General features: G+C 60.9%; 7 protein-coding genes across 15 annotated transcripts; 4 read left to right on the top strand and 3 right to left on the bottom strand.

Moving 5' to 3' along the window:
* The first annotated feature begins 272 nt into the window (after nt 1–272).
* Nucleotides 273–1,347, top strand: LOC138829551 (transcription factor MafA). The gene has a single exon (XM_070025902.1). It carries the CDS (start codon nt 277–279, stop codon nt 1,339–1,341), a length of 1,065 nt encoding a protein of 354 aa, XP_069882003.1. The 5' UTR covers nt 273–276; the 3' UTR covers nt 1,342–1,347.
* Nucleotides 1,348–2,283: 936 nt separating this feature from the next.
* Nucleotides 2,284–14,210, top strand: LOC138829562 (uncharacterized). The gene is made up of 6 exons (XM_070025911.1): nt 2,284–2,418; nt 7,395–7,531; nt 10,866–10,973; nt 12,220–12,452; nt 12,518–12,755; nt 13,361–14,210. Exons 1-6 carry the CDS (start codon nt 2,284–2,286, stop codon nt 14,208–14,210), a joined length of 1,701 nt encoding a protein of 566 aa, XP_069882012.1.
* A 12,368-nt stretch (nt 14,211–26,578) lies between these two features.
* On the bottom strand, nt 26,579–36,617 carry LOC138829587 (rhophilin-1-like). Of its 4 annotated transcripts, none has more exons than XM_070025962.1 (15): nt 36,510–36,617; nt 32,832–32,926; nt 32,135–32,263; nt 31,940–32,015; nt 31,570–31,647; nt 31,246–31,370; nt 31,004–31,170; nt 30,721–30,914; nt 30,245–30,401; nt 30,066–30,173; nt 29,250–29,444; nt 28,785–28,861; nt 28,461–28,607; nt 28,220–28,381; nt 26,579–27,957 (listed from the first exon to the last, which is right to left on the bottom strand). In XM_070025962.1, the coding sequence occupies exons 1-15, from the start codon at nt 36,561–36,563 to the stop codon at nt 27,508–27,510; spliced, it is 2,214 nt and encodes a 737-aa protein (XP_069882063.1). In that variant the 5' UTR covers nt 36,564–36,617; the 3' UTR covers nt 26,579–27,507. The 4 variants fall into 4 exon arrangements, with proteins under 4 accessions (XP_069882063.1, XP_069882062.1, XP_069882064.1 ...); XM_070025961.1 differs by lacking the exon at nt 36,510–36,617 and adding an exon at nt 35,335–35,489; XM_070025963.1 differs by lacking the exon at nt 36,510–36,617 and adding an exon at nt 35,335–35,489 and having other exon boundaries at nt 30,066–30,170.
* A 10,542-nt stretch (nt 36,618–47,159) lies between these two features.
* On the top strand, nt 47,160–57,877 carry LOC138829586 (DNA topoisomerase I, mitochondrial-like). 2 transcript variants are annotated; one of them, XM_070025959.1, is made up of 14 exons: nt 47,160–47,315; nt 48,011–48,123; nt 48,209–48,330; nt 49,621–49,743; nt 50,139–50,326; nt 51,474–51,615; nt 51,880–52,023; nt 52,255–52,437; nt 52,980–53,048; nt 53,511–53,625; nt 54,704–54,831; nt 55,140–55,234; nt 56,210–56,359; nt 56,675–57,877. In XM_070025959.1, the coding sequence occupies exons 1-14, from the start codon at nt 47,209–47,211 to the stop codon at nt 56,796–56,798; spliced, it is 1,803 nt and encodes a 600-aa protein (XP_069882060.1). In that variant the 5' UTR covers nt 47,160–47,208; the 3' UTR covers nt 56,799–57,877. The 2 variants fall into 2 exon arrangements, with proteins under 2 accessions (XP_069882060.1, XP_069882061.1); XM_070025960.1 differs by having other exon boundaries at nt 47,162–47,315; nt 56,696–57,877.
* Nucleotides 57,878–60,874: 2,997 nt separating this feature from the next.
* LOC138829653 (zinc finger protein 41) lies at nt 60,875–74,632 on the bottom strand. Of its 3 annotated transcripts, XM_070026129.1 has the most exons (6): nt 74,468–74,632; nt 72,770–72,917; nt 70,576–71,937; nt 69,492–69,584; nt 67,229–67,309; nt 60,875–62,339 (listed from the first exon to the last, which is right to left on the bottom strand). In XM_070026129.1, exon 3 carries the CDS (start codon nt 71,738–71,740, stop codon nt 71,147–71,149), a length of 594 nt encoding a protein of 197 aa, XP_069882230.1. In that variant the 5' UTR covers nt 71,741–71,937; nt 72,770–72,917; nt 74,468–74,632; the 3' UTR covers nt 60,875–62,339; nt 67,229–67,309; nt 69,492–69,584; nt 70,576–71,146. The 3 variants fall into 3 exon arrangements, with proteins under 3 accessions (XP_069882230.1, XP_069882228.1, XP_069882229.1); XM_070026127.1 differs by lacking the exon at nt 72,770–72,917; XM_070026128.1 differs by lacking the exon at nt 74,468–74,632 and having other exon boundaries at nt 72,770–73,973.
* A 7,685-nt stretch (nt 74,633–82,317) lies between these two features.
* On the bottom strand, nt 82,318–83,940 carry LOC138829550 (glycosylphosphatidylinositol-anchored high density lipoprotein-binding protein 1-like). The gene is made up of 4 exons (XM_070025901.1): nt 83,757–83,940; nt 83,312–83,443; nt 82,816–82,932; nt 82,318–82,718 (listed from the first exon to the last, which is right to left on the bottom strand). The coding sequence occupies exons 1-4, from the start codon at nt 83,806–83,808 to the stop codon at nt 82,408–82,410; spliced, it is 612 nt and encodes a 203-aa protein (XP_069882002.1). The 5' UTR covers nt 83,809–83,940; the 3' UTR covers nt 82,318–82,407.
* A 12,589-nt stretch (nt 83,941–96,529) lies between these two features.
* On the top strand, nt 96,530–98,547 carry LOC138829549 (lymphocyte antigen 6H-like). 3 transcript variants are annotated; one of them, XM_070025900.1, is made up of 4 exons: nt 96,530–96,654; nt 97,259–97,389; nt 97,674–97,793; nt 98,021–98,547. In XM_070025900.1, the coding sequence occupies exons 2-4, from the start codon at nt 97,323–97,325 to the stop codon at nt 98,254–98,256; spliced, it is 423 nt and encodes a 140-aa protein (XP_069882001.1). In that variant the 5' UTR covers nt 96,530–96,654; nt 97,259–97,322; the 3' UTR covers nt 98,257–98,547. The 3 variants fall into 3 exon arrangements, with proteins under 3 accessions (XP_069882001.1, XP_069882000.1, XP_069881998.1); XM_070025899.1 differs by lacking the exon at nt 96,530–96,654 and adding an exon at nt 96,829–97,007; XM_070025897.1 differs by lacking the exon at nt 96,530–96,654 and adding an exon at nt 96,877–96,955.
* The last annotated feature ends 23,349 nt before the right edge of the window (nt 98,548–121,896 follow it).

The following is a 121,896-nucleotide window of genomic DNA, read 5'->3' as shown; positions in this document are numbered from 1 at the left end:
GCCACCGGCCGGGCGGGAACGCGGAGAACCCGGACTCGGAGGCGGCGCAGGGGGGAAGCGCGGGGGGGGGGGGGTCCCGCGCCCGCTGGGAGCGGGCCCGGGGTCGCCCGGGAGGCCCGGCTGGCGGCGGCGCCGCTGTGCCGCCTCGTACTCGGTGGCGCCAAACTTTTGCCAGTGACCCTCGGTCCTGCGCCCGCCCCGGCCCGGCCCGCGGCGCGCGGGGAGCCCGGGGCGGGGGGGAGGCCCGCGACCCCCCTCCCCCCCGCCGCCCGGGCGATGGCCGCGGAGCTGGCGATGGGCGCCGAGCTGCCCGGCAGCCCCCTGGCCATCGAGTACGTGAACGACTTTGACCTGATGAAGTTCGAGGTGAAGAAGGAGCCGCCCGAGGCCGAGCGCTTCTGCCACCGCCTGCCGCCCGGCTCCCTGTCCTCGACGCCGCTCAGCACGCCCTGCTCCTCCGTGCCCTCCTCGCCCAGCTTCTGCGCGCCCAGCCCGGGCACCGGCGCGGGCGGCGGCGGCGGCGGCGGCGCGGCTCCGGCCGGGGGCGCCCCGGGACCGCCGCCCGGGGGCCCCGGCGCCGTCGGGGGCGCCCCGGGGAAGCCGGCGCTGGAGGATCTGTACTGGATGAGCGGGTACCAGCACCCCCTGAACCCCGAGGCGCTCCACCTGACGCCCGAGGACGCGGTGGAGGCGCTCATCGGCAGCGGGCACCACGGCGCGCACCACGGCGCGCACCACCCCGCGGCCGCCGCGGCCTACGAGGCCTTCCGGGGCCCGGGCTTCCCGGGCGGCGGCGGCGGCGGCGGCGCGGACGACGCGGGCGCCGGCCACCACCACGGCGGCGCGCACCACGGCGCGCACCACCACCACCACCACCACCACCACCACCACCACGCGGCCGGCCACCACCACGGGCACGGGCACGGGCACGGCGGCGCGGGCGGCGCGGGTCCGCACGTGCGCCTGGAGGAGCGCTTCTCCGACGACCAGCTGGTGTCCATGTCGGTGCGCGAGCTGAACCGGCAGCTCCGCGGCTTCAGCAAGGAGGAGGTGATCCGGCTGAAGCAGAAGCGGCGCACGCTCAAGAACCGCGGCTACGCGCAGTCGTGCCGCTTCAAGCGCGTGCAGCAGCGGCACATCCTGGAGAGCGAGAAGTGCCAGCTGCAGGGCCAGGTGGAGCAGCTGAAGCTGGAGGTGGGGCGCCTGGCCAAGGAGCGGGACCTGTACAAGGAGAAATACGAGAAGCTGGCGGGCCGGGGCGGGCCTGGCTTCCCGCGGGAGGCCTCGCCGCCGCAGGCCGGCCCGGGCGCGGCCAAGGCCACGGCCGACTTCTTCCTGTGAGCGCCGCGGGGCCGGGGCCGGGGCCGCACGCCGCGCCCTCCCCGCGAGCCCCGCCGCGCGGCCCCGCACGCCCCCCGGACGCCCGCGCAGGCCGGGCCGGGCCGGTCCCGCGCGCTCCGGGTCGCCGCCGTCCGGCCGTCCGTCCGCGCGCGCGCTCCGCGCCAGCCCTCACCACTGCACGCGACCGCGGGGACTTACGTCGGGCGGGCGGGTCCGGGGCCGCCGCGGCCCGTCCTTCCCCGCGCTCCAGCTCCCGGTTCGCTCCTTCACTCCCGCTCCTCCCGGGACAGGCGACCGTGCGCTCGAAACGTTTCTAACGACCGCGCCCGGCGACTGGGAGGGAGGACTGGGGCACGCCGGCGCCCGGCCGGCTCCCCGCCGCATGCGTCGCCCGCCCGCCCGCGCCCGCCCCGCGTCCCCGGGCCCGAGCCGGGCCGTTCCCCGCGAGCGGCCGGCGGGGCGGCGCTGCCCGGCCCGAGCCGCGGTTTCTCCATGCACCAGATCCTGTTTATGACCCCGGGAAAGAGATCTTATTTTAGTCGTCGGGGAGAGGAGCAGTGCACAGTATTTAGACGTGTTCAAAGAGGAGGTTTGGGCCCGCACCTCCTGGCATGGGCGATGGGGAAATGGCTTGAATTGTGTTTCATTCTGTTCGTAGAATTTGTTTTTAAGCGTGGCCCGTCACTTTTTGGACTAGCCGGGAGCACGGTCAGAGGTGAGTGCTGCGCCTCTGAACCCCTCGACCGCTGGCCCGGTGGCTCATCTGGCTTCAGAGGGGTCGGGAAGGGCACCAGGGACTCGGCCCCCAGTGCTCCCGGCCCCGGCTCTGGCGGGAGACCGAAAGTTTTGTTGTGTTGTTGGTTTTCGTTGCACTGTTTTCATTTGCTACAAGACTGAAGAAAAGGGGAAAAAAACATATTAAAACGAAATAAATCCGTTAAGATGCAAACGTCCCTGGAGCCTGGCTGGTATATCTGCGGCTCTCTGAACCAAGCTGCTGCAGTGGGAAAAACAGGTCCGGTGCTAGGCACGGTGGCATCACCCGGGGCCTCTGCCCTGGGGGCAGCCCCAGCTCAGGTGCGAGACCCCAGCTAGATCTTCTAAGCCTCACCCACACCCAAGGGTGACACTGCCTCTGGCCTCTGAAGGGTGGGGGCATGGAAGGAAATCTCACCCCTGGACGGGCATGGCTGCTTGGCTTTGAGGGGGCCTTCTCTCCTTTGCCAGTGAAGGGGCCACATGTGGGTTTTGTCCACAGCCACTGTCCACCCTCCCTCCTGCGTGCCCGGCCTGCTTTGCTCTGTGGGAACTCGGCAGGTGCCGGCGGAGTTCTGGAGTTTGAGTTTGTTTTATGTTTATGTCTTGATCCCAGGTCTCCAGAAAGCCGTTCTGTGCGCCTCTCAGCTTTCAAAGGAGGCTCCGGGAGACTTTTGCTCTTTGTAGGCTGAGCAAAATCCCAGGATCTTAGCCGGTGGTGAGCCTCTATCTGTGCCAGGAAAAAAGAAACAGTTCAGAGTTGAAGGGACTAATGCTGGGGAGCTTTGCGCAACACGGGCCACCGCATCATTGCAGGGCTTTGCTGCTGGGCCGATGATGCCCCAGAGGGCGGGGTGTGGGCACCTTCCTGGCTGAGGGCTGCTGGCTCCGCTGGCTTTGGCAGCGCCAGTCCTAGTCTAAATCAAAGGGTGGGGGACACGGGACGCCTCAGCCTCTGCCCACTGAGCCTTGACGAGCCTTCCTCCCGGCCCGGCCCGGGGCCGTCCCGCTGACTGCACTGTCCTGTGAGTGAGGAAGGGTGGCTGTGAGGCTGCCCGGAGCCTCGGCCAGGCCCCGGGCCGGGCGCTCAGTGCTCTGCCAGGGGCCAGGATCCCCTCACAACTCCTGCCCGCCCCACGCGAGCTTCTCCCAGGGCCCGCTGGGAGGTGCTGGGTTGGCTTTTGCTTTCCCCTTCCCTTTCCCTCCCTCCATCCCTCCTCCTTCCCTTCCTTCTGTTCCCCAGGACACAGGTGGACAATGCGGGTGGGGGGGGACCCTTAGGGGGCAAAAGGGCCCCTGAGGGGAGTCCACACGTAACGCCTTCCTATAAATGATTTTGGGGACCCTGAGACCCTGCGGGGAGACACCCTCTGTGCAAAGCCCTCCTCCTGCCTGAGTGGGACCGCGCCCCTCCCCCCAGCCCTGCCCCCCCCCAGCAGGCCAGGCTGCATCTGCACCTGGGGGCAGGGGCTTCGCTCCCCGCGTGGCTGGTGGCATGGGGTGTACAGTCCAGTGGTGGCACGGGAGCGCGGTGCTCAGGCCCAACTGGGGACAAGGGCGGGGTCAGGGAGGCCTTCAATGCTGACCTGAACCAGCACAGGACATGGAGGGGGAAAGGGAGCGAGCTGCAGCCAGATGGCCAGGTGTGAGCACGAGGGAATGAGCGAGGGAGTGAGCATGCAGCCAGACGTGGGGATGGGGTACCTGACCAAACTGGGGTGACCCCAGCTCTGCGCAGAAGCGGCAGGGGACAGCGTGAGCTGCAGGACGCTCTGACCCTCACCCCCCACACCATCCCTCCGCGGAGCCCCAGCACCCAAGGCTGGGGGGACTTCCTGATGAGGCTGCCTGGGGCCCACAGGGCCAGCTTGGTCCCCCCCCCCCGCGCTCAGGTGGCTGTGGTGGTCTTCCAGGAGGGAGGGGGTGGCTGAAGGGGAGCGGCCACTAGAGCTGGGGTGTCCCCAGCAGCTCCCACTGGGCCATCTTGGGGTCAGGACACAGTCAGCTGCCCAAACCCGCTGATGCCAGGCCATAAACTGCAAAAGCCTGAAAGTCTGGATGCAGAGGTGCTGAGCTGAGGCCGGGCTCCCCTCCCCCCCTGTCCTGGAGTACCCCACCCCTTGGCAGTCGGGCCGCTAGCCTCTCCCCACCAGCTCCGGGACCCCGCAGAGCAGAGTGGGCTCCTGTTTATAGCTGACTCTGAGGTGGGGAGGCAGACGCGCGTGCGAGCGTGGACAGACACCTCTGTGGAGACAAGTGCACAGACCCCACATGTGCAGGGAGACACACCACGCGGGGGCCTGCAGCGCACACCCACACCCACCTGCGCGGGAGGCTGAGATTCTTTTTTGGTTGGTCTGGGCCTGGGCGCTGTCCCTCAGCTCTTCAGCTCAAGGCGAGCGCTCTACCACTTTGAGCCACAGTGTCACTTCGTTTTCTGGTGAATTGGAGTTAAGAGTCTCAAAACCTTTCTTGCCCAGGCTGGCTTTGAACCACCATCCTCAGATCTCAGCCTCCCATGAGTAGCTAGGATTGCAGGCGTGAGCCACCAGCGCTCAGCCTTGTAAGACTCATCACTTCCAGCCAATTCTCAAAAGCTGGGTGTGGCACTGTGGATGGAGTGTAAGAGCACTTGCAAAAAAAGAAGGAAAAGGGGCTGGGAAGATGGCTCAGTGGTAGAGTGCTTGCCTCGTATGCATGAGGCCCTAGATTCGATTCCTTACCACCACAGAAGCAGAAAAAGCTGGAAGTGGCGCTGTGGCTCAAGTGGTAGAGCACTCGCCTTGAGCTGAAGACAGCACCCAGGCCCAGAGTTCAGGCCCCACGACCAAAAGAAAAAAAGAAGGAAAATAAAAGACCTCGTGTCTCCTGCCTGGGGCTCCAGGCTGGGGCAGGCGGGGGGGGGGGGGGGTCAGCGCTCCCTCCTCTCGCCAGTCCCTGTCACCAGGCTCCTGAGGACACAACCAGGACGGGCCAGGGAGGCCCTGCGGGTGCAGCCTGGGCCTTGGGAACCTGCTCTCCGCATTCCAGTCAGACAGCAGGAGGGGAGGCCCCGGGCTCCTTCCCCTCACGCTCTGCCTCTGGGGAGCGGCACCAGAAAGCTCTGATAGGGAGGCGGGAGGGAGGATTTATCTGCGCATCAGCTGAGCACCGCGTGTGCAGGTGGCTCTTGGATGGGGACCTAAGGTCCGAAGGTGTTGATTTGAGCAGGAGCAGCAATGATGGGGTCGGGGAGGGGGTTAGGTCTCATCAGAGTCTGGGCCGGGAGTGAGACCTGGGAAGGACTTCCCCTGGCAGGCACTTCCCCGGAGGAGGGAGCTCAGGGAGGTGGAGGGGGCTGGTGAAGGATGTCCCACCGGTGCCCTGTTCTGCTGGCTGCGTGGGGGGGGGCGTCCAGCGGGGCAGGGGTGCAGCGGGGCAGGGAGCAGGATGGGAGCAGGTGGCAATGCTTGGGGAACCCGAGCCCGGCCCTGGGCCTGTGGGCTGAGCTGGGGAGGAAGGTGGCCGAGGCGCCAGCTGGCGGGACAGGGTTGGGTCCAGCCCAGCCCTGGCGCTTGGGTGTCTTGGGTCTCCCTACAGAGCCTGGAGTGTCTCTAGGGTCTCAGAATGGGTGCAGAGGGGAGGCCGGCGGGCTGTGGGGGGCAGCACAAGTTGGTGGGGCTCTGGGGGAACGGTGTGCAGCTACGGGGAGGGGTTGAGTCCACGGGCCTGAGAGAGGGGAAGGAAGGGTTGTGCGCTGGGCCTGGTGGGCACACAGGCGGGCACAGGAGCCCCGGAGCGGCGGCTGCAGGCTCAGCGCCTGCCTAATTCACAGGGACCCGCCCAGCTGCCGGGTCTGGGCCATCACAGCCCCCCCCACAGCCAGGATCAGGAGTTGGTTTCTTCCCCCCTCCCCCCAGCAGGATTCCTCAGGCTCTGATGTCACCCCAGGCCCCGTCATGGCAGGGGGGTCGTGCCAGCAAACCCTCTCCCGGCACCGCACGGCCCTCCCTCCCGCTGTCTGCTGTCCCTCCCGCTGTGCTGTCCCCCTTGCTGTCCCGCCCCCCTCCCACCGTCCCCAGCACATCCCTGACCACCTCCCAGGTCGCCTGTGCGACCCCAGGGTCTTTGCCCGCCCAGGACACTCAGCCCAGGCAGCACTGACACCAGCCTTGGCTTCTTCCCCCTGGCCTGGCCTCCAGCTGGGGGGGTGGGAGAAGGGGGCTCACCCCTGCTGCGCATCTGCATCTGCATCTGCTCTCTTCCTTGTTGTCCTGAGCTGGCACCCCTCACCTGTGCCAGCCCCACCTTCCCCTCCCCTTCCTTCCTCCCCTCCCCCACCCCCCAGAGACAACGAAGGGAGCCCAGGGCAGGGCGAGGGGGCCCAGCCCCCTCCACCCAGCGCCACACAGCCGCAGCCCCTGGGGTACCGAGAGAGCAGCTGATGGCCTGGGCGGGAGAGGAGCCCAGCCTCCGTGGGGGGCGCCTTGGGGGCTGGTCCCCAGGGCACAGCTGCCACCCGCTCCCCTCCCTCCCCTCGCCCTAGTCTGTGTGTTGGGGTGCAGCTGCCCAGGAGGGTCCTGTGCTGCTGGGTCCCGGGCTGCACCGGGGTGGGATGGATGGCCCGGGCCCATCGCCCCCACCCCCCAGGGCTAGGCTGGGCTTCGCCAGGATGGGGGGGCGCCTGAGCCCCAGGGAAAAGGGGGTGCGGAGAGAGGAAGTGTGGGGGAGGGGCAGAAGGGAGGGGCTGGAAGTGGGACCCGGGAGCCCTTCTGATGAGTTGGCTGGTGGTAGCAAGGACTCCCTGCTCTGTGGGAGGAGGGACAGCTCTGCCAGCCCCTTCTGCCCGGGCCGGGGCCGGGGCCGGGTCCGCAGCTCCCAGACCTCCGCGAAGCACAGGTGGAGATTTCTAGCACAGGCCTCGCTTTCCTCAGCCTCAGGGAATGGAAACGTGGAACCCAGGGCTCCTGGGCTGCAGGGCGCAAAGCCCTCCCATGCCCAGCACGGCCTGGCTCTGCCCTAGCTCTGTGTGTGTGTGTGTGTGTGTGTGTGTGTGTGTGTGCATGTGTGCATGTGTGCATGTGTGCGTGCGCGCGCTGTCAACCTCTGCACTCACCTCTGGGTTGTGAAACAGACTGAGTCTGTCCTTGCCCCTCCCTGGCGGGTGCTGTGGGAGCAGGAAGCCGCCGAGTCCTAGGTCTTTCCACAAGGCTGGGGAGGCAGGTGGGGAGCGGGTGGGGCTCTCCTCAGCGGACACCCCGCCTGCACCGTGGGAGCTTGGCTCCTGGTGACCCCCCTCCCCCCCCCCTCCCCCCCAGCCTGGCTCTGCCCATGGCCCAGCCCCCGGCAAACAGCAGGGAGCCCTTCCTCCCGCTCCCTGCCCCTTGCCCAGCGCACCCCCATCCCCTGTACTTTCTGGGGTGCTGTGCAGGGAGGAGGTTGGAGTCCTGTCCAGGTGAGGGCCCAGGGTTCTACAGAAGTTCACAGGAAGATCCTAGACACCCCAGACCCAGACCTAATGCATCCAGTCCGTGCACAGGTAATAACAACCGGCCATGCGGTGGGGGCACCGGCGGTCGTGCGTGCCTACTTGAAAAGATTTTTATAGAAAATTCCAAGCTGGGCTGAGCCGCTGCCGTGGACCCCGATTCTGGGGTTGGTGGGGCAGGAGGTCGAAGCCCCTTCCTGTTGCTCTTATTTTCATCACCTGTATTTTTTACTTTTTTTAAAATGAGCATGCATTGCCTGCGCAAGGGGAAGTTCAGGTTCGTGGTGACATTTCCACTCTGAACACAACCAATTCCAACCTGTCTGCACCGCTCCTAAAGCCGGGCTACAGGTTTCCTTGTCATTCGCATACCAGAACATACTCACCCTCTCTCACCCCTTTAGCCAGTGCCACCCCCAAAGGGCGGCCTCTCCGTCCCCTCTCCAACCTCCTGCAGATCAACAGCTTTCACAGAGATTCTTCATGCACTGCAACCCACTCCTCTGTGTGTGTGTGTGTGTGTGTGTGTGTGTGTGTGTGTGTGTGTGTGCGCGCGTGTGCGCACCAGGGCTTGAACTCAGGGCCCTGCATTCTGGCATTGCTTTTTTGCTCAAAGGTGGTGCTTTAACCAATTGAGTCACACTTCCACTTCCAGCTTTTTACTGGTTAATTGGAAATCAGAGTCTCTAGGATTTTCTTCTGACCTGGCTGGCTTTGAATCATGATCTTCAGTTCTCAGCCTCCTGAATAGCAAGGACCACAGGCCTGAGCCACTGGTGCCTGGCCGGATCCCATTTTCTTGAAGACATGAGGGGCAAGGGCTGTGCATCACCAGTGGCTCACACCTGTAATCCTGGCGACTCCGGAGGCAGAGATCAGAGGGTCGTGGTTCAAAGCCAGCTGAGGCAGGAAAATCCCAGAGTCCATCTCTAAAATAACCAACAAAGAGCCAGGCTGGAGGCATCTTGTGTCTGAGGACTGATGGTCTAGGCCCTGGATTCTAGAGCACCTTTGAGGACTACTTTGCCCAGCGCTGTGGGATCCAGGCTCTTCCTGTCTTGGTCTCCACTCCCTAGGTCTTGGAGTTCAAAATTGTTGCTTCAGTTCTAACCATCACACCTGCATCTCAAAGAGAAAGGAGGTGGAGGATAAGAAGAAAGCAACAGAGAGAGTGCCCCTACTCTCTAAGGAGGTCTGGGAGGTTGTCAGAAAATCCCACTTCACCCCCTGCTCAGAACTCCTCCCTGGCTTCACCCAGCTTCGTGGGAGCGCTTTTCCCTCTGAGCTTCCCACCAGCAAATGCAGATTTTCTTCTATCATTTTTTAGGTCCTGGGGCTTGAACTCAGGGCCTGGGTGCTGTCCCTATGCTCTTTTGCTCAAGGCTAGCACGCCACCATTTTGAGCCACAGTTCCACTTCAGGTTTGCTGGTGGTTCATTGGAGATGAGAGTCTCACAGACTCCTGCCCAGGCTGGCTTTGAACCGGGATCCTCAGATGTCAGCTTCCTGAGTGGCTAGGCCTACACTCGGCTCACACACAGATGTTAGCTTCGCAAAGTCCTTGCCAAGTCCTAGGAAGCTGGAAGGATGAGAGGCCTGCGCTCCACACAAGGACTTGGGAGACAAGGCGGGGGGGGGGCGCCCAGAGGAGAGCGCGAGGCCGGCCACCTGCATGGGGTAGGCTCTCTCCTCCTCCCGCCTTTAGAAAGAGGGGGGTAGAGGGATGGTGGTGGATGGAGGGGGTGGATGGATGGTGGTGGATGGAGGGGGTGGATGGATGGTGGTGGACGGAGGGGGTGGTAGGGGTGGATGGAGGGGAGGTGGTAGGGGTGGATGGAGGGGGTGGGTGGATGGTGGTGGACGGAGGGGGTGGTAGGGGTGGATGGAGGGGAGGTGGTAGGGGTGGATGGAGGGGGTGGGTGGATGGTGGTGGACGGAGGGGGTGGTAGGGGTGGATGGAGGGGAGGTGGTAGGGGTGGATGGAGGGGGTGGGTGGATGGTGGTGGATGGAGGGGGTGGTAGGGGTGGATGGAGGGGAGGTGGTAGGGGTGGATGGAGGGGGTGGATGGTGGTGGATGGAGGGGGTGGTAGGGGTGGATGGAGGGGGGTGGTAGGGGTGGATGGAGGGGGTGGGTGGATGGTGGTGGATGGAGGGGGTGGTAGGGGTGGATGGAGGGGGGTGGTAGGGGTGGATGGAGGGGGTGGATGGTGGTGGATGGAGGGGGTGGTAGGGGTGGATGGATAGGTGGGTGGAGGAGGTTGAGTGAATGCAGGGCTGGGAAGCATGGTGATGGGTGGGTGGGTGGCTGGGGAGAGGACGGTGGACACTGCCACAGTTTGGAGTGTTTGTTTAGCTGTCCCAGACAGACATCGCTCTCTGGTCCCTTTGCTCACCTTCCCCTTGAATTCAGCACGGCGACCCGCCTGCCTCCCGGAGAAGACACTTTGGCGGCTCCTTAATCTGAGGTCTGCACGCTAGCTCCTGCTGCCACCAAAGCTGAGCCTCTGGGGCCTGGCAGGCTCTGCCCTGTGAGGGCCCCTTCCTCAGCCTGGCCTCTGCTCCGTGCTCTCCAGGGGTCCTGACCCGGGGCCAGGCCCAGATGTCTCCACAGCGGGGATCCATCCTCCCTCCCTCCCTCCTTCCCTCCCTCCCTCCCTCCCTCCCTCCCTCCCTCTCTCCCTCCCTCTCTCCCTCCCTCTCTCCCTTCCTTCCTTCTTTCCTCCTTCCCTCCCTCCCTCTCTCCTTCCCTCCCTCTTTCTCTCCCTTCCTTCCCTCCCTTCCTCTACCACTTGAGCCACTGTGTCACTTCCAGCTTTTTTGAATAATTTATTGGAGAGAGGAGTCTCACAGACTTTCCTGCCCGGGCTGGCTTTGAACCCCAATCTTCAGAGCTCAGCCTCCTGAGTAGCTAGCTTACAGGTGTGAGCCACCAGGGCCCAGCCTTGTCTTTTAATCTTGATGATAAGTATAGTTTGCCACTGAGCTTTCTCCCATTTCTGGTTCTATGATCTCTGTCTGTCTGTCTGTCTGTCTCTGTACGTGTGTGTCTGTCCATCCTGTTCTTGACCATGAGGTCTCTAAGAATGTGGCCCCTAGGGCTAGCCCTGACCAACCCTGCCTCTGCCACTCTTGTGGTTATGTGGGGTTGATCCCATGGCCTGCTGCGCCTGGTCTCATAATAGTGGACCTACCTCTTGGCGTGTCGGGAGGACTCGCAGGTGTGCCTGGGTGCCCACAAGGCCACAGGTTCTCAGCCAGGTGGGGACTGCAGGCTCTGCACACTTCCCTGTCTGACCCCAGGGCCTTTGCCGTGGCTGGGCACCTTCGGGCCCAGGCGCGGAGCTGCTGTGCTGCGGTGATGGGTGAGACACAGTCTTCCTGCTCCCTGGAGGCGGGCGCGGCGGTCTGGTGGGTTTGGCAGTGCAGCCTTGCCCCCACCCTCTTCCCTGTGGTGGAATCTCCCAGAGGAGGCCCAGCTCTCGCCTGCTGGAGGAGGGGACGGGGCCTGGGGCAGGCCGCCTGCTGGAGGAGGGGACGGGGCCTGGGCTGGGATGGTGCATCTTAGTCGCCTGGTTCGCAGCGCGCCCTCTGGGGTGTCTGTGAGGGGTTCCGGGACAGTTCATGGTGAGGGTCTACCGGGTCCGCTTGGGCCCTGACAGGCACATCGAGGGGCCTTCCCTAGGAGGCAGTGTGAGGAGGAGGCGGGCTTACGGAAGGAAGGACGTGGCCCTGGGTTGTGGCTCCCGTCCTGGGTGTAAGGCCGGCCACCCTGAGCCCCTGGGAAGAGTGGTTAGGACAACCATGGTGCCCCGCCGCTGCCTGCAGCCTGCGTCCCCATTAAGGGGACAAAGGGAGAATAAGCACTTTTCCTTCTTCATTTCCCCCTGCTGTCTGCTAATATCACACTGATGATAATTTCTCTTTAATGGGCTATTTGCGGTAATTATGATACACTGAGTGAGTAATTGTATCTGACTTGCAGCGCCCACCATGGGCAAGGGAGAGACGCGACCCCTGGCCCTCCTGGCCCCGGGAGCTCTGCCCTCTGCCCGCGCTGGCTGGGCCCTCAGATCCTTGGGGCTGGGCCCCGTTGGCTTTGCTGGGCTCCGGGCTAGTGGCTTCCAGGCTGGGCTGCTGGGGTGTCCTCAGAGCTCCGCCCCAGGATGGCTGCGTGCGGGGACGTGCCAGGCCAGGACCTTGGACAATGAACACAAGATGTCCAGTCCAGGTCCTTGTTCCAGCAATGGTGCAGGAAAGACACCTGGAGGGACTTTCCCTGGGCCCCCTCTGCTAGAGATGAGCTCCCGCCTCCTCGCTCCTCCCCAGGCTCCGGGCCTGGGACACAGCACACACACACACACACACACACACACACACACACACACGTGCACACACTCGCACACATACATGCACACACGTGCATACACTTGCACACATGCATGTACACACTTACACACGTGTGCACACTTGCACAGGTACACACCGTTGCACACATGCACACACATTTGTGCATGCGCATGTGCACACACATGCACGTGCACTTGCATACATGCACACACATCTGCACACATGCACACATGCACACACATCTGCACACATACACACATGCACACATGCACACACACCAGTAACGCTGCTCCTCCATGCACTCCAGGTGGGTCCTTCCAGGCCCGACTACAGAAAGGCTCCCGTCGCTGGATGTCCAGTGCCCGCTCCCACAGCCTGGGCAGAACCTAGAGGCGGGCAGCACGCTGCCCGAGCTCCTCTTCCCGGGGCCAGGTCAGGCCGGGTCTGGAGACAGCCACACCCAGCCCCTGGAGTCCTCCTCCACTCCCTTGGGGTTTGACACCGTCCCCAGCCCCGGCTACCAGGGAGGCCCCAAGGCTGGTGAGGTTGTCTCCAGGGAAGGCTGGCAGGGCCGGTGGGCTATACCTTCACCATCTGAGCCCCAGCCACACTGCACGACGAGCCCTTCATCCCTGTCACCATCATCTCCAACCTCCACCACCACCACCACATTCTCAACTATCACCACCGCCACCATCACCACTGGTCCTACCCCCATCTCAGCACCATAACCACCTTCGTCACCATCACCAACAGCATTGTCATCATCTGCATCACCACCATCATCATCCCCTTCATCACCACCAGCACCCCACCACCACCGCCGCTGCTGCCATTGCTTCAGTCTCCAAGAGGGACGCGGCCCAGGCCCAGCCCCTGCCAGAGGAGCGGGGCAGAGGTCCCAGTCTGGGGTGCGAGAGGGCATGCTGGTGCTGCCCTGGCCCAGGGGCTTGCAGCCTGGCCACTGCGGGGAAGCCTCAGGCGGGTGGGGACTTTCCAGGTCACTACAGTCTGACTCGAGACCAGACAGGTAGAGCCCGGGTGTGGTCCCAGGCCTCCAGAGACCCCCCCCCCCGTCTCCACCGCCCCCCCCCCGTCTCCACCGCCCCCCCCCCAGCCTCTCCTCCTGTATCTGTTCTGGTCAATAAACGCGCGTGGCTGGGGGCGGGGCGCTGGCGCTGCCCTTCTGTCATAATTAAGCTCATGAAGCCTAATTAATTGAGTGGTCAGGATGCTAATTAGTGTCTTTATTGAGACTGGAGGAGGGTGAAGGGCATCCTTGGATGTGTGCCGCCCCCACAGCTTGCCTGGCCAGCTCTGTTCTCAGCAGCCCTCCCCACCCCAGCCCCTCACCCCAGATCCCCACCCCAGCCCCTCACCCCCACCCCAGATCCCCACCCCAGCCCCTCACCCCAGATCCCCACCCCAGCCGCTCACCCCCACCCCAGATCCCCACCCCCATCCCAGCCCCTCACCCCCACCCCAGATCCCCACCCCCATCCCAGCCCCTCACCCCAGATCCTCACCCTCACCCCAGATCCCCAACCCAGCCCCTCACCCTCACCCCAGACCCTCACTCCAGATCCTCACCCCTCACCCCAGCCCCTCACCCTCACCCCAGACCCTCACCCCAGACCCTCACCCTCACCCCAGACCTTTACCCCAGATCCTCACCCTCACTCCAGACCCTCACCCCCACCCCAGATCCTCACCCCAGACCCTCACCCCTACTCCAGATCCTCACCCAAGATCCTTACCCCAGATCCTCACCCTCACCCCAGATCCCCACCCCAGATCCTCACCCTCACCCCAGACCCTCACACTCACCCCAGATCCTCACCCTCACCCCAGATCCCCACCCCAGATCCTCACCCCAGACCCTCACACTCACCCCAGACCCTCACCCTCACCCCAGATCCTCACCCTCATCCCAGACCCTCACCCCCACCCCAGACCCTTACCCCAGATCCTCACCCCAGATCCTCACCTTCACCCAGATCCTCACCCTCACCCCAGACCCTCACCCTCACCCCAGACCCTCATCCTCACCCCAGACCCTTACCCTCACCCCAGATCCCCACCCCCACTCCAGATCCCCACCCCAGATCCTCACCCCAGATCCTCACCCTCACCCCAGATCCCCACCCCAGATCCTCACCCCAGACCCTCACACTCACCCCAGACCCTCACCCTCACCCCAGATCCTCACCCTCATCCCAGACCCTCACCCCCACCCCAGACCCTTACCCCAGATCCTCACCCCAGATCCTCACGCCAGATCCTCAGCCTCACCCCTGATCCTCACCCCAGATCCCCACCCCAGCCCCTCCCCTCCCTCTCCCCCTCCCCGCAGCCCCTCCCCTCCCCCCTTCTGGCTGCCACCTTGCTGAGCTTGTCTCTCCCCCTCCCCCAGCCACTCCCCTCCCCCCCCCTTGTTCTTCTGGCTGCCTCCTTGCTGAGCTTGTCTGTCTGTGGCGCCCAGGAGCCTTTCCTGGCCGGCCCCTCTGCCTCCAGCTCCCCCGTGCGCCCACGCATTGGGTCCCTTGTTGGCCCTCCCCACGGTAGTGGGGGCTGGAGACCGTTCTGGGTGCCGGCTCTCCTCAGACCAGACCTCCCGCCCACCGAGGCAGGGACAGCGGGGCGCACGTGTCCCCCTCTCCGTCCAGGCAGCCACAGATCAGCAGTGAGCACAGCCAGCCTCAGGGTCTCTGAGTTAGCCCTTCCCCTCGGCTCTTGGGTGAGAGGCAAGAAGTGGGGCTCAGAGACACGGCCCTTATCCAGCATCGGCCCTGGGCTCGCTTCCCGCCAGCCAGCGTCCCCCGGGGGCTGGAGGGCGGCCTCCCGCCGGCTCAGTTTCCTCTTCCGTGAGGACAGCCAGCGCCCTGGGGTCTCAGGCGCTGCACGGGGCGGCAGCAGGGCCGGGCGAGCAGCCTCCGCATTCCGGCCCCGGGTGGGGCCTCCGCCCTGCCCTCTCCCGTCCTGGGCCGCATGGCTGCCCGGCTGGCCTGGCGCAGCTCCACGGGCGACAGATGGCGGTGGGCGCAGGCTGGTGGGCGGAGGTGTCAGATGGCACTGCCCCGGGGAAGTGGGGAAGGGGAAGCTGGGGAGCGCCCCCCCCCGCACATCTGGAGGGGCCGCGTGCCTGTCGGTGGCAGGGGAGGTGCTGCCACCAGGGGTGCCCAGGGCCGCCCCACGCAGGCGGCAGGGGAAGGGAGCACAGTGCCGGCCTGGGGGGAGGGATGGGGCAGGAGATGGGGGAGGAACTGGGGGGAGGGGTCAAGGACAGCGGGCCGGCCTCTCGCTCGGTGTCCCCGTGCCCTCCACTACCCCGGCCTGCCCCTCACAGCCCCTTCCTCTGCGCACCGCCCTGGGGAGTGAAGATTTGAGTCCACACGCTGGGCACCCAGATGGGGAGACTGACGACAAATGTCGTAGAAGGGCCGCTGGGAAAGGCCGCAAGTGGGGGACGCGGGGGGGGGGGGCCCCCGCGCTGGCCCCAGGGGGCGGGGGCCGGGCACGCACAGCCATCCAGCAGATGTTCTGCTGCCAGGGCCGCCCGGCATGGCAGAGCCCCTGGCCAGAGGCCGCCGGGGAGGGTCAGGACAGCCAGGGAGCGCCAGCCCCAGCCCCGCCATGGTGGGCAGGGCTGGCATCTACTCCTGCTCCAGCTTCAGTGCCAGGGCCACAGGGCTGCTCTGTGCTCTGCCCTCTGTGGGCCCCAGCTCACAGAACAGGGCAGAGCAGCGCCGGCAAGGGCGTGTGGCTGTGGGAGGCATGGTGGAGGCGCGGGAGGAGGGCCGGGGCCTCTGGGGCTGGACAGCAGGGGGAGGTTCTGGTGTCTGAGGCCCTGCAGGCCCTGGGCTCAGAGCCTGGCAGCCACACCTGGCAGTGGTGAGCAGCGCTCCTGCCCATCCCCAAGTCCGTGGTGGGCTCAGGGGCTCTGGGCAAGAGGCTGTGAGGAGCAGCCTGGCGCCCCTTCCCTGGGTTACCATGTGGTGGGATGGAGCTCTCTCCAAGCCCAAGCCGGTCCAGGGCGGCCTTGACTTGCTCTGGGACACAGCCTTGGAACTCAGCGACTCTACTCAAGCCTCATGAACACCAGCATTCAGCGTGTTTCTCCTGGGAAGGTGGCTCAGTGGTAGAGCACTTGCCTTGCATGCTCGAGGCCCTGGGTTCAATTCTTCAGCACCACATAAGAAAAAAGCCGGAAGTGGTGCTGTGGCTCAGGTGGTGGAGTGCTAGCCTTGAGCTGAAGAGCTGAGGGACAGCGCCCAGGCCCAGAGTTCAGGCCCCATGACTGGACCCAAAAAAAAAAAAATCCAAGTGATGAATTTGGGCTCCATTGTTCATGGGATCCAACCCAGTGACATGTGGAGGGATGTGGGGACTAGAGGCGGAAGGCAGATCCCGGCTGAGTGCCGGTGGAACTGCACCCTATTTGGTGTCTCTAACCAGCACGCCAGCTCTGCTTTGTGCTCACTGCTCCACAGGGCTCCTGGGAGCCTGGGAGAGCCCCAGAGGCCAGTCCTGGCCTGGGGGAATTTGGGGGAGTCCCAGAGCCCAGAGCTCGGCCTGGCCTGGCCAATATCAGAAGTGACCTTAGCCCCAGGGCTCCCCAAGAGCTGCGGGAGGGCCTGATGGGCAGAGCTGGGGGGGGAGCCCCGTGGGGAAGCCCTCCTCCACACAGAGAAAGGGAGCTTCCTTCGTAGGTCCTGAGAGCACCAGCCAGGACCCCTAGCTGTGGTTCCTGCTTTGAGACCTTGATGCCTCCATATGGGCAGAAGGCCAGGCAGAGAGAGCCGAGAGGAGAGGGAGGGGGAGGGGGAGGGGGAGGGGAGGAGGGGGAGAGGGAGAAGGAGGGGGAGGGCATGTCTGACGGAGGACCCATCAGATCTGGGAGGTAGAGGCATGGTGGCAGGAGCAGTGACTGGCTTCCCCAGCAGTAATGGGAAGCGCACAGAGGGGCTGCCGTTCAAGCTGGCCTGGGCTTGAAGTGAGGCTCTGCTCACAGCTAGCCAAGGCAGAAAGGCCCAGAGGCATGGCTCAAGTGATAGAGGCCTGTTATCCTGAACCCCAGTATCACTGGGAAAAAGAAAACGAAACCTGCACCCTGAAACCAGTGTTTCCTTCAGCTGCTCCTCATTAAATGGTAATTTTATTAATTTAATTAAGTAACTTGTTCAGAGACAAGAGTCTCATGGACTTTCCTGCCCAGGCTGGCTTTTAACTGCAATCTTCATATCTCAGCCTCCTGAGCAGGATTACAGGTGTGAGCCACTTGCATACAGATGATTCTTTTCTCCTCCTCCTCCTCCTCCTCCTCCTCCTCCTCCTCCTCCTTCTCCTCCTCCTCCTCCTCTTCCTCCTCCTCCTCCTCCTCTTCCTCCTCCTCCTCCTCCTCCTCCTCCTCCTTCTTCTTCTCCTTCTTCTTCTTTTCTTCTTCTTCTTCTCCTTCTTCTTCTTCTTCTTCTTCTTCTTCTTCTTCTTCTTCTTCTTCTTCTTCTTCTCCTTCTCCTTCTCCTTCTCCTTCTCCTCCTCCTCCTCCTCCTCCTCCTCCTCCTCCTCCTCTTCCTCCTCCTTCTCCTTCCTCCTCCTCTTCCTCCTCTTTCTCCTCCTCCTTCTTCTTTTTTCTCTTCCTCTTCTTTTCTTCTTCCTCTTCTTCCTCTTCCTCTCCTCCTCCTCTTCTTCCTCCTCCTCCTCCTGCTCCTCCTCCTCCTGCTCTTCCTCCTCCTTCTTATTAGAGTTAGAGTCTCACTATGTAGTCATGGCTGGTCTTGAACCTGCTACCCTCCTGCCTTAGCCTCCCATAGCACAACTTTAGCTATCGCTGCCCTCCCTGGACAGGGCAGATGGTCCGTCCAGATCACAGAACATAATCCACGAAAAAGAAATGCTCTACAGCGCCAGTGGGAAGCCAGCCTCGGGTGAAGGGGGCAGGGCCGAGGGCCGCAGGCTGTGGGGACAGGCATGCAGCCCCTGTTCTGTGGAGACCCGTGGTGCAGGGAGGCCGTGCGGGTGGGGCCCCCAGGGCGGGTGGGGCCCCTCCGGGAGTAGGCTCCTCGTGTCAGGGATGAGCAGCCGGGTCGTGGGGCCTGGCTGCACGGCCATCCACCTCGCCACAAATCCCGAACTACTTACACTGACAAAACGCTGTGAGTGTGGGGCTGGGAGGATGGAGTGTGTGCCTCGCACGCCTGAGGCCCTGGGTTCAATTCCTCAGCACCACATCAGAAGAAAAGGACAGACGTGGCGTTGTGGCTCAAGTGGTAGAGCGCTCGCCTTGAGCTGAAGAGCTGAGGGACAGCGTCCAGGCCCAGAGTTCAGGCCCCACAACCGACCAAAAAAAAAAAAAAGCTATGAGCATAAAAACAAACAGTAGACGGGGTTGAGGGTCCGGAGCAGCCGGTCCCTGTGGAGGAGGTGATGTTGGTGAGGGGCCTGTCCCTGGGGTCCTCAGGAAGAAGTGGAGACAAAATTGACTGCCTGCCTAAGTCAGCCCCGACCCCTGGCCTCCCTCTGGGCTGCCCGCGGCGCGAGTGCAGAAGGGCGGGGAGAGTAAGTGGGGAGACCCTGGCAGCCTGGAGGAAGCAGGACCCACCTGGAGGTCCTTACACCGCCCTGTCCTCTCCTGCCCCCCACTTTAATCCTCCTTCAAAAGACACCAGAAGCCAGCGTGGTGGCTCACACCTGTCATCCTAGCTACTCAGGAGGTAGAGATCAGCATTGAGGTTCAAAGCCAGCCAAGGCAGGAAAGTCCGTGAAACTCTTATCTCCAATGAACCACCAGAAAACTGGAAATGGTGCTGTGGCTCAAGTGGTAGAGTGTTTGCCTTGAGCTGAAGAGCTGAGGGACAGCGCCCAGGCCCAGAGTTCAAGCCCCATGACCGACAACATCACCACCAACAACAAATACCGGGGACTGGGAAAGGGGCTCAGTGGTAGAGCACTTGCCTAGCATGCAGGAAGCCCTGGGTCCCATTCCTCAGGACCACATACATAGAAAAAGCTAGAAGCGGTGCTGTGGCTCAAGTGGTAGAGTGCTAGCCTTGAGCACAGAGAGGCTCAGGGACAGTGCCCAGGCCCTGAGCTTAAGTCGCAGGACTGGTAATAAAAGAAAAAAGACACCAGAATGCATCCTTCCCACCTTGAGTGACCCTCTCCTCCCTCCTGCCCTCCCCCTCCTTTCCCCCTCCCCCCTGCTGTGCTCAGCCCCAGTGGGTCACCTGTGCTCACCTGGCCTTCGCCCTCTTGCTCCAGCACACTCTACTGCCCCCCTCAGCCTGGCAGCCTGGGCCACACGGCGGGTCCCGGTCCCATTTCCTCAGTCCCCTGCCCACCCACTCAGACCTAGCCTGTGGAGGACACAGGGGTTGGGGGGCCCCTGCCCCCCTCCGCCGGCCCCTCCCCTGCTGCCCCCTGCAGACAGCCAGGCCAAGGTCGGTGTCTGCAGATCTACAGTGCCCGTCGGCCGTGCCAGGCGGGGCACAGAGCCCAGCTCCGTGCAGCCAACCTGTGAGACAGTAAATCTGACCATTGACCCGCAAGCCGGCACCAGTACATGAACGGTCAGTATAAACACTGCCCTTCCCAATGAGTTGGGTTCGGGGGAGGCAAGGGCACGTGGGAGGTTGAACTATGGGAGGAGGTGGGCAGGACTGCCGCTCCCCCCCTGCCCCGCTGGGGGCTCCTTCCTGCCCCCCGGGGGCACAGAGCCCTGGGGTTCTCTGGAGGCTGGCAGTGGGCCAGCCTGGCAGGGGCCCTGTGCTGGAGGAAGCTGCCCCCAGGTCCCCATGCCAGCAAACAGAACCCCCCAAGAAGCCCAGCGTGGTGGCTCAGGCCTGTATCCCAAGGGTCAGGAAGCTGAGACCCGAGGCCAGCCTGGGCAGAGCAGGAACGTCCCTGATGCTCTCCACTGACCAGAAAAACACCTGGAGCTGGAGCTGTGGCTCAAGTGGTAGAGCGCTGGCCTCGAGCACAGACGCTCAGAGGCTCAGGGACAGCGTCCAGGCCCCGCCCAGAACCCCGCACGCAGCAAGAAGAAACTAGAAGACCCAGGAAGAGGCCAGAACTCCCTCTTCCCCGCTCCACTGGGATGCGGCCGGATGCGGCGGAATTCAGTGCTTATGGAAAGTTCTAGAGTGCTTGGAGACTGCTATGAGGGCCCGGGGCTCAGGAGTTCAGGGGTACCCAGTGGGGGGGTGCTGTGGGGCGCCCCTCAGGCCAGCTGGGGTACCCAGTGGGGGGGTGCTGTGGGGCGCCCCTCAGGCCAGCTGGGGAGCTGCTGGGTGAGTGGCAGGGGTCCGTGGGCACAGAGGCCTCTTGCAAGGGAGCAGAGAAGCCCCAGCCTGTGCAGCCGGAGTCAGCCCCGAGGCTGCGGCGGCAGGGGCCCACAGGCTCTGCCCCCAGGGCGCCCCTGGGGCCGGGTCGGGCTGGCCTGTGTAGAGCAGCCTCCCCCTCAGGCCCACAGCAGGGTGGAGGCCGGTGGTTGGGGCGGATCGATGGCGCCCGGGCGGCCAGGGATGGGAAGCAGCTGTCAGCACCTAATGGGCCTGTGACAGATGAGGGGGGTGCCTCCGCTGGGGACCTGCCCCCCAGCAGACCCCCAGGGCTGTGGTTCGGGCCTCGGGCAGGGTCTGCGAGCCCTGAGGCACTGCAGGGGGGCCGAGTGTGGGGTGGGCTCCGGTCTTGCCCGGCTGCTGAGCTCAGCACCCGCTGACCCAGGGCTTTAGGGACCATTAAAAACACTCTGGGCGGCCAGCTGCCCAGACATCCATCTGCCCTCCCTCCCCACCCCACCCCTGCCCCCGCCTCTCGCCTCCCTCACCCTTCTTGCCCCGGGTCCCTTTGGACCTCCTGGACCTGGGCGGCACGTGCCACTGGGGGGGGGCGTGCAGGTCTAGGCAGGGAAGGTGGGGAGCGGGTGCTGGGCAGGGTGGTGTTTAGCGGGTGTGGGAGTCCAGCTGGAAAGATGGAAGGGTGGAAGGCGGGCTGTGTGTGAGGACAACCTCTCCCAGTCCACAGTGCCAGCCCTGCTAGACCTCCCTTCCAATCTCGAGTCCTCTCCCCCTCCCTCCCCCACGCGCCCGCCCGCCCCAGAGTGTTCCATGCTTCATCAGTCAGCCAAGAGAACTCCTAATTGCTCCTCAAAACCTCTTACAAGCAGTGGCTCACACCTGTAATCCTAGCTACTCAGGAGGCTGAGATCTGAGCATCAAGGTTCAAAGCCAGCCTGGGCAGGAAAGTCCGTGAAACTCTGACCTCCAATGAACCACCAGAAAACTGGAAGTGACGCTGTGGCTCAAGTGGTAGAGTGGTCGCCTTAAGCTGAAGCGCTCAGGCCCAGAGTTCAAGCCTCATGACCGACAAAAAAAGAAAAAACTGCAAAGAGGAGATACAATGCAAGGGCAGGTTTTTGGGTTCCATGCTGAGCACAGGCCCCGCAAGGTGGGGTGGGGCATGGTTGCTGGAGCCAGGGACTCCCGCAGAGCCAGGGGTCCAGGTCAGCCATGGAGCTCGGCACTCCAAACCCACCCAGACCAGCCTGGCTTTCTTCCCACTCTGCCCAGCCCAGCCCCGGGACTCCTTGTCCCAGAAGCTGCCTTTGGTGGTCAGCCCCTTCCCAGGAGAGGTGGACACAGCCCTCTGCTACGAGCTATGTCCAGCTGCACCACACTTCTAATGTCTGCGTCCTGAGCTGGGGGGTGAGGGCGGTCAGAATCTGGTCCTGCCCTTGAGCCCTGTGGTCAGAGCAGCCAGAGTCGCCCAGGGAGACAGGCAGGTGGGAGATGGCCACCTGTTCTGTCTGGGGTCAGCGTCCTGGTGTAGCTGTGGGCCAGGAACCCGTTGCTGCGGCCCCCAGGGGCCAAGGCCAACACAGCTCCGGTGACTGGCTGTTGACCAGGTGGAGGACAGCAGGGAGAGGGGCCTGGGTCAGCAGATCCGCTCAGCTCCAGCAGTGCCTGGCCATTGATCTGACTGACGCTGGTCTGACAGGGCCCTTGGGAATAGCCACATGGCGGGGGGGGCTGTGTGTACAGGGCACCCCTGAACTGCTGGCCCAAGGGCAAGAACCCCTGACACAGAACCTGGCCAGAGCTGGGGCGTGGCCTCCGCTGCCAACTCCTCTGAGCCTCCTGGGCCTGCTGGGCTGTGAGCACCCGTTGCCCATGCTCCTGGCTGCCCAGGCGTGGGTCTGGGGGACCTGGCCACCCCTGACAGGCAAGGTATGAGATCAGACCCAGAGTTTGCGGTGGGGGGGGGGAGGACCCTCTGACAACATTGGAAAACCACAGACCAGAGCGGAACACAGGCACAGACCCAGAGGGTAGTGTGGGGGGAAGGACCCCAGAATCACCCTTGAGACCTAGGGACGGACACACACACCAGGGACAGAGTGATGCCAAGACAGACAAGAATGGGGGGGGTGAGAGGGCTGGGAAGTGGGGTGTGGTCTCCCATGGACACCTCCCCCAGGACCCAGCTCGCGGCGCTCTGGCATGGCCGGCCACGCTCTCCCCTCAGCCTGTCTGGTGGCGGTGGTGCCGCTGTCCGCAGATCGATTGGAGGAAGCAGGTGCACGGTGGCCCGCAGCCGGTCAGCCAGGCAGCAGCAGCGGCTCACCCAGAGACCGCGGGCAGGGCCCGGCGGCCCCAGCCTCCCCACTAATGAAGTGGGATTTAATCCATGAGACCTCAGCAGGCAGTGCCTCCGGGGAGCGTGGGGAGGGCTGGGAGCCGGGGCCTGGCCGGCCTGCCCAGAGCCGCGGGATGGGCGGGGGGCCAGCCGTCCCCAGCCCCCAGCCGTCCCTCCTGACAGCCCCACTTCCTGGCCGGTGACCGGGGCCTCTCGTCCTGCCTGAGCCCCTCCGTGGTCTGTCTGCTCATGGAGGCCGGAGGAGGTTGAGCCCCTGGAGCTGTGGCAGCTGCAGGACACAACCACCAGAGAGGCTGCGATTGGAAGACTCGCGGGGCTCGTACCTGGGGAGATAAATGGTCTCTGGGATGTGGACCTATTTGTAAGATGTGGTCAGGCCAGAGGCCAAGAGGCCTTGACCACAGAAGGACGGGGCAAGGGGGAGGCCAGCAGCACTCCCTGCAGGGGGCGCTGTGGGTCAGGAGAGTGGCTGCAAGGTGGGCTGTGCCAGGAAGTCAGGAAGTGCAGCCTAAAGGGGGGGGAGGGAGGAGGGAGGGGTGGGCTGGGCCTCCTTCCAGTCGGATGAGGGTGGCTGGTGACAGACACCACCGTCAAGATTCCGGGGAGGGAGAAGAATTTTTTTCCATTTTAATGAGGAATTGATCCAGCCTCCAGCCTGTACCTGCCGACGCTGGGCACAGAGCAAGCTCAACTATTCCTTTCCGGGCTAGTCAGCAAGCAGCTCAGCAGGGAGGGGGGGTTGCCTCTATGAAGGAGTAGCGGAGGCCTTCCCTCCTGTCCAGTTCTAGGGAGCCATCTTCTCTGGGACAGCTGTCCACTTCCTCAGGGCACTTGGCCATCCTGCGGCCACCTTTGTTTGGCCAGGACGCTGTCCCCACACCTCCCAGCTGTGGGCAGCTCGGCCCCCCGTGCCCAGCAGCATCCTGGGCACCTCCCGCATGGTGGCGCTCATCACAGCCACCCACCTGGGCTGCCACGGCACCTCGCCCACGCTGCCCGCCGGAGCTCCCCCACTGGGCCTCCAGCAGGGAGCTTGGCCCGGGGCTCCCGGAGCTGTACCCTAGGCTGGAGGCCGGGCAGGTGTCTCTCAGCAGTAAGCACCGTGGTGGAATGAATGGTGGGCGGGAGGGGGCAGGGGTGGTGGTATTTAACAGCCAATATCGGATTGTACGGCTCAGCCTGGAACCCGTGCATTATGAAGGCTAATGGATTTTTGAGGCCAGATTGATTTTTCATTAATTTGGTAAAATCTTTTTCCTCTCCCCCATAATTCTGTCTTAAAACGCTCCCCCTGGCAGCTCGATAAGTCACTCCCGCCTTAATGCACGTCTGGCTCACCGTCTGCGGCCTCCCTGCCAATCACCTCCCAGGTAAATACTGCATTATGCATGGTGTGGAGCCGGGTCACCCCAGGGTGGGCGCCCAGCGCATCCTCCTGGCCCGGGCTGCCTCCGCCCTCTCCCCGGCCCCAGGGCCCACGGCTCCCAGGACAGCGGTACAACCTGGGCGAGGGGGGGGGACCAGGCAGAAGCCCCTCCCCTCAGGGCAGGGAGCCAACCCTGAGTGACACCTGTCAGGCCTCTTGTCTCGCCTCCCACCCAAGGGGCTGCCCCCTGCCCGCCACCCGGCCTAGCCAGGGGCTGCTCACTCCCGCCAGACCTGCCCGGCCCCTAGCCCTCAGCAGCACCGGGCCTGCCCTGGCCTGGCACAGCTGCCTCCTCACCGTCCCGCTCTGCCTCCTCCTCTACTCTTTCCAGACCGTCTTCTGTCCCCAGGTTGTCCCCCTCCCCTCCAGCCCCAGGGCTTCAGGTGACCCCAGCCTGCTCCCCTCCCAGCCACGGAGGCACCCAGAAGTCCCGGCTGACCCCTCGGCCCACGCCAGTCCTCGGACGGCAGGGTCCAGTGGGCCCACCCCCTCCCAACCCGCCTTCTTCCAGGACCAGCCAGGCGGTGGAGGTGGTGAGGGGGAGCCGTGGGGATGGGGTGACAGAGAGGAAAGGGGGAGGGGGTAGAGGGGGAGGGTCTGGGGACAGGGGAGGAGGAGAGGGAGCCACTAGTAGAGGGAGCAGTGGAGGGGCCCGGGGGGAGGGCCGGAGGGGTGGACGGCCTCCCCTCTCCTCAGACCTGCTGGAGGCGCCTGCCAGGGCATGGAGTGGCCCCAGAGAACTTTCCCCACCCCAGACCGCGCCCTTGTGCGGGCCGGCCAGGGTCCTCCCCTCTCCAAGCTGGGCTGGGGACCCTTCCTGAGCCAGCCAGCCCCCCCCCCGGCAGTCCCCCCAGGCCTGCCGCTCCCCACCTCCCCGCGACCCCTCCGTGGGGTGGGCCCAGCATGGGCGCCACCCGCTCAAGGAGCCCAGCCCCCAGCTCCCCCCCCACTCGCCCAAGCCCAATCAGAGCTCGGGGAGCCCCTCATCCTGCCCCCCTCCCCGCAACACCTAGGCCCCCCACTTAACCCAGCAGCTCCCCAACAGCGGGCCCCGCCCCCAGGCCCCTCACCAGGACAGATGGAGAAGCTGACATGCCCTCCCCTCTCCCCTTCTTCCCATGACCTCCCACCCCAGGAGGGAGACCTGTCCCTCCACCCCTCACCCCATCCCTTGCCCCTGCCTGTCCCTCCTCAGTGGGAGCTCACTCCCGTGAGTCTCTGGGCGCCATTGCCCTCAGGTAGACCCCAAGCCCCCACCCCGCCCCGCCCCTCCTTCCCGCTCCCTCTCCCCACATTAATCTCTGCACCGCTTGCTGCTGACCCAAGCAAAACGGAGTTTTGCCTTTTCCCCTCTCGGCAGTTTTCTGTTGGCAAAGCAGAAAGCATCTCAGCAACGCACCTCGGCGCGCTGCCCGGCGCTCAGGAAACAAAGTGCTGCGTGGGCTCACACCTGAGAGGTGAGCCGGGCTCCCCGCCCCCGCCCCCTGCCCCACCCCCCCCACCCCCCCCCACCGGCCCCTGAGAGGTGAGCTGGGCTCCCCACCCCCCCGCCCCGCCCCCCCCCCGCCCCACCGGCCCCTGAGAGGTGAGCTGGGCTCCCCACCCGCCCCCCGCCCCCCCCGCCCCCCCCTGCCCCACCCCCCGCCCCACCGGCCCCTGAGAGGTGAGCCGGGCTCCACCCCCCCCCCGCCCCGCCCCACCGGCCCCTGAGGGGTGAGCCGGGCTCCCCCCCCCGCCCCGCCCCACCGGCCCCTGAGGGGTGAGCCGGGCTCCCGGGCTCCCCCGTGCTGTCCTCCAGCCCCGCGCTGTCCTCCAGCCCCGCGCTGCCCTCCCACCGGCCAGCCAGTGGGTCTTCCCGCCTTAACTCCGCACGTGTGCACACACACAGCCTGCGTACGCCACAGCAGGCATTGGTGAACGCCTGTCCCAGGCCCCCGGGCCCTGTGAGAGCCACAGCCACCCAGCTGGCCAGAACGTGAGGGTAGAGCCCGGTTAGGGGCATGAAGCAGCAAGGCCTGCCTGGCCCACTCCAGAAGATTTAGAAGATGCCAGCAGGATGACCAGGAATGGGGGTGCATTCAGGTGGAGGGGACAGAGCCAGAGGGGCGCAGCCCTGCTCACGCGGGATGCTGAGCTGGCCACAGTGGATCCCGGAAGCTGCCGCCCACCTGGCACGGCCCTCCCAGGCATGCCCTCCGGGCAGCTGGGCCCCGTGCCCTGTGCAGGGGGAGGCTCTGGGGCAGGGAGGGTAGGCAGGTTCACGGAGGTCCTCGAGCACCCCGGAGGCTGCAGACTGCCAGGTGGGGCCCGCCTGACGGGACCTGAGGCCTCGGCCCACATGCCACCCAGCCCTGTGGATGGGACCCACCCAGAGCCCCCACCCCAGCACCCAGGGGCCATGGGGCCCAGCCGGTCCACACACTGCCTGCAACCGGCTCACCCCACTGGGGGCGCCACATTGCCCCGGGACCAGGGAGGGCGCCCCTGTGGGCAGGTGGCAGCTTCTGCCGGTGGAGGAGGGGCTGCCGTCTTCCCGCCAGGAGCCCCCACCCTGTCACCCCTAATTACCATGTAATGGCCTCTCTGATGCACAGTTTTATTAATCAAATTAACCAGCGCGTGTGGAGGAGATCTTTGCAACCTTGGGACATTCTGCTGAGTCGGGGATTCTCCCTGGGGGGCAGTGGGGATGGGGGCGGGCCCGGACGCCCCTCCCCCTCCCCTTCCGCACCGCTGTGCCTGGGTCTTCCTGACGCACATGCCCGCCCTGCCCCGCACACCCCACCCAGAGACACGCAGGGGACCCGACTCCAGCGCTGACATGAGCACAGGGTGGACCATCAAAGAAAGCTGGGGTACAGGGAGGACAGCTCCCCCAGGGGACCCTCAGAAGGACTGATGGCAGGGCAAGGGTCTCCAACCACAAGGGGTCCGTCCTGCTTCCCGGCCCCCGGCTTCTGCAGCCTGAGGGCCGGTGGGTGGGCAGCAGCTGCCCTCTGGTGGCCACAGGAACGAAGCCAGCCACTCATTTTCTTTCCCTTTGTAATGGGGAGGATTGAACCCACCCGACAAGTACTCTACTGTTGGGCTACATTTCCAGCTCTTCACCGCCATAGGGAGCAGCCTCTGTCTCCTTGGGAGGCCAGGCCCGGGGCCGGGGCCCGAGGCAGCAATCCTGCCTCCAGGAACAGTCCGTGTTCTCGGCAGGGCTGCAGCCCCTGGCGGGAAGGGCAGTGGGGGCTGCGGGCAGCCGGCAGCCTCTGGGTGGACTGCAGGGTGTTGAGAGCCGGGATCAAGGAGCAGGGGAGAGGCTGGGCCTGGGGGGTAGGGGGATACCCAGCAGAACTGCACCAGGCAAAACCTGGCCCATACAGGGCTGAGAGCTGAGAGCCACAGCCTAGAGGGGCTGGACCTCCAGGCCACAGCCAAGATGGCAGCAGGGTGGGGGGCCCAGGGAGTGGGCCTGGGGTCAGCAGGGTCTGCCACAGGGGCAGCATCAGCCTACGTGGAACAGTGTCAAGGAGAGCCAGGGAGCCTGGGGTCACTGCCGCCCTCCTCGGGGGCATGGTGAGCTCCCGTGCGCTCGGTGAGCTCCAGTGCGCCCAGAGCTCCTCCTCTGAGTGTCTTTAGCGGGCGGGGCGGACACTGCCTGACCTTCCCAGCACGAGGGACAGGCAGAAGGAGGGAGTCAGGGGTCGCTGCGGCCGGCCTGGACCGGTGTGCTGGGGCCCAGCTCAGGGGCAGGTGCGGTGGTCCTCGCGGGGCCGGGCCGGGCCGAGGCTGTCCATCTTGCCCAGCTTGGCCTTGCGGCTCCAGCCGAGGAGAGGCCGGGGGCCGGTGTGTGCGGCCACTGAGGTCTCGGGGCCTCCCTCTCTCTGGGTCCTCAGAAGAGCTGGCCAGCGCTCCCCCTGCAGGCAGGCCACAGAGCTGCAGCCAGGTGCCACTTCCTGGCCCACACGTGGCCGTCTGGGAGGAGGTGGAAGAGCTCTTGGCGGCCATGCTGCTCACCCCCCCCCATGAGGGGGCCTCTGGGGTGAGCCTGGGCTGGAAGTTGCCAATGCAGGGACACAGAGTCCCGACGACTGCCTGAGAGCTGGTGGTGGTCAACTCCCTGAGGGTCCCCCGCAACCCCCTTCTGCTTCCCAAGGCCTTGGGCACCCAGGGGAGCTCAGGGCCAGGACTGGAGGACAAGGCTGGGGGGTTACCTCCCCGGGCCCCCAGGACTCACCCCACTGCGTGACTCAGGGCTGGGCAGCAGTGACACCACCTGCAGGCTCACCCCCGCCTCGCCCCCGCCCTGCAGCTGTGCCACCACCTCCGAGTGTTTCCACCACTTGCACGGCTGTCCGTTCACAGACACGATGTAGTCCCCCTGCTTCAGGCCGGCCGCCTGCGGGGAGGCGGACAGTGAGGTGGAGACAGCCCGCGGCCGGGTGCGGAGGTTCCCTTCAGAGGCCAGGAGGCCTTACCGCAGCCTGGCCGCCAGGAGTGACGGCGGCGATGAGCACGGGCGAGTCTCCCCGGAGTGTGAAGCCGAAGCCGCGCTCCCCACGGGCCAGGTGGACAGGCCCCGCCAGCCGCCACCGGTTCCTGACTGAGAACACCGACAAGGGCCCCTGGGGAAGGCAAGGGTTTGAGGCTGGGCCCGGGGGCTTCAGTCCCTGGCCACCGGCCCCGCCTCGGTCTTGCATCCCTCAGGAGAAGGAGGGCAAATCCCGGCTCTCCCCCCCCCCCCCCCCGGGCCCACTGGGTCTGGTTCCCATCAGAGGCAGGGCGGGCAGAGGCGCGCTCACCACACGGTGGAAGATGTCTGCTGCCTTCCTCTGGGGCAGACTAGGCATCCTCACCTCAGGCTTCTGGTGGGTCTTAGCTAGCCAGACAGGAGGAAAAGGAGAAATCACTCAAGTTGCGGTTCAAGAGATCCCCGCAGGAGTGTGACCCTGCCCGCAGGTGCGTGCTGGCCCTTGCAGGAGCCGCCCAGCCGCCCTGGGTGCCTCCACACTGGCCTCCATCTGCCCCAGGAGCTCCCAAGGTCCTCCCAGAAGTCCCCAGCCCCTCACTATGGGTGTCCCCAGGACCAGAGTTAGTGAAGGAGGCGGGACAGTGGTGGCCAGGCTCTGCTTCTGGCTCAGCCGCAGCTCTGCCTCTTCCAGACTGCTGCCGTCCGCAGGACGGGCCTTGGCGACAGCCTCTCTACCACAGCCGCGGCTCGGGTCCGTCACCTGCCGCCACCCCATCCCCCCGGCTCGGCTGCTTACGCTGGATTTCAGGGGCCTCGGCGGCCTCCAAGAAGTCATCTTCACGCTCCAGCTCCGAGTACCTGGCCAGCGAGTGCCGCAGGGCCCGGGCCACGGCGGCCTGCAGCAGGTCCACCTTGCGAGGGACAGGACATAGCGCGTGCAGCCGCAGGGCCTCCTCCTGGCCCAGGATGGCACGCTTCAGGTGGGCCTTGGCTGCACAGGCACGGGGCGGTCACGTGTGGCACCTGGCCTAGCCAGCCCTGCCGGACTGGGCCAGGGTGCAGCAGGAGTGGGGAATGGCCGCGGGGAAGGATGGGGGTCGCCTGGGCCAGGGGGGCTCTTCCAGGAACAGACACAGGGGCCAGGGAAGAGCTGTCCCCCAGCCCCCCCCCCCCCGCCTGCCCCCAGTATACCCCAGCTGCTCCCAGCTTCCCACCTGTCCCAGCTGCCCATTTGTCCCAGTGACCCCCCGCCCCCGCCTGCCCCCAGCGTCCCCACCTGCCGCCAGCGCCCCCCTGCCCCCGCCTGCCTCCAGCAACCCCCTGCCCCCAGCACCCCCCCCCCGGCCTGCCCCCAGCGCCCCCCCGCCCTGCCCCCAGCGACTCCCCCGCCTGCCCCGGGCCTGCCCCCAGCGCCCCCGGCCTGCCCCCAGCGCCCCCACCTGCCGCCAGCGCCCCCCTGCCCCCGGCCTACCCCCAGCGCCCCCGGCGCCCCCCCGCCCCAGCGCCCCCACCTGCCCAGCACTCTCAGGCTCCCGCTCAGGCAGAATCCCCCACGCGGGAACGCCCGGTGCCCAGGGGCAGGCGCCGGCCCTGGCTGGCCCAGCTTCCTCACCCAGCTTCCTGCGCTCCTCGGGATGCTGGGGCAGCATGGGGTCTCGAGACTCACAGGGGGCTGGGTGCTGGAAGACCTGCTCGTACTCAGGGAGCTCCCCTGCGGCTGCTGGGGATCAAAGGCCATGAGCCGGGAGCACAGGCCTCCCCAGCCACACAGGCAGACGGGAGGGGACTCACGGGAGCTGCCGCCGAGGGCCGCGGCCGCATGGTAGTGGGCCAGGGCCTGGAAGTGCTCAGCCTTGACGTACACCAGGGTGGTCCAGGAGGCAGGCACGTAGTCTCGGACGGGAGGCTGCGCCATGGCCCCATACACCAGCCTGTACTCTGCAGCCACCTGCCGGGGCGTTGGGTACACTGGGACAGGGCTCTGCCCTGGGGGCACAGGCACACAGCTGCAGCTCCTGCAGCTTTAGGCCGAGCCTACTGCCACAGACCTCGACTGGCTGCTCTGGGGCGTCAGGACCCAGCTCCAGCTGACCCTACCCCTGGTCCACACCCAGGGTCTCGTGAACAGGAAAAGCTGGGGGTGGACACAGAGCGCAGAGGGCGGGCCCAGCTCCTCTGCCTGCCCTGGCTCCCCCAACTCCCGGGAGCTCTGTCCCCTTGCGGCCGGGTCCCCACTCGCGGTCCTGAGCAGGGCTTCTGGCCCTTACCTGGGCGGCCTCCTGAGCCAGGCGCAGCTGGGCCCGGCCGTCCCGTGGAGCTGTGGGGCCTGGCAAAGAGAGGCCCTGGAAGACGCACTCCTGGGCCTGGGCAGCCATCAGCTGCTCCAGCGTGGAGAGGGAGGGGGCGCTCATGTCGGGGCTGGGAGCATGGGAGAAGTTCTCCCTCAGGAGTCGGAAGGCCCCTGGGGACGGGTGGGTGCTGTCACCAGCAGAGCCTCTCGGCGGGCCAGGGCTGCCCTCTGATCCCCACCCGCCCCGGCTCTGCCCTCACCAGCAGCCTTCTGGAAGGCCTCCATGGCAGACTTGGCGCCCTCTGCACAGGAGCGGTCCTGGCGCGCCCCGATCTGCGTGTGGAGGGCGCCGATGTTGAACAGCACGCTGCCTTTCTCAAAGGCCAGGGCCCGCTGCTGGGCCGGAACCCCCGTGAGGGAATCGTACCTGTGGGGCGGGTCAGGCTGGCACAGCTCTACGGACAGGGCCTCCCCTCCCGGGCGGCCAGGCCACCAGCCCTACCAGTGGAAGAGCAGCCCCAGGCCCCTCGTGGGGCTGAAGAAGCGCGCGTCTAGGAAGCAGAGCTGGTTGTAGTAGGCAGCCAGCAGCTCCAGGCCCGCCTCGTCCGGGCGGGGGCTCCGTGTGGCCTGCACAGAGTGCCTGTGAGCCCAGCCCTCCCTGCACATGCGCAGGAGGGCAGGGGGGGGGAGGTGGGAGGGGAGGGGAAGGGGGAGGGGAGGGGGGGAGGGGGAGGGTGGCAAGCGGGCAGGTGGGTAGGCCCGGCTCCCAGATGCCTCCTAGGATTCCCCCTTTGTCTGGGGTCAGGGGAGGGAGAGGCCCACTCACCTGCCGCAGGTCCTCCAGCTCCCTGATCTCGGCCTCATAGGAGGAGCCATCCTCTCCAAAGTGCTGGGAAATCAGCTCCTGACAGAAGGACAGGCGCTGGCAGCCTGCCCTGGGAGGGAAGGCCCAGGCCCTGAACAGGCCAGCTGCTCATGAGGGACCAAGGACCTGGGGCCTGAGTGTAAGCTCTGGAAAAGGGCTTTGGGCCTGGCGTATGGAGGACCCTGGGGGCAGCTGCCCAGACAGGACGCGGAGTCCCTGGTCAGCGGCTCCAGCCCTGGGCAATCCTGGGGCATTCTGGCCCCCACCTAGCAGGGCCGCGGGGAGCCTCCAGGAGGCCAAGTCCCTCAGGGGCTCACAGGCCTGCACTCACCTTCAAGGGTGTGGCCCAGTCTAGTTCCTTGGTCTCCTTCAGGCCCAGGGGGATCATGGGCACAGTGACCCCTTCACTAGAAGCAGAAGCGTCAGCTTCAGACCTGCTGCTTCTGGGGCCCTGGGCCCCACCTCCCCTGTGCCCAGCTGCACTTCCCCACGTGAGCCTGCGTGCAGACCACCAGGGATCTCGTACCCCTCGGGCTGGTCCACATCAGTGCTGCTGCCCAGCCCCGCCAGCTCCTCCTTCAGCAGTTGCAGGTTGGAGTTGACGTAGCTCAGCTCCAGGGCCACCGTCTCTCTGACCTGATTGTTGCTGGTGGCTCTAGGGAGGCCAGCGGAGGTCAGCATCCCCGGCTTCCGGGAAAGCGCAGGATCCTAGGCCTGCAGCTGCCTCCTGTCGCGCCTGGCTCCAGTCCACCCCAGAAGGGCCCACCACGCCAGGTTTCCTCTCCCTCTCCAACCCCTCCTCCGCCGTGCCCCTTGGGTGTTACACACGTGGGAAGCCCCTGCCCCCGGCGCCCCCAGGCAGCTCCCAGACCATGGGGGAGCCAGCCCCACCCTGAACCTGCACTGGGGGTCTGAGGAGGCCAGGCTCGGAGTGTGGGGCCCGCGGCCCGCCCCGGCAGGGGCTACATGGCTGCAGGAGGGCTGGAGCCCATGACATGTAGTCCGTGTGGATCAGCTGAGGTCCCAGCCCGGGGCTGCCTGCTCACTTGCCTATGTGGCCGCTTCTGAGCCAGTGTGCGGCTGGCAGGGCCCCGGACTGGGAGAAGGTGTGACTGGCTGGCAGGCCTGGGTGGGAACTTGTCATGGCCACCTGTGACAGGTCCCTCTTCCCGCCCCTCCCCCACCCCCGTGGGCCGCCAGCCTCTGCCAGGCCCGGCCCTCACCTGTAGAGGTTCTCTGCGCCAGCACGCATGCGCAGCTCCTTGCTGATCTGCTGGTGGAGCCGGGCCCGGTGGCTCTGCTCCGGGGCGTCGCAGCCCTGTGGGACAGCGGGCGGTCACCACCCCTCCGGGGGCTCTGCTGGAGGACCCTGCTCACCCTTGGGGAGGGAGACTTCACGGTGGGCTCCAGCCTGCGCTGGCTGGCTGGGGACACAGGGGACAGCTCCATGTGCCCCTCCCAGCTTCCTGGGGGCCGCAGACCCAGCCCTGTCCTGCCAGCCGACCGGCTGCATGCCAGAGGCCCGCTTTAGTCTTGACAGGGGCCTGGCCATCTCCCAAGGAGAGGGCAGCAGCCGGAGACTGCCCACAGGAGGGCACCTGGGCTGGAGCCCAAAAGTGAGAGGCTACCAAGTGGTCTGTAGGTGACAGGGAGAGTGATCCGCCACCCACAGATGGGCTGGGATAGGTGGGGAGAACATGGCGGGCCTGCCCCACAGCTGCTGGGGCACTGCTTTCCACGCCTGAGCCTGGGCCGCTGCCCCCCATGCCCACCCGTGTAGGGGTGGAAGCTGAGGCCCGGGGTCTTCCTTCCAGGGCTGAGGCCTAGGCTAGGCCGCCAGAGGTTCCCACCGACGGGCGGCAGCAGGTTCTGAGGCTCGGGTGAGTCCAGTCCATGGCCTTGGCTCAGGCAGATGGCTCTCATCAGCTCCACACTCTGCCCCTGCAGGCCCCAGCCCCAGCCCCATGGCCTCCCTACCCATGGGCTCCCTCAGGAGGCTAAGCCAGCCTCCTGACCCAGCCCAGCTGGCCCTATGGGACCGGGTGGACTCCGGAAGCCAGAGACTCACGCCCAGTTTTCCACACCGGATGGAGGACGTGCCCAGTAGAGAGGGCACAGATGTCGGATGTGCCCAGTAGAGAGGGCACAGATGTCGGATGACCGGTTCCCTCCTGGTGCCATTTCCCCAACTCTGGAAACAAAAGCCACCCAGCCCCTCCCTTGTACCATGACCCCACTGGGAGGCCTCAGGCTCCCCCTTCGAGAGACTGGAGGTCTACAAGGACCCTGGGCAGAGTCTGGCCTTGGCTCCTTGGAAGGGGTGGGGAGCAGAGAAGCAAACCCCTCCCCAGTGCAGAGACCCTGGTGCAGGCCCTGCCAGTGGGCTGTGCCCAGGACTAGCAAGAAGAGGTGATGGCTACCCCTGCGCAGGCCTGGCCGTCTGAAAACAAAGTAGCCCTGCACTCTCCTTCAGTCCCCCAGCCAGACTAGCCCTCCGTGCCCAGAGGCAGCCACTTCCCAGCACTAGGCCCCGGTGCCCTCCCTGCCAGGGTCTACCCATCGGATGGAGCTGTGCTTTGCTCTCCTGAGCATGGAGGAGAGAGGATGACTCCGCTCTGCCCTCCAGTGTGTGGCAACAGGGCCCCATGGGCAGCCCACGCGAAGGGTCTCTTGGGACCTGGCATCTGTAGAACACACGTGCACACGCATGTGCTTGTGCACACACACAGCGTACACCAGCATGGCCTGTCCACCCTCACGGGGAGGGCAGGCGTGCTCACCACCTGTCTCCTCTTTGATGTCTACTTGGACACCTGGGCGCTGGCCCTGTCCCACCACACTCTAACCCTAACCTAACTGCGGGCACGCCTGGGAATCTGAGTTCGCCACAAGTACCCACAGAGTGCTGGCTGGCACCCACCCAGCAGGGGCGCCTCCAGCTGCCCCCTGCATGCTGAGACCAGGGGAGGGCACAGTCCCTCCCTGCCCCCACTCCCGCGCCTGTCCCGGCCCCTCCCGCTGGCCACTGGCTTAGGGTCCACTCTGGCAGGGTGGGACACAAGGTTGTTCTGGGCAGATACGCCAGCTCCCCCAGTGCCGGGTTATCCAAGGATGGGGTGTGCACACGGCGTAAGTCCAGAGAAGCCACTGAACCCCCCTCCCCATTTTGGGGAAGCAGCCAGAAGAGGGCTGAGACAGCGCCGGCCACAGGCCAGAGCCGGACATGTCCACGGAGCCTCCCGCACATCTTGTCTGCCCAACCTCCCGAACGTTCCTTCTACCCACGGCCACCCGCGCGGCCTGCGGGCGTGCCCACCCTGAGTGGGTTCACGGAGGGCGAAAGCCACAGCACCTGTCCCGGGGCGGGGAGGGCGCCCGGGGCTGCGGACCGGCTGGATAGAATCAGCGGACGGCGTGCGTCCTGACGCCGCCGGCAGCGCCGCGCTGGGCACCCCGACCCGAGGCCCGCGCGGTGGGCAGGCGCCCGGCCCGGCCAGAACGCCCCGCCGGGCGCGGGCTGACCTGGGAGCAGCGCGGAGGACCCCGCTCCCCGGCGCGGGTCCGCCGAGTGCCCCACCGGACCCCTCTCCTGGGCCCGGCCCCCGGGCCCCCGCGGGGCACCACTCGGCCTCGGGGAGGGAGGTGCCGGCCCAGACCTCGGCGGGCCCCGGGCCCCCGGGCCCCCGGCGGAGGGAACGCCGCGGAGCCCGCTGGCCGGCGCCCCACCTTGCGGACGCTGTCGTCGCCGGCGCCCTGGCCGTCCGGCCGCTCCTCGAGGATCATCGCCGTCCTCCCGGAGGCCGCCCCCGCGGGGCCGCGAACGTAGGGCCCTCGGACGCCGGGAGCGCCCGCGCAGCGCGGCCCTCGCTACCCCGCGCCAGGTCCGGTCCCGGCGGGCTCCGCAGGCCGGCGCGGCAGCGAGGGACGCTGGCCCCGCCTGCAAAACTTGCTCTACCCAATCAGCAGCGGCCTCCGCCTCGACAGACAGCAGCAGCCACCAACCAGAGCGCGAGGCAGGTGGGCTCCGGAGGCGGCCCCGCCCCGTCCCGCCGAGCTCGCGGAGCTTGGAATCCGGTAACCCCTGGCAACCGCAGGCCGCTCGCCGGGCGCAGGGCGCATGCGCCGCCGGGCACGTCGGGCTGCGAGGAGCGGAGGGCTGCGGGCGGCGACCCGGCTCCGCCTCCGTGCCGAGCTCGGCCCGCACCTGTCCTCGCCCCCCCCCCCCCCGCCGGGGTGCGTCCCCGAACCGCGCACCCGGCCGGGCCTGGCGCCTCCTCCCGGCGTCCCGGGCGGGCCGGGCGCAGGCCCTTGCGGGGGGGGGCGGGGGTACGCGTGACCTCCCGCCGTGCCCCCCCCCCCCCGGCTCGCAGGGCGACTCAGCCGGTGCCGTTGCGCGTCCCTCATCCACGCAAACGCGCCGCCTCCGCCATCTCCACCCGACTCGCCCCTCCCGCACCCCGCAGGCCCGGTCTGAACCGGGAGGAGGGCCCCCCCCCCCAGCCCCGGCCCGCACGCCTGCCCGCCTGCACCGCACCTCCGGGAGAGCCCAAGCAGGGCGTTCTAGAAAGTCGCTGCCTGACCGGATGCGGCCAGTCTGGTGACTGTCCCTTCCCCAGTGGTGCTGAAGAATGTGTATGTGTTTGCGCAAAGTATGATATGTGCGCGTGAAGCGTACACGTGTGTGCTTGAAGTACGTATATATGTGTGTAAAAGCGTGTATATACGTGTGTGCACAGGAAGTGTATATATATGCGCGCACACACACAAAGCATTCCCTTGCCCCTGATGTAAAGCCAGCCTTGTGCGACTGGGAGGTGTAGGGCCTTTAGCAGGGGGCCCCGGGAGGGCATGAGTGCTTGGGGTGTAGGTCTCTGGCCCTGGAGACCCCGGTCCCTTCTTACCCTTCTTTTTGCTTCCCGAATTGCTGTGAGGTGAGTAGGCTCCTCTCCTGCCATGATGATCTGCTTCAGGGCAGATGCCCGGGCATCGGGGCCGACCGACCAGGGACCAGGGACCAGCTAGCCTGGTGCAGTGTCTCGGTGTGGGGACACAAGATGACTGGATGTGGCCCAGTCTCTGATCGGGGTGACGCTCTTCCCAGCCCCTCGAGACCACGTGCCACTGTGCCACTGTTTGTTTACTTCTGCATTTTTCCAGGGTGAGGGACAGAGGAGGCTGGCTTTGGAGGCACAGGATTGGCTAAAGCCAAAAAACTTAATTAGTCTTTTATTAGTCCACTGCTGTGGATAGGGGGATGTTGGAGTTTTGGAATGTGACTATATTCAGAAGCAAAATACAACGAAGCCAAGTACTGGCTGGTGGGGCACAGAGAGGGTGTGCTACTGCCCCTGGGCTGTTCTGCCTGGCCGGGAGGGGTGGACAGCTGCTTCTGCCCGGCCACAGGGAAGCTTTAATCAACGGCTGAAACTGGCACCCAGGCCTCATGCGTGGAGCGGAGCGCCCCGGGCGGCAGGGGCGGGAGCAACGGCATGTGAAAAACGAACTGATTATAAATACAATCAACAATTTCGCATTTGGGAGGAACCCGTTCATCACTTTGAAAGCACCTTTAACAAAAGACATGGGGCTGGGAAGGCGGCTCAGTGGTAGAGCGCTTGCCTTGCATGCATGAGGCCCTGGGTTCCATTCCTCAACACCACATAAGCGGGGAAAAAAAAAGCCGGAAGTGGCGCTGTGGCTCAAGTGGTAGAGCGCTAGCCTTGAGCTGAAGAGCTGAGGGACAGTGCCCAGGCCCAGAGTTCAGGCCCCAGGACTGGAACCCCCCCCCCAAAAAAAGACACACCTGGCTTCTCAGGGAGACAGGCCAGCCAGCCCTCTGGCTGCCCGTGCAGGCTGGCAGCAGCCCCGACAGCAGACAGGTGTATGTATTCCTGTTGAAGATCAGTTGATACTCACATGTTTAAATGAGTTTTGCTGAGAGCAGCAGTTTGCTGGGGACTCCACAGAGGGCTCCTGAGAGCACTTCCTGGGGCTGGCGGGGGCAGGGAGAGGCTCTGACACAGCACCCAGCCCGCCGGCCATGTGCCCACGGACAGGAGAAGTTCTGCTCTGAGCAAGAACATGGCTGTCCATAGTGTCTGGGCTGGCACTTTTTCTGGGACATAAAGGGAAAAGGAGGGCTGGGAAGTTGGCTCAGTGGTAGAGCGCTTGCCTTGCATGCCTGAGGCCCTGGGTTCCATTCCTTAGCACCACATAAGCAAAAAGAAAAAAGCCGGAAGTGGCACTGTGGCTCAAGTGGTAGAGCGCTAGCCTTGAGCTGAAGAGCTGAGGGACAGCGCCCAGGCCCAGAGTTCAGGCCCCATGACTGGACCAAAAAAAAAAAAAAAAAGGGAAAAGGAGATGAGAAATGAGCCAATGATTGTTCTTGGGAGCTGGTCGCAGATGCCTGTCACAGGTACTTTATTATTATTATTATTATGCTTGAGGGGCCTGTGCTGGCATGTGTTGGGCGTAGGGACTTGCGGGCAGCAGAGGCATCTGCAGACCGCACGTGCTGACGCCACCCCCAGTCCCGGCCCCAGAAAACCCCAGGGCAGGCAGTGCAGACGCGTGGGGAAAGCCGAGGTGTGCTGAGGAGGGGGAGGTGTGAGTGTAAGGCACAGTTTTGGTGGTGTGCCCACCAGAGGGGAGCGTGGGGTAGAGTGTGTGTGCAGGGAGGGGGCGGGACCGTACCAGAGAGACCAGAGAGCTCAGGGCAGTGGTCAGCAGCGTAGGGGTGACCTGGAGTGGGAGGAAGAGGTGGCTGGCACCGCAGGCCTTCACTCCGGGCAGAGCCCGTGACTGATGCCGCCCCCAGCTGCCAGCACTCCGCGGGACAACCATGGGTGCAGAAGACACTGGTGGCACCTGCTGGATGTAGTCTGGGGGTGTGAGAACAAGGTTTTGGGCGTGTGTGTGCGCGCGTGCACATATGCACTGGATCTGGGGCTTGAACTCAAGACCTGGCCGCTGCCCCTGAGCTTTTTCCACCCAAGGCTGACATTCAACCACTTGAGAAACAGCTACACCTCCAACTTTTTAAACTGGAGGTAATAGTCTCATGGACTTTCATGTCCAGTCTGGCACTGAAACTGTGATCCTCAGATCTCAGCTTCCCGAGTGGCTAGGACTACAGGCATGATCCTCAGATCTTGGCCTCCTGAGTGTATAGGATTACAGGAATGATCCTCAGATCTCCCGAGTTATAGGACTTCAGGCATGAGCCCCCAGAATCCGTCAACCAGCCTGTTTTGACTGGGATCAAGTCCACCTGAGGGGAGGATGTAAACTCTGAGAACTGTCGCAGTTCCTGGTTGCGAGGTCAGGGTGGCTGCAGGTTGGGAGCACTCTCAGCTGCTGTGGGGTTTGACCACAGTGGCAGGAGGCAGGGGAGCAGGGCCAGGGCAGGAGGGCGGGGCTGCTGAGGTTGGTCAGGGAGAGCGGGGTGGGTTGGGAGGGGACTCAGAGGGAGAGGAGCAGGGCCACACTGGGCTGCTCAGAAGGCAGAGGGAGGGAGGGCCCAGGCCAGCCACGCCATGCCACGGCCAGGGTGGGCCAGGCCTCTCTCAGATCCTAAAATGTGTAACAGGGAAACTTCCTGGTGCTGGGAGTGCAGCTCAGAGGGAGAGCACGTGTGTGGCGTGTACAAGGCCAGACTGTCCCCAAAGTCCTAAGTCCAAGTCCTAAGTCTATTCATTCATGACCTAAGCTGAAAGACTTAGCCTGGGTGGAGGTGAGTCTAATGGCCCTACTGCACACTTTTTCTTTTTTGGTGCCAGTCCTAGGGCTTGCACTTAGGGCCTGGGCGCTGTCCCTGTGCTTGTGGCTGGTGCTCTATCACTTGAGCCACAGCTCACCTTTGAGCTTTTTGGTGGGTAGTTGGGCAGAAGAGTCTCACAGACTTTCTTGCCTGGGCTGGCCTCAAATGGAAATCCTCAGATCTCAGCCTGCTGAGTAGCTGGGGTTAGAAGCGTGAGCCATCAGCGCCTGGCTGTGATACCTTTCGTCAGACATTTTGGATACAATTTATGGCATTCTTTTATAGACATGGAGCAGATTAACCAACTGCCAGCGTTTAGACCACCCAGACACAGCTGCCCTGGAGATCTGTCATTGGGAAAGACGTGTCATTTATTTACCAAGCAAAAGAGGACATTATTCAGTGGAGCCAAAGCTGCCTTCCCCCTGAAACCCTGCTTCTATTTTCCACGTCTGACTAATTTTTAATCTCAGTGACTGAGTGGCAACGCTGCTTTTAAGGAGTTCTTGATGCACGCTGCCTTCACAAGATCGTGCTGGAGATTGCTCCGGGATGCTGAGAATTAAATGAGCTCAGCCACCGACCTCGTGGCTCCTTCAACTCCAGGCACAGACGCAGACGTGAAGCTGTCCTCACGGGCATTTCTGCTGCCCAGGGCAAGGCCGGGTCTGTCATCGCCCTCGCCACACAGAAGCTCGGTTATTCGTTAAGGAGGCTGGACGATGATGCCGTGCTTCCTACCGGCCAGGGCAGGGTCAGGCTGGGGATGTCTGCAGTGACCTCTGCTTCTCAGGCAGCTGTGGTTAGGCCGAGCACGGCTGCTCCTCACAGGCCCTGAGTGCTGAGTGTCTGTCCACCGAGGCAGCCTGGAGCCAGGGCGGCCTTCCCCGCCCCACACCCCACCCTTCCCACACGGCTGCTGCCCCCTGCAGGCCCAACCACTCCCCTCCCATGGCCTGCTCTGGGGTGGGGTGGGGGGCCTGGGGTGCCCAGAGCCCCTGGGGGGGGGGACCGCCTTGCCTGCCACTGCCCTCACTCCAGTCTTCCTCCTTGAGCTGGCTGGGACCACCTCCCAGACAAGAACGTGTGTGCGGAGGCCCGGCCTCGGGGGCCACGGCCACACTGCCCGCCGCTTCCCCTGGGCTGCGCCCTCTCCCAGCTGGGAGTCCTCCATCTGCTCCACTGCCCTGGCTACACCCACTGGCTGTCTAGACGGAACACCAGGCGGCCTCTCCCATGCTGGCCTTGCTTCTGGCTGGCAGCATAACCTAGATGGAGGGGGAGAGGGGCTGGGCAGGCTGCTGTGGCCTCTTCCCCGAAACCACGATGACCGGCACTCAGTCCCTCCCTCGGATGTCCCCTCCCCCCTCCCTCGGGTGTCTCTTCCCCCCTCCCTCAGGTGTCCTCCCCTCAAGCGTCTCCTCCACCAGCTTCTCTGCGCTGGTCTCCCTGGCCTGCGTGGGCCCCGCCCTGGGGCTGCTCTTGGGGCTGGGATTCCCAGGAATCCCAGGGAGATTCGAACTCTCCAACTGGCTGAACTAATCCTGCCTACAGGCAAAGGCCGCTCTCTCCCCGGTCCTTCCCTGGGTGGAGAGGAGAGGAGAGGGGTATGGAATGGAGAGAAGGCCAGGAAATGGGGTGCGGGGTTGGGGAGACAGGCCGGGCTTTGTCCGGGAGCCTGGCTGCGCTGTGGGATTGGAACCTGTGTTTCTGGTTTGTTAGTCTTTGCTTCACTCAGGCAGGAGTGAAGATCCCTTGGAGGGCAGAACAGGTTGGTAACGCGAGCGGCTCTCCACACAGGAGGAAACCCAATCCCCAGCCGCCCTGCCTCTGTGTGCCTTTTTCTTTCTGTTTTTGAACCCAGGGCCTGGGCGCTGTCCCTGAGCCCCTCTGTGCCAGGCGAGCGCTCTACCACTTGAGCCTCAGCAGCACTTCCAGCCTTTTCTGTGTATGAGGAATGGAATGCAGGGCTTCATGCGTGCTAGGCAAGCGCTCTACCCCTGAGCCACACTCCCAGTCCTGGTTTGATTTATTTTCTTATATTTTTAATTAATTACTTTTCTGCTTCCACTGGGGCTTGAAATCAGGGTATTGGCACTGCCCCTTAGTTTTTTCACTCAAGGCTGGCCCTATACCACTTGAGCCACGGTTCCACTCCGGGCCTTTTGGCAGTTAATGGGAGATTAGAACCTCACAGATTTTGTTGCCTGGGCTGGCTTTGATCCACATCCTCAGATCTCAGCCTCCTGAGTTGCTAGGATGGCAGGTGTGAGCCACCGGCGCCCAGCTTTTGGTTTGGTTTTAAGTAAATGATCCTGCTGGGAGTCATGGTGCCCTTGGTGACAGTCCACACACGCAACTGCCCTAAGCAGAGCTGTCCGCACGGACACAGCAGCCCCACCTCCCCTCACTTCGCGGAGGGCCAGCTCCAGTTTGCTGCTCTCCGGTGTCAGAGAGATTCCAAATAGCTCCCTTTGTCCAGTAGAACAAAGACGCAGGCTTGGTGGGAAAGTTAAGTTCTATAGAGGAATTATTAGCCTGATGGCAACATTTGGGTCTCAGTTCATGCTGAGTGGAATGTGAGCTAGAATCAGTATGAGCTAACTAGTGTTTTAAATAGTCTCCATTTAAGAATGACTCGGTTGGCTTTAGAGTTGTGTAATCGGATGTTTTATCACCTCAAAGCATGCTTGCTAACTTCCCACTGAGGAGATGTGCCATTGCCTTTTATGTCTGCTGCTGCTGGCTGCTTCAGGCCCTTCCTGGTCCCCCGGAGGTCCTGCTGTGAGTCGCTTTTTCCCCAGGAGTGGCCACCTGGGCTAGCAGGCCACACTTCCCAGATCCTGGACTTGTTGAAGCGAAAGCAGGAATTGAAATTTTTACAATGAAATATCCCACGTGTTAAAGGCTGCTGCATGGAGCTGGGAAGGTGGCTCAGTGGTAGAGCACTTGCCTTGCATGCATGAGGCCCTGGGTTCGATTCCTCAGCACCACATAAGCAAAAAAGAAAAAAGCCAGAAGTGGTGTTGTGGCTCAAGTGGTAGAGCGCTAGCCTTGAGTTGAAGAGCTGAGGGACAGCATCCAGGCCCAGAGTTCAGGCCCCACAACTGGACCAAACAAACAAACAAAAAAAGGCTGCTGCATCTTTATAAAGTTCATTGGCTCGTCAAACAAAGACAGGTGCGGGGACTCTAACTCTGGGGTCTGAGCCTGCAGCTTCTCCGTGGACAGAATCCAATGATCCAATGTGGTGTGTGCCTGATGCTCTATTCCAGCTTTTCTTTTTCTTTTGTGGAAGATGTCAGAAGGTTATGGAAATTTTCCGTGTGTGTGTGTGTGTGTGTGTGTGTGTGTGTGTGTGTGTGTGTGTGTGTACACTTTGAATTCTGTTAAAACTTGTAGCTCATACCTATAACCATACCTAGTCAGGAGGCTGAGATCTGAGGATTATGGCTCAAAGCCAGTTGGTACAGGAAAGTCCATGAGACTCTTATCTCCAATTATCTTTCAAAAAGCCAGAAGTGGAGCTGTGGCTCAAGTGGTAGAGTGCTAGCCTTGAGCAAAAAGCTCAGGGACAATGCCCAGGCCCTGAGTTCAAGCCCCAGGACTGGCACGTACATAAAGAAAACCTCCCAAACCCCACATCTGTCCTCCATTTCTCAGCTGTGATTACAGGCATGAGCCACCAGTGCCCTGCCCAGAAGTGTCTAATTTTGATGATTCCAACTTATCTGTTCTCTCTCTCTCTCTCTCTCTCTCTCTCTCTCTCTCTCTCTCTCTCTCTCTCTCTCTCTCTCTCTCTCTCTCTCTCTCTTTCTCTCTCTTTCAGTTGTGGGGCTTGAACTCTGGGCCTGGGCGCTGTCCCTCAGCTCTTCAGCTCAAGGCGAGCGCTCTACCACTTGAGCCACAGCGCCACTTTTGGCTTTCTTTTCTGCTTATGTGGTGCGGGTGTCTCATTTCAGAAAAAGTAGTGTAGGACAGCTGTGTGGCACGTGGGTGTGGAAAAGCTCTGGGAGGGGGCTTTGCCTTCTCCCTGGTGACTGGCTTTATCAGCATGCTTCGAGTGTGAACTCTGCCCCTTTCTGTGTTCTGGCACCGTATAATGTATTCTCGTCTATTTCATGAGAGCCTCGCGTGGGTGCTAAACTTTACTACTCAAATGAATGCAAGCCTTCTCTGTATTTTAATTTTAAACAGAGAAAAACTCTGCTGAAGTGCCAGCCAGAGGTGTGGGAGCGCCGCCCGAGGCCTGGCAGCGTGCTGCTGCGTGGGTGTGAGCGACAGCTCGGGGTGTGAGGCTGTGCGGGGGGGGGGGGGCGCCCCCTTGGGTCTGCACAGGAGGACAGGCCTGGAGAGAGCGTGCCAGCTGGTGACACAGTGTGGCTGTGAATCGGTGTTTGGCTTGGTAGCCAGGGCCTGCCGACAAGAGTGCCACGGGCACCGTCGTCCCAAGCTTGGCACAGTCCCACGTCCTGTCAGAGCCGGTGTTGAAGAGGGCAGCATGAGAAAAGCACAGCATCCGGAGCGGTGGTCCTAGTGTGGAAGAGCAGGGCCAGGGTGCGGCAGACAGGACTAAAAGTCCATGAGCCAGTACTGCATGGGGACTCAGCAGAGGGCAGGTGTGAGCCCCACAAATTGGGTCAGAAGGAGGGTGCGTTGTGGTGACTCCACTCAAGCTGGAAGGTACCCGGTTTATCTGCTTGGGACAGGCGGCTCCTGGTGTGATCTGTCCGAGGCTGGGCGGGGGGGGGGGGGGGGGGGGGGGGAGGCCGCAGGGAGGCCGCAGGGAGGCCACAGGGAGGCCGCAGGGAGGCCCTGCAGAGGAGACCAGGGCGACCTTCAGTGGACATGCCATGGCTCAAGTGCCAGAGCACCAGCCTTGAGCACAGAGAGGCTCAGGGACAGCGCCCAGGCCCTGAGTTCAGGCCCCAGGACTGCAAAGAAAAATCAAAGGAAAAGAAAGGAGAGTCAAGAGATGAACAATGAAAGGTTGGGTGGAGCATGAGGTTGAGAGGACAGACGTAGCGGCTTCTAAAACAGAAGAGCAGGCAAGCAGACAGAGAGAAGGGGCCTGGAAAGGGAAACTCCTCCGAGGGCCTGCGAGTCTCCACCCGCCACCCGGGAGCCATGTTCCTTACCAAAGGCTTGAATCTCCCCCCAGGGAGCATGGGCCCCACTGCCGCCCAGGTGCTTCCAGGTTGTTTGGCCTCTTCTGGGCCCCTTGTATATACCACGTCCACAGGGAAAGCTAGCTGAGGGTTTGCTGGGGATGGCTCTGAATTCTTACGTTGGTGGGGCAGCTTAACTATAGGAAGTGGTAACTCTATTTCTTCAGGTAATTTTTCATGCCTTTCAGCTCTGTGTGTGTGTGCATGCATGCGGGCACACGCGCGCATGTGCACACACGCACAGCAGTAATAGGGCTTGAACTCAGGGCCTAGGCACTGGCCCTTGTCACTTAAGGCTTGCACTCTACCGCTTGAGTCATAGCTCTAACTTCTAGCTTTTACTGTTTAAGTAGAGATAAGGGTGTTTCTCAGATTTGTCTGCCTGAGTTGGCTTTGAACTGTGATCCTCAGATTTCAGCCTTCTGAGTAACTAGTATTAAAGGTGTGAGCTATGGGGTTGGGAACGTGGCTCAGTGGTAGAGTGCTTTCCCATGCATGAAGCCCTGAGTTCCATTCCTCAGCATCACATACACAAAAAAAATCTGGAGCTGGCAAACAACAACAACAATAGCAACTTAATATATTTTAAGATTTTATATATACTCTCAAAGGTTCTTCAGGTGAGGTATGTAAATATTGTCTAATGAAAAAGTTTCAATGTTTCAAACCAACAAATTCACAGCATACACTGAGTTTTCAGCCATTAAAGACACAGTATTTTCCTACACTTACTAACACAGTGGAAGTCCAGTCCCAAGGAATGCATGCTGATCTTCCAGGTTGTCATTTGCAGCTGTCTCTTTGCTGCTTTTGGAAGGGAACACACACTGGGTACCAGAAAGGGGGTAGGCTCTCCCCAGCCATCCTTGGGCTTTTGGAACACTGGCTAACACTCACAAGACAGCAAAAAGGAGCACATCCGAACACCTATCAGATTGATCTCAGCAATGTCAACAGTGGGAGGAACCAGAACGATCTTTAAAGGAATGGCAGATTCATTTTAGAGCAGCCTGGATCATGAGCCCTTGCCTTAAACTCTTTCTGAAAGTTTGAAGCCTAAAAAGAAAAATCTAACATGGCACCTGAGCTTGAGTTAAATTGTGTGGTTGGCTAAATTTATTGATAAATTTTTTATTTGACTTTTTGCAGTGTTAGATATCAAACCCAGGGCATCGAGCATGCTAGGCAAGTGTTCTACCCCCTGGTAATTTTTTTTTTTTTTGGCCAGTCCTGGGGCTTGAACTCAGGGCCTGGGCTCTATCCCTGAGCTTCTTTTGCTCAAGGCTAGCACTTGACCACTTGAGCCACAGTGCCACTTCTGGCTTTTTTTTATGTTGTACTGAGGAACCCAGGGCTTCGTGCATGCAAGGCAAGCACTGTACCACTAAGCCACATTCCCAACCCCCTGCCTCCGTAATTTTTTTATGTTGGAAATGTGAAAATTTTCTTAATTTTATTTTTTCATTGTATATAGTTGGTCTAGAAATCCAAAACTGGTGATTGTACTTTGATCTGGTACCCTGCATCTTGAATTTCTTTATTTTTCTTTTTTTTTTTGTTGGTCTCTGGGCACTGTCCCTGAGCTCTTCAGCTCAAGGTGAGTGCTCTACCACTTAAACCACAGCACCACCTCTGGTTCTCTGAGAGGTTTATTGGAAATAAGACGCTCATGGCCTTTCCTGCCCTCTCTGACTTTGAATCTGGATCCTCAGCTCTCAGCCTCCTGAGCTAGGATTACAGGCATGAGCCACTGGCTCTAGGTCCCTGCTCTATTAGTCTTTGTTTGTTTGTTTTGTCATTTGGCTTGAACTTGGGGGTCTGGGCCCTGTCTCTGTACTCTTTTGCCACTTCTGGTTTTCTGGTGGTTTATTGGAGATGAGTCTCATGGACTTTCCTGCCTGGGCTGGCTTTGAACCGTGATCCTCAGATTTCAGCCTCCTGAGTAGCTAGGATTACAGGTGTGAACCACCGGTGCCTGGTTCTACAAGTTGTTTACTTTGTAACTCTTTGGGATTTTCTAAATACTGGGTGCTATCATCTGCAGATAGAGATGTGCTCTGGCTGGACCGGCCCTCGGGCCACAGCGGGGGGCTGACCGCTGGCCGTCCCTTGTCCACCGCCGCCACCAGCCGCTGTGGGGTGTGGGTGGGGCAGGCCTGGGCTCCGGGGTGAGGCCGTGTCCCCCCACCCTGCCAGGCCCTGGCCTGCCCGGCCCGTCTTTCCCCAGGAGCCCCAAGGCTCCCGCAGGGGGACACGGGCCGGGGCGGGGAGGGGCCTGGGAGCCGGCGAGCGCGGGGCGGGGCCGGGCGGGGCGGGACGGCCGGGATCTGGGGGCCGGCGAGCGCGGGCTGGGGCGGGGCGGGGCGGGGCGGGACGGCCGGGACCTGGGGGCCGGCGAGCGCGGGGCGGGGCCTGAGCGTTGGGCTCCACGGGGCGGAGCCTGGCGTGGGGGCGGAGCCTGATGTAGGGCGGAGCCTGGGCGGGGCCTGGCCATTGGGCTCCGCGGGGCGAGCCCCGAGGTGGGCGGGGCTCATCTGGGGGCGGGGCCAGGGACGTATCGCGGGTGGGCCCTATGGAGGGGCGGGGCCTGTGGCAGGAAGTGGCCTGATCCGGGGCTCCGCGCGGCGCGGCCGCGCGTCCCAGCTCTCCGCGTTGGGTGCGCGGAGCGAGCGGATGCACGCCGAGGCGCTGCTGCGTGTCGGGCGGGCGGCGCGCGCGCGGCTGCTGGGGGTCCCCCGCCTTCCGGCCTCCCGCGGCGCCCCCAAGTCCAGCAGGGCGGGGTAAGGCGGGCGAGCGTAGCCTCTGGAGCGCGCCGCCCTCGTGGTCAGTGCCCGCCGGAGCCGATCCCGGAGCCGGGTCCCGGGGCCACCGGGCCGCGCCCGGGCCGGGAGGCCGACCGCGCCGGTGGCCGCGCCGGGCCTCGGTGGGGAGCCGCTGTGGATCCGAGTTCCCGGATCCCGGGTCGGAGCTGACGCCACGGCCTCCGGCGCGGGCCCGCGGCTCGCGGCTGCCCCGCTCCCGGGCACCGAGGCCGGGGACGTGCGCCCCGCCGCCCGGCGCCCCTAGAGAGGTCGGGAGAGGCGACACCGGGGGCTCGCTGTGCGGGAGTTGCCTGCGCACCCCAGCGCTTCCCTGCCCTGGCCTCCCCCACTCCCCTGCCCCCCTAGGCCAGCAGGTGACCCGTCTGCGCTGGCCCTGCCCTTCTCCCCTCAACTCCCACCTCCAAGGCCCCCGCTGTCAGGAATAGCCAGACTGAGGGGGGCGCTGTGGGGTCTAGAGTCTCTGAACCTTGCCCCTCCCTCTGCTGGGATCCCCAGTCTGTCTCAGCAGCACCTGTGCCAGGTAGGGCGGTGTGGGCAGGTGCATGCCTGGGCTCCGTCCATGCTCTGAGCGAGGCGGAGCGTGGACGAGGCTGATCCCAGGCCTGGCCGGTGGCTGTGCTGTGCAGCACAGTGCTCCACCCGTGTCTTTCCAGGTGGGAAGAGAAGAGCCAGAGCAGAGTGAAGTGGAGGCAGCTGGAGCACAGAGGCCCGCTCTTCGCCCCTGCCTACGAGCCGCTTCCTGCCGGAGTGCGCCTCTTCTACGATGGTGAGGGTGGGCGGGCTCTGGGTGCCGCCTCCCGGCCGCCGCGGCCCTGGGGATGCCTCAGCCGCGAGCCTCCGGATGCCCGCAGGAAGGCCTGTGCCGCTGAGCTTGGCAGCTGAGGAGGTGGCCACTTTCTACGGGAAGATGTTGCATCATGAATATACAACAAAGGAAGTTTTCCGAAATAACTTCTTCAAGGACTGGAGAAAGGTAGGTGTGTGGGGGGGGGCGCGGCTGCCCCAGGCCGGCTGGTGCGCTGTGAGGCAGTGGTGCCCAGCCAGCTGCCATCCCTGCACCTTTCCAGCCCGCAGTGGCCATGAGTGTGTGCAGCATGGGCTGTGCCAGGGCTGGCAGAGGGAGCAGAGCCGTGTCCCCTGTGGCCTCTCATCTCCACAGCACGTCCAGGACAGGCCAGCTCTTGAGGAGGAATGTTGGAGGAGGCCAGAGGCATTTTTTCTTTTTTTAGTATCTTCAATTGACTTGTCCGTGTATGTGTGCCGTGCATCTTGGTCCATTCCATTCTTCCCCTGCCCGACGATCTGAACCCCACCTGTCTCCTAAAGTGTCCCAGTTCCAACTTCACGCATGCGCAGTGAGAGTCAGGACTGGCCTTGCTTGCCCTTCCTCTCCATTGCTCTGCACCTCTCTCCTCGACTCCCTTCCTCCTGAGTCTAGCCGTGCTGCGCTTCCATCTGGTACCTGTTCCAGGGGTTGCACCATGACTCTTTCTCCTCAGAGACCGTAACGCCGTCTGATTGTGTGCACATGGCCTATCTGCTTTTTCACACTTTTTTTTTTTTTTTTGCCAGTCCTGGGGCTTAAACTCAGGGCCTGGGCCTGAGCCTTTCTGCGCTGTTAGCCTCCCTACCTCACCCACCCTGATCCCTCTGGTCAGGAAGAAGGGGCGCAGACTTGATTAGTGCCAGCTGAGTTCTGGGAGGTTGGGTTCACTGTCAGAGGGTTGGTGCTCTGCCAATGGGGTCTTCAGTGGGAGTGGGGATACGGGTTCTCAGGCTGTGGGGGCTCTGTTGTGTGGTCCTGTGCGTCTGGTATGTGTGCTGGAGCCTCACCTGAGGCGGGGCAGGGTGGGGGTTGGGTTCTGAGGAGGGGCAGGACCGGGCACCCTCTTGGAAGTAGCATTTGGAATGCCGCAGGTCTGGGTTGCTTCCTGCAGGAGCAAGGCTCAGAGACCACGTGTCAGTCCTGAAATCCGGGCTGTGCCGCGTGCACGCTGTTCCCTACACAATCCTGGTAGTGGTGTATGCCGTGTGCACACCTGCATTGCGTGCGGCCCCTGGGGGAGCTGCTCCCAGCAGAGGTCATGTGCGTGTGGCCTGTGCCAGCGCCCCGTCCACCGGGCCCTGCTCCCACAGCTTCTGGAGGCCCAGTCGCCTGACCTCCTCCTGCTCCTGGATGCTGTGAGGTGCCTGGGCAGTGGCCCTGTGGGGTGCCTGCAGGGGTGAGTGTGCGCGGGAGGGGCTGAGCATGTCTCCGGCCCAGGAGATGACCCCGGAGGAGCGGCTGCTCATCACACACCTGGACAAGTGTGACTTCACGGAGATCCACAGACACTTCGTGGACAAAGCTGCAGCCCGGAAAGCCCTGCCCAAGGAGGAGAAGCAGGTGGGGCACCTGGCACGCAAAGCTGCCCTCCACCCAGCCTGAGGCCTGAGGACCTCTGGCAGGCCCCCGAACTGCACTCCACCTTCACACCTTTAAATGCGATCAGATGCAGTTCCATTTTCTTGGAGTACATCTGAAAGAAGTGGGCAGGCGAGGGGTCTGAGGCAGAGGTGTGGGGGTGTCGGGCGCTTCCTGGCTTACTGACCCTCTCAGGGCTGTGAGGGACTCGCTCCCTTGAGTGGCACCATGTTCCCTCTGATGGGATGCGCAGCAGAGGCGGGGGGGGGGGGGGAGGGGGGAGGGGCCCCCCTGCCCCCAGCCTCCCTGAGAGCCAGGGCTGAATGATCTAGCTGACCTTCTCATACTGACCTCCACATACTGTTTTCTTAAACCAGAAACTAAAAGAAGAGGCAGCAAAGCTTCAGCAGGAGTTTGGCTACTGTATTCTTGACGGCCACAGGGAGAAAATTGGCAATTTCAAGATGGAGCCTCCTGGGTTGTTCTGCGGCCGTGGTGAGCACCCCAAGATAGGCATGGTGAAGAGGAGGGTCCTGCCCGAGGACGTGGTCATCAACTGCAGCAGGTAGGGGCGCCGTGGGCCAGGCTGGACCTTGGTCACCTCATCTTGCTCTTCTCCTTTGCTCTCGCACCCGGTCCCCTGCATCTCAGCACCATGGGGCTCTGGGGCCAGTGCTGTGCCCGTCAGCACAGCCCGGGCGTGGCGCCGGTTACACTCCTCGGGGCCTGGTGCTGCCCTCAGCTCTTCAGCTTAAGGCTCAGAGCTCTACCACTTGAGCCACAGCGCAACTTCCAGTTTTCTGGTAGTTAAGTGGAGGTAAGAGTCTCATGGATTTTCTTGCCCTGGCTGGCTTCAAATCACGATCTTCAGATCTCAGGCTCTTGAGTATGTAGGATTACAGGTGTGAGCCACCAGTGCCCAGCTCCCATCAGAATTCTTGAGCTGGGGACTGGGATGTAGCTCAGTGGCAAAGAGCTTGCCTAGCAATGCAACATTCTAGGTTCCATCCCCAGTGCCAGAAAAAAAAAGACAAAAAGAAAAAGTTAAAAAAAAATTTCTTGAGTTGGTGCCGGTGGCTCATGCCTGGGATCCCGAGAGACTGAGATCTCAACTCGAGGCTGGAAGACAGCCCCGGCAGAGTCTACGAGACCTTTATCTCCAATTAACCAGGGAGAAAACCAAACAAGTGGAGTTGTGGTTCGATTGCTAGAGCACCAGCCTTGAGCAAAAAAGCTAAAGGAGAGTAACTTGGTCCTGAGTTTAAACCCAGACCCCCACAAAAAAGAAAAAGAAACTTGTTCATTTTGCTGGCTGTGGGGCTCTTCCTCCAGGGGCTCCCTATGTTGTCAGTGCACCGCGCTTTGGGGGTGCGGTGCTGCTGCTTCTTAAGGCTGTGCAAACCCGCTCCCAGATGCCGGCCCCACAGCCCCGGGGTCAGGGTTGGTGGTGGAGCTGAAGCCGCAGAGCTCCCTGCAGAGCTGGTGGTGATGCTGTCGCTGCTGGTCACGTGTGCACGTACGCTTGTGTGTGTGTGTGTGCGTGTGTGTGCGTGCTCACGAGTGCGTGTGCGTTTGCCTGTGGAGATTTTTCTGAGCAGCGGGGTGCTTGCCTTGAGGCCAGGCCACATGGAGCCCTGCCATAGGCCACAGCCACGGCCACGGCAAGTGTGCAGATGCTCACTCTGCATGTACTACTTGTCACTGTCCTGCAGGGACGCTGTCCCCAGGCCCCCAGTGGGCCACCAGTGGAGAGAGGTGTGCTCAGACACCACAGTGACGTGGCTGGCGGCGTGGACGGAGAACGTGCAGAACCGCACCAAGTACATCGCTCTGAACCCCAGCTCCAAGCTGAAGGTGAGGCTGGGGGCCTTCCGGAAGCCCCGCTCCAAGAGCCTGCACGCTCCTGGGTCGTCCTTTCCAGAGAGGCCGGCGGAGGGTGCTGCCTCCCACACGGTCCAGCCAGGCTCGGCCCCGGGCCCAGCCGCCACACGTCTGCTACGGAAGCCCGGGCCGTCCGTCCTCGTCACTGTCCATCCCCTGTGCCTGGACTCTGCTGTGTGGCTGCCCACCGGTGCGGCCGCCAGGGACGAGAGTTCCCTCCTTCTTCCTTTGGCTTAGGGGGAAAAAGACCGACAAAAATATGAGGTCGCGCGCCGCCTTGGGGGGCTTGTGGATGAGATCCGCGCTCAGTACCGGGCCGCCTGGGGATCCCCAGAGGTGAAGACAAGGCAGCGGGCAGTGGCCCTGTATTTCATCGACAAGGTAGGGGTGTACTGAACCACTGGGGGTTTCTGCAGTGTGTGTGTGTATACACGTGCGTGTGAGTGCATACATGCGTGTGTGTGATGGTTCTTCCTGTGTAGGTGTATGAGTGCATGCATGTGTGTGCATGTGTGTGCCACCACTTGGATGGTTCTTCCCGTGCATGTGTGTACATGTGTGTGTGCATGTGTGCACGTGTGTGCCACCGCTCTGATGGCTCTTCCCACCCAGCTGGCACTTCGAGCAGGACACGAGAAGGAGGACAAGACGGCGGACACGGTGGGCTGCTGCTCCCTCCGCGTGGAGCACGTGCGGCTGCATGCGCGGGCTGCCGGCCGCGAGCATGTGGTGGAGCTGGATTTCCTGGGAAAGGACTCTGTCCGCTACCATCAGCTCGTGTCAGTGGAGGAGCCGGTGAGCGCCCTGCCCCGTGACCTCGAACACATGGGTGTTCAGCGCAGTGTCTCAGTTGGGAGGGAAGAGCCAAGTGAGAGCCGTCTTGGGAAGTCATGGGTCAAAGTGGAGGAGGCCACGCAGCGGTGCTTGCCCGGGGTTTGGGCTGGTGGGGAGGACGGCGCGCGCTCCCGGAGGGGACGGGAGGAGGGAACCTGGCACAGCCCCGATGGATCTCGTGTGGCTCGCCTGGTCACAGGCAGGGCTCAGACCGACAGAGTTGGTGGCAGAGGTTGGCTGGGGCAGGCTGCCCAGCGGGTCCGTGGGGCTCAGGAGCCACGCTCCAGCCTGGACCACACGGCCCCTGGATGCATCAGCGGGGCCAGGCGGGGTGGGAAAGATGGCAGTGCCACAGGCTCTGGTGTGGGCCTGGCAGCTGAGGTACACAGCTCTTTCTGGGCCTGGTCTGTGTCTTTTCCTGTCTCCAGGAGACCTGTCCCTCTCGGTGACTTCAGCTTCAGATGTCTTCTTGTGGCTGCAGGTTAATCTCTCCTGTGTCTCAGGTGTTCAGGAACCTGCAGCTGTTCATGAAGAACAAGAAGCCCAGGGACAGCCTCTTCGACAGATTGACCGTAAGACTGTGTGTGTGTGTGTGTGTGTGTGTGTGTCTGTGTGTCTGTGTGTCTGTCTGTCTGTGTGCCAGTAGTGGGTCTTGAACTCAGGGCTTAGATACTGTCTCTGCACTTCTTCACTCAAGCCTAGCACTCTTACCACTTGAGCTGCAGCTCCACTCCCAGCTTTTTGGTGTTTAGTTGGAGCTAAGAGTCTTTCTTGCTTTGGGTGGCATTGAAAGGTGATCCTCAGATCTCAGCCTCCAGCATAGTTAGGATTGCAGGCGTGAGCACCGGCGTCCCCCGGCTGCCTGTGTTTTTGGTGCAGTTGTGCAGGACAGAGCCCCTGTGGGGGGAGGAGCTGTGCTCTAGACAGAAGCAGTTTCCTCACTTCGCCTGTCCCCTCCCCGCCCCCCAGGCCGGGAGTGGCCCGGGAACTGTCCCCAAGGAACCCTGTTGATGATCCCCTGTCTGCGTCCCCAGACCTCCAGTCTGAACAAGCACCTGCAGCATTTGATGCATGGGCTGACGGCGAAGGTGTTCCGGACGTACAACGCCTCTGTCACGCTGCAGGAGCAGCTGGGGGTGCTGACCCGTGGTGAGCAGAGCCCGCCCTGGGCATCCCGATGCCAGGCCAGGCTGGTCCCTGGGAGTCACTGAGACGCAAGGCCTGGACTGGGCATGCGTGGAGCTGGAGCTGGGTGCCTGGCCATGTAGGTGGTGGAAGGATGCTTGAAGGCCTGTGCCAAGTTCTGGGAGGGCGGGCGGACGGGCCGGAGGCACTGGCCCGGCAGGGCGGTCCAGGGTGTGAGCTGCCCATCCCCTCTTCCCGCACTCTTAGGGCCCTCAGCAGATTCCACCCTGCCTCCTGCAGGCTGGTCCCTCTCCGCTCCTTGGCTCTTGCCTCTGCCCCTCCCCCCCTGCCAGTGGCGCCCCAGCCCCCTGACTTCTTTTTCTTCCCTAATTTAGAAGTGCAGTGGGGCAAAGAAGTTTCCAGAGTGTGCCTTTTCCCTTCACCCGGCACAGCAAAGCCATTCCCCAGCCCCCGCTCCCAGGCATCCTGTCCTCAGGCAGCACGGGCCCTGGGGCGTGGGGTGCAGTCGGTGCCGCGGGTGGATGGCTGGCCGAGGCCAGTGTGCTGTGAGCCGAGGCTGGCCGTGGGGTTGGGTTGGATCCGGGGGCTCCTGACAAGGCCCTTAGGGGGCCAGGGACCCCACAGCCGGAGGAAAGATGGGGGCAGAGGAGCCCGCTTCCCCACACTGCCATGCAGCTGGTGGGGTGCGGCTGCTGGGGTCTGGGGCGCCCTGCTGGGCGTCCGCCTGCGGTGTGTGTCTCAGGAGGGACTTGGATGTCCCCAGCCCATTTCCTGGTGGCATGTGTGGGAGGATGTCACCAGTGAGGCCAGGCCCTGGGGTCTGGGTGGTGACGAGGGGCTTGTGTTAGGGTCCCCAGACCCTCCAGGGCCCTCACTGCTGCCCCGCCTGCCCTCTGCCCCCATCTCCGGCTCCTGCTAGCTCCCCACCCCGTGCCCCGCTGGTGATGGGGTCTACTGGGTGCCCCGCTCCTGCCAGTGTCCTGGCCTGTGACTGTCAGAAAGATGGGCCAGGCCGGGTACAGCTCAAACAAAACGCAGGCCAGGTGAGCAGACAGAGCGACTGACAGTTGCTGTCTTTCAGCTACAGACAGCCAGGCCGACAAGGTCCTGGCCCACAGCCGGGCGAACCGGGCGGCCGCCGTCCTCTGCAACCACCGGCGTGCCACTCCCAGGAGCTTTGAAACTTCCATGCAGGCGCTCCGCAGGAAGGTGTGGAACGCAGGCTACACTGCGCCTCTTGCCCGGCCCCTGGGGCAGGGGGGCCTGGAAGGGGGCAGTGGGGGCGCCTCCTGGGGCAGGGGCACTTGGAAGGGGGCAGAGGTGCTCCCGGGAATCAGAGCTGCCTGGGGGGTTGGGGGCAGCTCAGGTGTAGCCAACCCCTCCCTGCGCAGGTGGCCAGGATGCAGAAAGGGGTGGAGTGTTTGCAGGGCAGGTCCGGTTGGGACCCGTGGAGGCTGCCCCTTGTGGCGGGTCTGGGTGGTACAGGAGAGGCCCTGCCTAGACCCGTTTCTTCTCAGATCGAGGCAAAGGAGGCCCAGGTGGCTGAGGCCCGGGAGGAGCTGCAGAGGGCCATGGCCGACCCCAGGACCGGAGGGGACAGCTCGTCCAGGAGGTGCGTGGGCGCAGCGCCTTGACCCCGGAGCCCCAGCGTTGCGGGGCGGGGGGCCAGCCTTCCTTTGCAGCGGTTTTGTTTCCAGCTATCGTTCTGTGGCTCTTAAGGGCACAAGCTGTTCCTACTGTGGACAGAAACGGCAGGGAGCCCTGGGCAGCCCTGGCCTCCCGCGGGCTGCGCAGGCGGGCTGCTCCCTGTGTGTGGCATGGCCTTCTGGCACCTCATCACCAGAGGTGTGGCCACCGTTGTCTGTTCTCAGAAAAGCAAGCCCGCGTCCATTGGGCTGTGGTTGAATCTTTGGAGCAGGTTCGCTTGGTACAGGTCTGTCCGGGTTCTCGCTGTGACCTGTGGGTGTGGAGGAGGTGCTGGGCGGGTGGATCACAGTAGGCGGTCAGCTCCGGCCTCCAGTGTGGGTGCCGAGAAGTACCCTGTGTGTCTCCGGTGCTCTGTCTCCCTGCAAGTGGGCATAAGTCTGATGTTTGTCTCGGATCCTGGTGTTGGTTCGTGTCAGCCCTGGAGCTGAGGCTCATATGAGCAAAGCCCCTGCAGGTGTCTGCACAGGACCCCGGCCTGGGTCCCAGTGTGTCATCCGATGTGGCTGTCGGCAGGGTGGCTTGGCGGAGGCAAAGGGTTAAAGGAGTACCTGTTTACAGAATGCAGCTTTGCATTAAAAAGCAGGAAGGAGCCTGCGCTGCTGCACTTAGTAGAAAGAGGGCTGAGCATGTCCTCAGGCCCTCGGCCACAGGCCCTGGCCCCACTCTCTGTCCTGGTCTGCTGCATCCCCAGTGCCCCCTCCCTGGCAGCCGCCCCTCCCACCCTGCAGCCCCGAGGGTGCAGGCAGCTGTGCCGTGCGTCTGATGTGGCTGCTGGTTCAGGACTGCTGGGCTTCGATCTGTGGCCTCCTGCCTCTGCACTGGGCAGCTGTGGCCGGGCGGGGAGGTCGGTGCAGGTCTTGGGCCTCCTGTCTTCCGCCAGGTTGTTGCAGCAGCGGCAGCAGCGGCTGCAGCGGCTGAGCGGACAGCTGGCGCGGGCGCGGGCCCAGGCCACGGCTAAGGACGAGAACAAGCAGGTGGCGCTGGGCACGTCCAAGCTCAACTACCTGGACCCCCGGATCAGCATTGCCTGGTGCGTGGGCCTCAGGCCACAGTGCCTGGTGTGGTCTGGCTTTTCCAAGAGGACCTGGTTTGGGCCCCAGGACGTGCCGTCCCGGGTGCAGAGGCCCGTGTCTTCCCTTCCCTGAGCTTTAGGATGGTTTGGGGTGGGGCGGGCAGAGCTGGGGACATGGGGTCACCCCGTACCCACTGGGAGTGGGGGCGGCCGGCCTGAGGATGCCCGGGCTGTGGCCTCGGTGCCAGCGGGCTGGGTGTGCTGGTGGGTGCTCGGGGTCGCTGGTCCCCTGCACAGGGGCTGCTGTCTTTCCTGGCTTTGGCCTTCACGCAGGATGTGGCTGATGTCCTGCAGGTGTAGGAGGTTCGGGGTGCCTGTGGAGAAGGTCTACAGCAGGGCGCAGCGGGAAAGGTTTGCCTGGGCCCTGGAGGAGGGGGACGAGCACTTCCAGTTCTAAGCGAGCTCTGTCACTACTGAAGCAGCGCCGGAGGCTGGGCAGGCAGATACGTTGCGCAGGTGCACCGATGCAGAGCCGGACCCTGGCCCATCCTAGGCAGTGCCCAGCACTCGCAGCTGAACCGGCCGTGGGCGCAGGGCGGCTGCAGGTCTGCCTCGCCCAGGCCTCCCGCCAGCAGTCTTCTCTAGCTGCAGTCCCGCACCGGCCGCCAGGCTCGGGATCCGATGGAAGCTTGGTGTGGGCCACACCTGCTGTGACTGTGCAGCCTCTGTGATCCTGGCTGAAGGTCTGGCTGCACTTGGCACATGTGTGGAGGCTCTCGCCATGTTGAGTCCTCAGGTGCCCAAAGCCCGGAGTAGTGGATGAAGGCCCTGCCACACTTGCTGCGGGCCCGGGATGCTGGGCCGAGTGACTGCTGGCTTAAGGCCTTGCTCCTCTGTAGCAGCCTCCTGCTTCTAAAGTGCCTTCCTGTAGCCTCAGCCTGGCACAGGCTGCCTGCCCCGCCGCCTGCTGCTGGCCTCGGGGGCTAGTCTGAGGACAGCCGCACAGCCCAGACACGGATGGCCTCAGACGCAAGAAGGCATGTGAGTCCGAGAAGGCGCCGGCACTCGGGTGGAGACCGAGCAGCCGCGCAGTGGGTGCCGATATTCCTGTCCAGCCCCCCACCCCTGCATCCTCCCGACACCCAGGACCATGGCACGGGTGAGGGATGGGTCTGAGGGGACGTCTGCGGTGGCCAGGAGTGGGCTGAGCTCCGGTCTTCACCTGCCCCCTTGGGGCTGACACAGCCTGGGAAGCACTGGCTGAGCCGCGCGAAGCAGAGCGGGAGGCACACCGATGAAGGTGACCGCCAGGGGGCGTGTCCCAGTGCCAGCTGCTTTTTGGGCTTGGACAGGGCAGCCTGCCTTACCTGCTCCCAAACCCCTCAGCAGAGCATTTTTGGGGTGCACAGGAGGCCTTGCTTAGGTAGCCAGTACTGAGAACTGCCCGGCGTCCCCCAGGGCTTGTGGGCTGAGCACCAACGGTCTTTGATACCAGGATGGACCATGTGGCCACTTAAATAAAGATGTCAGATGCTACACGTTACCTGCACTCTTTCCTGAGGCCTGGAGCTCCAGCAGGGGGTGGCACGGGGCAACAGGCCACCCAGTGGGCACGCCAGCCTAAGGAGCCCTCTGGTACCCTCTAGGCACTCCCATGAGAGGAGGGAGGATGTGGGAGGAATTGGTCTGTGGGTGGGCCGTGGCAGGACAGTAGGCCCAGGTATAGATAGGGAGGGCAAGGCTGGGCATGGTGCTCAGAACAAGTTTCCTGAGGCCCACTCCCTGGCACTGTTTGGCAGACCTGAAAGCTAAGCAACCTGCTATGAAGAAAGCTGGTCAGAACTGCCGAGGGGCGTCTGAAGGAGCAGCCTGGGTGCTGAGGCCGCGGCCTCCTGATGGAACCCAGGCCACTCTGGGGGGAGGGGTGTGTGTCCCCACCGGAGGAATGAACTTCCTAAGCCAGGCGCGCAGGCCCAGAGGCCCAACCCAGGTCTAAGCAGCCTGCGGGACCAGGCGGGAGGACCACGCTCCTGCTCGATGGTGGATGGTGGCGCGTTGGCGGGGTAGGGGGTTTGGGCCCAGTGGGCTGTAGGGAGAACCCCGCGGATAAGTCCGGTGTTTGGGGGCTGGAGGGCGGCGCGCACTGGCCAGTGCCCTCACGGGGGACCGAGCGACCTTAGAGCGAGAGAGGAACTCATCCCGCTCACGGGGGCCATTACAGGACCCCTCTTCCTTCCTCGTCCAGAGGACCCGGCTGTTCCGGTTTCCTAGGTTGGATGGAGCCCAGCATCTCCCTCCTCCCCGGCTGAGTTGGGAGTGCTGGGCCATCTGGGGTTCCCAGGGCGGAGGGGGCAGGGCAGCGCCACGTGGCTGTCCCTGGAGGTGAAGCTGTGCCACCGGCGTCCCAGGGGCTGAGACCGAGGGGGACGGGCAGGAGGGGCCTCCGCCGCCGCCGGGGCGGCTGAGGGGCGTGGGGCGCCGCAGGACGTGGGAAGGGGCCAGTGCGGCTAATCACTCGGCCAGACCCATTTCTGGGCCGGGCGGTGCGCGCTGCCCTGGGGAGCTGCGCCAGGGCTCGGCGCTGGCGGAGGGGGGCTCGGCGCTGGCGGAGGGGGGCTCGGCGCTGGCGGAGGGGGGCTGCCCCAGGGCTCGGCGCGGCTGGCGACGTCGTCCGCGCACACCGCGAGCGCAGGAGCCCGGCCGGAAGTGCCCTCCCGCCGCCCCGCCTGGCGCTTCCGGGACCCTCTGGGCGCTGGAGGACTGGAGGACCTCGCCTCGGTGGCCGGCGGCCCCGTCTCGGGCCCCGCGCGGCCTGTCCCCCTCCCGGAACCCGTCCGACCGCTGCCTGGGCTCTGCGTCCTCGGGCTGTCAGCCCCGAGCTCGCTCACACTACGGCCCCGGCCCCGGGCGTGGTGGAGAGGCAGGCCCTGGCTCCCGGAGGCCGCGGCCAGCACGGCCTCGGGGCTCGGTGCGTGGCCCAGGCCGAGCGGGAGCCAGGCTGGCGCAGACCCGGCTGGGCACGGGAGGCCCTGGCCCGACCGGCCGCCCCACGCAGAGCTCCACCCAGGCCCCGTGCGGAGGCCCGCCTTGGGGCTGCTGTGCACGCCCTCGAAGCCTGGCGCTCCGTGCACATGCTGGCCTGAGCTGGCTCTTACTACTCATGCCAGCCAGGAACTCATTTGAATCCTGTGAGGTCTGCACAGGGACACCTCCCTCCCTCTTGGCTAAGTCTCCACCCAGTATGTTACCTAGGTACCTGGCCGACCTGGAAGCAGTCGCCTCCCCCTCCTGCTAGGTCACATCCTGGGCCACCTCTGGTCACATGCCTCCCATCTGACCTTAGGAGGTCACATTCAGATCCAGTGTGGCCACATCTTTTCCTGTCTCTGGCCTAGATAAGTCCTGGCCCAGGAGTGGGTCCCCCCCCCCTCCTTTTTAGCTATGCTTCTCCACCATGCATGGCGGGGGCAGCAGTTTGGTAAATAAGCTTCTTTTCCTGCCTGAATAGTGCGTGGTGTTCTCTTCGACTACCTAATGAAACCTATTTAATATACCATACAAATCCTAGCTGCCCGAGAGGCTGATTGGAGATCAGTTCAGTCAGCCTGGGCAGACAAATCCATGAGACCCTTATCTCCAACTAACCAGCAAAAAGCTAGGTATGAAGGTGTGGTTCAAGTGGTAGAACCCTAGCCTTGAGCAAAAAAGCCAACCACGCATGAGGCCTTGAATTCTAGCCTCAGCACTGGCACATAAGAAAAAGGAGGGGTCCGAGTTGGCCATCAGGACCCAGGAAGCTGGGGGTCCGTGGAGCTGCCTGTGGCTGCCCCCTATCAGCTGCAGAGCCCTCCACCTCGGGGGCACTGTGCTCCAATCCTCAGCCTGGCTGCTCACGTAGGTGGAGAAGGGATCATGTGATTACAGAAGAGACCCCCATTAGGGAGGTGCAGGGTGGCAGGAAGGGCCCTGGGACTGAGGAGTGCATTACTGACAAGGGGTTGGGCCTGGTTACCTCCCTGACTTAGTGGACTTAAGAGTGACCCAGGCCCGTGGCTTGGCTTCTTCTTGGTAGTGTGGAAAAGGATTTAAGATTAGAACATTAGAGCACAGTTTGCCCACTTGGCACACTACACAGCCTGGTCTGCTCCTGCCTGCCCCTGGGCAGGCATGGGCACACAGCACCTACATCCCCCAGTAATCACCTGAACCTAAGTTCCCCAAGCAGCTTGAGCTACACTGCAAGTACCTTGTGTGTGTGCGCGCATGCACGCGTGCACACGTGTCACTGGAGTGGGGTCCCTCCTATGTTGTCCCTGGTGTGCCCCGCAGCTATTATTTCTGACATGCTGAGCTCTTCTGAACTTGTTTAACCGGGAGGATCCGAGTGACACGGAGCAGTCCATGCGCTGCTGGGACCCTGCTCCTGGGACTGGGGACCCGAGATAGACCCACAGTTCCCTGCGGAGTGAGTCAGTGTTCAACTTGGGGAAATCGCATGACCCCAAACCACAGGGGGCTCAGAGGAACACAGCACACGCTGGAAAGAGATGTTTATGAGAAAATATATCTCCTCAGTCGGTGGGAAAGGCAGGCGGTGTACAGCAATGGAACTGTGGTGAGGCTGGAAGGCAGTATGGAGACTAGAGAGGCTGTCAGGGGCAGTAAGCACACGAGCAGAAAACACAAGGCCCACCCCAGTGCGCACAGTGTGTAAGGAGCTGAGGCTACAACAAGAAACACTAGACAAGACAGTATCTGTCACAACACGAAGCCAACGTTGCGGCTGATTTGGGGGGTGCACAGGACACAGCAGTCACTGCTGTTTGTCACAAGGGCAGGAAGCATGGCCTGGGCATTTGGACAGCTAGGTGTCCCTGCACCAGGAGCCAGACACAGGGAAGCAGCTCGGGCACTGAGACGCCAGCTCGTCTGTGTGGCTGAGGTACAGTGTGGAAAGTGCCAGGACCCTGCAGGCTGCAGGGCAGCAACCTCAGGCAGGCTGGCAGGAGTCTCGGGAGTTTTGTCTGCAGGGCTCTGAGGAGGAACCAGAACGCAAATCCCAAGCTCTGGAGGCCAAAGGCAGAGGCGTGGAGCTGCGTACTGGCCTGCAGCCAAGTGTGGCTCAGCCTGGAGCCTGCCCGTCCTGAACACCGCCTCTCACCTTCCTCTGCAGCGTCTACCGGCTCAGCTCCTCGCACAGCAACTACCACCTGTTGGTGCCCAAACTGGGGCAGGCCCAAATTGCTAGGAATGAAGTCCAGGCACAGCCTGACGCCACAGCTTGTCAGGAATGGGGGTGGAACAGGCCAGCCAGTCAGCCCCACCTGCCCCTGCACAGAAGGGAGGGGCCCAGCCCAGGTCCTTCCCAGTCCTGCTGGGCCTCCACATCCCACCCAGTGTGGGGACAGAGAGGGCGCAGCCACAGAGTGCTCACTGGACATGCACGACCACGTCTGTGGTCGGTGTTGAGAGGCCTGGCTGCAGCCTCTGGTTGTCTTCCTGTAGGCCGAGGCCCCGGTGGGCAGTGATGCTGGACACGGTGGTAGGGGAGGGCAGTACCACGACACCTTGTACTCCCAAGAAGGCCCTGGCTTTTGCTGAATACTTTCCTGCTATGAGTATGCTGATGCTTGGCTGGGTCTCAGATTTTCCCCCAGGATACTGCTCAGATGTCCAGAAGGTTCTGAACACCCAGGTGGTCCACCGAAGGCCTTGATGAGGCAGTCAGGGCAGGGGCCTCTCCAGTGGGTAGCAGCTGACAGTGAGGACTGATGGCCACTTGTGAGAAGCTGCCCAATGGGGTCCTCTTGGCACTCGAGGATGGAAACAGATCACCTGCTGCAGCGTGGTTCTCCTGTGCAAAGCAGCTCTGGGCAAGGCCTCTCTGCCACTCTCTAGGGGTACAAGAGCCCCAGCTAGGCTGGCCCCACTGGGCTCTGTGTCCATGTGGAGCTCCTTTCTCCTCAAGGGCTTCTGTTGGCGTGATCCGCATTAGCACCTGGAAATGATGAGAAACAGCCTTGAGTAACCGAGGAAGCATCGTTCCTCCTGTTTCTTGGCTGGGAGAAGCAGCTAGCCCGGCTCACGTGCAGCTGGTCCGCTGGTGAGCCTGGCCAAGGCCTGAGGGCAGGGCTGGGGCCTCAGTGTGGACCCCCACAGTGGGCCCAGATTTGGTCGCTGTGAGAGCGCGCATGCACACACACATGCACGAGCATGCGTGTGTGTGCAGGGTGCACTTGCTACATCTGAAACCTTGAGGTGGTGCAGCCTCGTGGATTGGGTGAAGCAGATCTGACACTGCCAACCCGTCCTGCACGGCATGATGCACACAGCCCAACTCAGTTCTGCCCAGTTCTGCCAGGTTTGAACTTGGCTCAGGCTTTCTGCTCAGTGGGCTGTACCATGTGCTGCCTCCCCTCCGCACAGGCTGGGGCTCACTGTGGCAGGATGGACACCCCCCTCCAGCCCTCTGACACAGCAGCACGCTGTACCGTAAGGGCCCTGGGTGGATGCACACGTTTCTCTGGGGTGAAGTGTGTGGTATAGTAGGGAATGCAAACCTTCAACTTGCAGAGGGTGTTCACCACAAGACCCTGGAACAGTGTGGACATGGGTCTGAGGCTCCTCCCTGCATGAATGATTAGATGTGCACATTTCACCACATTCTTCGATAAAAAGTTGTATCTCATTTTTATTCACTTACTTTTATTTTTTGTTGGTTGTGGAACTTGAACTCTGGGCCTGGGAGCTGTCCCTGAGCTCTTCAGCTCAAGACTAGCGCTCTATCACTTTGAGCCACAGCACCACTTCCGGTTTTCTGGTGGTTAGTTGGAAATAGTCTTATGGACTTTCCTGCCTGGGCTGGCTTTGAACCTTGATCCTCAGATCTCAGCCTCCTGATTAGCTAAAATTATAGGTGTGAGCCACTGGTGCCTCGCTCATTTTTAATTTTAGTGATAGTACTGGGCTTGAACTCTGGGCTTTTGCTCTCGTTTTGCTTTTCTGTTCACAGCTGCCATCCTATCACTTGAACCACACCTCCAGTATAGCATTTTGCTAGTTAACTTGAAGTAGTGTCTGGGGCTTTTCTGTCCAGGCTGGCTCAGAACTGCAGTCCTCATATCTCCGCTGCCTGAGTAGATAGGATTACAGGCATGAGGCACTGGCACTGGCACCTGGCTTGTACCTTTTTTTTTGTATTGGTACTGAGGCTTAAACTAAGGCCCTGGGTGCTGACAGTCCACTTCTGGCTTTTCAGTGCTTAATTGGAGATAAGTCTCATGGCCTTTCCTGCCTGAGGTTGGCTTTAAACAGGCAGCCTAAGATCTCAGCCTCCTGAATGGCTAGGATTACAGCGTGAGCCACCAGTGCCCAGCTTGTACCTCATCTGTTTTCACTTGACTCAATAATGGAGATTAAGCATCTTTCCATATACTTACAAGCCATTCACACTTTAATGTGTAAAATGCCTGACTTTGGCTCATCTTTCTGTTTGGAGTCTTCAGAGTCTGTAGATTGGGAATGATAGCCACTTGCTACAGTAGCGAGGGTAAGTATCTGAAGCAATTTCATGACCCTAAAGCATGCAATACTGACACAGCCAGCTCTGGGTTGTAGCATCATCTCCTACTGACCACCTGTGTGTGTCTGTGCATGTGTGCGCGCGTGTATATGTGTATGTGTGTGCCATTCCTGGGGCTTCATTCAACTCAGGGCCTCATGCTCTGGCTGGGCTTTTTCTAAAAAGCTCATGGCTGGTACTCTACCACTTGGGCCATGACTCCATTTCCAGCTTTTTACTGGTTAATTGGAAATAATGGTCTCTTGGAGTTATTTGCTCTGGGTGGCTTCAAAGGGAGATCTCAGATCTCAACCTCTCGATTAGTTAGGATTCTAGTAAAAGGCACAAGCGCCCAGCTTGGCTATCCACATTTTTGTTGTTATTGTCATTAGTCATGGGTTTTGAACTCAGGGTTTGGGCACTGTCTCTGAGGGTTTTTTAGTTGTTGATTTTTCTCAAGGCTAATGCTCTACCACCTTGAGCCACAGCTCCACTTTCAGTTTTCTGGTGGTTAATTGGAGATAAGTGTTGTTTGGACTTTCCTACCTGGTCTGGCTTCAAACTGTGATCCTCAGAGCTCAGTCTCCTGAATAGCTAGGATTACAGGTGTGGGCCACGGGCACCTGGTGGCTACCCACATTTTAATATAATTAAAATCACGATTGTTTTCCTTTGTGATCTGGTGAAGAATAGCCTTTCTAACAGAAAGAAGAGCTATTTATCAATTGTCTGTGATCTGGTCCTTTTTCTGAATGTGAATTCCTCTGAGCAGGAAGACTGGCAACAGGAGGTAACAGTCAACAAGGAGGTAACAGTCGTCAACAAGGAGGTAACAGTCAACAAGGAGGTAACAATCAACAAAGAGGTAACAGACATCAACAAGGAGGTAACAGACATCAACAAGGAGGTAACAGTCATCAACAAGGAGGTAACAGTCAACAAGGAGGTAACAGTCATCAACAAGGAGGTAACAGTCATCAACAAGGAGGTAACAGTCATCAACAAGGAGGTAACAGTCAACAAGGAGGTAACAATCAACAGGAGGTAACAGTCGTCAATAAGGAGGTAACAGTCAACAAGGAGGTAACAGTCATCAACAAGGAGGTAACAGTCATCAACAAGGAGGTAACAGACACCAACAAGGAGGTAACAGTCAACAAGGAGGTAAGAGTCATCAACAAGGAGGCAACAGTCATCAACAAGGAGGTAACAGTCATCAACAAGGAGGTAACAGTCAACAAGGAGGTAACAGTCAACAAGGAGGTAACAGTCATCAACAAGGAGGTAACAGTCAACAAGGAGGTAACAGTCAACAAGGAGGTAACAGTCAACAACAAGGAGGTAACAGTCAACAAGGAGGTAACAGTCATCAACAAGGAGGTAACAGTCATCAACAAGGAGGTAACAGTCAACAAGGAGGTAACAGTCAACAACAAGGAGGTAACAGTCAACAAGGAGGTAAGAGTCATCAACAAGGAGGTAAGAGTCATCAACAAGGAGGTAACAGTCATCAACAAGGAGGTAACAGTCAACAAGGAGGTAACAGTCAACAAGGAGGCAACAGTCATCAACAAGGAGGTAACAGTCATCAACAAGGAGGTAACAGTCATCAACAAGGAGGTAACAGTCAACAAGGAGGTAACAGTCAACAAGGAGGTAACAGTCATCAACAAGGAGGTAACAGTCAACAAGGAGGTAACAGTCATCAACAAGGAGGTAACAGTCAACAACAAGGAGGTAACAGTCAACAAGGAGGTAACAGTAATCAACAAGGAGGTAACAGTCATCAACAAGGAGGTAACAGTCAACAAGGAGGTAACAGTCAACAACAAGGAGGTAACAGACATCAACAAGGAGGTAACAGACATCAACAAGGAGGTAACAGTCATCAACAATAAGGTAACAGTCATCAACAAGGAGGTAACAGTCAACAAGGAGGTAACAGTCAACAAGGAGGTAACAGTCAACAAGGAGGTAACAGTCAACAAGGAGGTAACAGTCAACAACAAGGAGGTAACAGACATCAACAAGGAGGTAACAGACATCAACAAGGAGGTAACAGTCATCAACAATAAGGTAACAGACATCAACAAGGAGGTAACAGTCAACAACAAGGAGGTAACAGTCATCAACAAGGAGGTAACAGTCAACAAGGAGGTAACAGACATCAACAAGGAGGTAACAGTCATCAACAAGGAGGTAACAGTCATCAACAAGGAGGTAACAGTCAACAAGGAGGTAACGGTCAACAACAAGGAGGTAACACATCAACAAGGAGGTAACAGACATCAACAAGGAGGTAACAGTCATCAACAATGAGGTAACAGTCATCAACAAGGAGGTAACAGTCAACAAGGAGGTAACAGTCAACAAGGAGGTAACAGTCAACAAGGAGGTAACAGTCAACAAGGAGGTAACAGTCAACAAGGAGGTAAGAGTCATCAACAAGGAGGCAACAGTCATCAACAAGGAGGTAACAGTCATCAACAAGGAGGTAACAGTCAACAAGGAGGTAACAGTCAACAAGGAGGTAACAGTCATCAACAAGGAGGTAACAGTCATCAACAAGGAGGTAACAGACATCAACAAGGAGGTAACAGACATCAACAAGGAGGTAACAGTCAACAAGGAGGTAACAGTAATCAACAAGGAGGTAACAGTCAACAACAAAGAGGTAACAGTCAACAACAAGGAGGTAACAGTCATCAACAAGGAGGTAACAGTCAACAAGGAGGTAACAGTCAACAACAAGGAGGTAATAGTCAACAAGGAGGTAACAGTTGTCAACAAGGAGGTAACAGTCAACAAGGAGGTAACAGTCATCAACAAGGAGGTAACAGTCGTCAACAAGGAGGTTAACAGTCATCAACAAGGAGGTAACAGTCAACAAGGAGGTAACAGTCAACAAGGAGGTAACAGTCAACAAGGAGGTAAAAGTCATCAATAAGGAGGTAACAGTCAACAAGGCTAGTTCTCAACTCTCACAGAGAGCCAGCACCTTTTCCCCAAAGCAGGCAAATGGGGAAGTTTGTTGTCTCATGAGAAAAGTCCTGGAGGCAGTGTAGGAGCTCAGGGTTGGGGTAAATCTGGGCCTCCTCCCCAGTATGGCCTGTGTCGGGGCATGAGGCCTGGAAACTGCCTTGAGCTTCCTGCCTGAGCCACACGCTTTACAGGAAAGGTGCAATGGGAAGGAGAGGCCAAGAAAACCTCAGGAGAGAGCCCGGCTCCCAGCATCAGCCCCAGGTTGTTCTACCACCACACTGCTGCCTATGGTTCACATTCTACTGGTGTTGCCTAGGAGCTCATTGGTTTACCAAGTTTCTCACCTTATACACTACCCGGCAGTGGGTGAGTTTATGATCCACGAGACTTGAGTGGGATTTGAAGATGTGCAGCGATTCTGTTATCTGTGAAGGACATTTGTATAACCAAGGACGTTTTAATCAGTGATGTGACACACCTTCCTCACTATGCAGATACTTAATGTCTATGAGGAAAATTAAAAAATATCTACATGTATTGTACATTTCTGTTCCTAAAATAATGGAACCTTTTTATAAATTGTTCTTAAAGCCAGGTGGCAGTGGTTCCTGCCTGTAACCCTAGCTATTCTGGAGGCTGAGATCTGAGGATTGAATTTTATTTTTTTTTAAATTTTTTTCCAGGGCTGAGGATGGAACCCAGGGCCTTGCGCACGCCAGGCGGGCGCCCTTCCGCTCGGCTAAACCCCCAGCCCCGAGGACTGAGTTTTAAAGCCAGCCTGGGAAGACAAAACAGTGAGATCCCATCTCCCAAATAACTAGCAAAAAAAGCTGGTCTGGAGGTATGGTTCAAGTGGTGAGTGCCAACTGAACAAACAAGCTGAGCAAGCAGGAAGTCTTGAGCTCAAACCCCCCAAAAGATAGGTCTATCCTTGGTGTTTGGGCATCAGGATGGTGGCATTCAACCCATCTGCTAGTGCCAAAGGACAGGTAAAGGGGATGCAGACTGACTCAGTCTGCTCAGGCATCTTTTTTTCCATGAAGTATGTACTACTATTTTTTTTTTGGGTCTGGTCATGGGGCCTGAACTCTGGGCCTGGGCACTGTCCCTCAGCTCTTCAGCTCAAGGCTAGTGCTCTACCACTTGAGCCACAGCACCACTTCCGGCTTTTTCTGCTTATGTGGTGCTGAGGAATCAAACCCAGGGCCTCAGGCATGCAAGGCAAGCGCTCTACCACTGAGCCACCTTCCCAGCCTTTTTTTTTTTTTTTTGGTCGTTGGGCTTGAACTCTGGGCTTGGGCGCTGTCCTTGTGCTCTACCACTTGAGCCACAGCACCACTTCTGGTTTTCTAGTGGTTTACTGGAGATAAGAGTCATACAGACTTTCCTGCCTAGGATGGCTTTGAACTGTGATTCTCAGATCTCAGCCTCCTGAATAGCTAGGACTACAGGCGTGAGCCACCAGCTCCCAGCAGTCTTAAACTGTTTCCCATGCTGGTTTTTGCTGGGAGCAGTGTCCAGGGTGCTGGGTGACAGTGCCCTGCAGTATGAGCAGTACCATCTAGTCGCACTCGGACGCTGACACAGCACAAGGTCGTACTGTGAAACCACGGCATTAGCCTGCAGCATACTTTACCTTCACCCACCCAGCAATCTCAGGTTCTCAGCAATCTAGTGGGGTCAAGCATTGTCAGTGGGAAACTGAGGCCTAAGGCAGTCAGCAATGTGTCTTTCAGCTCTGAAGGCCTGTCCTCTCTATCACCTGCTTCCTCCCCAGGAAGCAAGGATATCCTGTTAAACCATGTCTCTTCTCTGCTGGGCGCTAGTGGCTCACACTTGTAATCCTAGCTACTCAGGAGGCTGAGATCTGAGGATTGCAGTTTGAAGCCTGCCTAGGCAGTTAAGTCCACAAGACTCTTATCTCTATTTAATCAGCAAAATGCTGGAAGTAGATCTGTGGTTCAAGTGGCAGAGCACCAGCTAAGGGACAGTGTCCAAGCTCTGAGTTCAAGCCATAGTACCAGCACAAAAGAAACAAAATATGCGGGGCGCTGGTGGCTCACGCCTGTAATCCTAGCTACTCAGGAGGCTGAGATCTGAGGATCAGGGTTCAAAGCCAGCCTGGGCAGGCTGAGATCTGAGGATCAGGGTTCAAAGCCAGCCTGGGCAGGCTGAGATCTGAGGATCAGGGTTCAAAGCCAGCCTGGGCAGGCTGAGATCTGAGGATCAGGGTTCAAAGCCAGCCTGGGCAGGAAGTCCGTGAGACTCTTATCTCCAGTAAACCACCAGAAAACCAGAAGTGGCACTGTGGCTCAAGCAGCAGAGCACTTGCCTTGTGCTGAAGAGCTGAGGAACAGTGCCCAGGCCCAGAGTTCAAGCCCCATGACTGACCAAAAAAAAAAAAAAAGATATATCTCTGCAGGAGAATCTGCAAGCCTAAAAGCCTAAGAACCCAGGGCTGGGCCTGTAGTTTTGTGGAAGTCTGCTAAGATAACCTGAGGCCCTGGGCTTTATCGGTGGTACCACAAAACCAAACAAAACACCCCAAAGCCCCTAAAACAAAGCCAAACCCAAGCAAACAAAAACAAAACAGAAGGAAGAACATACCTTCCTGCTGCTGGCAGAGGTGCAGCCCTGCTATCTGGCACAGCCCAAGCTGGGGGCAGGCGCGCGGCAGCATGGCCCTCAGCATCTGGGGTCCTAAGGGTGGAGAAGCTGTTTGTCACTGTGGGTCCAATAGGCTCCTTTCCCAGCCAGCACCGCGCCCATGTGGCGCTGGCAGTAAGTAATAGGCCTCCCCCCCCTTTACCTTGAGATGATTCTCCACTGGGGCAGTTACAAGGTAACAGGACCTTCTGTCTGGGCAGCTGCAGTCCCTTATCTACTACTTGGGCAGCTGCCACAATCCTCACCCGCCACGATGAAGTCCCAGCCTCCCAGCCCCTCAGGTTACAAAGGTCACCTCAGACACTCACTGGGCTTCTTCTCCCACGTGAGGAGGGTCTTGCTGGCAATAAACCTTTCTTTGTTCTATGGGCCTGGGTGTCTGTGTGGCTCTCCGGCAGGGCCCAGTGGCCGCATCCTCACTGATACCCTACACGGGAAGCAGCCTCGGTGGCTGGGTCTGCCCCTTTCCTAGGTAACAGAATGCTGTGCCCTAGACGACAGCAAGGCCTCCCAGGGGAAAGAGTGATTACAATCCCAGAGTAACTCAAACCAAACCCAGTGTGGGCACCCCGAGAGCGTGTGGGTGCCGGCACCAGCACAGACCTGCGTGTTCAAGCCCGCACAGCACAGCGAAGGATTCGCTCTCAGAGGCTTCCCGCCACGCCGCAGCTCCGGCCTATTCCAGGGCTCCTGCCAACCTCCAGGCCAGGACTTTAACTGCTGGTATATAGGAGGCGGGGCAACTGCTGAACTGATCACATGACACAGCCAGGAACACTGTGGCCTTTGCAGACTCTCTGCCTTACGGCTCACTCAGCAGCACACAGGTGCCTCTTGCTATCACTTTCTTTTATACTCAGTAAGTATTTGAGGGCAGGCTACCAGCATGAAGCCAGAGCCAGGAGGCTGCAGGGCACAAGGCACCGATCTTGCCCTGCCATCTGGCGGACAGTTTCATTCAGGCTTCAAACATCCCAGCAAAGCGCAGCCCCATCCTGAGTGTGCCTGACACACGTGTCCTCACCTGCCTCTGCACTGTCTCAGCAGATCTCCACTGCTGGGTCACGAGGCTTCTTCCCCTCGGACGGTGTGAGGCCAGCCAGCTGCGGCGACCCCCCGAGGATACCTGCACAGGGAGAGGTCAGCAAGAATGCCCTGCCCTGGGGAGCACTGGCTGGACACAGGGCACACAGTGTGGCCTGGTTTCCAGGACAGGGCTGACCTGGGGAACTCCTGCGTCAGTCCACCAAGAGGGAAGCTACATTGTGCCACTGAGGCCAGCTGTGGGAGAGAGGGGGGCCTTGTCCCCAGAGGGCCCCTGCCCTGCTCAGGCCCCGGCTCCTGCCAGGCTGCTCAGGGATTCCTCAGAAGGAGAGGCATGGACCTGGCCAGTAGAGCCTCTTCTGCTGGGAGCTCTGTGTCCAAGTCTGTCCCCCAGACAGCTGTTAGTGTTCCTGCAGCTGAGCCTGGAGGCTTGGAGCAGCGCGGAACAGGGCTGTGGCTGGAGGTTGCCCTGTGGTGGCGTGGGCTCCTGGGTCTGATGGCAGAGGCTCTGGGGCCCTGCGCGCAGCTGGGCCCCACGTGGCATGGTGTGCTCAGTGCTTCTTCCGTGGGTGGCGCCTGCGGTGGCGGATGAGACAGGAGCTGTAGGCGAAGGCTTTCCCACACACCTCGCACTCGTAGGGCTTCTCGCCCGTGTGCGTCTTCTGGTGTTTCAGGAGGTTGGAGCCGCAGTTGAAGGCCTTCCCGCACTGGCTGCACTTGAAGGGCTTCTCGCCGGTGTGCACCCGCTGGTGCTTGGTGACATCGGAGCTGTGGCGGAAGGCCTTCCCGCACGCCTCGCACTTGAAGGGCTTCTCCCCGGTGTGCACGCGCTGGTGGCGGATGTGATCTGTCTTGTGTTTAAAGATGCGCCCGCACTCGCCGCACTCATAGGGCTTCTTCCTCTGAAAAGGAACGAACACAGGGACGCCCTCGAAGTCATCTTTAAACGAGGCGTCAAAGGCGTCGAAGAGATGCGCCTCGTCCTCGGGGCTCAGGACCGCCTCCTTGCCCTGCTTCCTGCTCGCTGCTGGTCTCTTTTTGGACCTTTTTCCCCTAGAAGCACTCTCTCCTTTCGCAGTAGCCTTCGGCACAGCTGCCTCCTCTTTGGGGGCCTGTGTCTTCTTCCGGCCTGCGGGCTTTTCCATCCCTGCTCCGGGAAAGTCCCCGGAGGCCAGGGAGGGGTTGAGGGTTCACAGCCAGCAACTTCTGCACCCTCTGTGCTTCAGTTCCTCAGAAACAACTTGCCCTGTGCCACTGGACCTCTGCACCAACATGACGGAGCCACATCCTCCTGGGCTGTGGAAGGCAGACGGTGAGCCCAGATCACAAACATCCTCCCGAGCTGCAGAAGACCAACCGTGAGTGTCAGATCACACACCCCCTTCCATGCGTTCCCACCCGGACAGCCCAATTCATCTAACCCGACCCCAGTTTCCAGTCACTCAGCAGCTGGCCAGAAGTTCCTCTGCCTGTGTGCTGTGTTCTTTTCCTTCCTTCCTTCCCTCCCTCCCTCTCTCTCTCTTTCTTTCTTTGCAGTTGTACAGAGATTACAGTTCCCTAAGTCGGGTTATGAGTAGTGTCTTCACCAACGTCACCCCTTCCTGGATCCTCCCAACAGGGCCTTTCTCTGCTCTTCCTGACCCCTGCTCCATCTGCCTCCACTGGGACTGGTTGGCAAGTTCTGAGCATGGACTATGCCCGTATTGCCCACAGCTTAGTTCTGAGCTGGGGGAAACTTGGGGAAATCCCTCACTATCCCCAACAGCCAGCAAATCCTACCACCCCCTGCCAAAGACTCCATCTCATTCTGGCACGCATTCGACAGCCCCAGCCCTTCCCCGGGTTTCTCCCCTTCTCAACCTGGCTGGCTTTGGTTCCAAAAGCACAAGCAGCATTCCTGCTACTTCCACAGGCCTGCACAGGGCTCAACTCCCAGCCCCGTAGACCAGTCTCCTCGGCCCCTCCTCAGAGCTCTACACCTTCTCCCTTGGCCTGCTCTGCCTTTTCACCTTGCTTATACGCCTAAGTGAGCACGGTTTCTTGTGCTTGTACTCGCTCTCTGTTTTGTGACAGCTCTGGCACTTGGATCATGAAGTTATTTGTTGGGTAACTAAAAAGCTAAAACAGTAACCATTACTTTGCGACCATCTACTCCAGGCATGACACCCACGTACCTCACTTCACCAGCCTCCCACAGGGCCAGTGGCAGACTTGATCCTGCTCTGGTGACTGGATATAGGGTGGAAGCACAGGTAACCATCAACTTGGTTTCTGCTCCTGTGGTCTAAAAGTTATCCTGTGTAGCGGGGTCTCTCGTGGGGGCTATGATGGGAGAAAGGGAGGCATGTTCCCTGTCCGGAAGTCCTTCAACACAACTAGTTCCCACAGGCATGTGACAAGGCTGGCTCAGGGAGCTGTAGAAGCAGCTGCATAGTTCATGTTCCATTTGTTAGGAATCCTGTACTACAGGATAATCTTGCTCAGAGGCTGTGAGCTCAACTCCCAGCACTGCAACAAGAGAACATGCTCTACTTTTTTTTTTGGGGGGGGGGTCTGGTCATGGGGCCTGAACTCTGGGCCTGGGCACTGTCCCTCAGCTCTTCAGCGCAAGGCTAGCGCTCTACCACTTGAGCCACAATGTCACTTCCGGTTTTCTGGTTGTCAATTGGAGACTCACAGACTTTCCTGCCCAGGCTGGCTTCGAATCTTAATCCTTAGATCTCAGCCTCATGAGTAGGTAGGATTACAGGTGTGAGCCGCCGGTGGCTGGCGCTGGCACGTTCTACTTCTTTACTGTATTATTTCTGAGTTTCCTTTAACTGCCTCTCTAATAGCTAATAAGTGGAGTTCTCATAAGGTCTTGAAAACCCTCAGGCCCTTTTAACTGCATATAAACCTCACCCCTGCCCCCATCAGCACCCTCCCCCTTGCAGCCCTCAGGAGCAGACAATGGTTGCCCGCTACCAGGTACCAGGTATGGTGTCCCAAGCAGCCACATTCATCTAGTGTGGCTCTAGGTCGGTCAGGTTGGAGTGAGGCTGCCACCTAGTGTCCAAACTGTTCAGTTCTTAGAGAGAGGCTGCTCGGCCTTCCCTCTTCTCTCCCACACGGGGATCTTTCCTGTAAAATGACAACAGATTTGCTGTCTCACAGGAGCCGAGTCTAGCCTTCCTACAGGAGCATGTTTAGGTAAACCTGATCTGGCTTCAGGCCAACATGGCTGAGGAATCAACCAGAAGCTGGTCTGGAAGGCGGCTCTCAGGATCATGGGGGCGGCAGACACGGGGGCTGCAGTGCTGCGCAGCCGGGGGCAGAGGCTCACCCAAGAACCCTACACCAGGGCTGTCCAGTCTCCGGCCTCGGGGGGGGGGGGCCGAGCTGCCCAGGGCAGGGGCTGCGAAGTCTCCTGGAATCAACTCAGACCCCGGCGGCGAGGGCGCTGCGCCGGACACCTGCAGGCTCGGCGCCGCGGGGTCGCCAGGCCCGGTCACCGGAGCGCCCGGCCCCGTGCGCCGCTCTCCCTCAGGTGGCCGTGTCTCTGCAACCCAGGGCCTGGCTCACGTCCCTCCGCGCCACCCCGGCGGCGGCCCCCGCCCGCCAGGCGCACGCAAAGCTGGAGCAACCGTCAGAGAGCGGGCCGCGGGCGGCCCCGGCCCTGCCGCTGCGCCGGCGCCGGCTGGCAGGGCCGCTCGCGGGCGGCTCGTCCCCGCCGCCCCGGTGCCTCGCCTCCGCCCCCCGAGCCTGGTACCGCCGGGACCGGCCGCCACGCGCCCAGGCCCTCGCCCGGGCCCCCGACGCCGGCGCCCGGCTCGGAGGGCCTCCTCCGGCCGGACCCGCCATGCCCGGGAGCCGAGCGCGAACGCACGAGGTACCTGTGGAGGCGAGGGGTCGCGAGCGCTCCCCTCCGCGGCGCAGACGCCTGGCGGGGCCCGGCGGGGGCAGGGCGGGCGCGAGAACCCGCGGCCTCCGCGGCTCCCGCGCCGGGAGGCGCCCACTGGAAGCCGCGACCTCCCCTGCCGCTGTAGGACTCGCCTCCCCTCCCCTCGGTGGAGCGGCGCCGCGCCGGCCCCGCCCCGCGCCGCCCCCGCCCGCGCCGGCCCCGCCCCGCGCCGGCCCCGCCCCGCGCCGCCGGGCACGCTCCTTCCGGTGCCGCTCTAGGGCCCGTCTCCCTTCCTCTCGGTGGTGCGACGCCCCGCCCCGCCCCGCGCCGGCCCCGCCCACGCCGGCCCCGCCCACGCCGGCCCCGCCCACGCCGCCGGGCACGCTCCTTCCGGTGCCGCTCTAGGCCCGCCGCCCGGCCTCTCGGTGGTGCGACGCCCCGCCCCGCCCCGCGCCGGCCCCGCCCACGCCGGCCCCGCCCACGCCGGCCCCGCCCCGCGCCGCCGGGCACGCTCCTTCCGGTGCCGCTCTAGGGCCCGTCTCCCTTCCTCTCGGTGGTGCGACGCCCCGCCCCGCCCCGCGCCGGCCCCGCCCACGCCGGGCATGCCCACGCCGGCCCCGCCCACGCCGCCGGGCACGCTCCTTCCGGTGCCGCTCTAGGCCCGCCGCCCGGCCTCTCGGTGGTGCTGCTAGTTCGGCGTCCGCAGGCTGCGCTTCCATCCGGCCTTCGCCGGGCGGCGGGTGGCCGAGGGCCGTGAAGGATGGCGGAGGGCCACGGCGGGCCACGGCGGCTCTCGGGCCCCTCGGCGGCCGGGCCCGCCCCGGTGGCCCCCCTCCCCCGGTCACCTCCCCTCGCCTCCCTCCTGGGACTTGAAACCTGGGCCTCGTCTTCCGGCTCCTCGGGCCGGGCCGTCTCCAGGCGCGCGTGCCCGTGCCTGCGCGCGGCGGACCGCAGCCTCGGCCATGCGTCGGGCTCCCGGGCCTCGGCCTAAGCCTGAGGTGTGAGGAAGCCCTCGGGGGTGCGCTGGGGGGGCACGGACAGGGGGTGCGGGGGGAGGGGGGTACGGACAGGGGGTGCGGGGGGGCACGGACAGGGGGTGCGGGGGGAGGGGGCACGGACAGGGGGAGCGGGGGGGCACGGACAGGGGGAGCGGGGGGGGTACGGACAGGGGGAGCGGGGGGGCACGGACAGGGGGAGCGGGGGGAGGGGGGCACGGACAGGGGGTGCGGGGGAGGGGGGCACGGACAGGGGGAGCGGGGGGGGTACGGACAGGGGGAGCGGGGGGGCACGGACAGGGGGAGCGGGGGGAGGGGGGCACGGACAGGGGGTGCGGGGGAGGGGGGCACGGACAGGGGGTGCAGGGGGGCACGGACAGGGGGAGCGGGGGGCACGGACAGGGGGTGCGGGGGGAGGGGGCACGGACAGGGGGAGCGGGGGGGCACGGACAGGGGGAGCGGGGGGGGGCACGGACAGGGGGAGCGGGGGGAGGGGGGCACGGACAGGGGGAGCGGGGGGGGTACGGACAGGGGGAGCGGGGGGGGGCACGGACAGGGGGAGCGGGGGGAGGGGGGCACGGACAGGGGGAGCGGGGGGGCACGGACAGGGGGTGCGGGGGGGCACGGACAGGGGGAGCGGGGGGAGGGGGGCACGGACAGGGGGTGCGGGGGAGGGGGGCACGGACAGGGGGTGCAGGGGGGCACGGACAGGGGGTGCGGGGGGAGGGGGGCACGGATAGGGGAGCGGGGGGAGGGGGGAACGGACAGGGGGAGCGGGGGGGGGGAGGGAGGCACGGACAGGGGGAGCGGGGGGGAGGGAGGCACGGACAGGGGGAGCGGGGGGAGGGGGCCACGGACAGGGGGGGAGCGGGGGAGGCACGGACGGGGGAGCGGGGGGAGGGGGGCACGGGCGGGGGGAGGGGGGGCACGGACAGGGGGAGGGGGGAGGGGGCACGGACAGGGGGAGGGGGGAGGGGGCACGGACAGGGGGAGCAGGGGGAGCGGGGGAGGGGGCACCTGCCCGCCCCAGGGCTGCCCGCCCGCCTCTCCTCTGCAGCTGGCTTTTTGAAGCTGGCCGGGCTGCGACTCACGCCTTCAGGCACAGACACAGGTGGACAAAAGAAGTTTACAGTGGAAAGGGGCTGTGACTACCGGGTCCTCACACCCCGAACCCGGAGCAGCCTCCGCCTCCAAGCCTCCACGCCTCCCGTGGGCGCCCACCCCCGACCGTTATTAGTCGGTCTGCGAACCTCCAGCTCTCCCAAAGGGAGGCTTTTCCCTCTTCCCCTCTCCACCGTCCACAGGCCTGCCCCCGCAAGCGTCCCCCTGCCACCCTCCCTGCCCCGACTCCTGCCTGACCCCGGGTTTTTCCCTCTCAGGACTCAGTCTCCTCCGGACTTTTTCCCCACTGCCATTCATGTTCCTCCCGGAGCTGCCACTGTCCAATCACTTCCTGACAGCTCGCCATGTGGGGCTCGGCCCCACCCCCTCTAGCAGCACGCCCCGCCCCCTCCGGTGGCGTGCCCCCCCACCTCCGGCCTGCGGCCCAGCCCCGTGGGGCGGGCCTGCGGATGCCCCGCCCCCTCCAGCAGCCCGGCCACGGGCCAGCCGGGCTCCACGGGTATTACAGTCCTAGCTACTCAGGAGGCTGAGATCTGATCACGGTTCACAGCCAGCCTGGGCAGGAAAGTCCGTGAGACTGATCTCCAGTGAACCACCAGAAACCTGGAAGTGGCACTGTGGCCCAAGCGGTAGAGTGCTAGCCTTGAGCTGAAGAGCGCAGGGACAGCGCCCAGGCCCAGAGTTCAAGCCCCACGACCAACAATAACAAAAGAGTATACCCGTGGGCTGGGAATGTGGCTTATGGTAGAATGCTTGGGTAGCTCTCGTGAAGCCTTGGGTGCAAGCCAGCACCGTGACTCAAGTAGTACAGCACCAGCCTTGAGCACAGCGGGGCTCATGGACAGCACCCAGGCCCTGAGTCCAAAAAGAAAAGTATACTCTTTACCTGACTTATGTAACGTAACCTCTCTATGTTGCTTTTACAGCAATAATGAATGAATTTTAAAGAGCCATGTATGCTCTGCCTAGTTTTCTCATCTCAACCACAGTACAATGTTGCAGACTCCTGCCCCCAGGAGGGGCATCCCAGGAACCTGCCAGATGTGGGTCTGTTCTACTTGACAGTCAAATGCTAAACAACTGATACCACCCAGTGTGCCACTGGTAGAGCTTGCCCTTTTTTTTTGTTGTTGGTGATGGGGCTTGAACTCTGGGCCTGGGCCTGCCCCTCAGCTCTTCAGCTCAAGGCGAGCGCTCTACCGCTTGAGCCACAGCACCACTTCTGGTTTTCTAGTGGTTTATTGGAGATAAGAGACTCACCAACTTTCCTGCCTGGGCTGGCTTTGAACCAAGATCCTCAGAACTCAGCCTCCTGAGTAGCTAGGATTACAGGCATGAGCCACTGGTGCCCGGCTTCTTCTAGTTTTTTTTTTTTTGGGGGGGGTGGTCCGGTTGTGGGGCCTGAACTCTGGGCCTGGGCGCTGTCCCTCAGTTCTTCAGCTCCAGGCTAGCGCTCTACCAGTTGAGCCACAGTGCCACTTCCAGCTTTTTTCTTTTTGCTTATGTGGTGCTAAGGAATCGAACCCAGGGCCTGAGGCATGCAAGGCAAGTGCTCTACCACTGAGCCACCTTCCCAGCCCCCTCTTCTAGTTTCTTGAGTGCCTCTGTACTCAGCTTCTTTCACTGAAGTGGAGCTGGGAGGTTTTGGGTCTAGGTTGGCCTGGGGCTGCAATCTTCCTGATCTCAGCACTGCACCTAGTTTCCAGTTTGTGACAATCACAGAGAAAAGTCCCAATATGCACCACATGCAGGTCTTGGTGTGCCTGCAGCCTTCTTCACCCCGGGCCTCAGGGTGGCGGTCCTGGGACCTGGCAGGCGTGTGCTGTGTTTTATGAGAGTCAGCCAGACATACAGCGCATGTGCCTTTCTGCATCAGCGGCATGTGAATGACCGATGCGTTCCTGCGTCCATCCTCATCAGCACTGTCTGGTGTGGATGTTTTTGTGTTTTGTTTTTATTCTTGGCCAGTTGGGAGGGTGATGGGTGGCTAGTTTTTTCCTTGGTGATTTTGTCTGCCCATCCTCAGAGATTCATTTCTGGTGCCTCTTCTGGCTGTGATAGGAAACGGGTTGGGAGGGGGCAGTGGGCGAGCTGTGGGTTAGCGTGGGGTTCTGAGAGCAGAGCCCGTTCCCAGCAGGCTGGGACCCTCTGCCCCGCGTGGGCCACAGTGTGTGGCCTTGGCTTATCTTTCTCTCCTCGCAGCTGGGACTTGTATCTTGCAGCGGTCACCCTCTTGGGACCTTTCCCTTCCTCTTGTGTGTGAGATTTCCGGTTTGGGACTGCAGCCCTGAGCTCTGCTCACATGCCTCATGCTTCTCCTCCGTGTCTCTGCCACTGGGAACTCCCTGCCATCTGGAAACTTCTGCCCTGCCTGCCCATGCGCCTGCTGACGCGCCTGCCCACCTCTCAGCAGGCAGGTTCTGACATGCACAGCATAGGTCAGCCTGAGAAGGCATCCTCAGCCATGGCTCCAAGCTGCTGGTCCTGGAGAGTTGCTGACAGTGGCTGTCTTTGGTGACTCTGCATGCTGGGGGCAGGTGGGGGGCGGTGGGGGGTGGCGCTAGGTCTGTCTCATAGTACCAGGCTGTCCCAGCCTCCCTCCACTTCTGTACACCCTGGCGGTCTTGAAGGCCTTGGATGACGAGTCTCCTTCCTCAGGAAGTTCCTGCTCTTCTGCCGGCTCCCCAACCAGGGCAGGGAGCAGGAGGCGCCGCGGGATGGCTGCTTCCTGTCCTGCAGGGTAGCCCCTCTCTAGGGAGCCTGGGGAATGGAGTCTGGGGCTCCCTTTAGCAGGTTGGGGGTCCCTGGCCCTGGGAGGCATCCTGTGGTCCGGGCAGAAGGAAGAAGGGCTATTGACTGACAGGGCACCGTCCTGACTGCCTGGACCTCGGCCGGGCCACCCCGTCATCCGCCAGCAGGTCACAGCGTACCCCATAATAAGGAGCTACAGCGTGTTGCTGGGTGAGCTCCTAGGCTGACCTTCCCTCTCCTGCTGTCCCTTATCATGGCACCCCGCGTGGGCTGGACTCCACGGGAGCTGAGCCCCATCTCTCCAGCTGGTATTCCCACGCTGTGCCCGGCCCCACGGCAAGACCAGAAGTGACAGATAATTGACGGCAGCCTTGGTGCTGGCAGCTCACAGCAGCCCGCTCGGCCCCTTCCGCCCCGGGCCGAGGGCCCCGGCCACCCGAGTCCGCTGGGGGCCATGGTGGAACAGCTTCGTGCTCTTACCGCGGGGGACTGGAATGCAGGGGTGCACAGAGCTGTCCCCCAAGCATCCAGGAAGGTCATGCTTGGACCAAGCCCAGCCCTTTCCTGAAGAGGCAGGAATCCCAGACTATTAAGGGACTTGCATGCCGGGGAGGGGCCAGGAGATCCCACGGCAGAAGTTCTGGAGTGGAGGTTCAGGTGGCAGCTGGAGTGGTCCCCAGGACCGGGAAGCAGCGTGGGAAGGACTGGAGAGCTCTGGGCCTTGATGCTGGGCCCGGCCAGCAGCCACCCCCGCAGCAATCAGGAAAACCGGGGCTCCACTGAGGCAGTGTTAGAGGAGTACAGCAAGGCCCAGGGCTGGGGGCTGGCACCGGGCCTGGTGGGGGCCTGGTGCTGGGCCCCAAGGGCTGGGCAGCAGCTTCTGGAGCCCTGACTCATGACACTTAGCTGCAGAGAGCTCAACTGTACACCATAGGAGGAAGGCTGGGACACCAGGGACAGGGCAGGAGGCAGGAGGGACAGAGGCTGGGGAGACAGAGGTCAGGGACATCTCCAGAGCCTGTGGAGATGCTCATGTGCACGCAGGACCTGGGTGCTGCTGCTTAAGCCAGCTGTGCACAGGACCATGGGCTCTGGGGCTGCCGCTCAGGCCTCTGCCAGAGCTCAGCGGGGGTCTCAGCCTTCAAGGCCCTCTTCCCCTGAGGCCCCGGGACCAGACTGGTGCCCCTGTGCCCTCCCCTGGCTCTCCATGACAGGCAGTAAGGAGTCTGACTGAGGTGATGACCCTCCACCAGATGCCTTCCCATGCCCAAAGTGCAGCCAGACCTTTGCCGGTCATTTCTGGAAGTGAACTTCCTTTCTGGACAGCTGAGCTGTGGAGGCAGCAATGCCCAGAATTCTTGCTAAGGGAGCCAGACAAAGCTGCCATTTTAGATGCATTTATTTATTTATTTTTATGTCGGTCGTGGGGCCTGATCTCTGAGCCTGGGCGCTATCCCTCGGCTCTTCACCTCAAGGCTAGCGCTCTACCACTTGAGCCACAGCGCCACTTCCAGCTTTTTTTCTTTTTCCTTATGTGGTGCTGAGGAATCAAATCCAGGGCCTCATGCATGCGAGGCAAGCTCTCTACCATGGAGCCACCTTCCCAGCCCTGATTTATTTACCCACTCCATTCATTCATTCATTCAGTGCTGAGGATGGAACTCTGGTCTTGCTTACATCAAGAGCCAAACCTAGGCTGGGAATGGCTCAGTGGTAGAGTGCTCGCCTAGCATGCATGAAGCCCTAGGTTTGATTCCTTAGTACCATATAAACAGAAAAAGCTGGCAGTGGCACTGTGGCTTAAGTGGTAGAGTGCTAGCCTTGAGCAAAAGAAGCTCAGGGACAGCGCCCAGGCCCTGAGTTCAAGCTCAGGACTGACAAAGAAAGAAAAAAGGGTAAGACCTTGTCTCACATCTTACCCTTCCAAAGGATTCCTCCTCTCTTGTGGCACTGGGGTTTGAACTTCGTAGGCAGGTCTCTACTAATGGAGCCCTTCTTCAGCTCTCCTCCCCCCTCCAAATTCCATTCTTGAGGGCCCTAAATTTTTTTTTTTTGGTCTGGTCATGGGGCCTGAACTCTGGGCCTGGGTGCTGTCCCTCAGCTCTTCAGCTCAAGGCCAACGCTCTGCCACTTGAGCCCAGTGCCACTTCTGGCTTTTTTTTTTTGCTTCTGTGGTGCTGAGGAATTGAACCCAGGGCCTCAGGTATGCAAGGCAAGCGCTCTACCACTGAGCCACCTTCCCAGCCCCCTTGAGGGCCCTAAATTTTATCATCAGTTAAGGACTAGGGTTCTGAGTCCTAGCTAGCCGGGGTGAAAACTGAGTTCTAAAAGCTGAGTTGTTAGAGCCCAATCTGGGTCCCAGGGGCCGCATCTGACCGCTGGGTACTGTCCAGGCAAGGCCGCTCTCCTCCCCGGTGGGGGGTCCTTGAACTCAGAGCCAGGCCTTACCCTCTCAGAGCCGCGTCCCAGGGGCCACTGCTCCTAGCTGCTCCTGCCCTCGGCCCCTCACACCTTCCAGCCTCCTCCCTGACATCCTGGCCAGGGAGGGCTACGGATTCCTGGGCCCAGAAGGAGAAGTTCTACCTCGCCCAGGGCCTCCCCCCTACTTTCTCCCTCCCTCCCTCCCTCCCTCCCTCCCTCCCTCCCTCCCTCCCTCCCTCCCCCTGCTCCCTCCTTCAGTCCCAGCTACTGCAGCCTCCTGGGCTTCCCTCCTAAGTCCCTCCCCTCAAAGGCCTGTGTCTAACACCTGGACAGGACAGGGCGTGGCTCGTGTGGCAGCTGGAGGAACGGCTCTGCAGGGCTCTAGTGCTGGGGTGCTGTAGCCCCTGGGAGCTGTAGGTCCTGGGGTGCAGGTGCGTGAGCGGGGACCTGAGGCCCACAGGCCCTTGTCTTACTGCTCGTGAACAGAGAAGAGAGGACGCACGAGGAAGCCGAAGGGGGAAACTGAGGAGGGAGACAGCCAAGGAGGCAGCGCTGGACTGTGAGACACCGCCAAGTTTATTCTCCAGAGCCGGTCGCGGGGAGGGGAGGTGTGGACAGGGGGTCCCCGGTGGAGGGGTGGCACTTAGGCTCCCACTGTCCAAAGGCTGGCAAGGAGGGGGAGCAGGAAGGCTATGCCCATACTTTTTGGGCAGCCTGGGAAGCCTGGTGCCCCACTGCCCCGGGAACTGCCAGGCCCATCTTCCCGAGGGCCACCTGCACGGCCACCTTGGGGCTGGCCAGCTCTGCCACCCTGGGGGGGCCTCTGCCAGGGCGGGGCGTTGCACAGCGTGGACTGGCAGCAGGTCTGGTTTATCTGGGTCCCCTCCACCGTCTTGGTGAGGGGTCGGCAGGAGTCCGTGCACCACATGGAGTAGGTGGTCAGGAAACCCGAGTCTGGGGGTGGAGAGCAGGTGTGGGGGTCAGGTGCGCGGGTGGCGGGTGTGCCGGCCTGGTGTGCGGCGCCCGTGCCGGGCTGCGTGTGCTCGCTCACCGGTTCTGCCGTGGGAGACCATGGTGGTGCAGAAGGTCTGGCTGCTGGAGCAGCGCTTCGTCTCCTGACAGCGCTCCCTGTCCTTCAGCAGCGAGCAGGCGTAGCACTCCAGGGACACTGCCGGCGGCAGCGAGGCCGGCTCAGCCCCAGGACCCCCACACCCATCAGCCTCCCCCCCAGCCTCTCCTCGATGGGGCCTTTGGGAGGTCAGAATATGACAGGGCATGGGGCACCAAGCAGGTGAACCTTTGAGCTCTTCTGCTCCTGAATTAACTCATGGCGACACTGTCCACGGGGCCGGTGCCGGCCCTGGGCCTGGTGTGTCCCGTGGGGCCTGGAACAGGGCTGAGGAGCCCGTAGGTGGGGGGCCGGCAGTAGCTGGTGGAGGCTGAAGATGGGGCAGACCTGGGTCCCTGTTTGACCCTGGGGGGTGGGGGATGGGCCAGGAAAGGAGGAAGACGGGGGGGGGGGGTGGAGGGCCCAGGTTGAGGGGTACCTCTGTCCTTGCTGCTAAAGATCATGTTGGTCTCGTCTTCCTCCTCTTCCTCATCGTCGTCATCGTAGCCGTAGCTTTCCGATTTCACGTCCTCCTCATCCTCCTGTGCCAGCCTGTGCCCTGTAAGCTCGGCTGCCGTGTACAGAGGACATGCTCGGGGCCCGGTGCCAGGGCTTCATGGGTCTGCGCCACCCTTCTCGCCCCTCCAGAGCACTGCCACGCTGTGGCAGCCCAACCTCAGGCCCGGGGAGGAGGGAGCTCCTGGGCCCACAGTGTTGGGGTCCCAGGGCAGCCCCAGCCACCTTCCTCTCGGCTTGGGCACGCCAGCTCTTCCCCTCCTTCCCCCAAAGCCCCTGCCCGGTCCCCCGGCTGGGGGGTCCTTGGAGGCCCGCGAGGGGCATCCTGCCCCTCCCCCGACACCCCAGGGTGGCCCGTGTCCCCGAACCTGGCTGCTGGCACAGCAGGAGGGTCAGAAGGACAGCCCCGAGCGCCTCCATCCTGCTGGGCGCTGTCCTGCCCACTGCGAGTCTGCCTTTAGGGCTCTGGGTCTGCAGTAGGTGGACGAAGGGCAGTCCCAAGGCTTTCCGTGGCCCCTGCCACAGCCTCAAACAATGAGCCTCGACACCAGACCCCAGCTGTAGGCGCCAGACCAGGCGGACCATTTCCCTCCAGGACCTCCTGGGGCCAGAGGGGAAGGGGAAATGGCTGTATCAGCCTCGTGACTTCCTGTCCCCCTGTTCCTGGGCCGGGGAGACGGTAGAAGGTGGATGCCACCTGCCTCAGCAGCCACCTGGTCCTGCCTTGGTCCTGGGCTTCCAGGCCTTGGCCCGGCAGTGGCAGTGCTTGCCGGAGCCTGGCCCTGGGCAGAGTCAGCCCCACCCTGGGGGCCCAGCGGGGAGCAGAGGGGCCTGAGGCTGCAGCCCCTTTATCTGCAGCCCATTTCTCATGAGCGTGTATCAGGCATGGGGCTGTCCAAGAGCGTCCAGAGAACACAGCGTCCAGCTGCCCCCCGGGCCGTCCTGGCTCCCTCTGCCTTGGCCCCTGCCGTCCACTCTGCCTCAGATGCTATTCTTGCCTGCGCTCACGTGGCTTCCTCCCCCACCCCACCCGTCCCCACTCCCGAGTCATCTCCCCACGCAGGCCTTCCTTGCCCTCCCCCTTGTCCTCTGGCTGTTTGTCCCCCTCCCACATCATCTCCTGTGTCCTGGGGAGGGGAGCCTTCTGGGACGGGCTCCAGCTCCAGCCTGGCGGAAGGCTGGGAAAGCCATCAGCCCAGCGTCTGGCCGCCTGTTCATTGAGAGCTGGACCCCCAGCCCCCTCCTGGAGGACACTGACACCCAAGCCCTTGGGGAGGGAGCCCCCTCCCCCACAGGCAGAGTGGGGGAGCGGGGTGCTGGATCGGAGCCCCGGGCCAGCGTGAGGTCCGCAGCGGGGCCTGCAGGTTGCCTGGCCTCGGCTCCCTCCTGGGTGAGGACCTATGGAGGGTCAAGGCAGCCCCTGGCCTCTGGGACAGCCACACAGTGCACGGTGTCCCCCGAGGTCCTCTTCAGCCATCTTTCTGCACGGCCTCCGGGTACCTGCCTGCCGCCTCTCCCAGTCCTGGAAGCCAAGGTCGCGTCCCCAGCCATGGTCCCCTCCTGCCAGCCCCGCCCTCGCAGGCCAAGAGCCCACTTCATGGCTCCAGCTGCTTCCTGTAGGGCCCTTGACCAGGACAGCAGGGTCTGGGCCCAGAGCAGCGCTGTGGGACTGGGGACAGGGAGCAGCCTCTGCCTTGGACAAGTGAGACTTGGTCTGGCGGATCCTCAGCTCTAGGGGGCAGTGTCACGAGGCACCTGGCGTCACCGGCCACACCCGCGGCCTGACGGAGGTGCCGGCTCAGCACTCAGAGCACGCGCTACCTTCCACGTTCAGACACACCCTTCCCTCCGCCCCGCAGGAAAAGCTTCAGGGTCTGGCCTGGCACGCATGCAGAAGTGGATGAGTGTCCAGACCAGGGCTGATGGCCACGCGCGGGCCCAGGCCTCAATTCTGATGGCCTCGCACGCAGGGAGGGGAGTCCCCTTCACCCCACGGCACCGCCGCTTACGCAGCTGGGGGCCCACACCCGCCTCCAGTCCCGCGGTGTCCTCCCAAGGGATGGGGCACACCTCCCTGAGTCCCCAGGTTCCCTGGCTCCTTTGCAGCCGGAGCTTCCCCCCGGGTCCCTCTTCATCGCTGTGGGAGCCCCCTGTGCCCTGGGCCTGGCCTGCCTGACCCCCCAGCTCTGGGGCTGTCCCAGGGGCACAGCTGGTCCTCGAGCCTCCCTCATGGGGGCCGATGTGGTGTCGTGGTGCCCTTTCTGGGTGCAGAGCTCCGTTCTGGCTGTATCTGCCTGGCTACTCACACGCCCTCCGGCTGGGCAGCAGGTGGCTGGGCGGGGAGGGTCAGGGGATGGGGCAGTGCTGGCACCAGGCCGAGCAGGGGCTGTGGACCCTGTGGGGCGTCCTGCTGGGCTCCCAGACCCTGCTCTGTCCTGACCCCCGTGGTGGCCTCGGGGGACACGTGGTGTCGATCCTGACATTCTAAGGCTCCAGGGCAACGGCTCCGGGGGGCGGCTGGGGCGCAAGCGCAGGGCGGCATTTGGAGAAGGGGTCTGGTCTGCTCCATGAGAGTGGGCCTCGGGGCAGCCAGGGTGCCCTCCTCTCCCTGCGGCTCGCCTCTCATTCCAGCAGGGAAAGCGCCTTCTCTCCAGCAGGGTCCAGAGCCTCCCCTGGGTGGGCTCGGAAGGCTCCCCGGGCATGAGGAGAGGTCTTTCCCAGGCCAAGCACCTTTTTCTAAGAACCTATACTCAGAAAGAGGCAGTGAGAGAGGAGGGGGAGGCCAGGCTGAGCCCCACAGTCCTGTGCACCCCAGGACTTGCCAGGGTCATGAACTCCCTCACTCTGGCCACCCTCCTACCTGCCCTTCCTGCTCTTCTCAGACCTCCTGACCCCATGCTGCCCACACCAGGCAGAGAGGCTGCAGGCCCAGGCCCTCTCTCCGCGGGACCTGCCTCCAGGGCCCAGGCCCCTGCGTCTCCTCTCAGCAGATGCTCAGCTCTGCTTCTCCCAGGCCCATCCTCTGGGGATCCAGGGGCTGGAGGCTGGGCTTCACTGCTCTGCACAGTCCTGTGGGCTCTTCTGTCCCCCTCAGAACGCAAGGTGAGGGCTGCATTCCTGGTGGAGAGATGGGGAGGAAGGAAGGGAATGGGGGGGGGTATGGAGGTGACGGGGTGTGGTGCCCTGAGGTCAGGCGGGATCAGTGAGCCTGGAGGCCGGGTGAGGTCATGGTGGCAGGGAAGCCCAGGCTTTCTAGTCTCTTTGGGCCCCCAGCAGTGCTTGGGCATCCCGAGGGGCTAGATCTGCCAGGAGTGGGAGGTGCCCCACTCTTCAGGGCCCTGGGATCCCCCAAGGCTGAGAACTGAGCAGGTGCATGCTCAGTGGAGCTTCTGGGAGCTGCTGGGTGGCTGGACCCTTGAGACCAGGGAGGAGCTCTGGACCTTAGCTGGAAACCCTCCCCCCCAGTGCCCAGGGCCCAGAGCCTTAGGAGGGTCTCCACTGGAAGGGATGGGTGATGGGGGACAGGCCCTGTGTTCACAGTTGGGGTCGCTTCTCAATAACACCTAATGTCAGATGGGCTCCTTTTGTGCCAGATGGCACACGGCCTTGGTCTCTGGCGAGGCTGACAAGGCCTCCAAGCTCTGAGGAGGTGCAGACCCAGGCACCCGCCGTGCCCTGGGGGGGCCTGTGGCTCTGCCCAGACCCCGGCAGCCCTGCTGGAGGATGCCACCCGCCTCCCCTCTGCCCACAGCTGTGCTGGCTCTAAAGGTCTGGAGGGATCAGGGTGGAGGGAAGGCAGGGAGTGACATCGGGGAAACTCACATTCAGTGATTTCCAAGTTTACCAGCATCGCTCCAGACATTCAGGAGGTCTCTAGCTCTCCTCGTTCATCTCCACCTTGGCCCAGAGCCCCTGAGCCTGTACCTCCAATTAACCACCAAGAAGCTGGAAGTGGAGCTGGACTCAAATGGTAAAGCACTAGCCTCGAGCAAAAAAGCTCACAGTCTGTGCCCAGGTGGAGTTCAAGCCCAAGGACCCTCATACAGACACACACCCAGCCACAGACACACACACACAGACACATACACCCAGACAGACACCCAGACACACAGACACCCAGACACAGACACCCAGACACACACAGTCACACACACACATACACACACACAGACACACAGACACATACACACAGACACAGACACATAGGCACACACAGGCACACACATAGACCCAGACACACAGTCACACACACACAGACACATACCCAGACACATACACCTGGATACAGATACACAGATATACACAGACACACACACACCCAGACACAGACACACAGACACACACAGTCACACAGAAACACACACAGATACACATAGACATACACACAGACACACATAAACACACGTACACAGACACACACACACAGAACACATACAGACACAGACACACAGACACACATACACATAGAATACATATACATAGACACACAGGCACAGACAAACAGAGATGACACACAGACACACAGACGCAGATACACACAACCCACATGGTTTCCTAGCTTTGGTAACTGCAGAGGCCTGGAGGCACTGACCCAGGGTGCTGTGGCGTGGCTGTGGTTTGGCCCTCTGTGTGGGCAGTGGGGGGGGCGTGACCTCCAAGAGGCGGGGCCTAGTGGCAGGTGTCCGGGTCCTGCTCTGGGGAGGAGCAGAGCTGTCCAGGGAGTGACGCAGGTCTCCTCGGGACGGGGATGGATTAGTTCCCAGGAAAGTGGATTGTTAGAAAGCAAGTTTAAGTGGGGCATGGGTGGTTCACACCTGCAATCCTAGCTACTCGGGGGCTGAGATCTGAGATCTTTGCAGTTCAAAGCCAGCCCGGGAAGGAGAATTGATGAGAATCTTTTCTCCAATTAACCACCCAAGAGCAAGAAGTGGATGTGTGGTTCCAAAGTGCCCAGTCTTAAGCAAAAAAAAAGCTCAGGGATATTGTCCAGGCCCTTAGTTCAAGCCCCAGTACCAGTACAGACAGACAGACAGACAGACAGTGATCTCAGTCTTCCTGGGTCACTGTCCTGCCTCCTGTCTCAGGGCGGTGGCTGTTCTCTCCCTTCTCCACCAGGTGAGGGCGGCCAGCCGGACCACAATGTCTGAGCGAACTGTTCACACAGCACAGGGGTGCCGAGGGCCAGCAGTGTGGGCACTGGCAGTGAGCACCCCTGCATCTGCGTTCTGGACTTGGAATACCACTGCCCTGGAAAGGAACGAGGCCTGTGGAGACACTCGGACGCTGGGGCAGGAATCGTACAAGCTGGCAGCTTCAGAGTTAACGCAGTGCCACAGCGACGGTCTGCGTGCCGTGTCCACTTCACCCTGGCCGTCCGCACGACCGTCTTCTCAGCAAGGGGAGGGCAGGCTGGGCCCCGTGGGGACACACAGGGAGAGGACCGTGCACCTCACGTGGGACTGACTGGAGAGGGGCAGGAGGGAACTTGGGGGTAGGGTCTGGGTGACCCTTGGTTTGACAGTCAGAAATGGAATGGGCATGGATCCGTGCATTTCACGGGAGGCAGCGTTTACCTCGAAATAACCGAACATGCTGAACAGCTGAGGACACCCATGGCTGTGTGTGTGTGTGTGTGTGTGTGTGTGTGTGTGTGTGTGTGTGTGTGTGTGTGTGTATGTGAAGTCTATCAATAATATGAGATGGGCTAATGAAGCAGGGGATGGGAAGATAATGTAAATCAAATATGGCAAGTGCTAATTGGACGTGTGGGGTGTTTGTTGAGTGATTGTCCTGTCTACGTTCTAAGCAAGCCCGGCCCCGCTCAGCCTCCATGACAGACAAGGTTAGGCGTGTTCAGGGTGGTAAGGCCATAGACTCACTGTACAATTCTCATTGTTCCTGTGTGTTTCGTTTCAAGGACACAGAGATAGGGTGTCAGCTTATTATGGCTGCAAGAAGAAAACCACCACACACTTGGCAGTTTCAACATCACGATTCTGGAGCCCGAGGGGTTGTGTCCTGTCCCCGCCCCCCCCCCCCCCCAGGGCAGGTCCTGGAGCTTGAACTAAGGGCCTGGATGCTGTTGGTGAGCTTTTGTGCTGAAGGCTAGCACTCTACCACTTGGAGCACGGCTCCACTTCCAGCTTTACAGTGGTTATGAGTCTCATGGACATCGCTGCCTGGGCTGGCTTCGAACCACAATCCTTACATCATCTCTGAGTAGCGGGGGTTACAGATGGGAGCCACCGGCCCCTGGCTGTGAGGGGTTTTTGTTGTTACTAGGTATTTGATGGGGCTCAGCGTTTTAAGCTGAGGTGTCACTGGGGCCACGCTCCTCAGGGGGGACGGTGGGGGGGGCCCTCCTGGCCCTGGCTCCGGGCGTTCCATGGCTTCTGTGGCGTATGGCCACGCACGCTCTTCCGCTCCCTCTCTGGCTCCCGTCAGGCTCTCGGGGCTCCCTCACAGCTCCTGGCGGACCCATCTTTGCGCAGCTTCCTGGGCGCAGTCTCGGGTAGTGTGCGGGGATTCTGACAACGTCAGCGCAAGCACAGCAAGGAAGTCCGCGTTGCCGTCAGCGGCCCCTCAGCCTTCCGCCTGCCGAACCCGCGGCTTCCGTCTAGCCTTGGAGTTTCCAGAGGCCTGGCAACCGGCGGCTCCTGACCCCCGACCCTGTTTCTGACACAAATACGCCTCTGGGAGGCAGCTCTGGGGGTGTCCAGCTCTGGTCATGGGCCAGACTCTGAGCAGAAAACAGTCTTGGCCATGAGCAGGTCCTGTCCTTGGCTCGGGGGTGCTTGTTGGGGTGTCCCTGGAAACAGGCAATGTTTGAGCCAGCTTGGGCTGGGGGAGGATGGGAGCCGGCTTCCCGCCAGGGCTCAGGCCAAGGGGTCTGGGCGAGGCCTGAGCATCCCTTTCGCTCAGCTCAGTCATTAGAGCAAGGCCTTTCTCCTGCTAATCAGGAGCGTGATTGTTATTCTTGTTTGCAAAAATCCTGATAGGGCGAACCCAGCCCACGTGCTCGGCAGGAAGGCAGAGTAGCCTGGAAACCGGGCTGGGAATCTGGTCTCCCTGGCAACCCAACCCAGCTTGGGGAGAGCGGGTCTCAGATTGGCCGTCCCAAGGGGCCGGCCCTCCCCTCCTCAGACATTGTTCTTTGGGCATCCCGACCCCTCCTGTACCTTACCCCACTCCAGGCCACCCTCCAGCCATGCTCTGCCCACCGGCACTACCTTCTGCTGTATAGCAGATCACCACTGGATGTAAGGGCTTCACACGACAACGTTCTTTTCCCTCCGTGTCTGTGGCTGGAATCCAGGGGTCCTGGGGGAGGGGAGGGGCTTGGGCCCTTGCTTTCCTGTCAGGCTGGGACACCCAGAGGCTCTGCTGGGTCTCCGCTGGGGGGGGGGGGGAGGAGGAGCGAGGAGGGGGAGGACGAAGCCTCAAGCTCACTCACTGGCTATACCAGCCCTGGGGCTGGAACTCAGGGCCTGGCCTTGTCCCTGAGCTTTTTCCACTCAAGGCTGGCACGCTATCACTTGAGCCACAGCTCCACTTCCAGCTTTTTGGTGGTTAATTGGAGACAAGAGTCTCATGGACTTTCCTGTCCAGGGTGGCTTTGACCATGATCTTCAGGTCTCAGCCTTCTCAGCAGTTTGGATTACCGGTGTGAGCCACCAGTGACTAGCTCTTTGTTTTCTCTCCTCATACTGGGGATTTGAACTCAGGGAGTAGCTGGACACCTTCTCTTAGCGTTTCACTTAAAGCTACTGCTCTACCACTTGAGCCACAGCGCCTCATCTGGCTTTTTACTAGTTAATTGGAGACAAGAGTCTCACGGCTTTGAATTGCAATCCTCAGGTCTCCTGAGTAGCTAGGATTACAGGCGTGAGCCACCAGCGCCTGGCATTACTCTCCTTTTTACATATAAGATGGCTATGCCTGCAGGTTTGGATCGCAAGGAGGAAGCCCCAGCCCAGGCTGGACCGGGGACTTGCCAGACACCGGCGCCCTGTGGGCGGGGAGGGGCCGGGCTGCCGTGGGTTCTGGGGTCCTCAGTGCGTGTGCTTGCGGAGTCCTGGCAGCCGGGGGAGGAGAATGAGGCCTGGGTTACCTGCTTCCCTGGCACCCGGCGTGGCTCTGCGGGCTGTGCCCAGGCCAGGCCGGTGACACCAGCCCATAGCTGGGGCACCGTGAGCCGACTGCAGGGCGGGAGGCACAGCGGTGTAGGGGAGCTCTGACGTGCCCAGGGTCAGAACCCTGCCTGATGGTTAAGAGTCTGAGCCAGGCCAGGGGTGAGCAATAACACCAGCCACCTGCCTGCAGAGACCTGAGGGGCTGAGAGCTAGCATTCCCGTGAGCCAGGGCCACTGGAGGAAGTGTGCACACGCGAGGCCACTGGAGGAAGTGTGCACACGCGAGGCCACTGGAGGAAGTGTGCACACGCGAGAGGAAGTGTGTACACGCGAGGGCACTAGAGAAAGTGTGCACACGCGAGGGCACGAGAGGAAGTGTGCACACGCCAGGGCACTGGAGGAAGTGTGCACACGCGAGGGCACTGGAGGAAGTGTGCACACGTGAGGGCACTGGAGGAAGTGTGCACACGCGAGGGCACGAGAGGAAGTGTGCACACGCGAGGGCACTGGAGGAAGTGTGCACATGCGAGGGCACTGGAGGAAGTGTGCACACGCCAGGGCACTGGAGGAAGTGTGCACACATGAGGGCACGAGAGGAAGTGTGCACACACGAGGGCACTGGAGGAAGTGTGCACACGCGAGGGCACTGGAGGAAGTGTGCACACGCGAGGGCATGAGAGGAAGTGTGTACACGCGGGGGCACTGGAGGAAGTGTGCACACACGAGGGCACTGGAGGAAGTGTGCACACGCGAGGGCACTGGAGGAAGTGTGCACACGCGAGGGCACGAGAGGAAGTGTGCACACGCGAGGGCACTGGAGGAAGTGTGCACACGCGAGGGCACTGGAGGAAGTGTGCACACGCGAGGGCACTGGAGGAAGTGTGCACACGCGAGGGCACTGGAGGAAGTGTGCACACGCGAGGGCACTGGAGGAAGTGTGCACACGCGAGGGCACGGGAGGAAGTGTGCACACGCGAGGGCACTGGAGGAAGTGTGCTCACGCGAGGGCACTGGAGGAAGTGTGCACACGTGAGGGCACGAGAGGAAGTGTGCACACGCGAGGGCACGAGAGGAAGTGTGCACACGCGAGGGCACTGGAGGAAGTGTGCACACGCGAGGGCACTGGAGGAAGTGTGCACACGCGAGGGCACTGGAGGAAGTGTGCACACGCGAGGGCACTAGCTCAGCTCAGGGATAAACAGAAGACATTTCCACGCACAGGCTCCATGCAGGCAGGCCAGGCCTGGCGCACCGGTGTGTCTTGCGTGTCTTGCCTTCTCGGCCTGTCGGCAGGCAACCCGCGGCCCCTGCGTGCACACCTGTCTGCCCTGGACCCAGGTACCTGCCGTGAACAGAAGCACCGAGAGCCCGCTCCCCTGTGCCTCTTCACAGCCACTATGCTGGCCTGAGCTTCCGGCTGCCTTACTGGCCTCCCTGGCCTGTTCTAGAACCTTCCAGACCAACTTCCCTCAGCAGCACAGGGTCATCTGAAGCGTCCATCATTTCACATGCCCAAGGTCACCCGATTGAGTCATGATGTTTGGGGGCTGTGGGGCTGGTGTGCTCCTCTCCTCTCCTGGTACCAGTCAGGTTCTCCAGAACAAAGCCCAGGTTTCCTTTTAGCAGGTGGCTTGTGCAGGTTCTCAGTTCAAAGTCCGAGTGGGTGGGCTGGCAGGCAGGGGGCCCAGGAAGGCTGGGGCTCAGGATCCCCTTCTGCTCATGATATTCTTTTGTTGTATTTAGCCCTTCAGCTGATTGGGCCAGACCTACCCACACCACAGAGGACAATTTGCTTTATTCAAAATACACCAATGTAAACATTTGGCATGGCGGTGCCTGTCTGCAATCCTAGCATTCAGGTGGCTGAGATAGAAGAATCTTTGGTTTAAGGCAGCCTGGGTTACATAGCAAGATCCTGTCTAAAAGAAAGAGAGAAAGAGGGAAGGAGAGAAAGGAAGGATGGAAGGAAAGAGGGAGGGAGGGAGGGAGAGAGGGAGGGAGGGAGAGAGGAAGGAAGGAAGGAAGGAAGCAAGCAAGCAAGCAAGGTTGGCCAACTGCTCCCCAAACACCTTAACAGAAACTTCCAGAATAATGTCTGACTCATTATCTCAGCACCACAGCTCAGCCATCTTTCCCCATAAAAGTAGCCACTCACACCCCAGAGGGCATTGTTCCTCTCCATGCTGAAAGCGTGGCACCGTCCAGGATCTGCAGGAGGATTCCAAAGCCGTGGGGACAGGGCATCTGCCCTCTCCTGCCTCCTCAGCCCACAGTGACCAGGACCTGCACACACCGCCCGCCCCACCTGCAGCCCTGTCCCCCCCACCCCCAGCCTGCCCGAGGTTTCCCTGGAAGCCTGCCTCTGCATGTTGTCTGGAGGAGCCTGCAGCCCGGCCCAGCTCAGCGGCCTCCAACAGCACAGGTACGCATCCCACACCATGGCTGTCCGGGATCTCCACAGAGCATACACGCTTCCATTGTCATATGGCAGTGGTGACATAAACCCCCCTCCCCTTTGATTTTTGGCAATTGTGGGTCTTGAACTCAGGGTCTAGGCTATGTTCCTGCGTTCTTTTGCTCAAGGCTAGTGCTCTACCACTTTGAGCCACAGCGCCACTTCCAATTTTTTGGTGGTTAACTGGAGATAGTCTTGTGGACTTTCTTGCCCAGGCTGGCTTTGAACCACAATCCTCAGATCTCAGCCTCCTGAGTAGCTAGGATGACAGCTAGGATGAGCCACCAGCGGCTGACTGGATTTCTCTTCTTACGAGCCAATCTTTCAGCATTCCCTTCCTTCTTGAATGCTGGGCCTTGCTCCTGTACTCTGAACACATACACACACACACACACACACACACACACACACACACACACACACTTCATTTATGTACTTATTAGTGGCAGTCCTGGGGCTTGAACTCAGGGCCTGGGCATTGTCCCTGGGCTTCTCCACTCAAGGTTAGTACTCTACCGCCCGAGCCACAGCTCCACATGCGCATTGTTTTCTCCCACTTTCAGTGGTTAATTTCAGATAAGAGTGTTTTGGACTTTTCTCCCTGGCTGGCTTCAAACCTTGATCCTCAGCTCTCAGCCTCTGGAGTAGCTAGGATGACAGGCATGAGCCACAGGACCCAGGATGCTCTTTATAGCTTTCTTTAGTAAAGGGCAATTAGTGGTATACCTCTCAACCTCTCTGAAATACATTTAATTTTTGGAAAAAATACATTTGTTTGGCAAATGTATTTATCTAAAGCTTGAAATAACCTTTCAACTTTTAAGGCCTTTCTCTTAGGAAAGTTTGAACAGTCCACTATATTAAGATGCCTTCTGTGTCTTGATTCTGCAGTTGCAGATTTAACTAGATTAAAAGGAACTCAAAAGAATAGAGTCCTAAGACTTTCTAATCAGCAACTTCTTTAGATTTGCAGAGCCTGGAACATCCCGTACCTGCAGAGGGCCCCGCACTGTGGCTCTGTGTTCTGGCTTTCCAGATAAATCTTTTATTTGTCCCGATAGTTTGGCCTTGGGTCACTGGTGGAGTTGGTGGGAAGCAAGGGATGTGGGCCCAGGGTCACAGGACCCCCACCCCAAGCCCAGTGCTGCTCCTGCGCTTGCCTCCCACCGTGGGGTGCCTCCCACAGCGTGGCTTCCCTGGAAGCTTTGTTTGGGCACCGCTTGTGTGGCCAGAACCCGCACCAAGACCTGGACCCCAGATCCAGGAGGGTCCTAGCTGTGCTCAGGATGCAGCTGGCCTGTCTGGCGGGCAGGCAGGCTCTAGAGATCTAGCACCCTATGTATTTGTTTGAATTGTGTTTGGGCTGCGCCCTGCCTGTAGCCACTTCTTCCCCTGATTCTGTCTTCCACTCTAAAAGTGACTTAGAGACCTTTTCTCTACAGTAATGCCAGTCGGGTCCCCTCAATCTCTCTTGCCTGTCCCTTCCTTCGTCTCCATCCTCAAAATCATCCAGTGAAGCAGTGGGCAGACAAGGGTCTCGAGCCGAGGCTTCTTGGGTTCTGAGGGTGGCTGTCATCTGATCACCGGGAGACTCTAAGCAGGGAGTGCAACCTCTCTGGGCAGTCTCCTCATCTGCAAAACCAGAAATGAAAACAATCCCTGCACAGTAGGATTAATATGAGTCCATACTGAGATAACGCATGTGCTTTGAGCAAGTGAGACAGCGTATGTGCTCAGTCATGTTATATGAGGTGACTATCGGGCAAAGGTGTACTCTTCTAGTGATCAGCTCTGTGTGGTCATGCATGCCTGTAATCCCAGCACTCGAGGCTGTAGTGAGAAGACAATGAATAAACCCAGCTTGTGCTGTATTTCTGGAATATAAGCATACTAGCTAGCATAGAGGCTCACTACCTGTGATTCTAGCCACCCAGGAGGCAGAGGTTTGGGAGGAACAAATTTTGAGGCCAGCCCAGGCAGAAGAGGTTGGGGGCCTCCCATCTCAGGCCAATGAGAAGCTGGGTACAGTACCTGTGCCGGTCACCCCAGCTGGGGCCACCCCATGTCACCCCGGCCTAAACAGGAGGCCGGCCGTCCAAGCCTGCCCTGGCAAAAAAGCTCCATCCTCCGGGGGAAATGAAGAAAGGAAAACAAACGGCCGGGGGCCTGGCCCCGCCACACAGCGCCTGCCTAGGTTAATGCAAGCCCCGAGTTCAAACCTTAGTTCCGCCGCCCTGATCATGAGTGTCACGCAGGGCTGGGCGGAGACGGGGAGCTGTGGCTCCCCCTTTCCCGGTGCGGGGCGAGCCGCGGGCACCTGTCCACGCCGGTGACGCTGGCCAAGGGCTTCCCGGAGCCGGCAGGGCTGGCGAGGGGGCCGCGGCCGCCCGTCCCACGCCCGCCTGGGGGGGGCGGGCCCCGCGTGGGTGTGGCCGCGGCCGGGTCAGCGTGACTCTCCTGCGGGCAGGGACGCTCGCGGAGGTGGGGGGGCGGGAGGCGGAGGGAGGGATCCCGAGCCCCAGACTCCCGCGCGCGTGAACAGCCGCGCGGAGCCCGCGGCCGCGGCCGCCCTCCTCCGCTGCGTCTTTGTGCGCTCCGCCGGCGTCGGCAGCCGAAGCTCCCCGAGAATTTCCAGGGGGGCCTTGCCCAGCGGAGGGGGAGGGGACCCCGCCTCGCCCGGTAGGTGGGGGTGGGTGGGAAGGGCGCGTGCGCGCGCGCGTGCGGGCGAGGGCGCGGGAGGGCGGGCGGCCCGCGGCGGGGTCGGAGCCCCAGGCGCCCCCCGCCCCGCGCGCCCCCCGCCGCCCCCGGCCCCGCGCGGCCCCCGCCCCGGCTCCGCCCCGCCTCTCGCGCGGGGTCCGCGTCTGCGGCTGCGTTCCCCGAAAGACGAGGCTGCGCCCGGGCTCGGGTCCGCAGGGAGACCGAAGGGCACCGCTCCCCGCGCCGCGCACGCCGCCCCTCCGCGCGCCGACACCCCAGGGATGTGAGTGCGCCCCCCCCGGCCCCGAGGCCCGCGCCCCGCGCCCCGATCCGCGGTGAGCGCCGAGGCGCGCGGGAACCGGGGACGGGGCTCGGTGCAGGGCTCCCGGCCCAGGGGTGGGACCGGGGAACGCCGCGCCCCTCCCCAGCCCCCCGCCCCGGGCAGAGGAACGGGGTACGGGGCTCGCTCCCCCCAGCGCCGGCGGGGGGTGGGGCCTCGCGGGCGGGACGCGGGGCCCGCGGAGGGCGGGGGGTCCCCGAGGCCCGGCCGGGCGCCGGCTGTGCTGACCGCGGCGTCTCCCGCCAGGCCCGCGCCCCGGAGGACCCCCGCCCGCAGCCCGCGCCCCGCCGCCCCGCCGCGCGCCCCGAGCATGCTGTCGGCCGCCGCGCGGAGCCTCGGCCTGGCGCTGCTGGCGGCGCTGCTGTGCCCCGCGCCCGGTGAGTGCCCCGAGGGCGGGGCCGGGCCCGGGTCCTCCGGGGGCGGGGGAGGGGGATCGCGGACCCCACCCGAGGCTGCCCCGCCCCGCGGGGCCGTGCGCCCCAGCACCCCGGGCCGGGCTCCGCCTCCCGCCCCTCGGGGGCCCCAGCGGGGCTCCGCCTGGCTCTGGGGGCGGTGGGGGGCAGCGCGGGGTGCTGGGGGGCCGCTGCCCCGCAGCAGGTGGGAAGGACAGGTGCCAGGTGCCGGGCCTGGCCGGTCATCCTCGGCCTGGGAACCCTTGCAGCGAATGGCCTGTGGTGCCAGGACTGCACGCTGACCACCAACTCCAGCCACTGCACGCCGAAGCTGTGCCCGCCGTCGGACACCGTGTGCGCCAGCGTGCGCATCACCGACCCCAGCAGCAGTGAGTCCCGCCCGCGAGCAGGACCGGCCTGGGGGGCGGGGGGGGGGGGGGGCTTGGCCGTGTCCTCCCCGGCCCTTTGGCTTGGGGCAGGCGGGTGGGTTGGGGGCCTTGCTGCGGTGGGCCAGCGGCCTCCGCTCTGCCCAGCCCTGGCCCTGTGTGGAGCGGGCGTAGCGCTGGGGTCTGGAGGGCCGGGAGGAGCCGCAGCCCCGGCCCATCTGTCTCCCCAGGCCGGAAGGACCATTCGGTGAACAAGATGTGCGCGTCCTCCTGCGACTTCATCAAGCGCCACTTCTTCTCAGACTATCTGATGAGGTTCATTAACTCGGGGATCTTAAAAGTCGACGTGGACTGCTGCGAGAAGGATTTGTGCAACCGGGCAGCCCCCGTGGGGCTCAGCCCCTGGGCCCTGACCTGGGGGCTGCTGCTCAGCCTGGGGCTTGCTGTCCTCGGGGCCGGGCCCTGAGGTCCCTTCCTCCCGTGTCCCCTGCCTGCCTGGCGGGAGCCGGGGCAGCGGCGGCCGCATCGCGGTCTGTGGCGCACACCATCTCCAGATGGGAGGCCGCTCCACCTGCCCGGAGCTCCAGGTAGCCCGATCTCCCCAGGAGGTCAGGCATCCTGGCAAGAAGCTGGGGGCAGGGGCAGGGGGCTGGGACCCCCAACCCCTGAGGGGAAGGGAGGCTGGGCCAAGTGCGGCCCAGTGGCCTGGCCCAAAGGGCATCTTCTACCGAGAAATAAAGTCGCTTCTGAGTCCTGAGGCCCGGGTCTGAGCCTGGGGTGGGTCGGGCAGACGGCAGAGCGGGGAGCTGAGACATCAGAATTGGGGGGAGGGTTGGTCACGCACGCTCTGGCGGTCTCAGGGCGGCGTGCCATGCCGCCCGGATGGGAGCCAGTGAGTGGTGGGCTGAGGGGACAGGGTCGCAGGGCAGGCCCGGGGGGGAGGGGTCGGAACCTGTGTGCATGCGCCAGATGCCAGAGACACCCGTGACGCACAGTGCCGCACACAGGCGCCCAGACGCAGCACTCCGCGTCTGCCCTGTGCTCACGGTCATGTCTGCGCACACTGGCATTCTGGCGGTTTCCCTGACAGAGGTGTGCGGCACGCAGCCTCCTCCAGGCTGACCCCCGTCGTTCTTGGGGGACTGTGGGGGCTGGGGGAACCTTGAGGGCTGCTTCTGGCCGGTGTGGAGCCCCCACTGTCCAGGGGGTCAGGGCCTGAGGAAGCTGAGCCCTTGTGAGTGGTGTGGGGAGGGACAGAAAGGGAGTTGCTGGGCTGGGAAGGTGGCTCAGTGGTAGAGCGCTTGCCTTGCATGCATGAGGCCCTGGGTTCGATTCTTCAGTATCACATAAGCAGAAAAAAACGAAGTGGGGCTGAAGCTCAGTGGTAGAGCACTAGTCTACAGCTGAAGAGCTGGGGGACAGCGCCCAGGCCCAGAGTTCAGGCCCCAAGACCGACCCCCCCCCAAAAAAAAAGAAGAAAAAAAAAGAAAAAGAACGGGAGCTGCTGTCCTAGTCTCCCCAGTTCAGCCTGGAGCCCTCTGTCCACCTTTGCCCATGGGCCTCTCTGCCAGGTCTGTCCAGGTGACTTGTCACGCTGCCCAGGCTTGCTCTGTGGTAGACACCCAGGGCCTCTGTGCGCAGGGCCAGTGGGGGTTCCTACCACCTGTGGCTCACCGGGCCAGGGCCAGGCCTTGGGCATCTCCGAGAGGGAAGTGTTTCCTGTAGACTCTGCCCTGGACCTGGGAGTGATGAGCCGTCCAGGCCCAGAGGAGAGCCAGGAGAGCGGGCAGGGTCTCTGGCTGAGCTCACGTTGGCTCCCTGCTGGGAGGGGCCTGTCCCCAGCCGGCTCCTGTCATTTGGATTTTGCTCTGCTGTGCGATCAGCCCCGGCCTGCCTCACCCTTCACGGTGCTCCCGCCCGGTGCCGTGGGAGCACTGGCGGATGCAGGAGGAGGATGCACAGAGAGGCTGGCATGGTGAAGCCCTGGAGTGACGGGAGCCGAGGGGACGTGGGGCTCCCAGGAGGGCGTCCTGCTGGCACAGGGAGGCGCGCCAGGAGCGGGCATCTAGGGAAGGCCCTGTGCGCCGAAGTGATCCAGAGACTTGAGCCATGCCCAGTCTTTGTGCTTTATTATTTTCTTCCAGGTAGACTTATTGGAGCCAGCCTCAGATCACGAGCCTCCTACCGATGGCCTTCCCATGTAGCTAGGATGCCAGATGAACATCACTGTCCCTGGCTGATGGATTGAGATGGGGTCTGGCTAACTTTTTGGCAGAGAGCTGTCATGAGCGTGATTCTCCTGTCTCCTGACTGTCTCTGGAGTAGCTGGGCTACCTTTTGTTTTCAGGCTTGGCGCTGCACTCCCTGAAAGAGCCAGCTGTGGTTTGTTCGGGTAACCTTCATGGCTGGTGCAGGGGTCTGTTTTCAGGATTCTGCTCTCAGCCCCTGTGAAGGGACCGCCCCTCTCCCTCACTTCTCTGTGGTCTCATGGCCGAGGTGACCGCATGTGGGGCTGAAGCCCAGCCAGAGAGGAAATCATTTTGTTTGTTTTTGCCAGTCCTGGGGCAGGGCCAGTGGGGGTTCCTACCACCTGTGGCTCACCGGGCCAGGGCCAGGCCTTGGGCATCTCCGAGAGGGAAGTGTTTCCTGCAGACTCTGCCCTGGACCTGGGAGTGATGAGCCGTCCAGGCCCAGAGGAGAGCCAGGACCTGGGCGCTGTCCCTGAGCTTCTTTTGCTCAAGGCTAGCACTCTACCTCTTGAGCACCACTTCCAGCTTTTTCTGTGTATGTGGTGCTGAGGAATCAAACCCAGGGCTTCATGCATGCCAGGCAAGCACTGTACCACTGAGCCATATCCCCAGCCCTAGAGAGGAAATCTTGCAAGGAAATAGCCAGGCTCTGTCAGCCTCTGCCCCGCGCCCTCCCCGCTTCCCTGCGGCCACGATGCTCCATTTGAGGCGGCTCAGCTCATTTGGTGAGAAGCAGAGCCCTGCTGTGCTTCCATTTTCCAGCTGACCGGAGCTGTCCCGCATCCTCTTTCCCCTGGGCTTCCAGACCTCCTGTTTGCCCCCCAGCCTCCTGCTCTGGCCTTTGCCACCCTTCGAATATCAGTGACCGAGCTTGCCCGGCGGTTTGGTGAGCACCACGCTGCAGGGTCTGGCATCACTGTGCGTGTGGAGTCTACCTGCTGTGGAGTGGTCTGGGGGCTTCATAGCCCACGAGAACCCCTGTGCCCCTGTGCACAGTCTCGTGTGTTCTAGGGCTTCACAGATTCAGTTCCCACAGCTCACACCCACGCATCTGCCTTTACTTGAGGTGAGGCTGGACAGAGGGAGGGCCTGCCATGCTGCTTTCCCCCCCGGGCTGTTTATGAAGCGGCCTGTCCTCCCCTGCGGACTCCCCTGCACACACGGGAGGCTGGGCTGACCCGCGGGCCTCCCAGGCCAGCGTCCCTGCTCCCTCCTGGCCGGAGTCAGAGGTACTGTGACCGCAGCGGCTTGCACAAGCCCTGTCCACATCCATCTTGGCAGGAGAGGACACCCAGGCCCCAGGCACCCCCACGGGGTCAAGCTGGGGCTCAGCCCTTTCTGAGTTTCACTCAGAGCCTCTGGGCAGCGGCTCTCTGTCCTCCCGAACTCCAGATGTGTCTATCACTGAGCATTTATTGTTTCTGGGGCAAACGGGACTGCCCGTGTTCCCTTGGACTTATCTGGCCACCTCTGGTGTGGGGGAGGCTGTTTGTCCCTTCCGTGGGGGGGTCTGCCAGAGTTCCACACCACATAAGCAGGGGGCAGGGCTGCACCGTGGGCTGGGGTGCCCTGGACGGGGGAAAGCTAGCGAGGAACGTTGGTCTCTGACTCTGTTTCCCAGAACCTGAACTCGCTGTGCCCCGGCCTCTCTGAGAAGTGTGGGGACGGAGGGAGGCAGCCCGAGGGGCTGCGCACACATTCTAAAGTGGGGTGTGTGGGGCTCCCCGGGACCCAGCCACCTCCCTGCCTGGGATATCTGCAGGCCAGGGCCTCGGGATGCACAATGTGACCGCGGGTGGCCACAGGCAGCCCCGACTCCACATCCCGTGGTGCGGCCCAGTGGGTGGGATGGGGGGGCACATCTAGGAAAGGGGTGGCCACTGCCCTGTGCGGTGGTGGAGGACCCCAGGAGTGAGGCTATGGACACCTGAGTGGACGCCCGTGGGCCACCCAAAGTGCGGCATCGTCCAGGGAGGGAGAAGGAGCACTGTGTTCACGCAGACACTGAGTGTCTGTTGGCCCCTGGGAATGGACGGGTCGGTGGTACACTGTGTTCTTTGTCCAGCTACATGGGCTCTGAGTGCACGGCACCCAGCACAGACCCCATGCTGTCCACCCAGTGCAGACACCACACTGTCCACCCAGCACAGACCCCACGCTGTCCACCCAGTGCAGATCCCACACTGTCCACCCAGTGCAGACCCCACACTGTCCACCCAGCACAGACCCCACACTGTCCACCCAGAGCAGACCCCACACTGTCCACCCAGAGCAGACCCCACACTGTCCACCCAGTGCAGATCCCACACTGTCCACCCAGAGCAGACCCCACACTGTCCACCCAGAGCAGACCCCACACTGTCCACCCAGCACAGACCCCACACTGTCCACCCAGCGCAGACCCCACACTGTCCACCCAGCGCAGACCCCACACTGTCCACCCAGCGCAGACCCCACACTGTCCATGCAGCACAGACCCCACACTGTCCACCCAGTGCAGACCCCACACTGGCGACCCAGTGCAGATCCCACACTGTCCACCCAGCGCAGACCCCACACTGTCCACCCAGCACAGATCCCACACTGTCCACCCAGCGCAGACCCCACACTGTCCATGCAGCACAGACCCCACACTGTCCACCCACTGCAGACCCCACACTGTCCACCTAGTGCAGACCCCACACTGTCTACCCAGAGCAGACCCCATAGTGTCCACCCAGCACAGACCCCACACTGTCCACCCACTGCAGACCCCACAGTGTCCACCCAGCACAGACCCCACACTGTCCACCCAGCGCAGACCCCACACTGTCCACCCAGCACAGACCCCACACTGTCCACCCAGCACAGACCCCACACTGTCCACCCACTGCAGACCCCACAGTGTCCACCCAGCACAGACCCCACACTGTCCACCCAGCGCAGACCCCACACTGTCCACCCAGCACAGATCCCACACTGTCCACCCAGAGCAGACCCCACACTGTCCACCCAGCACAGACCCCACACTGGTCACCCACTGCAGACCCCACACTGTCCACACAGTGCAGACCCCACACTGTCCACCCAGCACAGACCCCACACTGTCCACCCAGCACAGACCCCACACTGGTCACCCACTGCAGACCCCACAGTGTCCACCCAGCACAGACCCCACACTGTCCACCCAGCGCAGACCCCACACTGTCCACCTAGTGCAGATCCCACACTGTCCACCCAGAGCAGACCCCACACTGTCCACCCAGCACAGACCCCACACTGTCCACCCAGCACAGACCCCACACTGTCCACCCAGCACAGACCCCACACTGTCCACCCAGCACAGACCCCACACTGGTCACCCACTGCAGACCCCACACTGTCCACACAGTGCAGACCCCACACTGTCCACCCAGCGCAGACCCCACACTGTCCACCCAGAGCAGACCCCACACTGTCCACCCAGCACAGACCCCACACTGTCCACCCACTGCAGACCCCACACTGTCCACCCACTGCAGACCCCACAGTGTCCACCCAGCACAGACCCCACACTGTCCACCCAGCGCAGACCCCACACTGTCCACCCAGCACAGATCCCACACTGTCCACCCAGAGCAGACCCCACACTGTCCACCCAGCACAGACCCCACACTGGTCACCCAGTGCAGACCCCACACTGTCCACACAGTGCAGACCCCACACTGTCCACACAGTGCAGACCCCACACTGTCCACCCAGAGCAGACCCCACACTGTCCACCCAGCACAGACCCCACACTGGTCACCCAGTGCAGACCCTACACTGTCTACCCAGTGCAGACCCCACACTATCCACCCAGAGCAGACCCCACACTGTCCACCCAGTGTAGACCCCCACATTGTCCACCCAGAGCAGACCCCCAAACTGTACACCCAGTGCAGACCCCACAGTGTCCACCCAGAGCAGACCTCACACTGTCCACCCAGCACAGACCCCCACACTGTCCACCCAGAGCAGACCCCACACTGTCCACCTAGTGTGGGCTGCCCACTGTCCACTTAGTGTAGACCCCGCATCTGTCTCAGTGCAGGCCCAGCATCAGTCGTCAGCCTCCGCCAAGGCCGTATCAGGGCTTTGTGGTGCCAAGCTGGCCTGGCCGCATGGTCCTGACCGCGACCGGCCGCTGCGTCACCGTGTCACCACATCTGGTCACGCCCGTCCCCCGTCTTGCAGCTCCACAGAGGGCTGAGAGGCTGCTATGCGCCTAGCAGAGGAGGCGCCCAGGGGAGGTGGTCGCGGCACTCAGACACCGCCACAACTCCGCAGAGCGAGGGATCCCCGCGTCCCTCTCAGGTGGAAGTGCTGACGTTTTTGCCTCCACATGAAACCACCTGGCTGCGGCCAGTGCCCCTGCTCTGCACGTGTTTCCTGCTCACGGCCAAGCCGGAGCTTCTGTAAGGCAGGGCTGGCTGGTGACACCCACCCAGTCTGTGCCCAGAGGCCTTCTGGACTCCAGGAACTGTGTGCAGGGTGGTGTGTGTGCCTGCATGCATGCATGCATGCGTGCGTGCGTGCGTGCGTGCGTGTGTGTGTGTGTGTGTGTGTGTGTGTGTGTGTGTGTGTGTGTGTGTGTGTGCCGGTCCCGGGGCCTAAACTTAGGGCCTGGGTGCTGTTCCTGAGCTTTTTTGTTCAAGGCTCATGCTTTGCCATTGAGCCACAGCGCCACCCTGGCCAATTTCTGGTTGGTAGTGGTGGTGGTAGTTAATTGAAGCTGAGTCCCATGGACTTTCCTGCCCAGACAGGCTTCGCAGTGCTATTCCCAGGTCTCAGCCTCGTGAGTAGCTGGGTTCGCAGGTGTGAGCCACCAGCGCCTGGCTTGAAAAGCAGTTTCCATTGAGCTTAGTCTTCAGTTGTTTGTGTTTCAATTAGGGTTTATTCTTATTTGTTATTGTGTGGGTACTGGGGATTACACTCAGGCCCTGGGTGCTGTTCCTTAGCTTTTTCAATCAAGGCTGTCTCTCTACTACTTGAACCACAGCTCCCCTTCTGGTTTTCTGGTGGCTGATTGGAGATGAGTCTCGCAGACAGCTAGGATTACAGGCATGAGCCCAGCACTCCACTCAATTAGATGTGTAAAGTTAGGTGCAGATGGTTGATGGCTTTGACACCAGTGCCACGCCCCCACCTCCGCTAATGTTGGTAAACTCCACACTCCCTCATTTAATGGCTGACACGTGGTTCCGTTGTTTTCTGATGGTGCGTGGCCTGGTTTTCCTGACACCACGGTCACAGGTGAATGGTACAGTGTTGGCCAGCAGGACATGAGGTTGCAGTCAGTGGCCGCGTCCACCGATGAGCTCCGAGCCATGGCCCTGCAGGGCCGGGGTCTCCGTCTCCTGTGCTCTGTCGTGGTCTCGGTGCTGGGTGGGGACTGCGGGATGTCCACCTCGCACCTGAAGCAGGACGTCCGGCCTGGGCCGCGGCTCAGTGGCCGACAGCTTGCGTGGCAGGTCCAGCCTGTGGGTTCAATCCCTGGAGCCCACCCCATCAGGCCAGAGACAAAAAGGAAGACATGGCACACAGAGCAGTCTTCACTGGTTCTCAGGCACTGTCAGTGCCTGGATTCGATTCCGTGTCTGCTGGCCAGTCCTGGTGCATCCTGCATCCTTGTGGAGCCTTGCCCCTCGTCCCTGTGGCGGTACACACTCAGCACGGGGCTGGGGCGCCTGTGGTGGAGGGCTGGTCCTCGGGCCCGGCCTCAGGCCAGCCTCGGGCTCAGCCTCAGCTCAGCTCAGCCTCAGCTCAGCCTCAGCTCAGCTCAGCTCAGCCTCAGCCTCAGCCTCAGCTCAGCTCAGCTCAGCTCAGCTCAGCTCAGCTCAGCTCAGCCTCAGCCTCAGCCTCAGCCTCAGCCTCAGCTCAGCTCAGCCTCAGCCTCAGCTCAGCTCAGCTCAGCTCAGCCTCAGCCTCAGCTCAGCTCAGCCTCAGCCTCAGGCTCAGCTCAGCTCAGCCTCAGCCTCAGCTCAGCTCAGCTCAGCTCAGCCTCAGCCTCAGCCTCAGCTCAGCCTCAGCCTCAGCCTCAGCCTCAGCTCAGCTCAGCTCAGCTCAGCTCAGCTCAGCCTCAGCTCAGCTCAGCCTCAGCTCAGCTCAGCTCAGCTCAGCTCAGCTCAGCTCAGCCTCAGCCTCAGCTCAGCCTCAGCCTCAGGCTCAGCTCAGCCTCAGCCTCAGCCTCAGCCTCAGCCTCAGGCTCAGCTCAGCTCAGCCTCAGCCTCAGCTCAGCTCAGCCTCAGCCTCAGCTCAGCCTCAGCCTCAGCCTCAGCTCAGCTCAGCTCAGCTCAGCCTCAGCCTCAGGCTCAGCTCAGCTCAGCTCAGCTCAGCCTCAGCCTCAGCTCAGCTCAGCTCAGCCTCAGCCTCAGCCTCAGCTCAGCCTCAGCCTCAGCCTCAGCCTCAGGCTCAGCTCAGCTCAGCTCAGCCTCAGCCTCAGCTCAGCTCAGCTCAGCTCAGCTCAGCCTCAGCCTCAGCTCAGCTCAGCTCAGCTCAGCTCAGCCTCAGCTCAGCTCAGCTCAGCTCAGCTCAGCTCAGCCTCAGCCTCAGCTCAGCTCAGCTCAGCTCAGCTCAGCTCAGCGGTGGGGATGGCAGATGGCACAGACAGCACTCCGGCACCTTGGCAGGTGGGTGGAGGGCGGTGCGTGCAGGTTTCTGGGCTCTGCCCGGCAGCTCGGGAATGAAGAGTCCATGGTCTGCCTGGAACAGAAGCTGCAAGGCTTGGAGGCTGGGTGGGATCCATTGCCAAGGCCGGGGCCGGGGCGGCTGGGGAGGGGAGCTGGGCTCTCGGGCCAGGGGGAGGCAGCTGGGGTCTGGCCCCAGACCACAGAGCTCTGAGCTTCCCAGGGAAGGAGTTGGCCAGTTCAGGCAGAGGTGGGCGTTAGGCCCTGGGGTCAGAGGCCAAGGCCCTGCTCCTTCAGGCCTCGAGTGGGAGGCAGAGTTTGAGCAGCCGCTCTTGGGGGGCGCAGGGGGAAATGGCCGGCTGGAGCTGGTCACCATGGTGACTGGGGATGGAAGTCTGGGAGACAGTCAACAAAGACTGAGTTATTTTCTTGGTCTTCAACTCTCCTTCCCAGTGCTGCACCCCAGGCTGCCCATGGTCCTGGGAGCACCCCTCCACACACACACCCAGTCAGGGCCCCCAACCCCCCAGCTCATGACTTCTACCACCCCTGAGAGCTCAATCCTGGGTCCACACAGCCCAGCTGTGTGGCCACAAGGGACCCCCCCCCCAGCCAGGAAGCACCCAGTGCTCCCTCTGCCCAGGAGCCCCGGAGAAGCGGATCTAGAGCCAGCAGGGTCAACAGGAGAGGACACACAGCGAGCCCTCGCTGAGGGGGTGTCCCCCGCCCCTGTGGCCCCCTCAGCTCGGAACCTGGACTCAGCGCCACCCTTCAGCCGTTCACTCCTGTTACCCATTCACTCCAGACGCAGACGGCAGACCCCACCTCATCCCCGTCCAGGAAGGGCAAGGGTCCCTGCTCCAAAGAGCCACGCGGGGCACCCACCCAGACGGGAGCGGATGGGGCGGGCCAGGGCCCAGCTCTGCCAGCCGCCGGCTCTGAGTGACACTGGGACAGGCAGCTTCTGCATGGCCCCGGGCTGCCCGGGGCGCCACGCTGCCTCCCAAGACCACAGCACCTGTCCGTCAGAGTCCATGGCCTCTGCGGTGGGTGTCAAGGGCTCCCTTGCTCACCGTCACTCAGCCAGCGTCCTGCGGCTCCTGGCCAGGCCGCCAGGACTCAGAGGGACCTCGGGGACTGTGTGTGTGGGGGGCTCCGTGGTGGCCTGGGATTCTGGCACTCGTGCCAGGAGAGCAGAGCCTGCGGGCTGGCTTGTTTCCTGGTGGATGATATGTTTTGTGAGGCGTTTTTCTTTTGTTACTATTCGTTAAGATTCTTTTCATTGGCTTCATTGGTTGTATATGAAGTTTGCATCCATGCATATGACGCACCCCACCGGCTTCATCCTCCGGCTTTCTCCCTCATCCTGCCCCCTTCTAAGAGCAACTTGTCAGTTTCCCTGTTACCTTGTCACATGTGTACAAGAAGTACTCAACCGCATCCTTCCATTCACCCTCCCCACTGCCCACCCCCGACAGAGACTTCCATTCACCCTCCCCACTGCCCACCCCCGACAGAGACTATTTTTGTCTCTTGTCATTCACTTGTTAAAATATAATGATTAATAATTATCCCAAGGGGTTTCTCGTGTGTTTTGCATGCACATACATTATAATTTAGTCAGAATAAAGCTCTCTGCTGCTCTTCCACCACACCCACAACCCCTTGTTGCTTAGTAGTTTTCAGTGAGATGCATTGATCACCTTCAGAGATAGACACAATGAGTTTCAACATTATTAGTCATTCTCTTCCTCTCTCCCCCAAATCCGAGTCCCCTTACACAGACCTGTAGTTGCAATAAGGTGCTATGCATGTACAAATTGTGTGTGTGTGTGTGTGTGTGTGTGTGTGTGTGTGTGTGTGTGTGTGTGTGTGTGTGTGTATAACAAAAGACCAGAACTATAAAGCATGGGTCTAGAAGAAGGAGAAGAGACACAAACTAAAGACATGGAGAGCCTATTCAATAGATCATAGCAGAAAACATTTCCAATCTTGGGAAAGACAGGGTGAAGACTCTGTGTATGTGTGCATTATATGTATACATGTGTGTATGTATATATGTATGAATGTATGTGTGTGTTTAAAGCCTGGATTCCACAAATGAGTGAAAATGTGGTATCTGGCTTTCTGAGCTTGGCTCAAACATGATCAGAACACGTGAAATCCAGCTCCATCTACTTCACTGAAAGGGATAGAACTTCATTTTTCTTTATGGGTTAGTAATACTCCGTAAAAATAATAGGCACCCTATTTTCTTTATCCATTCGCTGGTTGTTTATCAGCTTAGCTGATTCCACAGTTTGGCTGCTGTGAACAAAGTTGCAATAAACGAGTGTGCAGGCAACGCTGCTGCGTATCGCCCCAGACCGATGTCAGGGTCATAAGGTCAACCCATTTTAGGTTTCTGAGGAACCAGTTCACGGATTCCCACCGTGGATGTGCTGGCTTGCAGCTCAGCCAAAACGATGCGAGGGACCCGTTATTGCCTGTGTTTGTTGTCCTTTGTTTTCTTGGTGATTGCTGCTGTCACTTGAGTGAGATGGAGTATTCCTGAAGTTCTGAGTGGCGTTTCCTTTATGGCTTAGGGGGTCGGACATTTCTTCATGTGTTTATTAGACATTTGTATTTCTTCTCCAAGCAACTGTCTGTTATTTGTTTACCCATGTGTTAACTGGGTTATTTGTTCTTCCACTGACCTCTCTGTCTGTAAACAGTATGGCCTTTGCTGTGTTTGAAAAGTTCTGGTTGGTTGTGTTTTCATCTTCATTAGATTCTAGAAAAACAGCTGCATTCCTTCCAGTGACCCATTCACTACTGGGTAGCTCCATTTTCATGCGTTAAGACTATTTTCCGTATTGTGTTTTCCTGTGGACTTCTATTTTTACTCCATTGTGGCCTGATAGAATATGGGTAATTATTTCAATTTTCCTACACCTATGTCCTAAAATATGATCAGCTTTAGAGGAAGTTCCGTGGTCTGAAGAGAAGAATGTGGATGGTGGGGTTTCTAGGTGAAACACCCTGTAAATACTGGTTACGTCATTCTGGTCTGTTGGGCCATTAAAATCTGGAGTTTCTTGGTTAATTTTTTTTTTTTTCAGGTAAGGGGTTTATTCAGTAGACCTGCTGGGACCAGGCAGGGTTGGCACTCCACATGGCTGGGAAAGGCCTGGGAATGAGAGAGAGCTGGGAAGAGAGGAGAGAGAGAGAGAAAAGAGCCAGAAAAGAGCAGAGAGAAGGGTAAGAACAGTAGCACTCACGTGGTATTCAGGTAAGGGGTAGGCCTGCTGGGACCAGGCAAGGTTGGCACTCCACGTGGCTGAGAAAGAGAGAGAGCAAGAAAAGAGCAGCAAGAGCTAGAAACGAACAGAGAGAGAAAAAAGGGAGAGTCTGGGCCTGGGCTAGCCCTTATGTAGGGTATGGGTGGGGAAAGGTGTGGCCACATCAAATTCAGATGTGACCTCTTCCAGGTGTCCCAGTTGCCTAGGTAATGCAGGTACTGGGTGGAGACTTTGCTGCGAGGAGGGTGGAGTCTGCTGGCCATCCAGGAGTGGACCTTACATTCCAGCCTTTTAATAATCATGAAATAGGGCGAGGATTCTCTCTGGCTACTTCCTGCTGACAAGGGGCGTCGACAATAGGGGTAAAAGGCTGGAATTTGGTCTCCTCCCAGAGAAGGCAGTGAACAGCAGCTGTCCCTTGGTTGCATGAGTCCTTAGATGAAATCTGGAGAAGTCTCATGAGCATTGAGGGGCAGAGTAGAGAAGTGTGGACGGGGATGTGAAGGCAGCAATGGTATCGATGTGTTGATTCTGCCGCAGACAGACTGGTTCGCAAAAGGCCGTCAGAACTGTGGGTATTCCTCAGAGCAAAAAGGGAAGAACAAAAAAAAGAAAAAGGAGGAAAAAAACAGAGAAATCCCAGCTATCCTGACTTTAAGCCTTTATCCGAGTCACGGCACCATTTATGTTAGGTTTTTAAAAAGAGGTAGGTGAGTAAGAACAGCACCAGCACGCACGTGGTATTCAGGTAAGGGGTTTATTCAGTAGACCTGCTGGGACCAGGCAGGGTTGGCACTCCACATGGCTGGGAAAGGCCTGGGAATGAGAGAGAGCTGGGAAGAGAGGAGAGAGAGAGAGAAAAGAGCCAGAAAAGAGCAGAGAGAAGGGTAAGAACAGTAGCACTCACGTGGTATTCAGGTAAGGGGTAGACCTGCTGGGACCAGGCAAGGTTGGCACTCCACGTGGCTGAGAAAGAGAGAGAGCAAGAGAGCAAGAAAAGAGCAGCAAGAGCTAGAAACGAACAGAGAGAGAAAAAAAGCTCTTGGTTAATTTTTTGTTTGAGTGGTCTGCATGTGAGAGGAAGCACTGAAGACTCCTACTATTATTGTGCTGGCTCTGTTATGGCTTCTAAGTCCAGAAATATTTGTTTAATGAACCTGGGCAGGCTAACTTTTAGTGTGTATATGCTAATGATTATTATTTCCTCTTGACAGATTTTTCCCTATATTAATATGAAGTAACTTTTGCCAGGCACCTATGGCTCACACCTGTCATCCTAGCTACTCAGGAGGCTGAGATCTGAGGATCACAGTTCCAAGCCAGCCCAAACAGGAAAGTCTGTGAGACTCTTATCTCCAGTAAACCACCAGAAAACCAGAAGTGCTGCTGTGGCTCAAGTGGTAGAGCACTCACCTTGAGCTGAAGAGCTGAGGGACAGCGCCCAGGCCCAGAGTTCAAGCCCTATGACTGATGAAAAAAGAAAAAAAAAAAAGAAGTAACTTAAAAAAAAAAATCCCTTCTAACTTTAGTTTAAAGTCTGTTTGGTCTGATGTAAGTACCATCTCAGTACTTTGATGTCCATTAACTTGAAAAAAATCTCTTTCCATCCTTTAAGCCTACACCTGTGTTTGTCTTTGTCAGAGAGCTGTATTCTTGTAGACCACAAACCACTGGGTACGTTTTTAAAAATCAGACTTGCTGCTCTACATCCTTTGACTGGAGAGTTGAGTCTGTTACCCTTTGATGTTGGTGCTGAGATGTGTGACACAGTTCCTGCAAGGTTGTTTACATGGTGTTTGCTTCTTACCAGTTCCTCCTCTGCTGCTCCGGTGGTCTCATGGGTTTATGCCTTTATGTGCTTTCTGTTTTCGCTCGTCTTCCTCCTCTGTGCTGGAATTCTTTAAACATCTTCTTTCCTGCTTGTTTACAGGTTATGAATTCCTTTAGCCTTCGTTTGTCTTGGAGGTTTCATGTCTTCTTCAATCGTGAAGGATAGTCTCACTGGGCACATGAGGCTGCATTTACAATCGCCGTTTGGAGCATTCCATTCCATCCATCCATGCCCTCCTTGCATTTGGAGTTTGAGTTGAAGACTCGGCTCTCATTCTAATGTGCCTGCCATCTCAGGTGCCTTGTTGCTTTTCTTTTGCAGCTGTAATATTCTTTCTTTGTTCTGTAGAGTTAGTGTTTTGACTCTACTGTATCTAGGAGCATTTCTTCTCTGATCTCACCCATTTCATGCTCTACAAGTTTCTACTAGATGGCTCTCTTCCTCAAAAGTGGAGATGTTTTCTGCTATCATCTACTGGATAGGCTCTCGATGGTTTTGGTTTGTATCTCTTTACTTTCTTTCTCATTGTTTGTAAGTTTGGTCTTTTGATGTGCTTTATTTTGTCAATGTATTTAATCAATGGAGCTATTGTCTCAGCTTTATCTCTAATCCCTGCCACCATATCTCTATTTGTTCTGTTCTGTTAGCTAAGCTTTCAGTTGAGTTTTGTTCAAGCTATTGAGATCTTCATATTTGTGGTTTCATTTTGACCTTTTTTCTTAAGATTTCAGTATCTTTACTGATTTCCCCTTTCCTATCCTGCATGTGTCTTCTTTATTTTATTAAGCAGTCTGTTTAAATTTTCTTTCAGCTCAGTGAGATGTTGGTTTGAGTCCTCTTCGAATTCATTCAGCTCTTTAGTCTTATTCATCATTCTTGCCATTTAAAAAATCATTGTCTGAAATTTCTTCCTTTTCACTACTGCGTACGTTTGTTAGTGTGGAGTCATTGGCTCTGAAGACTTGTCGCCCTGTTTGTGCATGAATTAGTGGGACTTACAGGTCTTGTTTTCTTCCAGGTTTCAGCCTTCTTTGTCATTTTAGTTCATGATGACTCAGTGACTGGTGGCCGGTCATGGGTGTGGTTGTATTACTGGGTTCTGGTGGTCCAGTTTGGCGATCGAACTCCACTTCTGTGCCCACATAGCAGACCTCCTCTGCACTCAGGGCGAGGAGGTGTGGCTACAAAAGCTGGTGCTGTGGACAAACTGTGCCCTTGTGGCAATCCCTAATGGAGAGCCATTATCTTTTGATAAACCTCAAAGCAAACATCTGTCTGTATGACCTAAGAAGATCTTAGCCAAGATGATAATAGGAAAGAAGCAAGGGTATCAATAATGAATAATATCAGGTATGTGGTTGATTGGAATATAGAGTAAGTAAAAAAGATGTAGCTAATGTATTGGTAGAGAGAGAAAGAGAAATGAAGAAAACAACCACATACACAGAGACATGCGTATACATGCACACGCACACATGAAACAAAACCAAATGATATTTGGGCAATCTATGTACTGGCCAACGAGGGAGGTAATATGGGAGGAGTTTAGGATGGGGAAATAGAGGTAGAAGAAAACACGAGCAGGAGAGCAGTTTTAACTGTGGGCAGAAGGAGAGACACATGGCAGCAGACAACGGGAAATTACACACATCTGCACACGTACACGCAGAGGGATATACACGTGTGTGTCATGGTTTACACACACCAGCAGGGAACGCAGCGTGTCTTCCCGTTGATCTGAGGATGAGTGACCGAAGGTCTTTCCTCCCAAGGCCGGCCTCCCCCCAGGAATCCGGGAGGAAGGCTTGCTGGGTGTGTGTGCCTCCTGCAGGGGACGGAAGTCTGTCATGGTCTGTCCACGGGTCCTGTGAAGGTGTCTTCTGCCTTCCCTGCCCCTCCTGGAGCCCGGTGCAGCTTGGGCTCCTGCCTGCTTCTTCTGCTGACTTGGATTCTCTGAGAGTTTGTTTTCCCACCACCTCTTTCATAGTACTTGGTTCTCTGCCTCTCTTTTCTCTTCAGAATCTAGTCTCTTCTATGTGGCCAGTGTTTTTATTCATGGAGTGAAAATGTTCAATGCTTCTAACCCACGGTCTTGCTCTGCATCTGAAAAATATAAAGACAGCAAAAGTAAGAAGTAGAGCCTAGGAAAAGAGACTTACAACAAACATAACTACAAAGGACTCGTAGCAACTGAAACTCACGCCTAGGTTACTCCACATGGGTCCAGTGGGAGAGTAAAGCTGAGCCTAAGTACATTCGTTTTATTTTTGTTATTAGTTGTTTTTTTTTTTGTCGGTTATGGGGCCGGAACTCTGGGCCTGAGCGCTGTTTCTCAGCTCTTCAGCTCAAGGCTAGCACTCTACCACTGAGCCACCTTCCCAGCCCCTATTTTAGTTATTAGTATTATTTTTAAATATTTTTACTAGCATACATTAGTTGTATATCTCCATATGTGTGTGTGTGTGCATGCGTGTGTGTGTGCGTGTGGTGTGTGTGTGTGTGTGTGTGTGTGTGTGTGTGTGTGTACACCAACTGTTCTCCCTCTCCCTGATCCTACTCCCAACTTTTTTTTGGAGGGGGGTGGGGTGTTGGTCCTGGGGCTTGATCTCAGGGCTGAGACTCTGTCCTTGAGCTTTTTTTTTTTTTTTTTTCTTGCTCAAGGCTAGCACTCTACTGCTTGAGCCACAGCTCTGCTTCTGGAATTTGGGTGAGTAATTGGAGATCAGAGTCTCACAGACTTTTACTGCCCAGGTTGGCTTTGAACAGGGATCCTCAGATCTCAGCCTCCTGAGTGCAGTAGCTAGGGTTACAGGTGAGAGGCATTGGTACCCAGCCCCTACTTTTAAATATTTTGTCAGTAGTATTGTTTTTGAGGAATCTTACTGTTTCTCAGGCTGGCCTGGGAAATTCTCCTGCCTCAGACTCCTGACTGGCTGGCTGGCAGCCTCAGCCCAGCTAGACATAAGAAAACTTTTCAATCATCTACTTATCTCTATTTGTCCTCTATAGTCTATGCTATCAATTCATTCATCTACTCATCTCCACCCTCTGTCTATGACCTACGTAATCTCTCTCTGAGTCTGTCTGTCTGTCTGCTCTGTCCTGTTGAGGACAGTCAATTCAAGCTTCTAGAGTCTGATCTGCTTCTGGAGGAAGGCAGAGATGCCGGCTGAGAAGTGCCACAGACAGATAGAGCCTGGAGTCTGAGCCGGTGTTCACACCGTTGGTGAGCTTGCGGATGCTGAGCCGGTGTTCACACCGTTGGTGAGCTCGCGGACGCTGAGCCGGTGTTCACATCGTTGGTGAGCTCACGGACGCTGCTATAGTACACCACACAAAGGGGCAAGATCTCGGAGGCCCACGAATGAGTGGCAGCCCAGGTCCAATATAAGCCACATTGCATTTCATGCCCCTGAGACAGTAAAGCCACCCCCACCCCCAAGCCACGCTGAGGAGACCAGCCTGAGCCCTGTTGTGAGCACTCTGCACCTCAGTGTTTGGGACTATCTGTAGCAAGACCAGATGAGCAGTATCCAGAGTCAGGAAGAGGAGGCAAGCCATCTAGCAGAAGTGACAAAAGACACTCACAGGTGAGTCACAGAGCGGGCATGGAGTGGGCGGTGTTTCTGGTTACCAGGGCGACAGTATCACCACCCGTGCCACCACACAGGATTGGCCAGCGTTGGCCCTGCCAGCATCCCTGCCTGGTGGGGACAGTGGCTCCCCAGTGGCTTCCCGGGAGCCCCTCCCCCCACAGCGGCTCCCCAGGGAGCCCCTTCCCTCCCCCCCCCCCCCCCCCCCCCGCAGAGGCCCCTGCCTCTGTCGCGCAGGATCACTCCAGCTCTGCTTGTCGGGGCGGGCCCTGGCGCGGGTCCCCAGCCCTCCCGGGCAATCCAGCAGACTGACCTCCCGCTCTCCCTTCTTGTCCCCTGCAGATACTGTTCCAAATGAGCTCACACTCTGAGACTCCAGGTGGACGGGAAGGAGCGCGAGGTGGTGGCTGTGGGGCTGGGTTCCTCCGCACGGCCTTGCCCACGGTCCATAGAGGCCTTCCCTTCCGGCCCCGCCCCCACCCCCGCCCCGGAGAAGCAGAGAGGGTCCATCGTGCTAGGGTTTGGCTTCTGTTTTCATGACACTTGCCCAAAAGTGGTCAGAACTTCAGTGAGAGCGGGTGTGTTTCTGAGTCACCGGGGCTTGGCACACCCGCTGCGCTGCAGCCCGGCCCGGGGATTCCGCCCTGCGGCCCTGCGATTGAAGTCAGATGAGGCCCAGCTGCGCCTTGGGCCGTGGGGCGCTCCCTGCTCCTCCTTCCCCTGCCCCACAGCCTTGATGGGCGTGTGGAGAGCCCCGAGCATAGTGGAAGCACCAATGCTGTGCTTAATACTTTCAAGACCAGCATTTTCCTTTTTCTTTTTGCTAATCCTGGGGCTTGAACGCTAGGCCTGAACGGTGAGCTTTTGGTTCAAGGCTAGCAATCTACCACTTGAGCCACAGCACCACTTTCAGCTTTTTCTGAGTGGTTTATTGGAGCTAAGAGTCTCACAGACTTTCCTGCCCGGGCTGGTTTTGAATCGTGATCCTCAGATCTCAGCCTCCTGAGAAACTAGGATGACAGGCGTGAGCCACTGGTGCCCGGCTTTCCATCCCATCTTAAAGGTGCTTCATTAACCAGAGGCTTCAGCTTCAAATCTGCCTCTCCAAATATTTTCTCATCTCGGGTCATATTGGCACAAGCCCTGCTTTATTTCATTTACATAATATCAGTACATCTTCAGGCCCTTTGTTCCACAAGGCAGCCCCGCCAGGGAGGTTTGCGTGGCCACGCTTCATGCCAGTGGGACTGTAGTGCCGTCTCCCATGTCCCTTGTGAGCAGAGTGAACGCTCCATTTGTCACCTGGTTCCAGGAATGGAGCTCTGGGGAGCTGGGGGCCCCGGGGAGCTGGGGGCCCCGGGGAGCTGGCCGCCCAGGCTGGACCGCTTCTAGTTTGTGGACATCAGAGGGCCGCAGTGGGGGGTGCAGGTGCTGTTGTCAGCACCTAACACTGCACCCTTGCACTGGGCCGGGCCGGCCAGGGACGATGGCCAAGCCATTGCCTGCCGTGCTCCTGGAGCTCAGGCCGTTGGCTCCAGCAGGAGTGGCCCCTTGGCCAGCGACGCCCTTCTGCACTCACATCTCCCCGGGGAGGGGGTTCTGTAAACGTCTCCCAGACGCTGACCTTCAGGGGCTCAGAGGTCGTAGAGTGGAATGCCTGGTGGCCCCTGGGAAAGGGGTCCTGCTCCTCTGCCAGAGGTGTTGAAGGTGACCTGTGCTGGCTGTCCCGCGAGGCTGCACAGGCCTGGGCAGCCCCGCCTGCTCGGGCAGCTGGGGCGGCGGGTGCCCTCTGGTGTTCACAGGTGGTATGGCAAGTGTGAACAGATCCAGGACGGGTGTGCACCATGATTGCCATCCCATCCTGAAATCCCAGAAGAGCGTCCTGCTGGTGGGACACTGAGGCAGGCCACTGACTGTGGGTGGGCTGCTCCATCTGAAAAGGCCATGTGGTGTCCCAGGAGCGGACGGCGAGCGGCTGACGAGGGTGACAGTCCCCGCCCCGCCATCCCCGGCTGTCCTGCATGTCCAGGCCACCGGGCTCCTGCGTTGTGTCACTCACCCGAGGCCGATTGCCGGCCAGGTCCCGCCGCTGGGGGCACCCACCTTGTCCGGCCCACGCCCCAGCTCCGGCTTGGAGGGGTGCCGGCCGCCCTCACGGTGGTCACAGGACTTGCGGTAGGCTCACAGTCGGCCACCAACCTGGTGGTGGCCTCGTGCTTGTGTCCTCGTGCCCCTGTGGCCACGGGTCCTGTTCTGGCCTCGCCCACACACCCTTCAAGAGTTTGCTCTGCCAACGTGAACATCAGGCCCAGTGCCCTGAGGCCTGGGCGGTCCTCTCACAGAGCCGCCCGCGGCTCGCTCGGCCCGCTCCACGGGAGGGACTCGGCCAGCACAAGCCCCCACCCCAAGACCCACGTTTGTGACCGTCTCTGGCTGACCACCCACCACGGGTTCTGATGCAGCCCCCACTGGGGTACAGAGCGGAGGGCGCTGCAGCCATTCATGCTGAGTGGACAGGGACTTGCTGTTCCCACACCAGCCTGAGCGTGTAACACACACACACACACACACACACACACACACACACACACACGCTTCCCTCCAGCTCCCGGTGTGGTGGAGCGGAGCGCGTCTCTGAAGGCAGGGTGGCTCCCAGGTGGCTGGGGCCCTCGGGAGACAGTGGTGGCCGGAGGAGGGAGGCTGAGGTTCTGGGGACACACTGTGGCTGTGGTTGATGACAATGCACTGTCTGGATGGCAGTTGCTAAGGAAGTAGCCCTCACATGTCCTTTCCGGAGAGCTGTGTGGGCAGCGGACTCTTAACTCACGCGGGATGGTCACTGCACCTCGTGTGCTCGCCTGGAGCTCACACGGGACAGTCACTGCATTGCGTGTGTGTGCACAAAGCTCACACAGGACAGTCACTGCATTGCGTGTGTGTGCACAGAGCTCACACAGGACAGTCACTGCATTGCGTGTGTGTGCACAGAGCTCATGAGGGACAGTCACTGCATTGCATGTGTGTGCACAGAGCTCATGAGGGACAGTCACTGCATTGCGTGTGTGTGCACAGAGCTCACACAGGACAGTCACTGCATTGCGTGTGTGTGCACAGAGCTCATGAGGGACAGTCACTGCATTGCGTGTGTGTGCATGGAGCTCACACAGGACAGTCACTGCATTGCGTGTGTGTGCACAGAGCTCATGAGGGACAGTCACTGCATTGCGTGTGTGTGCATGGAGCTCACACAGGACAGTCACTGCATTGCGTGTGTGTGCATGGAGCTCACACAGGACAGTCACTGCATTGCGTGTGTGTGCACAGAGCTCACACGGGACAGTCACTGCATAGCGTGTGTGTGCACAGAGCTCACACAGGACAGTCACTGCATTGCGTGTGTGTGCACAGAGCTCATGAGGGACAGTCACTGCATTGCGTGTGTGTGCACAGAGCTCACACAGGACAGTCACTGCATTGCGTGTATGTGCATGGAGCTCACACAGGACAGTCACTGCATTGCGTGTATGTGCATGGAGCTCACACAGGACAGTTACTGCATTGCATGCATGTGCACGGAGCTCACACGGGACAGTCACTGCATTGCGTGTGTGTGCACGGAGCTCACACGGGACAGTCACTGCATTGCATGTGTGTGTGCATGGAGCTCACACAGGACAGTCACTGCATTGTGTGTGTGTGCACGGAGCTCACACAGGACAGTCACTGCATTGCATGCATGTGCACGGAGCTCACACAGGACAGTCACTGCATTGTGTGTGTGTGCACGGAGCTCACACGGGACAGTCACTGCATTGCATGTGTGTTCACAGAGCTCATACGGGAGAGTCATTGCATTGCATGTGTGTGCACAGAGCTCACGAGGGACAGTCACTGCATTGCGTGTGTGTGCACGGAGCTCACATGGGACAGTCACTGCATTGCATGTGTGTGCACAGAGCTCACGAGGGACAGTCACTGTATTGCATGGGTGTGCACAGAGCTCATGAGGGACAGTCACTGCATTGCATGTGTGTGCACGGAGCTCACACAGAACAGTCACTGCATTGCGTGTGTGTGCATGGAGCTCACACGGGACAGTCACTGCATTGCATGCGTGTGCACAGAGCTCACGAGGGACAGTCACTGCATTGTGTGTGTGTGCACAGAGCTCATGAGGGACAGTCACTGCATTGCGTGTGTGTGCACGGAGCTCACACGGGACAGTCACTGCATTGCATGTGTGTGCACAGAGCTCACGAGGGACAGTCACTGCATTGCGTGTGTGTGCACAGAGCTCACACGGGACAGTCACTGCATTGCGTGTGTGTGCACATAGCTCACGAGGGACAGTCACTGTATTGCATGTGTGTGTGCACAGAGCTCATGAGGGACAGTCACTGCATTGCGTGTGTGTGCACAGAGCTCACACGGGACAGTCACTGCATTGCGTGTGTGTGCACAGAGCTCACACGGGACAGTCACTGCATTGCGTGTGTGTGCACGGAGCTCACACGGGACAGTCACTGCATTGCATTGTGTGTGCACGGAGCTCACACAGGATAGTCACTGCATTGCGTGTGTGTGCACAGAGCTCACACGGGACAGTCACTGCATTGTGTGTGTGTGCACAGAGCTCATGAGGGACAGTCACTGCATTGCGTGTGTGTGCACGGAGCTCACACAGGACAGTCACTGCATTGCGTGTGTGTGCATGGAGCTCACACGGGACAGCCACTGCATTGCATGTGTGTGCATGGAGCTCACGAGGGACAGTCACTGCATTGCATGCGTGTGCACAGAGCTCACGAGGGACAGTCACTGCATTGTGTGTGTGTGCACAGAGCTCACACGGGACAGTCACTGCATTGCGTGTGTGTGCACAGAGCTCACGAGGGACAGTCACTGTATTGCATGTGTGTGTGCACGGAGCTCACACGGGACAGTCACTGCATTGCATTGCGTGTGCACGGAGCTCACACAGGACAGTCACTGCATTGCGTGTGTGTGCACAGAGCTCACACAAGAGCATTGCGTGTGTGTGCACGGAGCTCACACGGGACAGTCACTGCATTGCGTGTGTGTGCACAGAGCTCACACGGGACAGTCACTGCATTGCATGTGTGTGCATGGAGCTCACATGGGACAGTCACTGCATTGTGTGTGTGTGCACAGAGCTCACGAGGGACAGTCACTGCATTGCATGTGTGTGCACGGAGCTCACATGGGACAGTCACTGCATTGCATGTGTGTGCACAGAGCTCACATGGGACAGTCACTGCATTGTGTGTGTGTGCACAGAGCTCACATGGGACAGTCACTGCATTGCGTGTGTGTGCACGGAGCTCACATGGGACAGTCACTGCATTGCATGTGTGTGCACAGAGCTCACGAGGGACAGTCACTGTATTGCATGTGTGTGTGCACGGAGCTCACGAGGGACAGTCACTGCATTGCATGTGTGTGTGCACGGAGCTCACATGGGACAGTCACTGCATTGCGTGTGTGTGCACAGAGCTCACACGGGACAGTCACTGCATTGCGTGTGTGTGCACGGAGCTCACATGAGACAGTCACTACATTGCGTGTGCACAGAGCTCATGCGGGACATTCACTGTACCACTTGTGCACACATGGAAATGGCTCATTGTCTCCTTAAGTTATAGAATAGGGAAAAAAAGGTAATCAACCTCCGTTCCCTTGGGAGGGGAGGAGCATGAGTGAGGCTGAGCCACGCAACTCCACTGGAGGCAGAGGGGCTGAGACCCTGCATGAGGGGAGGGCTGAGACCCTGGGGGAGGGCTGAGACCCTGGGGGAGGGCTGAGACCCTGCATGGGGGAGGGCTGAGACCCTGGGGGAGGGCTAAGGCCCTGCGTGGGGGGAGGGCTGAGGCCCTGGGGGAGGGCTGAGACCCTGGGGGAGGGCTGAGACCCCGGGGGAGGGCTGAGACCCTGCATGGGGGAGGGCTGAGACCCTGCATGGGGGAGGGCTGAGACCCTGGGGGAGGGCTGAGACCCCGAGGGAGGGCTGAGACCCTGGGGGAGAGCTGAGACCCTGGGGGAGGGCTGAGACCCTGCGTGGGGGAGGGCTGAGGCCCTGGGGGAGGGCTGAGACCCCGGGGGAGGGCTGAGACCCTGGGGGAGGGCTGAGGCCCTGGGAGGAGGTGGCTCCAGCATCTGCCAGGAGACTCCTGTGGGTGTGGGCACAGGATGAGGATGTGGCTATCCCTGTGCCCAGCATGGGCAGCAGGTGGTGGAAGGCCGGGGCGGGGCGGGGCAGGCGGCCGTGGTGGAAAGCGGTTCTCAGTGTTAGGAGTAACTCTGGACCGGATGGCCTCGGCTGGGCCCACGTTCATAGCCAGCACGCTGCGGCACCGCGGCCCAGTCACGGCGCAGGAGCTGCTGTTTATCTCAGGGCCCCCACACGCACACCAAATTATGACGACGTGAAAATTCAAATCTTTTGTTTTGCCAGCCCCAGGTGCCCGTCCCATTGGGCTAACAACCTTCCCTGACCTCCCTGCTGCCA

This window comes from Dipodomys merriami, unplaced genomic scaffold, assembly GCF_024711535.1.
Source record: "Dipodomys merriami isolate MVZ:Mamm:240054 unplaced genomic scaffold, mDipMer1.0.p SCAF_174, whole genome shotgun sequence".
NCBI classification, from domain to species: Eukaryota; Metazoa; Chordata; class Mammalia; order Rodentia; family Heteromyidae; genus Dipodomys; species Dipodomys merriami.
This window is presented reverse-complemented; position numbering and strand designations above follow the sequence as displayed.

What these genes read in the sequence shown, in the direction of transcription:
- LOC138829551 (XM_070025902.1), top strand. Translation starts at nt 277, where the DNA reads ATGGCCGCGGAGCTGGCGATGGGCGCCGAGCTGCCCGGCAGCCCCCTG.
- LOC138829562 (XM_070025911.1), top strand. Translation starts at nt 2,284, where the DNA reads ATGCAAACGTCCCTGGAGCCTGGCTGGTATATCTGCGGCTCTCTGAAC. An exon ending in TGGGGGCAGCCCCAGCTCAG is followed by an intron (nt 2,419 to 7,394) that starts GTGCGAGACCCC and finishes CCTCCCCCCCAG; the next exon opens with CCTGGCTCTGCCCATGGCCC. An exon ending in CCAGGGAGGCCCCAAGGCTG is followed by an intron (nt 12,453 to 12,517) that starts GTGAGGTTGTCT and finishes TCTGAGCCCCAG; the next exon opens with CCACACTGCACGACGAGCCC.
- LOC138829587 (XM_070025961.1), bottom strand. Translation starts at nt 35,391, where the DNA reads ATGATCCTCGAGGAGCGGCCGGACGGCCAGGGCGCCGGCGACGACAGC. An exon ending in GGCCCTCGGCGGCAGCTCCC is followed by an intron (nt 30,174 to 30,244) that starts GTGAGTCCCCTC and finishes TTTGATCCCCAG; the next exon opens with CAGCCGCAGGGGAGCTCCCT. An exon ending in CTCCTGGCGGCCAGGCTGCG is followed by an intron (nt 28,382 to 28,460) that starts GTAAGGCCTCCT and finishes GCCTCCCCGCAG; the next exon opens with GCGGCCGGCCTGAAGCAGGG.
- LOC138829586 (XM_070025959.1), top strand. Translation starts at nt 47,209, where the DNA reads ATGCACGCCGAGGCGCTGCTGCGTGTCGGGCGGGCGGCGCGCGCGCGG. An exon ending in AGTGCGCCTCTTCTACGATG is followed by an intron (nt 48,124 to 48,208) that starts GTGAGGGTGGGC and finishes GGATGCCCGCAG; the next exon opens with GAAGGCCTGTGCCGCTGAGC. An exon ending in TGCCCAAGGAGGAGAAGCAG is followed by an intron (nt 49,744 to 50,138) that starts GTGGGGCACCTG and finishes TTCTTAAACCAG; the next exon opens with AAACTAAAAGAAGAGGCAGC.
- LOC138829653 (XM_070026129.1), bottom strand. Translation starts at nt 71,740, where the DNA reads ATGGAAAAGCCCGCAGGCCGGAAGAAGACACAGGCCCCCAAAGAGGAG.
- LOC138829550 (XM_070025901.1), bottom strand. Translation starts at nt 83,808, where the DNA reads ATGGAGGCGCTCGGGGCTGTCCTTCTGACCCTCCTGCTGTGCCAGCAG. An exon ending in CTTTAGCAGCAAGGACAGAG is followed by an intron (nt 82,933 to 83,311) that starts GTACCCCTCAAC and finishes TGCCGCCGGCAG; the next exon opens with TGTCCCTGGAGTGCTACGCC. An exon ending in GGTCTCCCACGGCAGAACCG is followed by an intron (nt 82,719 to 82,815) that starts GTGAGCGAGCAC and finishes CTCCACCCCCAG; the next exon opens with ACTCGGGTTTCCTGACCACC.
- LOC138829549 (XM_070025897.1), top strand. An exon ending in GCTGCTGTGCCCCGCGCCCG is followed by an intron (nt 97,390 to 97,673) that starts GTGAGTGCCCCG and finishes GAACCCTTGCAG; the next exon opens with CGAATGGCCTGTGGTGCCAG. An exon ending in CATCACCGACCCCAGCAGCA is followed by an intron (nt 97,794 to 98,020) that starts GTGAGTCCCGCC and finishes CTGTCTCCCCAG; the next exon opens with GCCGGAAGGACCATTCGGTG.